Consider the following 136,769-nt stretch of genomic DNA (forward strand, 5'->3'; position numbering starts at 1 on the left):
GAACCCATCTTATAGGATTTCTAAAGCTGTGAAGAGACAAAACAACCATAGCAACACTTATGAAGAAAAATACCTAATTTGGCTAGCTTACAGTTCAGTGGATTAGTCCATTATTGTCATGGCAGGTGGCATGGTGGCATGCAGGCAGATATGTTTCTGGGGAAGGTGCAGAGAGTTCAGTATCTTGATCCCCAGGCAGAAGAAGCAACTGTGTTCCACACTGAGTATAGCTTGAGCATATGAGACCTTGAATCCCAACAACACAGTAATAGAGTTCCTCCAACAAGTTCACACCTACACTAAGAAAACCACACCTCCTAACAGTGCCACATCCCATGGAAGCCATGTTGTTTCAAGCCACCCCACAACACAACAAAATATGAGCCTGTGGAAGCCATTGCCATTCAGGCCACCACACACATGCAGTGCACAGAGGAAGATTAGGCCAGCTGTCTCCGCGTGGTTTTATTGCTAGATCACTGTCTGTTATCTATTATTTCTTCTCCTTTCCTTTCAATTACTTCCTCACAATATCCTGGTCCATCAGTCCTTCTAACTCTCCATTCACTGTTGCATTTGCTCTCCAAGTAGCTGCCTAGGGCTACAACATTAAGATTTCACAGAAACTGTCTTCACAGACCCTTTGGATTCCTCAACTGCTTTCTTCCCTGTACCATCTTTGTCCAACATTCCCAATTACACACAACCACTTTCTGATTACAAGAAGGTCCTCTGGGAAGATGAGAAAGACAAGTATTATATTCCTGCAAACCTGATTTGTTTAGGTCATTCTTCTTCCCTTTAAGCTTGCAGGTTCCTTCTCATTTAAGCAAGCATGATGTCATGCAGATGCTGAGAGAGTGTGTAAATGTAATGCGTAGGGAAACAGTATGTCACTAAAGCACTAGAGAGATGCTGCCACCCATGATTACATGTACTCTCCACAATTTAAAGGTAAAGAAGCCAGCAGGAGAAGATAAGCCCAAAGGACTGCCAGTCTTCTATGGCTCAGGTCAATCTCGTAAGAACCTGTTCCCCCATGGCATGCCACCTATCTGTGAGAGGCACAGTAAGAATGCATCAGGTGAGAAGAATGCATGGGGAGACAGCACTTGTGGCTTTCCTTTCTCTGTTCTAGGGTGTGGTGCGGGTATGTGCCATGGGTCCTGCTCTAGACTTGGGTGTACTGGGGTGAACAATTTACTTAACAATCCCTGATATGTGAGAACAGGAATTCACAATCTAAGTACAATTTGTTCTCTATAATTCAATCTGAAATGGGGTGTGTCTTCTCAAAAGTGAACCCCAGAACCTAGATTTATACTATGGGATTGAAGAAACAGAGTTGAGAAGTCCCTTCAAAGTATATATCTACAAGGCCTCAGCATGTGAATATTTCTTGTTCAGCCCACCAGACAACCTTGAAATATTTCTGATTCTACCCACTTCTTTACATTATATACACACTGAACAAATTAGAGAAGATGGGGAATTTCTCTTGTGAAGGAAGATCAGAGGCCACAAAATGAAACAAGAACTGTCTCTTGTTCTCACGTTGTGTGTATCCAAACTCTCAGTCTCTCTGAGCCAGAAGATGTGCAAACCAGACCATGAACAAGGCCCAAGGGCATACTTCAAGGACCAGTTCTCTCTCATCCTGACAAAACATTGCACTAAATTTCCCACCTGACCCAGTGCTGATGGGACAAATCTTCCCTATATCAGTACCCAGGAGGAGTCATGAGGGGACCAAGAACCACGGGGTGCCAGAAAGTAAGCATCTTCTAACACGTGAGAAGATCAATGAAGCAGAAGAAGAAAATGATTAAACATGTAAGTCACCCATTGATGCACCCCTACCTCCCCAAAGTGTGGGATTCTCTTACGATACTGCCCTCAAAATGTGGCTTTCTCTTGTGGGACTGGGATAATATCTGGTTCTTTGTTGCCCTACTTCAATTGAATGTTCTAGTCCTTTGAGGTGTAACACTAAAGCTGAAGGAAATCTCACATGCATTCTCTAACCTTTTCTGATTTGGGGCAACATTGTCTACCCATTGTACTGGGGTTTCTCAACCTCCAGTTCAGTTATCCATGTGTAGGCCATATGCTTCTCTCCTTCTAGGCCAGGGGTGGTAGTCACTGTGTTCGAGCACAGGATTCACATGTGGATGCAGGGGTTTGAACTTGGATAGTAGGCAAGTGTGCAGACTTTATGGGGCAGGAGGAAGTGGTTATGACAGAGCAGTCGGGACTCAATGACACTTGTTCTCTTGCTTTTCCTCAGCCCCAGAGGGGTGAATGAACAGCATGAAGCTAAGAAAATGGTGGACATCAGGCATCATGGGCAAACCTCTAAAACCCTGAAAAACAACAAGCACAGGTGTACCTCAAATGAAAACACAATTTCCAACAGTGAAGAGTCCATCAGTTGTGTTTTTATTGTATGCCACAGGCATTGTTGAACTTGATTCTTACAATGTACAAATGTGTTAGCGTCGTTTATACCCTATTACAAGCACTCTGAGAACACTTTTTCTTATCCTGTGACACTTGGCAGGCATTGTTCTCACCATTTGTGGAGCACTCCATAAGCTTTGCTCTTACTGAGTCACCACCACTATGTTAGAGCTTTCTAATCTCAGTGTCAAACCCTCTGTTCCCAGGGTAATATGTAGTACCTATGCTTAGTCATCATGTGCAGCTGATCCACTGTGAGAATTGTCATTTCCCTGACAAGAACTCTGTCAATAGTGCACTTAATGTTTGACAATGTCTCACATAGTATTTTACTCATTGTGTGAAAACTACAGTGGATGTCAGTATTCCACTAATCATGCAATTACCTAAACCATAGTGCTATAGTGTTTTCAAACATATCTTAGGAATAACACTCTGTCAATCCTTTGCAGAAATGAAGTTCAGTGTCCTGATGTTTACATTTTCAATGTTGAAAACACAGCTATCTTATATTTACAAAATTTCCTCTGTATTTACAACACACACACACACACACACACACACACACACACACACACACACACACACGAATCCACTGTGCACAACTATCTTTAGACCGAAACAGAAACAATATACCTTGCAATTAATGGGAGACAAAAGGAGGAAAAAATACCTTGGAAGTTAATAGGACACCCAAACAGGAAAAATATACCTGCAGTTAATTTGTGTACCAGACAAGACAAATATATCTTTCAAGTTAATGGGCGACCAAAGCAGGGAAATATACCTTTCACAATAAGGGATCTGTTTGTACATAAGATATTTATAATAAAATTGGATTATCTATTTCCTATGTTTTTGTGAGTGTAGTTATCTTCATTGTGTAACTCTAACCAAAAAAAGTGAAATACCTGTACAGTAAGAACTTTGAGTCTTTAAAGAAAGAAGTTAAAAAAGACACCAGATACCATGCTCTTGGATAGGTAGAATCAACATAGTAGAAATGGCAATCTTGCCAAAAGTAATCTACAGATTCAACACAATCCCCATCAAAATCCCAACACAGTTCTTCACAGACTTTGAAAGAACAATACTCAACTTTATATGGAAAAAAACCAGGATAACCAAAACAACTCTGTTCAATAAAGGGTCTTCTGGAGGCATCACCATCCCAGACTTCAAGCTCTATTATAGAGCCATAATTCTGAAAACAGCTTGCTATTGGCACAAAAATAGACAGATAGACAAGGGGAATTGAATTGAAAACTTGATATTAACCCACACACCTATGAACAACTTAATTTGACAAAGATGCTATGTCTATATAATGGAAAAAAAGATAGCATCTTCAACAAATTGTGCTGGCAGAACTGGATTCGGACATGCAGAAGATTACAGATAGATCCATATCTGTCACCATGCACAAAACTTAAGTGCAAATGAATCAAACATCTCAACATATATCCAGACACATTGAATCTTCTAGAAGAGAAAGTGGGAGATACCCTTGAACGAATTGGCACAGGAGACCGTTTCCTGAACATTACACCAGTAGCACAGACATTGAGATCTGCAATTAATAAATGTGGCATCCTGAAGCTGAGAAGCCTCTGCAAGGCAAAGGACACAGTCAGTAAGACAGATCAACAGCCCACAGAATGGGAAAAGATCTTCACCAACCTTATATCTGACAGAGGGCTGATTTCCATATACAATGAACCTAAGAAGCTAGCCACCAAAACACCAAACAATGAAATTAAAAAGTGGGGTGCAGAACTAAATAGAGAATTCTCAACAGAGGAATCTGAAATGGCTGAAAGACACTTAAGAAAGTGCTCAAAATCCTTGGCCATCAGAGAAATGCAACTCGAAACAACTCAGAGATACCATCTTACACCAGCCAGAATGGCTAAAATCAAAAATACTAATGAGAATCTGTGCTTGGGGAAGATGTGGAGAAAAAGGAACACTCCTCCATTGCTAGTGGGAGAGCAAACTTGTAAGACCACTTTGGAAATCAATATGGCAGTTGCTCAGAAAAATGGGAATCAGTCTACCTCAAGATCCAGCAATTCCTCTCTTGGGCATATACCCACATAATTCATGTCCATACAACAAGGATATATGTTCAACCATGTTCATAGCAGCATTTTTATAATAGCCAGAACCTAGAAGCAACCTAGATGCCCCTCAGCTGAAGAATGGATAGAGAAAATGAGGTACATTTACACAAAGGATTACTACTCAGCAGACAAAAAGCAATTGAATCTTGAAATTCGAAAGCAAATAGATGGAACTAGAAGAAACCATCCTGAGTGAGGTAACACAGTCAAAAAAGACAAACATGGTATGTACTCACTCATATAAGAATTTTAGACATAGAGCAAAGGATTAACAGCCTACAATCCTTTTCATCAAAGAAACTAGGAAACAAGAAGGACTCTAAGAGAAAAATGCTTGGACCACGGAGAATGGGAAGGGGCAGGATCTCATGAGCTAATTGGGAGCATGAGTGTAGGGGAGAGAGAGCTACCAGAATGAGAGGAGGAGAAGAGGCGGGTAGAGGAGGAAATGGAGGACCAGAAATTTTGAGTTGGAGGAAGAATTGAGGAGAGCAGGATGAGATATACCATATCAGAGGAAGTCATTATAGGTCTGAGGAGAGACCTGGCACTAGGGAGATTTCCAGAGATCTACACGGATGACAAGAACTGATAATCTAGGCAATGTTGGAGAGGATAGCCTAAATGCCCTTCCCCTATAATGAGACTGATGACTACTTTTTATGCCATCCTAGAGCCCTCTTCCAGTGGCTGATGGAAGCAGAGGCAGACACTTACAGTTATTCACTGAACTGAACTCTGGAACCTAGTTGAATAGAGGGAGGAATGAAGATCAAAGGGGTCGGTACCAGGCTGATGAAACCCACAGAAACAGCTTGCCTGAACAAGGAGGAGCACATCGACCCCAGAATAGTGTCTGGGAGGCCAGCACCGGACTGATCCAGACACCTGAACATGGATGTCAATGAGGAGGCCTCTGCACTCTAGGGGACCCCTGGTAGTGGATTAGTATTTTTTCTTGGTGTAAGAAGGGACTTTGAGAGCCCATCCCACGTCTGGGCCTGGACACATGGGGGAGGGCCTAGGCTCAGTCCAGGATAATGTGGTGTACTTTGGGGATCCCGAGTCCAGGGCCCTAACCAGCCTGGGGAGTGGAGGGTAGATGCAGTGGGGACAGGTGGGAGGTTTGGGGAGAAGGTTGGAGGGGGTGAGGGAGGAGGGATTGACAATTGAAGCAAGCTTGTTCCTAATTTAAACTAATAAAAAAATCACAAAAAATCAAAACCAAATAAAAGATTTAATGTAAAAATAGATGTTAAAAATAAATTTCTGTTTATCATGTGTAGGTTAAGGTTTCTGTTTGTACTTAATGGATAGTTTCCAGTTTGCTCTGTGATAATTCCTTTCATGTTAAGCGTTCTATTTGTTATTCAGAACACATTCCTGTTTCTTAGATTCTTTGCAAATTTCAAATATATTTTTAACCTACACTGAACTTGCAACCCTATTCACATGATGTATGTATTTACTCTTGTTCCTTCCCTTTCATTGTATCTTTCTAATAATGAATAACAGTCAAGTCTGTCACCCCAGGTAACACCTTATCTCTACTATAAAAGGGATTTCAAGAGGCCAGCAGGGGCTGCATTCTCAAACTGTCACATTGGTGAGACAGGCAGATGGCCAGCCATTGTACATCCCTAAATACACCTTGCTATAATTGGGCACTTGTGGATTTTTTCTTTTCTCCTCATGATTCTCCAGTTAAACCTATTACCCATCTTTCTCCACAAGAAAGGTTTCTAGGGAGATTGTTATCAGGGCTTATCTGGTTTAATAAAGTGGCATGTATTTGTTCTCCAAGATCTATGATTTATTGGTTTGTTAGTTGTCTAGGGTTCCAGTACCAAGCTTGTTTCTCTCTAGTTGAGCATGTCTTAAGTCCAATTACTTGGTTACCTGCTAAGGTATCCATGCCACTACTGCACCCATAGTGTTATCACGCCATGCAGGTCTTTGTTGTGATTCATAGGTATCAGCTGGGAGGATTGATGGGTTCTTCTCTTCTTTTGTGCCTTCTGGTACCCGGAGATGTAGTCCTCAAGGACTTTGGGATCCTGTTCAACATGGAGGGATAGTCTCTCAGCCTGGACACATGTGGGAGGGCCTAGGCCCTGCCCAGGATGTTATGACAGACTTTGGGGAACCCCCCATGGTGATACCCTCCCTGGGGAACATAGGGGGGATGAGGTAGGGGACTGGTGGGGGGTTTGGGGCTGAGGGGAGGGATTGGGAGAAGGGATTGACATGTAAAGCAGGCTTGGTTCTAATTTGAACTAATAAAATATAATCTCTTGGGAACATAACCCAACTGTACAGCAAACTCCTAATTCTTTGGGTCTTTCTGCTCCCTCTTCTGCAATGATCCCTGATCCTCAGGTTTTTACGACACTCCTGCTATCGTTTATGAAGCGCATGTGCGCGCGCGCGCGCGCGCGCACACACACACACACACACACACACACACACACACACACACAACACACACACACACATATATATATATATATATATATATATATATATATATATCATCCAGAAAAGAGCCCAAGATGGACTATAAAAGCAGTTATGGCAGTCATTTAAAAAAAGCCAGAATTTCTCATAGACTACCACAAGTTATAGTGTGTGTGTGTGTGTGTGTGTGTGTGTGTGTGTGTGTGTGTGTGTTTAATTTATTAGCAGTCTTACAGTCTGTGGTCAAGCTAATACAACAATGGCTGCTTATGAATGGAAAGTCTAAGAATCCAATAATGATGGAATCCCAAAGAAGCAGGCTCTAACACCAGTAAAGCAATGGACTTGCTTGAGAGCAAGCAGGCAAGGATTCCAGCAGGTGTGGCCAAATAAGCGTTGTGTTTTCCCAGTTCACATAATCTGGATTAAAGTTTTGTCTCCTTTCACCAAGATCCAGATTAATGGCTTGTCCTTTTCCCACTCCAAAGACCTGGACTAAAGTGTCTTCCTACCTCAGAGATGTGGATTAAAAGTGGCTCATTCTACTTCAAATTAGACAAAAATTTCTTATAATTCTACCCTCCATTTTAGGGTTTTAATTCATTACAGATGTAGTCAAGTTGACAAGCAAGGTCAGACATCACACTCAGGAACATGTGAATCAGTTTCCCTGGCTTGCAAAAGGAGTCATTCCCCTTGCCTCTGGAAGAAGCAACATTGGGCTTTTCCATGTTGATATGCACCTGGATATGAATATCCTAGTCTAGGTCAGGGTCCAGGCCTCCTCAGTCTCTCTTCTCAAGTACCTGTTATAGATTTCAAAACCCCTATGATATCCTCCTGGTTCTTCTCACCTCAGAACCTGGTCTCTTTCTTCTTCCTCCAACCATGGCTATTCTTGCTATTCTATGTTCCTTATATTTCCACTATTCTCTCCCACTCTCCTGCTTGTAAGCCCTTGCCATGTCCAGTTTACTTATTTTTTTCTTTGTTCTGAAATTTTTCAATATCTCTAGATATTCTCTTTTATCTACACAAAAAACTTTCCACAAAAACATGGAACAGCCATTTTTGACAGCTCCTTTACTTGCTCCCCCTCACATACATCTGGTTCTGACAACCTGGGAGGGGCATAAATATCCCCCCTTATAGGTACCCTGCCCTCTGATAATAGAACCAATTTGCCTGAGTCATTTTGTTTCTGTTTCATTTTAATTTTATGTGTATGGATGTTTTGCATGCATGTATCATTTCCCAGGATGCCAGAAGAGAGTTATGGACCCATTGGAACTCCAGTTATTAAGGGTTGTGTCCTGACATGTGGGTGCTACAAAACAAACCTGGGTCATCAGGAAGAAAATCCAAAGCTCTCAACCCCCAAGCCATCTCTATAGCACCCCCAAACTCCCATTTTTAACAAGCTCACAAGGGACAGTCAAAAAATACACCATTAATTTTTAGAGAAAATATAGATTATTGAATAGACTTGTGGATGTGAGAGGAGTGTCAAAACCTGAGGGCACAAGTCATCAGTATCCTAAGATCCTGATGGCCTCTGGAATCTGAGTCAAGTGTTAAAATTCAAGATAGTTATCAATCTGGCCGTAAATAAGCATAGACAGCTTTAGGAGGATATACATTGGCTCTGTGGGCTGTTTTCCATTATCAGTGTTACAGGGAGTTTCCTAGCTCTGTGACTGTGTCAGCAGGGGAGGCAAGCATAATTCCTTGGTGAAGGGTTCCTTTCTCTCCCATGGTGATCTTCCGATGCCTTTCTGTCTTACCTCTCCTGTGCTTGTCTTATGAGTCAAGTATTGTCAATCATTCTCTGCAGTGAACCATGCTGTCTTTCCCTTCCCAAATGACTATTGTACTGAGAACAGCCACAACGCTTTAGGGCTTTAAGGCCTTTTCTCTGCATTTCTGTACACACACACACACAGAGAGAGAGAGAGAGAGAGAGAGAGAGAGAGAGAGAGAGAGAGAGAGAAGTCACTTACAAACAAGGGTGCACCATAGTATCTGTTACTTACCTTGCTGCATTAAGAAGGTGTCCGTGCTAGTTCTTTTCATTTTGTTTGTTGTTCAGCCCATGCTACACAGGAGAATCCCTTACAATTCATTTACCTTTCACCAGTCACTTACACATAACAAAAACCTGTGTCACTGTTAATATTTCCCAGATATTGCTTCTGAAGAGTAAAAAATTACTAGCTGTCTATAAGAACATGGGCTCGTCACCTTGGGTGCTCCCGTCCCCTGCAGGTGGCCGCTCCCGGAACTCTCATGGAAAAAAATAACAGCTCCTGGAATAACGACAGAATGTTCCAACGACCTCTGTGAAAAGTTCAAACGCCCCAGGTGTGTCCACATAGTTTAACTGATGAGTAAATGTGTAACTTTGGGCTTCCCCTATTTCCTCCCTAGTCCTCCCCCCTCCTTTGTGGTTTTTGCCTTTATGAGTAAATGTGTAACTTTGGGCTTCCCCTATTTCCTCCCTAGTCCCCCCCTCCTTTATGGTTTTTGCCTTTATAAGCTTGTCACAAGTTTGGGTCGGGGTCGAACTCCTCTGAGCCTCGACCCCAGCATGCTGGCTTGAGATCTCATTCAATTCCTTTTTCAATAAACTTCCTCGTGTGATTGCAGCAAGTCCGGTCTCGGTGCCTCACTGGGTGTGTGCTATTCCCGAGATTTGAGTGAGGGTCTCCCTTCGGGGGTCTTACACTTCCATCCTTTAGAGACAAAAATATTTGTTTTCATAGGTGAGGGTTTTCTTTTTAATTACAGATGATTAGGAACTATATTGTTGCATCAAAGGTGTTGTGAATAGGAACATTTAGTATGGATGAACTGTGCACTAAGAGAAGCCCTAAATACTGAAATTATTAACAACAGAATCCTATTTATATTAAAGAAAATTGAGATCATGAACTAGACTGGTAAATGGATAGAAAGAGAAACGATCATGTTGATAAAGTAACACAGTCACAGAAAGATAAATGCCACATGTTTCGTCTCAAAGACATTTCCTAACTAAAACTCTTCTGATGTGAGCACATATCTGGGAGTAATAGCAGAAAGCGACTATTACTGTGGTGGGGAAAGAAACAGAGAGGCAAATACCAGGGAACAGCTCATCTGACTGTGGAAATGAGAAAATGGGGAGCTCTACTTAGTGAAGGGGCAGGAGAGAAACACAGAATGGGGGAGGAAGGTAAAACAACAGTAAGGATTTCTGAAAAAGTCATAAGAAATCATACTGTTGATCTAAAAATAAGACTATAGCACATGCACGCGTGGGCGCACTCACGTGTGCGCGCGCACACACACACACACACACACACACACACACACACACACACGTCTGGCTCTAAATACACATATACTCTTTAAATGAAATTTCCTCATCTGGGCTGACCTTGCTTATTCTCAGAGCCAAACACCACCCAATGAAATCCAAAACACCATGCATGAGAAGGCTCATTTGAGTTCAATTTCAGGGTTGTCTAAAGACACACAAAGTATACAAGATATGGCTGACTCCTAGAAGTGTGAGGTGAGTCTCTTTTACTGAAGACACCAGGCATTTCAGAAACAGGTCCAGTAGGTCCCTGGGTTGGAACTTCATTTCAACCCTCTTTCCTGAGGGCTATATCTCAGGGTACCAGAAGGCACCAAGGAAAAGAAGAACCCATCACTCTTCCCCACCTATAACATCTATGTATCACAACAAAGACTGTAATGGCATGATAACACTACGGGTGAGTAGTGGCATGGATACCTTAGCAGGTAACCAACTAATTGGACTTAAGACATGCTCAAACTGAGGGAAACATGTGTGGTATTGGAACCCTAGCCAACTACCATGATGACTGAAGATATAGATCTTGGAGAAACTATACATGCCACTTTATTAAACCAGATAAGCCCTGACAACAATCTCCCTGGACATCTTTATTATGGAGAAAGAATGGTAATAGGTTTAACGGAGAATCATGAGTAGAAAAGAAAAAAAATCCACAAGTGCCCAATTACATCAAGTTGTATTTATGGATGTACACATGGCTGGCCATCTGACTGTCCCACCTAAGGGATGTTTTGAGAGAGCAGCCCCTGCTGGCCTCTTAAAAGTACCATTAATAGCAGACATAAGATGTTTCCATGGGTGACAGATTTGGTTGCTTTTCATTATTAGAAAGATACAATGAAAGGGAAGGAACAAGAGTAAAGACATACATCATGTGAATGGGGTTCAGAGTTGTGTGGAGGTTGAAAAACATGTTTGAAGTTCACATCGAATCTAAGAAACAGGAATGTGTTCTGAATAACAAATAGAACACTCAAAATGAAAGGACTTACCACAGGACAAACTGGAAACTATCCATTAACTACAAATAGAAACATTAACCTACACAGGACAAAGAGAAATTTATTCTTATCATCTTATGTACAAACAGATCCCTTATCCTGCAAGGTATATTTCCCTGCTTTGGTCTCACATTAACTTGATAGGGATATTTTTCTTGTTTGGTACCCCAATTTACTGCAAGGTATATTTTCCTGTTTGGGTGTCCACTAACTTCAAAGGTATTTTTTCCTGCTTGGGTCTCCCATTAATTGCAAGATATAGTGTTCCTGTTTTGGTCTAAAAATAGTTGTGCACAGTGGATGCATTTGTGTGTGTGTGTGTGTGTGTGTGTGTGTGTGTGTGTGTGTGTGTGTGTGTGTGTGTGTGTGGTTGCAAATACAGAGGAAATTCTGTAAATTAAAGATAGAATAGTTGTCAATATTGAAAACAGAAAAATCAGGACAATGCATATCAATTCTGAAAAGGATTGACGGAGTGTGATTCCTAAGATATGTTTGACAAAACTATAGCAACATGCTTTAGGTAACTGCATGCTCAGTGGAATACTGAAATCCACTGTAGGTTTCACACAATGAGTAAAATACTATGTGAGACATTGTCAAAGAGTAAGTGTACTATTGACAAAGTTCTAGTAAGGGAAAGGACAATTCTCACAGTGTGTCAGGTGCACACCATGATGAAGCCAAGGAGCTACATATTACCCTGGGAACAGAGGGTTTGACATAGAGATTGGAAAGCTCTTACATAGGGATGGTGACTCGGTAAGACCAAAGCTTATGGAGTGCTCCACAAATGGTGAGAATAATGCCTGCCAAGTGTCATAGGAGCAGAAAAAGTGTTCTCAGAGTGCCTGCAATAGGGTGTAAATGACACTAACACATTTTGTACACTGTGAGAATCGAGTTCCACAATGCATGTGACAGACAATAGAAACACTACTGATGGACTTTTCACTGTTGGAAATTGTGTTTTCATTTGAGGTATACCTGTGGTGATTGTTGTTCGGTGTTCCAGAGATGTGCCCATGATGCTCAATGTCCACCATCTTCTTTGCATCATAGGATTCATTCACCCATCTGGGGCTGCAAAAAAGCAAGGGAACAAGTGTCATTGAGTCCCCACTGCTCTGTCATGACCACTTCCTCTTGCCCTGTAAAATCTGCACACTCACCTACTATCCAAGTTCAAAGCTCCTGCATCCACACGGGCATCTTGTTCTCGTGCACAGTGACTACCACCCCTGGCATAGAAGGAGAGAATCATATGGCCTACACATGGATACCTGACCTGGATGTTGAGAAACCCCAGTATATGGGTAGACGAGGTTACCTCATATCAGAAAAGGTTAGAGAATGCATGTGAGATTTCTCTAAGCTTCAATCTTCCTTCCACCTCAAAGGATTAGAATGGGAAAATGATGTAGGACAACAAAGAACCAGATAATATCCCAGTCACATAAGAGAAAGCCACATTTTGAGGGAAGTATCATAAGAGAACTCCACACTTTGGGGAGATAGGAGTGCGTCAGTGGGTGACTTAAATGTTTCATCATTTTCATGTTCAGCTTCATTGATCTCCTCACGTGTTGGGAGATGCTTACTTTCTGGCACCCCATGGTTCTTGGTCCCCTCATGACTCCTCCTGGGTGCTAATGTGGGGAAAATTTGTCCCCTGAGCACTGGGTCAGGTGGGAAATTTAGTGCAATGTTTTGTCAGGATGAGAGAGAACTGGTCCTTGAAGTGTGCCCTTGGGCCTTGTTCATGGTCTGGTTTGCACATCTTCTGGCTCAGAGAGACTGAGAGATTGGACACACACCAGATCAAAACAGGAGCTCATTCTTGTTTCATCTTGTGGCCTCTGCTCTTCCTTCACCAGAGCAATTCCCGTCTTCTCTAATTTTTTCAGTGGGTATGTCATGTCAAGCACTGGGTGGAATCATAAATATTTCCAGGTTGTCTGGTGGGCTGAAATAACAAGAAATATTAACACCCTGAAGCCTAGTAGGCATATTTATAATTTGAAGGTACTTCTGAAATCTGATTCTTCAATTCCACAATATAAATCTATGTTCTGGGGTTCACTAGAGCAGGACCCATGGCACATACAAACACCACACCCTAGAACAGAGACAGGAAAGTCACAAGTGCTGTCTCCCCACCCATTCTTCTCACCTGATGCCTTCTTACTGTGCCTCTCACAGACAGGTGGCATGCCATGGAGGAACAGGTTCTTCTGAGATTGACCTGAGCCCCAGGTACCTAGCAGTCTTTTGGGCTTATCTAATCCTTCTGGCTTCTTCTTTGCCTTTAAATTGTGGAGAGTACATGTAACCAAAGTTGGCAGCATCTCTCTAGCGCTTTAGTGACATACTGTTTCCCCATGCATTACATTTACACACTCTCTCAGCATCTGCATGACATCATGCTCACTTAAAAGAGGAGGAATCTGCAAGTTTAAAGGGAAGAAGAATGACCTAAACAAATCAGGTTTGCAGGAATATAATACTGGTCTCTCTTCTTCCCAGAATGACCTTCTTGTAAGCAGAAAGTGGCTGTGTGTAATTGTGAGTGTGGACCAAAGATGGTACAGGGAAGAAAGCAGTTGAGGAATCCACAGAGTCTGTGAAGATAGAGATTCTGTGACATCTAAAGCTTGTAGCACTGGGCAGTTACTTGGAGAGCAAATGTAACAGTGAATGGAGGATTAGATGGACTGATCGACCAGGATATTGTGAGGAAGTAAATGGAAAGGGGTAAAGAAATAATAGAAAAAAGATAGTGATCTAGGGATAGAACAAGGAGGAGACAGCTGGCCTAATCTTCTGCAGCACACTGCATGTGTGTGGCGGCCTGAATGGGAATGGCTTCCACAGGCTCATATTTTGTTGTGTTGTGGGGTGGCTTGAAACAACATGGCTTTCATGGTGTGTAGCACTTTTAGGAGGTGTGGTTTTGCTAGAATAGGTATGAACTTGCTGGAGGAACTCTGCTACTGTGGGGATTCAAGGTTTCCTATGCTCAAGCAACACTCAGTGTGGCACACAGTTGCTTCCCCCGCCTAGGGATCAAGATATGGCACTCTCTGCTCCTTCCCCAGAACCATGTCAGCTTGCATTCCATCATGCCTCCTGCCATGACAATAATGGACTAAATCTCTGAACTGTAAGCTAGCCCAAATTAGGTGTTTTCCTTCATAAGTGTTGCTATGGTTGTTTTGTCTCTTCATAGCTTTAGAAATCCTATAAGATGGGTTCCCAGTATGTGAATACTTTAGGAAGAATGGAAACGTGGCCTCACTGGAGATGCTATTTCACTAAGAGGGGGCCTGTAGGTTTCAAAGCAGACGTGAGCTTTCAGATACTGCTCCATGCCCAATCCTACCTGCTTCTAACATGCTTCTACCATGATCATGCAATAATCTTCTGAACATGTAAACAAAATCCCAAGGAAATGCTTTCTGTTATAAGTCACTGTGCTCATGGGTATCTCTTCACAGCAATAGAATGATAACTAAGAAATTGTCCCATTAGTAATGGTGGCACCTGCACCAATTCTGATTCCATTATAGGTCTCATTGTTCACAAATCCTGAGTTATGTTTTTTCGAGCTTCCTCATCCATGGAGTAGAGAATCCATGTACACCCAGCAGAAAGACAGCAGTTTCTGGGCTTCTGAATACTCTTCAGTTTCTCTGTTCCTTGTTTGTTTGCATTTCTGAGATATCATACCCCTGTGTAGCTTAGAAAGGTCTTGGTTTCAACATCCCAGAGACACCAGATTATAGGCCTGCCTCAACATACACAGAAGGTGATTTTGTTTAAATAGTGTGATAATAAAACATTTGAATATTCTCTCTCAGGATATATTCTCTGCATTTTGAACCTCAACTATATCCTCCCTCACTACCAACTCCCTTAACCCACTACAACACAATTGTATCTACAACTATGGAAGCTCCCATTTCATAAGAAATCTGGTGACTCCACAGGTTTCTCTGGTCCCAGACTGTGGGTCAGGCAGTTCTCAGGTACACATAATCATCTGAAAGAGATCACAGTTGGTGGGTCCAAAGTGAAAGCCACGTATTTTCCAAGATTGGTGAGTTTCCCATTCATGGAGCAGAGACCAGCTGGTGCTTTCAGCTCAGAGTGTGGATGTCAGACTGGGAGCATCATCAGGATCTGGGGGGAAAGTCCTGAGTGTGATATTACCTGGATCCAGACACAATGAAGACATGACTGCATTACAGTCCTTTAGGCAATGGATTACATATCAAGTGAAACTGACTCTGACACACACAGACACAGTTTAGGACATGCATGCAAAGCGTCTTTATGATTATAAATCTGATGAGAATATGATGCTTCTGCTTTCAAGAGAATAGGGGAAACTTTGTCAAAGCCATCTTCTTAAGTATCCAAGAGGTTAATCTTTATAAGCTATTCTTCAATATGAGGAAGTAGTGTGGTATGCAACACTGTCCATGGCACTGGAGGCTTAGTTGAGGATTTAAACACACCAATGCAAGCACTGTCCCACTAGACAATGCCCAGGGCCTGCAAGTAGTTTGCCAACTGAAGAAGTATAAGCTGTCAGAAACATGGATGGGTATTATTGTGCATTTTAATGGTCAAGCATTTTGATGAAGACAGCAGGAAGGGACAAGAGGTGGCTTCAGTGATAGAACACTTACTCATCCTGAGAGAACCCTTATGTTCTGTTTTGTGTAGTTTATACACAAATTGCAGGAAGAAGTACACAAGGAGGAAGGAAGTGATACATAGAGAGAATAGAGGATGAAGCATACAGAGAAAAGAGAAGAAATCAAAGATGCCGAGAGTTGGGGAATGGGGACTAGGGCCATTTCAGACCACCCATACTTACCACATGCTTGTGGGACAGATTTTGTGCATTCTGACCCTCTTGGAGGGTTCCTGTGACAACAGCAGAGAAAGCAAGCTCATCTTGTCTCCTGTCTCGTCAAACACCCAGATCTGGAGCCTTCAATTTTTCACTTTGCATCATATATATTGTTCATTCAGTGACAAGTAAATGAGCAGCTCTCTCTCTCTCTCTCTCTCTCTCTCTCTCTCTCTCTCTCTCTCTCTCTCTCTCCGTGTGTGTGTGTGTGTGTGTGTGTGTGTGTGTGTGTGTGTGTGTGAGTTTGGTTTTGTGTGTAAAGGAAGTATGTCTAGCCATGTTTAGGATAGGATGTATGCATATATATTGCAGACAGGACCTGATACATAACCATGTAGGGCTATTTCTTGCTTCTTCAGTCTCTGGGAGTTCATATGTGCCTTGCTTAGTTGATTCAGAGGAATTGTTCTCCTGGTGTATTCCATTCTCTCTGGATCTTACAATCTTTTCACCTATTCTTCTGTGGGATTCCCTGAGCTCTGATGGAAGAGATTTGATGTAGCTGTCCAATTAAGTCTCTCTGTCTCTCTGTCTCTCTGTCTCTCTGTGTGTGTCTGTCTCTCTCTGTGTCTCTGTCTCTGTCTCTCTCTGTCTGTCTCTCTCTCTCTCTCTCTCTCTCTCTCCCTCTCTCTCTCTCTCTCTCTGTCTGTCTCTCTCCCTCCCCTTCTCTCTCTCCCTCTCCATCTCCTTCTCTCTCTCAAAAATATCTGTCTGTGGAACTGAGCATCTGTTCTCATCTGCTGCTAGAGGAAGTCTCTCTGATGTTGACTGAATAAGGGACTGATCAATGAGCACAGCAGAATATCATTAGGAATCCTTTTACTGATTTCTTTAGAGCACTCATGTCTGGTTTTACCCTAGGTCTCAGGGATATCTAGTGTCTGGTTTTTGGTTACCCAATTAGTGTCTGAAATGAGTTTCTTCTCATGGCATGGGCCTTAAGACATATCAGACATTGTTGGCTACTCTGTGCCAATTATTTAAGGCAGAACAGATTGTAGATATAAGTTTTATGGCTGGCTCAGTGGTTATGCTTATGTTTCTCTTTTGGTAGCCTTCAGAGTTCTGTAATTTCATGTACAAAAGACACTAGATAATGTGGGTATAGAGTCTATGAAGGCACCACATCAGCCTCTCCATACTCTATGAATTGTGTAGGTGTTATCTTCAGCAATAGGACAGTGCTGTCTGTTTGAGGAGAGCAACATATTATCTTGGCAACAGCCTGGGTTGTTTGGGGAATCTCCAAGGGACCCCACTGTCCAATGGCTCAATTAGATGTAATAGAGTCCCACAACTTGAAGTTTTATTTGGGGACAAGAGATGTCCAGTTGGGGCTCCATCTTCTGCATTTGGAGACTTCATCAGGGTCACCTTCATACATTTTAGCAAGTTTCCACTGCACTAAGTTTCCATACTGCCCCTCAATTGTCCCTCAAGTCTAGCTGTTGTAGTAAGATTGTTTTTCTTTTGGGGATCCTCCACCCAGCTCTACAAGTAAATCACACATGGAGGCTAATTCTTAGTTATGAGTGCCTGGCCTTATCTTAGCTTGTTTCTTGAAAGTTTTCCTTTGCTTAAATTACAACTTCTAACTTTTGCCCCTGGGCTTTTTCTCTTGTCTTAATTTTGTAAATCTTACTCTTACTCTGTGGATGACTGTGTAGCTGGATGAGAGTTTAGCTGACCCCTGACATCCTCCTCTCCTTGTTTAATGCTGCTCACTCGTTTTCCTTGGTTCTCCTTCTATTTAAAATCTCTGTCTGTCAGCCCCACCTCTCCTTGATCCTGCCTGGCTATTGGCCATACATCTCTTTATTAGACTATCGGGTATTTTAAATAGGCACATTAACACAGCTTCATAGAGTTAAACAAATACAGTGTAAACAAAAGTCACACACCTGAATATAATATTCTAACACAAGCTGCATCTTTCCACATTCCCTCCATCAAATCCATCACCTCTCCTCCCTCACATGATCTTCCCATTCACACATACACACACATTCTAGTCCATCATTAAAATCTCTCAGGGACATCCATGCAAAGCCCACAGACACTTCCTATATACCTGGCTTCTTTGAGGTCACAGATTTTAGATTGTTTATTATTTATTTAATGGCTAATATTCACATATAAGTAAATAAAATACCATATTATCATTTTGAATCTGGCAAACTCTCTCAGGATGCCACTTTTTCTGTTCCATTAATTTGTCTGCATACACACACACACACACACACACACACACACACACACACCACATCATGCAACCCAATCCCACTCATTTCCCATTCCTCAATGTCCTCCCCTCACTTCTGCAGAAACCCACAAAAGAAAAACCCCCCAATGCATTCAAGGGTATTTCCTACTTTCTCTTCTAATAAGTTCAGTGTAGCTGAGTTTATGTTGAGGTCTTTGATCCATTTGGACTTAAGTTTTGTGCATGGCGATAGACATGGATCTGTCTGCAGTCTTCTACAAGCCAGCATCCAGATATGCCAGCACCATTTGTTGAAGAAACTTTCTTTATTCCATTGTATAGCTTTGGCTTCTTTGTAAAAAATCAGACATTCATATGTGTGTAGGTTAATATCAGGGTTTTCAACTCGATTCAATTCGTCTACCTGTCTATTTTTGTGTCAACACCAACCTGTTTTGAGGAATATTGCTCTATAATAGAGCCTGAAATCAGGGATGGTGGTGCCTCCAGAAGGTCTTTTATTGTACAGGGTTGTTTTGGCTATCCCGGGCAAGATTGCCATTTTTACTGTGTTGATCCTACCTATCCAAGAACATGGGAGATCCCTCCATTTTCTGGTATCTAAAGAAGAAATTAAAGAAATTTCTTTCTTTAAAGACTCCAAATTCTTATGATAAAGGTCTTCCACTTTTTTCGTTAGCGTTGCCCCAAGGTATTTTATGTACAGGAGACTGCTTCCTGAATATAATACCAGTAGCACAGACACTGAGATCCACAATTAACAAATGGGACCACCAGAAACTGAGAAGCTTCTGTAAGGCGAAGGACACAGTCAACAAGACTAAACGACAGCCCACCACAGATTGGGAAAAGATATTCACCTACCCCACATCCAACAGAGGGCTAATCTCCAAAATTTACAAAGAACTCAAGAAGCTAGTCTTCAAAACAGTAAATAATCCAATTAAAGAGTGTGGTACAGAACTAAATAGACAGTTCTCAGTAGAGGAATATAAAATGGCTGAAAAACATATAAGTAAGTTTTCAACATCCTTAGCCATGAGGAAAACGCAAATCAAAACATCTCTGAGATACCATCTTCCACCTGTCAGAATGGCTGAAATCAAAAACACCAATGACAGTTTATGCTGGAGAGGTTGTGGACAAAGGGGAACACTACTCCACTGCTGGTGAGAGTGCCTACTCCTACAGCCATTTTGGAAATCTGTATGGCGATTGCTCAGGAAAATGGGAATCAGTCTACCACAAGAGCCAGCAATTCCACTCTTAGGCATATACTCAAAAGAACATTCCTACAACAAGGACATCTGTTCACCTATGATCATAGCAGCATTATTTGTAATAGCCACAACCTGTAAACCACCTAGATGGCCCTCAACTGAAGAATGGATAGAGAAAAATTTGTTACATTAACACAATGGAGTACTACTCAGCGGGAAAAAAAGGCAAAGGAATCTTGAAATTCGAAGGCAAATGGATGGAACTAGAAGAAACCATTCTGAGCGAGGTAACCCAGTCAGAAAGGATTGGCATTGTATGTACTCACTCATATGTGGATTTTAGACATAGAGTGAAGGATGGCCAGCCTGCAACCCAGGCTGCTGGAGAGGCTGGTAAATGAGGAGGATCCTAAGAGAGACATACATGGTTCCCTGTAGAAGGGGAAAGGGACAAGATCTCCTGAGAAAATTGGGAGCATGGGAGGAGGTGAGAGAAGCTACCAGAATGAGAAGGGGAAAAGAGGAGGGGTGAGGTGGACATGAGGGAACAGAAAGGTTGTATCGGAGGAAGAATAGAATAAAAGAAGAAAGGAGATGCTATAATAGAGGGAGACATTATAGGTTTAAAGAGAAATCAAGCACTAGGGAAATGTCTGTAGAGCTACAAAGATGACACTAACTGACAATCTAAGCAACAGAGGAAAGGCTTCCTTAAATAACCTCTCCTGATAATGAGATTGATGACTAATTCATATGCCATCGTATAGCCTTAATCCAGAAGCAGGTGGAAGTAGAAGCAGACACCCACAGCTAGACCCTGAACTAAACTGAAATCTAGATGCAAAGAAGGACTGATGAGCAAAGGGGTCCATACCAGGCTGGTGAAACCCACAGAAACAGCTGACGTGAAGAAAGGAAAACTCTTGGTCCCCAGACTGATAGCTGGGAAACCATCATGCAAAGGATCCAGCCCTGTTGAACGCGGGTGTCAGTGAGGAGACCTTGGAAATCTTTGGGGCCTCTTGTAGTGGATCAGTACTTATCACTACAATAGGAATGGACTATAGTAGCCCATCCCACATGGAGGGATACTCCCTGAGCCTACGCCATATCCCAAAGAATATGACAGATTTGAAGACCCCTTTGGAAGGCCTCAGCCTCCCAGGGGATCAGAAAGGGTATAGGATGGGGAGGGCATTAGTTGGGGGGCCAGGGGAGGAGGTGAGAGGGGAGGCAGAGGGACCTGGGATTGATATGTAAAATAATTTTCTTTCTAAGAAAAAAAATCCCCCAAGATTAATTCAAATAAAACAAAAGCAAAACCACCTCACACCTCTGTCTTTCAGGTCCCAGCAACACCACTTCATTCATTCTAGTGTCTTTGGGAGCTACAGTTTTTCAAGCAGTATACCCTTGTCCAATCAACCCAACATACAAATGTTCTTTGAAATGAGTCATTCGTCTGGTTCAAGGCCTCTGGCCTCTGGTACTCCATCATCACTGGACCCTCACCAAAAACTCCGCTCAGGCATCCTGCTGTTGCCCCACTCATGGATATGCTGCTGCTATACTTAGGTAGTACCAGTATCTTCATGAACTACAGCAAGTCATAGATGGGGTAGATGTTGGTGTGGGCCAACCTGAGCCCCAGATTGTGGGTCTGCATGGTAGCTGAGTTGGTCAATCTGGGAAACTTGGACTTCCACCCTTAGGCAAGAGATAGAGCCTGCTCTCCTAAGCCTATGCCATGGGGCCAGCTCTCCCATGAGCTTGGTGAGGTATGGGGTCAACTCTCCAGAGTGAGGGGACCAGTTCTCCTACTGAAGTGTCAAGTGAGGGATAGGGCCAGATATCACAGGTCTAGTGAAGGGCAGGGCTATTCACCATGGCCCTCGAATTTTAACTCCCATTGTGTCTATGGCCCCTCATGGTTACACTGGCCATGGACATCAACAAAGACCCACTGCAGTGGGATAACAGATAGAGAGAGCAGCTCATAGTGGATATCACCATGGCCATGTGTCAGTGAAGATCACCCAGATCAGTATGGCCTCAGAAGTAGTAGGACCCTTGGATTATATAGTCACAGGTAGCTCACTAGACCCCGTGCATCCACACAGTACTTGGTGGGTACTGGAGACATGGACATGGACTCAGCTCCAGGTTGTGGTAAGGCCAGGGTCCCAGATATGGCCCTTAGCAGCAATCTGATCTTGGACAGCACCATGGCCCCAAAAGTCAGCATAGGCCACCCAGATCAGCATGGATCTGGTGGTGTCATTGCCCTTGGACACCATCGTGGTCATTGCTTGCATCCTAGAACCCAGGCATCTGTGTGGCCTCTGGCGGCAAGGTGGGCAAAGGACATCAACACAGACATGGTCCTCAGTAGTAACCTGGGCTTGGATGTTACCATGGTCCCAGGTGACAGTGTAGGCCACTCAGATCAGCATGGCCCTAGGGGCAGCCTGGCCCTTGGGCACCAACAAGGCCCAGGTTGTCCCCAAGCCTTTGGCATCATCACAGTCTTTTTTTTGGTGGAGGGGGGGTTAAAAAGCTGTCCTGGAACTAGCTTTTTTTACATTGTAATGTGAATTATTTTTTATATTTTTATTTTACTTTTATTTTTATTACAAAAAAGATTGTATTACATGACAATCCCAGTTCCCTTCTCCCTCCCTTCCTCCCCTACCACCCCCCTAGATAATACCCTACCTATCACATATCCTTTCTTCTAATCTACACCTGACTCAACCTTTCTGCTCTCAAGTTAGTTTTGATGTGCACTTCTCTGGTGGCTAAGAATGTTGAACATTTCTTTAAGCATATTTATGCCTCTATTGAGAATTCTGTTTAGACTCCTTGTTGTGATTGGATTATTTGGTTTTACGAAATCTAGTTTCTTCAGCTCTTTATATATTTTGAATATTAGCCCTCTATCAGATGTATAGTTGGAAAAAAAAAACCTTTTCCCTTTCAGTAGCCTGCTGCTTTGTTCTAATGATAGTGGCCTTTACCTTACAGAAGAGTAAGTTTCATGAGTTCCCTTTAATTATTGTTGCTCTTAATGCCTGTATCAATGTTGTACTGTTTGGAAAGTGTTCTCCTGTGCCAATTACTTCAAGATTCTTCCCCACTTTCACTTCTATCAGGTTCAGTGTATCTGTGTTCATGTTGAGGTTTTTGATCCATTTGCAATTGAATGTTGTGTAGCATGATAATTATGGATCTATTTGCATTCCTCTACAGGCAGTCATCCAGTTTTATCAATACCAATTGTGGAAGATGCTGTCTTTCATCCCATTTATTATATTTCTGGCCTCTTTATCAAAAATCAGACGTCCATAGGTGTGTGGCTTTATATCTTCAATTTAATTCTGTAGATTGAAATATCTGTGTGCATGCCAGTTCCATGCTGATTTTACTATGATAGCTCTGTAATACAACTTTAAATCAGGAATGGTGATACTTCGGGAAACTCTTTTATTTTTCAAGATTATTTGAGCTATCCTCAATTTTGTTTGAATCTGAATATTGTTTTTGGTAGCATGACCATTTTAACTATGCTAACCCACCAATCTGTGAGCATGGATTTATTTCCATCTCCTGATATATTATTGAGTTATTTCTTTGAAGACATGAAGCTTTTTTCATCATACATGTCTTTCACTTGATTGGTTAGAGTTACACCCAAAATATTTTATACTATTTGAGGTTATTGTGAATAGTACTGTTTCCCTAATTTCTTTCTCAGTTCATGTGCCTTATGTATATAGGTAGGCTACTTATTGTTTGAGATAATCTTGCATCCTGCCACTTCCCTGAAACTATTTATCAGCTGTAAAAGTTCTCTGGTAGATTTTTTGAGTCACGTATTAAAACACTCACATCATCTCTAAATAATTAAACTTTAACTTGGCACTATCCAATTTGTATTCCCTTGATCTCCTTCAGCTTTCTAACTATTCTGACTAAAACCACATTCAATAGGTATGGAGAGTAGAAAGCATAGTCTTGTTCCTGAGTTTAGGGTATTTAAAGTTTCTCTCTATTTAAGCTGATGTTAGCCATAGTCTTGCTGTAAATTGCCTTTCTTATGTTATGTACGTGGTATTCCTAATCTCACTAGGACTTTTGTCATGAAGGGTTGTTGGATTTTGTCAAAGGCATTTTCTTCATCTAGTGAAATGATCATGCGTGGATTTTTTTTCACTTTGCTTCTATTTTGGATAACATTTATTGATTTTTGTACACTGAAGCATCCCTGCATCTCTGGGATGAAGCCTGCATGATCATGGTATATGATATTTATGATGTGTTCTTGCATTTGTTTTGTAAGCTTTTTTTGTTTTTGTATGTATGTCCATAGGAGAAATTAGTCTCTCATTCTCTTTCTTTGTGGGATCTTTATGTGGTTTGGGTATCAGCGTAACCAGGGCCACATAAAATGAATTAGGCATTGTTCTTCCTGTTCCTATTTTGTGTAATAATATGGAGATTGTTGGTGTTAATTCTTTTTGAATGTCTGTTAGAATTTTTGATTGAACCATCTGTCCCTGGAATTTTTGCTGTGTTTTGTGATGTTTATGGGTGGCAGACTTTTTTTTCACTATGTGTAATAGGTCTGTGTAAATTGCTTATCTGATCTTGATTTAACTTTGGGAAGTGATATTACTGAGGAAATTATCCATTTAATTTAGATTTTCCAATTTGGTGGAGTAGAGGTTTTTAACATGCATTATTATAAATCTCTAGATTTCCTCAGTGTCTGTTGTTATGTCCCTCCTTTCATTTCTGATTTTGTTAATTTGGATATTCTCTCTGTGTCCTTTAATTAATTTGGATAACTTTGTCTACATTATTGACCTTCTCAAAGTTCCAATTCTTTTCATTTATTCTTTGTATTGCGTTCTTTTTTTTTTAATTTTATTTTATTTTATTAGTTCTAGATAGGGAACAAGCTTATTTCAAGTCCCTTCTCCCTCTCCCTCCCCTCACCCCCAAACTTTCTCCCCCACCCCCAGCCCATCCCCCCAACCCCATCCACCCACTACTCCCCAGGCAGGGTAGGGCCCTCAACGGGAGCTCAGCAAAGTCCACCAAGTCTTCCTATGCTGATCCTGGGCCCTTCCCCATGTGTCCAGGGCCAGAGTGTAACCCTTCATATGGGATGGGCTCTCAAAGTCCCTTTTTGCACCAGGGAAAAATACTAATCCACTACCAGAGGCTCCCTGGAGTGCAGAGGCCTCCTTATTGACATCTATGTTCTGGGGTCTGGATCAGTCTTGTACAGGCCTCCTGGACAGCATCTGGGGTCGATGTGCTCTCCCTTGTTCAGGCCAACAGTTCCTGTGGGTTTCTCCATCCTAGTACAGACCCCTTCGTTCTTCATTCCTCCCTCTCTTCAACTAAATTCCCGATTTCGGCTCATTGTATATCTGTGGATGTCTGTCTCTGTTTCCATCAGCCACTGGGTGAGGGCTCTAGGATGGCATAAAGAGAAGTCATCAATCTCATTTTAGGGGGAGGGTTTTTAGGTTATCCTCTCCACCATTGCCTGGATTGTCAGATCGTGTCATCCTTGTAGGTCTCTGGAGATCTCCCTGGTTCCTGATCCCTTCTCGGGCCTACAGTGGCTCCCTCTGATATCGTATCTCTCATCTTGCTCTCTTTCCTCTATTCTTCCCCCAACTCAATGTTTCTGCCCCTCCATTTCCTCTCCTCTTCTCCTCTTCTCTTGCTCTTATTGTAGCAGCTCCTTCCCCCCCCACCCTCATGCCCCCAATTAGTTCGGGAGTTCATGCCATTTCCATTCCTGGGGACCATTTAACCCTTAGAGTCCTTCATGTTTCCTAGTTTCTTTGGTGAAGAGCATTATATACTGGTAGTCTTTTGTTCTATGTCTAAAATTCATATATCAGTGAGTACATACCTTGCTTGTCTTTTTGTGACTGGGTTACCTCACTCAGGATGGTTTCCTCTAGTTCCATCCATTTGCCTGCGAATTTCAAGATTCCATTGCTTTTTTCTGCTGAGTAGTACTCCATTGTATAAATGTACCACATTTTCTCAATCCATTCTTCAATAGAGGGGCATCTAGGTTGTTTCCAGGTTCTGGCTATTACAAACAATGCTGCTATGAACATGGTTGAACATATGTCCTTGTTGTAAGTACATGCCCTATTTGGGTATATACCCAAGAGAGGAATGGCTGGATCTTGAGGTAGACTGATTCCCATTTTTCTGAGCAACCGCCATACTGATTTCCAGAGTGGTCTTACAAGATCGCACTCCCACCAGCAATGGAGGAGTGTTCCTTTTTCTCCACATCCTCTCCAGCATAGATTGTCATTGGTGTTTTTTATTTTAGCCATTCTGACAGGCGTGAGATGGTATCTCAGAGTTGTTTTGAGTTGCATTTCTCTGATGGCCAATGATTTTGAGCACTTTTTTAAGTGTCTTTCAGCCATTTCAGATTCCTCTGTTGAGAATTCCCTATTTAGTTCTGCACCCCACTTTTTAATTTCGTTGTTTGGTGTTTTGGTGGCTAGCTTCTTGAGCTCCTTATATATTTTGGAAATCAGTCCTCTGTCAGATGTGGGATCGGTGAAGATCTTTTCCCATTCTGTGGGTGGTCGTTTTATCCTACTGACTGTTTCCTTTGCCTTGCAGAAGCTTCTCAGTTTCAGTAGGTCCCATTTATTAATTGCAGACCTCAATGTCTGTGCTTCTGGCGTAATGTTCAGGAAGTGGTCTCCTGTGCCAATTTGTTCAAGGGTTGTTCCCACTTTCTCTTCTAGAAGATTCAGTGTGGTTGGATTTATGCTGAGATCTTTGATCCATTTGCACTTAAGTTTTGTGCATGGTGACAGGTATGGATCTATCTGTAATTTTCTGCATGTCCGCATCCAATTGTGCCAGCACCATTTGTTGAAGATGCTGTCTTTTTTCCATTGTATAGATTTAGCACCTTTGTCAAAAATAAGGTATCCATAGGTGCGTGGGTCGATATCAGGGTTTTCAATTCGATTCCATTGGTCTATCAGTCTATTTTTGTGCCAATACCAAGCTGTTTTCAGAACTATGGCTCTATAGTAGAGCTTGAAGTCGGGGATGGTGATGCCTCCAGAAGATCCTTTATTGTAAAGAGTTGTTTTGGCTATCCTGGGCTTTTTATTTTTCCATATAAAGTTGAGTATTGTTCTTTCAATGTCTGTGAAAAACTGTGTTGGGATTTTGATGGGGATTGCATTGAATCTGTAGATTGCTTTTGGCAGGATTGCCATTTTTACTATGTTAATTCTACCTATCCATGAGCATGGGAGATCTTTCCATTTTCTGGTATCTTCTTTAATTTCTTTCTTTAAGGTCTCAAAGTTCTTATTGTACAGGTCTTTCACTTTTTTGGTTAGTGTTACCCCCAGGTATTTTATGTTGCTTGTGGATATTGTGAAAGGTGATGTTTCCCTGATTTCTTTCTCATTGGATTTATCATCTGTGTATAGTAGGGCTACTGATTTTTTTGAGTTAATTTTGTATCCTGCTACCTTGCTGAAGGTGTTTATCAGCCGTAGGAGTTCCCTGGTAGAGTTTTTCGGGTCACTAATGTAGACTATCATGTCGTCTGCAAATAGTGAAAGTTTTACTTCATCCTTTCCAATTTGTATCCCTTTGATCCCCTTTTCTTGTCTTATTGCTATAGCCAGAACTTCAAGTACAATATTGAAGAGATATGGAGAGAGTGGACAGCCTTGTCTTGTTCCTGATTTTAGAGGAAACGCTTTGAGTTTCTCTCCATTTACTTTGATGTTGGCTATTGGTTTGGTATATATTGCCTTGATCATGTTTAGATATGTTCCTGTTATTCCTGTTCTCTCCAAGATCTTTATCATGAAGGGATGTTGGATTTTGTCAAAGGCTTTTTCAGCATCTAGTGAGATGATCATGTGGTTTTTCTTTTTAAGTTTGTTTATATAGTGGATTACATTGATGGATTTTCGTATGTTGAACCATCCTTGCATCCCTGGGATAAAGCCTACTTGATCATGGTGGATGATTTTTCTGATATGTTCTTGTATTCGGTTGGCCAATATTTTGTTGAGTATTTTAGCATCGATGTTCATGAGGGATATCGGTCTGTAGTTCTCTTTCTTAGTCATATCTTTGTGAGGCTTGGGTATCAAAGTGATTGTAGCCTCATAGAAAGAGTTTGGCAATATCCCATCTGCTTCTATTGTGTGGAACAGTTTGAGGAGTACTGGAATTAGCTCTTGTTTGAATTTCTGGTAGAATTCTGCAGTGAAGCCATCTGGCCCTGGGCTTTTTTTGGTTGGGAGGCTTTTGATTACTGCTTCTATCTCATTAGGGGTTATAGTTCGATTTAAACTGTTTATCTGATCTTGATTTAATTTTGGTAAGTGATATTTATCCAGAAAGTTGTCCATTTCCTTTAGGTTTTCCAATTTTGTGGAATACAGGTTTTCAAAGTATGACCTAAAGATTCTCTGGATTTCCTCAGTGTCCGTTGTTATGTCTCCCTTTTCATTTCTGATTTTGTTAATTAGCATGCTCTCTCTCTGCCTTTTGGTTAGTTTGGCTAGAGGCTTGTCTATCTTGTTGATCTTCTCAAAGAACCAACTCTTTGTTTCATTGATTCTTTGTACTGTTTTCCTAGTTTCTACTTTGTTGATTTCGGCTCTCAGGTTGATTATTTCCTGGCGTCTACTCCTCCTTGGTGAGTTTGCTTCCTCTTGCTCTAAAGCTTTCAGTTGTTCTGTCAATTCTCTAATGTGACTTTCCTCCAGTTTCTTCATGTGAGCACTTAGTGCTATGAACTTCCCTCTTAGCACTGCTTTCAGGGTGTCCCATAAGTTCGGGTATGTTGTGTCTACATTCTCATTAAATTCTAGAAAGTCTTTGATTTCTTTTTTTATTTCTTCCTCAACCAAGGAATGGTGCAATTGGGAGTTATTCATTTTCCACGTAAATGTAGGTTTTCTGCAATTCGTATTGCTGTTGAATTCTAGCTTTAATGCATGGTGGTCTGATAAGATACAGGGGGTTATTTCAATACTTTTGTACCTGTGGAGGTTTGCTTTGCTGCCAACTATGTGGTCAATTTTTGAGAAGGTTCCATGTGGCGCTGAGAAGAAGGTATATTCTTTTGTGTTTGGATGGAATGTTCTATAGATATCTGTTAAACCCAGTTGTGTCATAACTTCTTTCAGATCCTTTGTTTCTTTGTTAAGTTTCTGTCTAGTAGTTCTGTCCAGTGGTATAAGGGGGGTGTTGAAGTCTCCTACTATAAGTGTGTGTGGTTTTATGTGTGGTTTGAGCTTTAGTAATGTTTCTTTTACAAAAGTGGATGCTTTTGTATTAGGGGCATAGATGTTCAGGATTGAGACTTCGTCTTGATGGACTTTTCCTGTGATGAGTATGAAATGCCCTTCTTTATCTCTTTTGATTGCTTTCAGTTTAAAGTCTAATTTGTTAGATATTAGTATTGCTACCCCAGCTTGTTTCTTGAGCCCATTTGATTGGAAAATCTTTTCCCATCCTTTTACTCTGAGGTATCGCCTGTCTTTGAATTTGAGGTGTGTTTCTTGTAAACAGCAGAAGGATGGATTCTGTCTTCGTATCCATTCTGTTAGCCTGTATCTTTTTATGGGTAAGTTAAGACCATTGACATTCAGGGATATTAACGTCCATTGTTCATTGGTTCTTCTTAGTTTTGGATTTATTGTTGGTGGTATCATTGCGTGTGGATTTTGCCCTTCTGTTTCTTTTTGTGTTTGGTGAAATTCGATTAACTACTGACAGTGTTTTTGTGAGTGTAGTTATGTTCGTTGGGTTGGAGTTTTCCTTCCAGAGCCTTCTGTAGTGCTGGATTTGTTGATATGTATTGTTTAAATCTGTTTTTGTCGTGGAATATCTTGTTTTCTCCATCTATAGTGATTGAAAGTTTTGCTGGGTACAGTAGTCTGGGTTGACATCCATGCTCCCTTAGTGCTTGTAGGGTATCTATCCAAGACCTTCTGGCTTTCAGAGTTTCCATTGAGAAGTCGGGTGTGATTCTGATTGGTTTGCCTTTATATGTTACTTGGCCTTTTTCCTTTGCTGCTCTTAATATTTTCTCTTTATTCTGTAGATTTGGTGTTTTGATTATTATGTGTCGGGGGACTTCTTTTTGTGGTCCAGTCTGTTTGGTGTCCTGTAAGCTTCTTGTACTTTCATAGGCATATCCTTCTGTAGGTTGGGGAAGTTTTCTTCTATGATTTTGTTGAATATGTTTTCTGTACCTTTGAGCAGTATTTCTTCACCTTCTTCTACACCTATTATTCTTAGGTTTGGCCTTTTTACGGTGTCCCATATTTCCTGGATATTTTGTGTTAGGGTTTTGTTGGACTTGAGGTTCTCTTTGGTGGATGAATGTATATCCTCTAGCGAGTCTTCAGTGGCTGAGATTCTCTCTTCCATCTCTTGAATCCTGTTGGATACACTTACATCTTTAGTTCCTGATCGTTTATCCAACCTTTCCATTTCCAACATGGTCTCATTCTGTGTTTTCTTTATTGTGTGTATTTCAGCTTTCATGTTTTGAACTATTTCAAGAGCTTCCTTCACTTGCTTGGATGTTTTTTCTTGGCTTTCTTTGGATTCTTTAAGAGATTTATTTATTTCTTGAATTTTTTGGTTTGTCTTTTCCTCCAATTCATTTAATTTTTTGTTTGTTTTCTCTTCTATTTCTTTAAGGGATTTTCTTGTTTCCTCTTTAAAGGTCTCTATCAACTTGCTGAGATAATTTTTGAGGTCCATCTCATCTTCATGCTCTGTGTTGGGCTTTTCAGCTCTTGCTGGAGTGGAGTCCCTAGGTTCTGGTGGTGTCATGTTGGTCTTTGTGTTGTTGAGTGAAATCTTATTCTGTCTTCTCCCCATATCCTTTTAGTGGGTGCGGGTGGGTTCTCTCTATCTCCTCTTGTGGCCCAGTGGTGTGTGGGGGCTAGGAATTCGATGTCCACAACTCTAGATGATCTCGACGCTCCTGGTGGTCTCCTCGCTAGTTCCTAGTTTCTTGGTCGTTCGGCGGAATGGAAGAGTGGGGTGCTACCAGATTTGGGGCACAGGGAGCTCCTCCCTGCCTGGGCTTGTCTGGCCCAAGCCGGCAGGCTCAGGAGGGGGTGGTGGGATGGGGGTGGTGGGGTGTTCTGGCCTGGAGTCGGGAGCGGGCAGGAGCTCACTCACCTAGTTCCAGGTCAGTCTGCGGCGGCGGAATGTAAGAATGGGGTGCTAGCAGATTGGTGGGGCAGGGGGCTCCTCCCTCTCTGGGCGTGTCTGGCCCAAGCCGGCAGGCTCAGGCGGGGGTGGTGGGATGGGGGTGGTGGGGTGTTCTGGTCTGGGGTCGGGAGCGGGCAGGAGCTCACTCACCTAGTTCCAGGTCAGTCTTCGGCGGCGGAATGTAAGAATGGAGTGCTAGCAGATTGGTGGGGCAGAGGGCTCCTCCCTCTCTGGGCGTGTCTGGCCCAAGCCGGCAGGCTCAGGAGGGGGTGGTGGGATGGGGGTGGTGGGGTGTTCTGGTCTGGGGTCGGGAGCGGGCAGGAGCTCACTCACCTAGTTCCAGGTCAGTCTGCGGCGGCGGAATGTAAGAATGGGGTGCTAGCAGATTGGTGGGGCAGAGGGCTCCTCCCTCTCTGGGCGTGTCTGGCCCAAGCCGGCAGGCTCAGGAGGGGGTGGTGGGATGGGGGTGGTGGGGTGTTCTGGTCTGGGGTCGGGAGCGGGCAGGAGCTCACTCACCTAGTTCCAGGTCAGTCTTCGGCGGCGGAATCTGTATTGCGTTCTTTATCTACATTTTTGTGATTTCAGCAGTCAGTTTGATTATTTATTACCATCTACTTATTTGGAGGAAGATTTCTTCTATTTGTTCTAGAGGTTTCAGGTGTGCTTTTTTGTTGTTAGCTTGAAATCTTCCCAGGTTTTTGTTTTGTTCTTGTTTTAGTTTTTTATGTAGACAATTAGTGCTGTGAACTTGCCCCTCCCCGTGACTTTCTTTGTGTTCAAAAGTTTGAGTATGTTGTGCACTTATTATCATTCAGTTCTAGAAAGTACTTATTGTTTTACTTCATATTTGTCTTGACCCATTTTTTTCATTAAGTTCAGAGTTACTCAGTTTTGATATGTTTCTAATCTTTCTTCTTGTTTCTGTTGTTCTAAAAACCCAGCTTTAATCCATAGTGGTCTGATATGATACAGGGTGTTATTTCACTTTTCCTATATCGGTTGGTACTTGTTTTAGAGTGTTCCATATGGTGGTGAGAATAAAGTATATTTTGTGTCTTAGCGTGATATATTCTGCAAATATCTTTTAAGGTCATTTTTTTCTGTCTGTTAGCTCCATTATTTTTCTGTTTAGTTTCTGTTTGAATGACTTGTTTATTGGTCAGAGTGGAGTATTGAAGTCTCCTCACTATCAGTGAGTGAGGGGAAGTATGTGATTTAAGCTGTAGAAGTGTTTCTTTCACAAACTTGGGTGTCCTTTAATTAAGGGCACAGATTTTAAGATTTGAAAAGTCATGTTAGTAATTTTTACCTTGACTAAGCATGTAATGTTCTTCCCTATCTCTTCTGATTTGTTTTGTTTTGAAATCTATTTTGTTAAATGTTAAAAATGGCTACACAAAATTTACCTATTAGGATCATTTGTTTGGAATATCTTTTCCCATACTTTTGCCCCAATGAGTTGTCTATCCAGCATGTTGAGCTGTATTTCTTTGATGCTACAGACACTGTTTTGCATCCATTCTGTTAGTATTTGTCTTTTTGTGGGGTAATTGAGTCCACTGGCATTTAGAAATATCCATGACTCATAATTCTTGCTTCCTGTTGTTTTGTTGTTGGTTGTGGTGGTGATTGTTTTTGTTGTTGTTGCTGGTGATGTGTGAATGCATACTACCTTTCTTTTTGTCTTGTGGTTCTCAGATTATTTATTCCATGTATTTTCATGGTTGTGTTCTACCTTCTTTCGTTGTAGTTTTCCTCCCAACACCTTCATTTCTGCTAGATTTCCAAATAAATATCATTAATTTTGACTTCATCATGAAATATCTTATTTCCTGTATCTGTGATGATTTAAAGTTTGCTGTCTGTAGTCAAGGCTGGCATCTGTATTGTCTTACACTCTACAACATTTGTGTCCAGGATTTTCTGGCTTATAGAATGTCCATTGAGAAACCCATTGATTAATTCTAACATGTCTGCCTTTGTGTATTATTTCATTTTACCCCTTGCTCTTAATATTCTTTCCTTACTCTTTACATCTTTTCTCTTCATCACTATGTGGTGAGGGGATGTTCTTTTTGGACCAATCTATTTATTGTTTGTGTAGGTTTGGAAGAAAAAGGCCTCCAAAGCATATAGCAGTTTTAGGACTTGTGGCTTTGTTAGAGTAGATGTGGACATGTGGAGAAAATGTGCCACCATGGGTATAAGCTTTGAAGATTCTATGCTTAAGCTACACCCAGTGAGATGGTTCAATTCTTGTTGACTGTGGATGAAGAAACAGAATGTTCACACACCTCTCCAGCACCATGTCTGCCTGTATGACACCATGTCCCACCATGACAATCATGGACTAAATCTCTGAAACTTTAAGCCACACCAACTAAATATTTTTCTTTATGAGTCGCCAAGCTCATGTGGTCTCTGTACTGCAACAGAAACCCTGACTAAGACAGTGTTCTTGTATGTTTTTGTACCTTTACAGACATCATTTTCTTTGATCAGGAAACCATTATAATTTTTTTTTCAAAATATTTTCTAGGCCTTTGAGTTGGTCTTATTTTCCTTCTACTCGTCTTATTATTATCCTGGGTTTGGTCTTTACCTTGACTCCCAATTCCTTGATGTTTCAGGTCAGGAATTTTTTAGATGTAACATATGCTTTCACCTATGTATTCATTTCTTCCATTTTATTTTCAACATCTGATATTCTTTCTTTCATTTCTTGTACTCTGCTGGTGACGCTTCCGTCTGTAGTTTCTCTGTGAATTCCTTAATTTGTTTTTTTCTTTATTAATTCTCTTTTCATTTTCAGCTCTTCAACATTTTCATTTGTTTCTTTCCATGGTTTCTGGTGTTTTCCAAGCTATATTTATAGGGTAAGTTTATTTCTTCAACCTGTTTCTTTGTATTATCTTGGGTTCCTTATGGGATTTATTTATTACTTGAGGACCTCTGTCATCTTTATTTGGGTTGTTTTAAGGTCTTTTACTTGTTCCTTGCCTATGTTGGAATATTCATGGCCTGCTGTTGACTTGGATTTTGTGGATACATTGTGCCCAGGCTATTATTGATTGTGTTTTTATGCTGGTGTGTAGACATCTGGGACTGGGAATGTTATATGCCTGGGTACTGATTTCTGGTTTTGTCCTTGTTGGGTATGTGTTTTGTTCATTAGTTTCTGTTTTCTATGTATTTTCAGGTAGTATGTTGGCCTAGTGTTGCCTGGTAGGAAAGCAGGGCTTAAGTGGAATAAGAGAATCAAGAAGGGGGGAAGGAGGCTAGCAATCTGCAAGATTTGTTGCCAGGAGATAAAGCTGGGATTGTGTCACGCCCAGCCAAGCAGGATGTGTGGGAAGGTGGCCATCAGCCAGGTAGAGTTAGGGCTGCAGCTGGGGCTCTCCTGACCACAGACATGGGCATATGCTATACAAGAGGATAAGTAGATGTGAAGAGCCTGAAACTTAATTGGGTGTAAGTCCCTAAATTAGTAATAGAAGGCACAAGATGCCAATTATTATGCTATCTACATTCAGGGTCTCTGCAGGTCCCCATTTTCTTTAATATAATTAGAGGGCCAACGGTTGGGATATCCTTGAGGGGACGGTGACTGTTTTATGTCAGGGGGAATCATGGGTTAGAGAGTGTGGACAACCCTACTTGCCATTAGGGATGACATTGCATGATGGCCATTCCTGTCTTAGGGGCTTGTCTCAAACAAGGACTCTCAGCGCACCCTCTATTGCCCATCATTGGCTACCCAGCCCTGCTCACCAAATAAGGAATGAACTCAGTGATCTTGCAGATGACTTGGTCATATGACTTATGATTAGAGTTCATCACAGCTGTCTCTCATTTCAGCCAAATCAAGGTAATGATAGTGCACCTGTACAGGCTGCGTTTTGATAGCATCTTTCTGATTCTCAATGAAGGGCATCAATTTATTAAAAAGAAAAGGTCTGAGCAATAGAAGAATTAATAGGCCAACCAAGAGGTCTAACAGGGAAAGAAGATAGGGCAGCAATCCACTCCAGGCACTCCAAATAGGTTGGTCCAACAGTTCTCTATGGCGGTTTTCAAGGTCTTCTTAATGTTTTATTATTCGATCTCGAACAATGCCTTATTTGTTACCCTAAAAGCAGTATTTCTCCTGTAAAGTCAAGCACATGCCTCCCTTGACTGAAGTAACTAAGCCTAGATCTCTCCCATTTTGTAGGACTACCTCTGCTAGAGTCAAACTGATCTTGTAGATACTGGATGGATCTATAAATAGTCTTTTCATCAGCAGCATTTTGCTGTAACAGTTGAGAATAGGTCTTTAAGGCTACTCCCATGCTAGTGGAGCCAGTGGCTAGAGCTCCCTGCCACACCAAGACCTACCAATAGGGGAATGAATGGAACAGCCCTCTTACATCTGGGGATGAGACACTCCATGCTAGATATAGGGACAGGCTTGTCCCCAGGTAAAATCTCTATATCTGGGAGGATGGTGGCCAGGGCACATAGCCCTGTCCAATTGGCTGGCAGCATGGAGTATGCTAACTTATTTCTACAAATAATAATCTGTCCTGGAAGCAGAAATTTTGAGTCAGGTGTAGATTAGAAGAAAAGACATATGACAGATAGGATTTTAGTTGGGGGGTGGTAGAGGAGGAAGGGAGGGAGAAGGGAACTGGGATCGACATGTAATTCAATCTTGTTTGTAATTCAAATATATAAAAAATAAAAGAAACAGAAAAAAAAAGAATCTGTCCTGGTCTGGCACAGAGAGCTGTGGACACATTAATCACTGAGAAAGATGAGGTAAAGGAAACTTGGCCTACAACTATACCAAAACAATGGTTCTTAAAATATTTATAGAAGCACAAAGAATAACTAAATCCTGTAGGTTGAATTCTAAAAGGAATGCTGAGCTGACCATTACTTCTCAGCAGGGAACCATTGATGGGTATCAAAGAGTCATTGAACATGGGGACTGCTCAAGGCCACTGACTACCTAAAGCTAAGCACAGCCAGCAATCTTCTGCCAAACTGGGGTTGGTGACGTTTAAAGCATAGTGAGTGGCAGCTATTATCTCTGATGTATAGGGACCAGTCCACTCCGCTAGATTTGGGAAGAAATAAGGGATGATAAGCTATGTGAGGAATTAGGGGGTCAGTCATAAATTGGATTTTCTCCTGGATCATGGTTTCTCTAACCTGGTCTGTGGGCTCACAATCAGAGACAAGGATGGGAGCTATTTTATTCCAACATGCCGGTTTTCCTGGGGTGGCATGGCAGGAGGTTGTGGCATATTTGTAATTGCCAAAAACCTGGGGTGTAATAGACCAATCATCTCCAAGGGTGTCAATGTAAGTGATTTCGGGTACGGCAGTAAAGTAAGTATGACTATTATGTGTGCATTCCTAGAATGTGCTGTATCACATGGCATTCATCAGGCTTACAAAATTGCATTCCGAAGGGAAGGGCCCTGGTTGTCCATTGACCCTAGGGACGATTTTAGGTTTGGTAATGCAACTCACATTTTCATTAAAGCCTGTGCCAGTATTATAAACCCACAGATAGGCTGACTTATTTCCACATTCCACAGTCCTTAGAGAGATGTGACTTGAAGTCAGGGCATGTAGGGTTAGTGTACTTTCCTATGGGTGTCCATACAGGGATGCTAGCAACTTGTCTGGATTGATTGGTCCTTGATCAAACCTTGCCTATGAGTGAGACCCCAACAGCAGGATGGTTCCGAGTGTGATGTGAATCTTTATTTCTGTAAAACAGAAAGGAAAAAATTCTCAGAAGGGGCAATTACCTCTGGAATGACTTAAGTTATTATTTATTTATTTATTTAACTAATCTTTCAGGAAGCCACCTGGGAGATTTCACTTCTTTATAGTATATGCATACTGATCTTCGTACCCACATTAGAACTGGATCAGGCCCATGCCAAGTGTTGTATAAGGCGTGTTTCCAAATTACAGTGCTTAATTAATTGTGCCAGTCATAGAAAATTATTTCTTTAACATTCCTGAGATGATAATTACCTTACTTTCTTTTCCCTCTCTGCCCTTCAAGCCCTCCTATACAATTCTTCCTACTCCTTTTTTAAATTCGTGCAATAATTATACTCAATCTGTATAATGTTGCCTGTGTCTATGCTTTCAAGACTGACCATTTCATATGACATAACGAGTTGTTGTACTCTACACTGGGGAAAATCATTTCTCCCATGCTCAGGATTCTTCACTTGCCTGTAGTTCTTTGTGTAGTTTTGAGGCCTTGAGGGGATTTCCTCATCTACTTTAGCATGTCTGCTGTTGTTCATTTTCAGCTCATGTTTAATCTGTCATGTTGGTGTGAATTTATGATTGTAGCTTCTGACATTTCTACAACACCCAACTATACAGGAAACTCCTAGTTCTTCTGGTGATTCCAATCCCTCTTCTACAATGATCCCTGATCCACAGGTTTTTTAAGACACATCTACTAGGGTTTGCAGAGTCTACACACCCAGAAATGAGCTCACAGTGGACTATAAATGGATTTAGGGCAGTCATAGAAAAGCCAGAATTCCTCAGTGTATTAGTCAGGTTTCTCTAGAATAACACAAATTTTAGTGAGTGTGTGTGTGTGTGTGTCTGTGTGTGTGTGTGTGTGTGTGTGTGTGTGTGTGTGTGTGTGTGTGTGTGTGTGTGTCTGTGTCTGTGGGTATGTGGGACTGTGATGTATTATTTATTATAAGACCAACAGTCTGTGGCCAAGCTAATACAACAAAATCATATTGATGAAGTAACACAGTCACAGAAAGATAAATGCCACATGATTTCTCTCATAGAAATTTCCTAACTAAAACTCTTCAGATGTGAGTACATATCCCGAGAAAAGGAGAAAGATACTATTTCTGTGGTGGGAAAGAAACAGAGATGCAAATACCAGGGAACAGATCATCTGACTGGGGAAATGTCAAAAGGGGGTGCTCTATTTAGTGAAGTGGCAAGAGAGAAATACAGAAGGAGGAAGGAAGGTAAAACAACAGTATGGTTTTCTGAAAAAGTCATAAGAAAACATACTATTAATCCAACGCTATAGAAAACACACACACACACACACACACACACACACACACACACACACACACACACACACACACACACACACATGTCTGCCTATAAACACACATATACTGTTTAAATGAAATTTCCCCATCAGGGCTGACCTTCCTCATTCTAAGGGCCAAAGAACACACAGTGAAACCCACAACACCAAGGATGAGAAGGCCCATTTGTGTTCAATTTCAGGGTTTTATAAAAACACACAAAACATACAAGATATTGCCAATGCCCTTGGCTGTCTCCTAGAGGTGGGAGGTGAGTCTCGTTTACTGAAGACACCAGGCATTTCAGAAATAGGTCCAGTAGGTCCTTGCACTGGAACTGAATTGCAACCCTCTTCCCTGGGGGCTACATATCAGGGTATCAGAAGGCACGAAAGAAGAGAAGTACCCATCAATCCTCCCAGCTATTACACCTATGAATCACAACAAAGGCTAATTGGACTTAAGACATGCACAACCTGAGGGAAACAAGCTTGGTATTGGAACCCTAGGCAACTATCAAGACGAATGAAGTCATAGATCTTGGAGAACCTCTACATGCCACTTTATTAAACCAGATAAGCCCTGACAACAAACTCTCTGGACACCTTTCTTTTGGAGAAAGATGGGTAATAGGTTTAACAGGAGAATCATGAGGAGAAAAGAAATAAAATCCACAAGTACCCAATTATAGCAAGCTGTATTTGAGGATGTACACATGGCTGGCCATCTGACTGTCTCACCAAAGTGATGGTTTGAGATAGCAGCCCCTGCTGACCTCTTGAAGTTCCTTTTATAGCAGAGATAAGGTGTTCCCAGGGGTGACAGACTTGTCTGCTTTCATTATTAGAAAGATACAATGAAAGGGAAGGAACAAGAGTAAAGACATACATCATGTGCATGGGGATTAAAGCTTAGTGTAGATTGAAAAACATGTTTGAAGTTCCCATCGCATCTAAGAAACAGGAATGTGTTCTGAATAACAAATAGAACCCTTAACATGAAAGGACTTACCACAGGACAAACAAGAAACTATTCATTAACTACCAACAGAAACCATAACCTACACAGGACAAACAGAAATTTATTCTTAACAGCTTATGTACAAACAGATCCCTTATCCTGCAAGGTATATTTCCCTGCTTTGGTCACCCATTAACTTGAAAGGTATATTTTTCTTGTTTGGTACCCCAATTAATTGCAAAGTATATTTTCTTTTTTGGGTGTCCCATTAACTTCCAAGGTATTTTTTTCCTGCTTGGGTCTCCCATTAATTGCAAAGCATATTGTTCCTGTTTCAGTCTAATAATAGTTGTGCACAGTGGATGCACAGTGGATGTGTGTGTGTGTGTGTGTGTGTGTGTGTGTGTGTGTGTGTGTGTGTGTGCGCGCGCGCTCGCGCGCGTGCGGGTGCGCGTGCGTGCGTGTTTCCAAATACAGAGGAAATTCTGTAAATTAAAGACAGCACTGTTTTCAATAAAGAAAACATAAATGTCAGGACAGTGCACTTCAATTCTGAAAAGGATTGATAGAATGTGATTCCCAAGGTATGTTTGACAACACTATAGCAACATGCTTTAGGTAATTTCATGCTCAGTGGAATACTGACATCCACTGTAGCTTTCATATAATGAGTAAAATACTATGTGAGACATTGTAAAAGAGTAAGTGAGCTATGGACAGAGTTCCAGTAAGGGAAAGGACAATTCTCACAGTGGATCAGGTGCACATTATGACTAAGCCAAGAAACAACATATTACCCTGGGAACAGAGGGTTTGACACGGAGATTGGAAAGCTCTAACATACAGGTGATGACTCAGTAAGAGCAAAGCTTATGGAGTGCTCCACAAATGGTGAGAACAATGCCTGCCAAGTGTCACAGGAGCAGAAAAAGTGTTCTCAGAGTGCTTGCAATAGGGTGTGAACAACGCTAACACATTTTGCACACTGTAAGAATCAAGTCCCAAAATACATGTGGCATACAATAGAAACACTGATGCTAGAATCTTCACTGTTGGAAATTGTTTTTCATTTGAGGTACACCTGTGGTGGTTGTTGTTCAGGGTTCCAGAGATATGCCCATGGTGCCCAATGTCCACCATCTCCTTATCTTCGTGGGGTTCATTCACCAATCTGGGGCCGAGAAAAAGCAAGAAAACAAGTGTCATTGAGTCCCCACTGCTCTGTCATGATCACTTCCTCCTGCCCCATAAAGTCTGCACACTTGCCTACTATCCAAGTTCAAAGCCCCTGCATCCACAATGGAATCCTCTTCTGGCACACAGTGACTACCACCCCTGGCATAGAAGGAGAGAATCATATGGTCTACACATGGAAACCTGACCTGGATGTTGAGAAACCCCAATATATGGGTAGACGAGGTTGCCCCATATCAGAAAAAGGTTAGAGAATGCATGAGAGATTTCCCTCAGCTTCAATGTTGCACCTCAAAGGATTTGAATGGGCAATTGATGTAGGGAAACAAAGAATCAGATGAGATCCCAGTTTCAAAAGAGAAAGCCACATTTTGACGTCAGTATTATAAGAGAATCCCACACTATGGGGGGTAGGGGTGCGTCAATGGGTGACTTACATGTTTACTCATTTTCCTCTTCAGGTTCGTCCATCTCCTCACAGGTTGGGAAATGCTTACTTTCTGGCACCCCATGAATCTTGATAACCTCATGCCTCCTATTGGGTCCTGATGTGGAGAAGATTTGTCCCATTAGCACTGGGTCAGATGGGAAATTTACTGCAATGTTTTGTCAGGATGAGAGAGAACTGGTCATTCAAGTCTGCCCTGGGGACTTGTTCATGGTCTGGTTTGCACATCTTCTGGCTCAGAGAGAGTGAGAAATTGGATACACACCAGATCTGAATAAGAGCCAGTTCTTGTTTCATCTTGTGGCCTCTGATCTTCCTTCACAAGAGAAATTCCCCATCTGCCTTACTTTGTTCAGTGGGTATGTGATGTCAAGTACTGGGTAGAGTCAGAAATATTTCTAGGTTGTCTGGTGGGCTGAAATAACAAGCAATATTCACACACTGAGGCCTTGTAGACATATATTATAATTTGAAGGTACTTCTGAACTCTGATTCTTCAATCCCACAGTATAAATCTAGGTTCTGGGATTCACTTTTGAAAAGACTCACCAAATTTCATATGGAATTATAGAGAACAAATTGTACCTAGATTGTGAATTCCTGTTCTCACATATCAGGTTTTAAGTAAATTGGTCACCCAAGTGCACCCAAGGGTAGAGCAGGACCTATGGCACATACCCACACCACACGCTAGAACAGAGACAGGAAAGCCAGAAGTGCTGTGTCCCCACACATTCTTCTCACCTGATGCCTTCTTACTGTGCCTTTCACAGACAGGTGGCATGCCATGGAGGAACAGGTTCTTCTGAGATTGACCTGAGCCACAGGTTCCTGGCAGACTTTTGGGCTTATCTTATCCTGCTGGCTTCTTCTGTGACCTTAAATTGTGGAGAGTATGTGTAATCAGGGTTGGCAGCATCTCTGTAGTGCTTTAGTGACATACTGTTTCCCTATTTATTACATTTTCACACAGCATCTGCATGACATCATGACATCATGCTTACTTAAAAGAGGAGGAACCTGCACACTTAAAGGGAAGAAGAATGACCTAAACAAATCAGGTTTGCAGGAATATAATACTTGTCTGTCTCATCTCCCCAGAATGACCTTCTTGTAAGCAGAAAGTGGGTGCATGTAATTGGGAGTGTGAGATAAAGATGGTACAGGGAAGAAAGAAGTTAAGGAATCCAAAGGGTCTGTGAAGATAGAGATTCTGTGAAATCAAAAGCTACTGGGCAGCTGCTTGGAGAGAAAATGTAACAGTGAATGGAGAGTTAGAAGGATTGATGGACCAGGATATTGTGAGGAAGTAAATGGAAGGAAAGGAGAAGAAATAATAGATAACAGATAGTGATCTAGGGATAAAACAAGGAGGAGACAGCTGGCCTAATCTTCTGCAGCACACTGCATGTGTGTGGAGGCCTGAATGGGAATAGCTTCCACAGGATAATATTTTGTTGGGTTGTGGGGTGGCTTGAAACAACATGGCTTCCAGGGGGTGTGGCACTATTAGGAGGTGTGGTTTTGCTAGAGTAGGTGTGAACTTGTTGGAGAAACTCTGTTACTGTGGGACTGGGATTCAAGGTCTCCTATGCTCAAGCTATACTCAGTGTGGCACACAGTTGCTTCTGCTGCCTGCGGATCAAGATATGGAACTCTCTGCACCTTCCCCAGCACCATGTCTGCCTGCATGCCACCATGCCTCCTGCCATGACAATAATGAACTAAATCTCTGAACTGTAAGCTAGCCCAAATTAGGTGTTTTCATTCATAAGTGTCGCTATGGTTGCTTTGTCTCTTTATAACTTTAGATATCCTATAAGATGGGTTCCCAGTTTGTGAATAGTTTAGGAAGAATGGAAGCTGTGGCCTCATTGGAGATGCTATTTCACTATGAGGGGTCTTGGAGGTTGTAAAGCAGATGTAAGCATTCAGATACTGCTCCAGGTCTATAGCCATACTACCCTGAATGCACCCAATCTCATCAGATACTGCTCCAGGCCCAATCCTAACTGCTTCATACATGCTTGCACCATGATCATTCAATAATCTTCTGAACATGTAAATAAAATCCCAATAAAATGTTTTCTGTTATAAGTCACTGTAGGCACGGTGTCTCTTCACAGCAATAGAATGATAACTAAGAAATTGTCCTATTAGCAAAGGTGACACCTGCACCAATTCTGATTCCATTATAGAACTCATTGTTCACAAATCCTGAGATAACTTTTTGCCAGCTTCCTCATCCTTGGAGTATAGAATCCTTGCACACCCAGAAGAAAGACAGCAGTTTCTGGGCTTCTAAATGTTCTTTAGTTTCTCTGTTTATTGTTTGTTTGTGTTTTTGAGATATCTTATCCCTGTGTACTTGGAAAGGTCTTGGTTTCAAGATCCCAGAGACACCAGATTATTTTCATGCCTTAACATGCACAGATGGTGATATTGTTTAAATAGTTCGATAATAAAACATTTGAATATTCTCTCTCAGGATATATTCTTTGCATTTGAACCACAACTATGTCCTCCCTCACCACCAACTCACAGATCCCTTAACCCAGTACAACACAGTGGTATCTACAACTGTGTAAGCTCCCATTTCACAAGAAATCTGGTGACTCTAAAGGTTCCTCTGGTCCCAGACTTTGGGTCAAGCAGTTCTCAGGTACAGACAATATCCTGAAGAGATCACAGTTGGTGGGTCCAAATTTAAAGCCACATAATTTCCCAGATAGTTAAGTGGCCCTTTCATGGAGCAGAGGCCAGATGGTGCTTCCTTCTCAGAGAGTGAATATCAGATTGGGAGCATCATCAGGCTTTGGGGGAAAAGTCGTGAGTGGGATATTACCTGGACTCAGACACCATGAAGACATGACTGAATTATAGTCCTTTAGGCAATGGATTACATATCAAGTGAAACTGACTCTGATACACATAGACATAGTTTAGCACTTGCATGTAAAAACCTCTTCATGATTATGAATCTGATAAGAATATGATGCTTCTGCTTTCAAGAGTTTAGGGGAAACTTTGTCAAAGCCATCCTCTTAAGTATCCAAGAGGTTAATCTTTATAAGCTATTCTTCAATATGAGGAAGTAGTGTGGTATGCAACACTGTCCATGGCACTGGAGGCTTAGTTGAGGATTTAAACACACCAATGCAAGCACTGTCCCACTAGACAATGCCCAGGTTCTGCAAGTAGTTTGCCAACTGAAGAAGTATAAGCTGTCAGAAACATGGATGGATATCAATGTGTGGTGGATGCTAGGTCAGGCATTTTGATGAAGACAGCAGGAAGGCACAAGAGATGGCTTCAGTAATAGAATACCTACTCATCCTGAAAGAACCCTTATGTTCTGTTCTGTGTACTGTCTACAGGTAATTAAAAGAAGTAAACAAGGAGGAAGGAAGTGATAAGTAGAGAGAATAGATGAGGAAGAAATACAGAGAAAATAGAAGAAACCAAAGATGCAGATAGTTGGGGACTACGGGCATTTCAGACTGTCCATCCTCACCATCATTGGCTCAAATGGAGGGGGAAAGGAGGTGCAGTACTGTGGAAGTGAGAGTTACTCACCCCCAGGCCTTTTCCGTCTGTCATGACACAATTCCCTTCAGAGTGTTCATCTACAGAAGGGTGACAAGTCAGAAGAATTTACTATTTAGTACATATTTCCAGTTTCCTGGCTCCTGTAGCTTTAGTGAATGATGGGGTGGAGAGAGTCAGTCTACTCTTGGAGAGGAAGCAGCTGTAGCATGGCCTTTCCTTCTCTTTTCTAATCACTGAGACACCATGCACAGTGCCACTTCAGACATCTCCCTCGGATTGTTTATGAAATTTGGGCTAAGCCTCATCACTGCCTCCCTCCCATTTTAGTGCATTACCTTTTCTTTTCCCCAAAGCATTAAACAGATTTCATGTAAATTTGAACCATTGGCACTTGTATATGTGCAATTATGACAACCTCCTTGCACACATGAAATGGGTAAATCTTCAGTGTGTTCAATGTGTGATGAAGGGTTGGTCGTTTAGCCCAAGGCTGCTGGGTCTGACCAGTGTAATTAATACTTTTCCTGTAGTGCCAAGAGCTCTGTGTGTGTTCCAGGAGGAGTTTGAGCTTAGGTTTAGAACTTGCAGGAGTTTGTGAGATTTGACCAGATTTCCTATTGAATCACAGACTTGGGGGACAGAGTTTGTATATTCCCACTCTCTTGGAGGTTTCCTGTGACAACAGCAGAGAAAGCAATCTCATCTTGTCTGCTGTCTTGTCAAACACCCAGAGATCTGGAGCCTTGAACTTTTCACCTTTGCAACATATATATTGTTCATTCACTGACAAGTAAATGAGCAGCCCACATTTTTTTTTTTTGTGTGTGTGTGTGTGTGTGTGTGTGTATGTGTATGTGTGTCTGTGTGTGTTTATCTGTGTGTGTGTCTGTGTGTGTCTGTGTGTGTGTGTCTGTGTGTGTGTCCGTGTGTGTCTGTGTATGTTTGGTTTCATGTGTAAAGGAAGTTTGTCTAGCCATGTTTGTGATAGGATGCAAGACAATGTACATCCCACTGAGCTCATTACATGTTTTCCCCTTACTCATTGACCATAGTTTTGTGTTTTCTTTTTTAATGTTGTATGATTTTATATCTGGCTCTTCCACATAATTTGCTTTGCAAATGAACTTTTCACTCAGTTCTGACCTGAAGAAGGGAGAAGTTGTCTGTGACCTTCCCTCTCATCTTGAGTGAACTTATTATCCTTACCCCCCCCCCCGTCCCTGCCACTTACCTTCACCCTCATGTCATTGACCATCTGATTCCTTAATAGGGGATTCCATGACTACTTTTTGGCAGGGAAGGGAAGCAGATTTAACTTGTCTTCTAGAAGGAAGCAGAATGCTTGTTCATGAAGACAGCTTCTTGAGATAAAGAAAGGGGCATGGAGCATGCTGTGATACTTCCCAGACAGCAAGGTGCACTAGAACAAAGACCTGCATGAAAGAAGAGTGCATTTGGGAGGTGAGCTCCATGTTGGGTGATCTCTGCTCTCACCTGTCTCAGAAGGGAAAGAGCAGGATGCTCAGTTACTTCCTTGATTTTTCTTCCTGAAAAATAAAACACAAGTACAAAGATGTTTGCAATAGGCAGTGAAGAAGCCATATTATGGAAATGCCCTGGGAGAACACCAAGTTTCCCCTAATCCCTGGAAACCCACTGCCTAGTCCTGTTGTTCTGCAGGCAACTAGGAGCTCTGCTTCCATTTGCTCTGTTTCCTGTAGTCTTTGTTTCAAATGTGCTTGGAAGTGTTTTAGACACACATATATATGTATGTATGTATGTATGTATGTATGTATGTATGTATGTATGTATGTATGTATGTGTTAGTCCAGTCTGGCAGGCAGATGTCCCCTACAGTCAAAGGAACTTACAGGTCACCACTTTGTGGTCTCTGTGTCTGTCTGTTCCTCTAGAGATAACTCCTCTAGGAAGACATAGGGACATGATACAACATAAATTACATTGTCAGAGAATAGGTCCTTAATGCTGAGGACATGTTCTCTCACCTTCAATAAGGGCGTGAGAATCATCAAGCAAGTGGCCATTACACGCTGTCTGGGAATGCAACCGAAGGACAGACAAAGAAGAAGACCTCGAGGCTTTGGATTTCGGGCGAGGCATAGTTTTCTTCTTCCTTGTGCCACTGTCTCACCTTCTGACAAATCTCCGTACATTGGCCCTTGTTCCCTCTTCTAGCATGTTATCTGTTTTTTGGTTGTTGTTGTTTATTATTTTAAGAATTGTGTGTGCTTGTGTGTGTGTGTGTGCACACGTGTGTGTGTGTGTGTGTGTGTGTGTGTGTGTGTGTGTGTGTGTGTGTGTGTGTGTGTGTGCAGGTACATATGGAGGCTAAAAGACAGCATTGGGTCAGCTGTGGCTGAAGTTACAGGTATTGATTTAGGTCTCGCCGTGTGGGTGATGTGAATCTAACTCAGGTCTTCTAAAAGAACATCATGAACTGTTAACCACCATGCCATCACTGTAGCTCCAAGGAGCTCTCTGATCATGAATTGTCCCTCTTCATGGTGCTGGGACACTCTGATATTAAATGGACCAGACTGGTGGTCTCTGGCTAATAATGGGTCTTTGGAAAAGACAGAACATAGGGATAGTGACACTTAGTCAATCCTCTGGAAGTGGGTTGTAGTCTTCTCCACTCTGGGCTTATATGAGATGGGAAATGCAGATGGATGAAAATAAAGGGCATGTTCTTATCAGATTAGTCAGGTTACAAAAGAGAGGGTTTCTGTGTCACGAGCAAGGTGGTGTCAGTCCCTACTGCTGCTATTAGCCTCCTGGAAAGTGACTTGGACTAAGAGAAAATAGATAACTGGTGGATAAATCAGACACAGAAGGACAGACATATCATCTTCTCATTCTGACTTCATATCAGTGAGACAAATGTCAGTCATAAGTGGCTGAAAAAGATGAGAGGACAGCAGAATAATGTTCACATTGAGTTAGAGAGGAAGAGCATGTGCTTGTGTTCCACAGTTAAACAGTATGACAGTTTTCAGGAAATGAATGCAGAAGAGGAGGCAGGCCTGGTTCTACTGACCTGCAACTTCAGGTCTTTAGAGGTTCAGGCAGGATGACCACCTGTTTGAGGCCCTGTTTGCACTACAGAGTGAGCTAAACTTGGGTTTCACTGAGATCCTGAATGGAGGGATGGTCTCTCAGCCTGGACACATGTGGGGGGGCTAGGCTGTGCCCAGGATGATATGACAGACCTTGAGAAACCCCCATGGAGGGCCTTACCCTCCCTGGGGAGCAAAAAGTGGTTGGGATAGAGTGGCCATGGGGGACAGTGGCAGAGGGGAGGGAGAGGGGAATGAGATTGACATGTAAAACAAGCTTGTTTCTAATTTAAATGAAAAAAGAAAAAGAGAAGTCTCCTTAAATAAAAATATATGAAGATGATGTCAAAATATTGGGGGAGACAGAGACCTAACTGGAGATCACCTGTCACCAAGCAATGTTTCCAGTGCTGGGTTTGGGTTATATGTAATTGAGTTCTTGGCCAAAGTGGCCACACAGTATCAACAAATATCCTAGGCTGTTGCCAAGACTATAGGTTGCCCTCCACAAACTCACAGCAAAGCCCTGAGCTGAAGACAGCACCTACATAACTCACTGAACATGGAGATGTTGAACTGGTCCCTACATAGAGCCTTTACACCTGAGTTTGAGACTTTGGTACAGGAAGTGACCCTTCACTGTATCTAAAGAGAAATGTAAACACCAAGCTAGTGACAACCATTTATATACAGTGGTGTACCTGCAAGATATGGTAATGCAATGATGGCACAAACTTTTGAGAGTAACCAACCAATAACTGATCTGTCTTAGGTCCATTCCACAAGATGAAAACCATACAAGACAGTGCCTTGGTGTGCAAGATCCTGAGACTAGATATCTGAGGGACCTAGGGCAAAAGAAAATAATATTGGTCTAAAAGAAAAAAAAAGTACTAATAAAATGAGTCCTAATGATATTCTACTATACTTAGAAATCAGGGCCTTGTTTAACTACTATCAGAGAAGCTTCCTCATGCAGCTTATGGGAACAAATACAGAGACCCACAGTTAGACATTACACAGAGTGAGGAGCCATGGAACACTCAGCCCTGAATGGAATGTCTTCATCAAATTCCTCCACTCAGAATTCAGAGACTTCATGAAAGAAGAGGTGGAAATAATGTAATAGCCAGAGGTTATGGTTGACACCACAAAAACAAGGCTTTCTAAATCAACATGAGCAAAACTCATGAGAACTCACAGAGATTCAAGCAGCATGCACAGGTCCTGCTTGGGTCTTTACCTCATCCTCTGTGCTTATACTACCGTTTCCAGTTTAGTGTTTCTGTGGAATTCCTCAAAATGTTAATAAGTAGTTCTCTGACTTTGTACCCTCTCTTGGCCTCTTCTCCTTGTGCTGATCTGTCTTTTCTGCCATTGATGCAATACATTTTGTTTAATCTTACTATATTTTATCTTGTTATATTTAAAAATAAACGACTGACTGAATGAAAAGCTAGCCACTAGGGTGAAGGTTAACCATGGAACTGTCAAATATACCTTCTAAGAGAGGAACAATTAGTTGTCTTCAATGGAAAAACACTGGTAATATTAATCACTCCAAGGCAGATCTTATTTTCAGGAGCAGTAGAACAACAAATAATAGACTCAAACATTTGTGTGTGTGTGTGTGTGTGTGTGTGTGTGTGTGTGTGTGTGTGTGTGTGTGTGTGTGTGTGTTTCTGTTTGTTTATGATTTAGTTGTTTTTTGTATTCTTTTTGGGGGGAATAGCAAAAAACAGTATTTAGGTCACTTACTAATATTCTTCTGCTCTGAAACAGCTTGACCCAGGCCATCATAATCACCATTGTTCCCAGCACCACTGTCTTCCACATTTGTACTAGTATGGCTCATTAAGCCCCACTTATATGTACAAAGTATTCCTGATCACATCCCAAAGCCCACATTCTGCCAACAAGCAGCATGGTCAGGCCTGTCACATCAACATCCCACTCCTAGTACCAAGTTTTGTCTTACCCAGTGTTCTATTGATGCAGATATAACATGACCATGGGAACTCTTATAAAGAAAAATGTTTAATAGGAGCTAGATTGAAGGTTCAAAGGTTTAATTACTTCTCATCATGGTAGGGAACATGGTGGTATTCAGCAGACACAGAGCTGAAGTAGCTGAAAGATCTATATCTAGACGTGCAGGCAGAAGGAAGAAAGAGAGTCACTGGGGCTGGCTTGGATTTTGAAATCTTAAAGCCCACCCCAGGGACACACTTTCTCCAACAAGGCCACACCTCCTAATCCCTCTCAAATGGTGCCATTCCCTGATGACCAAGGATTCAAATATTTGCATCTATGGGTGCCATTCTTATTCAAATAACCACAGTGATGCTGTAATTTATTTCTAGGTTTGGAATGTTTTGTTGTTGTAGTGGGATTTTTGGCTAATATTTTTGAAAGAACTTAAAAGTTGGGTAGGGAGGAGGGGAGGATCTGGACAAATTCTGGGGAGGGAAAAATATGATCAAAATATATATGAGTTTAAAATTGTTCTAAATAATAAAATTTTAAAACTTTAAAATTTTCAGTTTACAGTAAATTTTCCCTTTTATTGTTTCCTCCCTGATAGATTGATTTATCACTGCAGTTGTGGGTTCCTTTTTCTGTTTGAGGCAAGTTGTCACCCTCAACCTTCCCCGCTTTGACCCTTTCATCTTGTTCTAGAGGTATCTGAATTCCTGGGCTTCCAGAGCATCTTAGAATACAGTCTTGCGCTACAGCATCGTCATGTGAGGTTCTATGTTTGTATGTGTGGGGATGAGCTCTGAGACAAAAGGGGTGAGATGAGTGCCACATCTGTGTTAAGGTCTCCTGACTGGTGATTTTCAGTACTCAGGGGAAGGGTGTGCATCTCTATTTTTTTTTATTTTTTTATTAGTTCAAATTCGTAACAAGCTTGCTTCACATGTCAATCCCTTCTCCCTCTCCTCCCCCCAGCCCTCCACCTGTCACCTCATCCACCCTCCACTCCCCAGGCAGGGTAGGGCCCTTGATGGGGCTGCCCAAAGTCCCCTCATCATCCTGGCCCGGACTAGGCCGTCCCCCATGTGTCCAGGGCAAGAGTGCATCCCTTTACGTAGGAAGGGATCTCAAAGTCCCTTCTTACACCAGGGGAAAATACTAATCAACTATCAGGGGCCCCTAAAGTGCAGAGGCCTCCTCATTGACATCCATGTTCAGGGGTCTGATTCAGTCCTGTGGTGGCCTCCCAGACAGCAGTCTGGGGTCCATGTGCTTCCCCTTGTTCAGGCCGGCTGATTCTGTGGGTTTCACCAGCCTGGTACCGATCCCTTTGATCTTCATTCCTCCCTCTTTGCATCTAGGTTCCAGTGTGCTACAGTGTGCTTTTCATTTCCCTTATTGCTTCTGCTATTTCTTGTTTGGCTGAAGACATGAATATATCTTAGAACTGAAGATTATAATATAATTTGCACATTCCCATACCATCACCCTCAATTTTCCTGACTGTCATAAGAAATTGCCCCAGGGGCTATAGATATAAGTCAGAGCGTAATAGCACTTACTGCTCTTGCAGAGAACCTATGTTGATTTCCCAACAGTCAGGTGTCATCTCACAACCTGATGTAAATTCCAGTTCTAGTGATCTGATCCCTTTTCTGAATTCTGCAGCATGCCTCATGAACCTAGTACACAGATACATTCAGGCACCCTCCTACACAAAAGTAAATACATATTCCATGAGATTGTTCTTCAAAAATCTGCAAAACCTCTGTGGAATAAAACAAGAGAAACTTCAGCTAGATCCTGCACACCCTTCTCTGGAATCTAACCAAAATGTTTCTGACTGACCCTCCCCTATCATCCAGAAACCCAGAAGACCTAGTTCAGGCTTTATATGTACTGCCGCAGCCTAATCTAGCCACCTATGGCTGAGCCACAATCAAACTAGGCTTCTATCAGGGACCACCCTGCATGTTCCCCAACATATATGTACCTTCCCAGGCAACCGTCAATCTTTCTACCTAGCCTCATCTATAACCATACTCCAGTTATGTACCAGGAGAAACACCCTGAACACTAATGGAGTCGCCTCTATCCAAATGATTTTATTCTACCCAAGCCATTCACAATCTGTAGTAAAAACATACCTGTACATCCTCTCTTTTGTCCCAGCCTGCCCTGTCCATTTCAACTTTGCACATAACAAAAAATGTTATATGCCCAAATTCCATAACAAAAATACCAACAATTTGAAAGACCAAGTCAGTATCTTTGGTCAACAACCTACTAGTTCTGTAGAAATGTTTGCAAATGAAAATAGTCCACATGAATCCCCGGACAAAGAATTTAACAGAACAATCATAAAGTTCATTAAAGATTTCACAGAATTTAAAGGAGACACAAAGAAACATCACAGTGAAATTGAGAACTTCAAGTGAATAAATATCTGAGTGACGACTAAAAACACACAAATATAAAGCTGATGGAAATGATGAATAACCCAGGACCTGAAGGCAGAATTCAATCAGAGGATAGAAACACTGAAGAGAAGTGATGAAGCTTAAATCAAAAGGGAATTGAAAAATCTACACAGTTAGGAAACTCAAAGTCTTCCGGGCAGAATGAATCAATCAGAAGATAGGATATAAAACCTAGAAAGAAAACTAGAGAAAAACAATAAATAAGAGAAAAACATGAAATGAATCTCCAGAAAATGTGGGATGCCATGAAAAAACTAAAACTTCACATTATAAGTAAATATGAGGGAGAAGAATTCCAGGACACTGGCTAGCACTATATCTTCTACAAGAACTTAGGAGGAAACTTCTGTAACTAAAGATAGAGATACCTATCAATATCTAAGAGGAATACAGAACACCAGAAAGTTAGGACCAGAAAGAGACTTCCCCACAACACATAATAATCATAAAGCTAAATATACAGAACAATGAAACATTGTTAAAAGCTACCAAGCAACATATAGAGGCAGGAACATTACAACATCACATGACTTCTCAGTGAAGACTCTGGAATACAGAAAGTCTATGATAGGCATTCTTTAGGTTCTGGGAGACAATAGATGCCAGCTTAGTGAAACTATCAATCTCAGTTGGGGGTCAGAGAATAAAATACCACAAGAAAACATATTTAAGCAATTTTTATCCACAAGTCCAGCTCTACAGAAGGCACTAGTAATAAAACTTTCATCTGAAGAGGTTAATAGGTGTATAATAACAGAAACAGCTCAGAGCAATTGCCCCTTGAAATCCTGAAAATGTGTCTATTGTATGGTGCACATATTTTAATTTTAATTTTCCAAATTCTGCAAAGTAAAGCACATCCATTTGCCAAATTTCATTTTTATGTATGCTTTTAGGGTTAAGGAGTTTGGCTGTAGGACTTTTTCCTTACTATTTCCTTAGCTTGAGGCTTAGTGATGGAAAAATTCTTTTTTAAACTGTTGTTATTCACATGATGCTTTTAAAATGAAATTCTGAGGTCTGCAGCACACTTCCTTTTAAGAAATGATCAATTTCATCATTGCCTTTTGCCAGAGGATTTGAAGACCTGTTTGGGATCTGATGTGTGAGGTCTATATAGGATAAGTCCTATTCCTGATAATTTCTTGTAATTGTATAAATGATGAACCTAATTCCGTATCATCAGGAATAAATTCAGCAGTCTCAATGTGTAAAATGACTCTCTCTGCATATTGAGAGGGTAAATATATTGAGAGGTTCTGTAAAATCCATAAGTACCATGAGAATGACATACAATTCTGTCTTTTGTACAGAGTTGTAAGGACTTTGAACTACTTTACTCATATTTCCTGGTTTATATCCTGCCTCACCTGATTTGTTTGCATCAGTGTAGAATGTATGGACTCCAGAGATTGGTGTTTTCCTTACAATGTGTGGAAAGCTCCAAATGATTTTCTTTATGAATTTTATTCTCTCACTTTTGGAATAATTGTTGCTAATTGTTCCCAAAAAGGTACTGCAAGCCCTTTGCCAATATTCATTATCTTTCCATAAGGAGGAAATTTCCTCAGAAATCTTTTCTATATATGTTTTAATTTTGTATTCTGTTTATGTGGTAGAAATATCCATTCTAATATGATATCTTCCCTCTACATCAAAACCCCTGAAGGCTATTCCATAGATGGTAATATAACCAGAATGCAGTCGAGCTTTGTATCCACACAGTCCACATGTGCCTGTAGTATTCTGATTTTTATCCATTCTAATTGTTTTTCAGCTTCAGCTGATAATATTCTTTGACTATTTAAGCTGTCTGTATATCTTGCAGAGAGCTCTAAGGACACATCTCAGGCTACAGTGGGCTTTCAGTGATGCAACTGCCTTTAAATCATTCACATTGTTGCAAGTATTCAATTACCTGTTCTTCTGTAAATGACCCTAATGAACTCGTTGGTTCACAGAATTAAATATTAGTAGGGTGAGTTGGTCTGTTGAGTCTTTATCTGGGGTGAGGAGTCATATGTTCACATATCCCCAGAAAAAAGTAGAAATACTTCTATCATTACAGTCATCCCATTATTCATCCACTTTCCTATTTCCAAGGAAACACTGACTTGCATTCTGCTTTAAAAATTAATTTGCAAACAATTCCTGCCTCCATCCACTGGCCCAGTCCTGCCTCCATCCTCCGGGCCAGGTAAGACAGGGGCTGTTTCCGGTTCCAGTTCCGGTTCTGCGGCCATGCTCAGAGACATCTGATGCCAGGGGTCTGTTCACCGGATCTGAACTTGGCAGCAGGATCTAACACATGCAGACATTGCCAAGGCCCCAGTATAAGTGCCAACTCCATCCACAAGAAGAGGGCAGAAATCAGAGTATTGGAACTGTTTGCATCTACCAGAAGGGAACCTTGGTTCCATACCCACCAGGAAAGGAAGAGACTCCTGCTATACCCACCAGAAGAAAGGATGAGAAGAAGACAATTCACATTCAACAGAAAACCCAACATGACACCACCGGAGACTAGGAACCATACACCAGCAAGACCTGAACATCACAATGCAGATGAAGCAGAAGAAAATTACCTTAAAAACATCTTCATGAAAATGATAGAGGACCTCAAAGAGGACATGAGAAAATCCCTTAAAGAAATGGAAGAAAAAACAAACCAAAAAATACAAGATATCAATAAACCTCTCAAGGAAACAGATCAAGACCTAAAAACTGAAATAGAGACATTAAAGAAAGCACAATCTGAGTAAATGCTGGAAATAGAAAAGCTGGGTGAACAATCAGGAACTAAAGATGCAAGCATAACCAACAGAATACAAGAGACAGAAGAGAGAGTCTCGAGAGTTGAAGATACACTAGGAGAAATAGACTCATCAACCAAGGAAAATCTTAAGTCTAACAAATCCCTAACACAAAATATCCAGGAAATATGGGACACTGTGAGAAGACCAAACCTAAGAATAATAAGTATAGAAGAAGGGGAAGAAATCCAACTCAAAGGCACAGAAAACATATTCAACAAAATCATACAAGAAAACTTTCCCAACCTAAAGAAATACATGCCAATGAAAATACAAGAAGCAAACAGAACACCAAGTAGACTGCACCAAAAACGAGGGTCTCCTCGACACATAACAATCAAAACACCAAACATACAGAATAAAGAGAAAATATTAAGAGCAGAAAAGGTAAAGGGGCAAGTAAACCATAAAGGCAAACCTATCAGAATTACACCTGACTTTTCCTGGGAAAATCTGAAACCCAGAAGGTCCTACACTAAGAGACCACGGAGGACAGACCAGACTACTATACCCAGCAAAGCTTTCAATGACTATAGATGGCGAAAACAAGATATTCAATGACAAAACCAGATTCAAACAATACATATCCACCAATCCAGCCACACAGAAAGTTCTCAAAGGAAAAATGCAACCCAAGGAAGTTAACTAAACCCAGAAAAATATAGGCAATAGATAATCCCACTTTACCAACAGCCAAAAGGATAAAGGTATAAAATCCCACACACAATTTCGACACCACCACCAAATCCAAAACAAACAAGAATGAACAATCAATGGTCATTAATATTCCTCAACATTAATGGTCTTAACTCACCTATAAAAAGACACAGATGAGCAGAATGGATAAGAAGACAGAATCCATCCTTCTGCTGCATAAAAGAAACACACCTCAACTTCAAAGAAAGAGGCTACCTAAGAATTAAAGGTTGGGTAAAGATTTTCCATACAAATGGACCCAAGAAACAAGCAGGGGTAACAATAGTAATATCCAACAAAATGGACTTTAAACTAATATCAATCCAAAGAGATGAAGGATCCTACTGATCACAGAAGTCCATCAGGATGAATTCTCAATTTTTAACATTTATGCCCCAAATACAAAGGCATCCATGTGTGTAAAGAAACATTAATATCTCAAATCACACATAAAACTGCACACACTTATAGTGAGAGACTTCAACATCCCACGCTCACCACTGGACAGGAACACTAGACAGAAACTTAACAAAGAAACAAAGGAACTAATAGAAGTTATTGCCCAATTGGACTTAAGATATATATATATATATATATATATATAATATATATATATATATATATATATATATCCAAATACAAAACAATTTACCTTCATTGCCCAGGGAACCTTCTCTAAAATTGACCACATACTTGGCAACATAGCAAACCTCAACAGGTACAAAAAAATTGAAATAACCCTCAAGTAAATTCCATCTAACATGGACTGGATACTAACATTTTCTTTCTACAGGACCCCACATGACTATCATCGTCCCATTTCAGCAGGAAGTAACTTGGAGAATGCTACGCCCCCTTTCCCCATTGTTGTCACTTAGGATAGTGTATATACCTAGTTAGGAATAGCTTCCTATTGTTTATGGTTCGGATTGGAAGGAGGTGTTCAGGCTTGGACACCTCTTTCAGATGACTTTAGGGTTTAGTTAAAATAGATAGTTAGGAGGTGACATAAGCAGATTGTTGTATCTTCTTATATTTTACCTTTATACTGTTAAGTTTTAATCCTCTTTTAGACTAAAAGGGGAATTGTAGGGGAAGCTGTAGCCACGCCTTCTTAGGGGCTGGCTACAGGAGTACCTGACCAGGCTTGTGAGGGCGTGGTCAGAGTGAGTAGGGGGACTGCGTTTTGGTTTCGGTTTCTCTTTTTGCTTCTTGCTGTACAGACTGCTACCACCGGCTGGCTGGTTCGCTCTGTGAGTAAGGCTTTTCCCTATTAAATACCCTTATATTTCTACCTGACTCCGTATTGGTAATTTCCCACTATATAACCCCCTGTGTCTTATCCGACCACCATGCTTTAAAGTTAGAATTGAACAACAACACGAATTGCAGAAAATCTACAAACTCATGGGAATTAAGCAACACACAATTGCACGATTCCTGGCTCAAAGAAGAAATTTTTAAAAAATTAAAGATTTCCTAGAATTCAATGAGAATGTGGTCACAGCATACCCAAACTTATGGGACACTTTGAAAGCAGTGCTAAGAGGAAATTTCATAGCACTAAGTGCCCACATGAAGAAACTGGAGAATAGTCACACTAGAGAATTAACAGCACAACTGAAAGCTTTAGAACACAAAGAAGCCCATACACCCCGGAGGAGAAGACACCAGGAAATAATCAAATTGAAGAACAAAATCAATAAAATTGAAACTAGGAGAACAATACAAAGAATCAATATAATGAAGAGTTGGTTCTTCAAGAAAATCAACAAGATACACAAACTTTATCCAAACTTACCAAACAGCAGAGAGTGAACATGAAAATCAATAAAATCAGGAATGAAAAGGGGGACATAACAACAGACACAGAAGAAATCCAGAGAATCATCAGGTCATACTTCAAAAACCTATATGCCTCAAAATTTAAAAATCTAAAGGAGATGGACAATTTTCTGAAGAGATTTCACTTACTAAAATTAAATTAAGAACAGATAAACAACTTAAGTAGACCTATAAACCCTAATGAAATAGAGGCAGTCATCAGAAGTCTCCCAACCAAAAAAACCCAGGGCCAGATGGCTTCAGTGCAGAATTTTACCAGAAATTCAAGGAACAGCTAATACCAATTTGCCTCAAAGTATTCCACAGAATAGAAGCAGAAGGTTCATTGCCAAACTCTTTTTACGATGCTTCAATAACCTTGACACCCAAGCCACACAAAGACACAACTAAGAAAGAGAAATACAGACCAATATCCCTCATGAACATAGATGCAGAAATACTCAATAAAATACTGGCGAATTAAATCCAAGAACGCATCAGAGAAATCATACACCATGATCAAGTAGGCTTCATCCCAGGGATTCAAGGAAGGTTCAACATACGAAAATCCATCAATGTAATCCACCATATAAACAGACTGAGGAAAAAAACACATGTTCAATGGTTTCCTTCCAGATGATGATTGAGAAGCTAATTTTAAAAAATGGTGCCAAGTACCACAGGAGTAACAGAACTGGGGATTTTGATTTTTACTTTTTTTTTTAAATGGAGAGTGCTGGGTGTCTCTACAATTTTGTTCAAATGACTGCAGAACCTGGAAGAGCTGTTGCTGCTATTGAATTTTTGGAAACTTTAACTGTGCTGTCAACTTTGGAAAAGTATCCCAGTTTACAGTGTTGAGTTGGCATTGTACAAAAATTAACAGCCATATTGGTCCAGAAATGTTGAACTTAATTGTTTTCCATTTGTACAGGGGTAACACACTGTATTAAATATGTAAGGTCTTTAAAAAAAATAGAAGGGATTTTGAGAGCCCATCCCTTGTGAAGGGATGCTCTCTTGACCTGAACACACAGGGAAGGGCCTAGGCCTGGCCCAGGATGATGTGGTAGACTTTGGGGAGCCCCTTTGGAGGGCCTTACCCTGCCTGGGGAGTGGAGGGGGGATGGCTAGGGTCAGGTGGGATGTTGGGGGGAGGGGAGGGAGACAGAGAAGGGATTGACATCTGAAGCAAGCTTCTTCCTAATTTAAACTAATTAAATAAAATAAAATTTAAAAAAAAACACATGTTAATCTCACTAGATGCTGAAGAAGCCTTTGACAAAATCCAACACCCCTTCATGATAAAGGTCTTGGAGAGATCAGGAATAACAGGAATATACATTAACATAATGAAAGCAATATACAGCAAGCCAACAGCCAACATCAAATTAAATGAAGAGAAACTCAATATAATTCCTCTAAAATCGGGGACGAGACAAGGCTGTCCACTCTCTCCATTCCTCTTCAATATTGTCCTTGAAGATCTATCTAGAGCAATAAGACAACAAAAGGAGACCAAGGGAATACAAATCAGAAAGGAAGAAGTCAAACTCTCACTATTGGCAGATGATATGGTAGTCTACATAAGTGACCCAAAAACTCTACCAGGAACTCCTACAGCTGATACACACCTTCAGCAAAGTGCCAGAATACAAGAATAACTCAAAAAATCATTAGCCCTACTACATACAGATAATAAATGTGCTGAGAAATAAGTCAGAGAAACATCACCTTTTACAATAGCAACAAACATAAAATATCTTGGGGTAATGCTAACCAAACAAGTGAAAGATCTGTATAGTAAGAACTTTGAGTCTTTAAAGAAACACATTAAAGAAGATACCAGAAAATGGAAAGATCTCCCATGCTCTTGGATAGGTAGGATCAACACAGTAAAAATGGCAATCTTGGCAAAAGCAATCTACAGATTCAATGCAATCCCCATCAAAATCCCAGCACAATTCTTCACAGACCTTGAAAGAACAGTGCTCAACTTCATATGGAAAAACAAAAAACCCAGGACAGCCAAAACAACCCTGTACAATGAAGGAACTTCGGGAGGTATCACCATCCCTGACTTCAAGGTCTATTATAGAGCCATACTACTGAAAACACCTTGGTATTGGCACAAAATTAGACAGGTTGACCAATGGAATCTAATTGAAAACCTGGATATTAACCCACACACCTATGAACACCTGATGTTTGATAAACAATCCAAATATATATGCTGGAACAAAGATAGCATCTTCAACAAATGCTGCTGGCATAACTGGATTCAGTTATATAGAAGATTGCGGGTAGATCCATATCTATCACCATACACAAAACTTAAGTCCAAACGAATCAAAGACATCAATACAAATTCAGCCACACTGAACGTCCTAGAAGAGAAGGTAGTGGTACCCTTGAAGGAATTGGTACAGGAGATCTCTTCCTGAACATAATACCAGTAGTACAGACATTGAGATCAACAATTAATAAATGGGACCTCCTGAAACTGAGAAGCTTCTGTAAGGCAAAGGACACAGTCAGCAAGACAAAACGCCAGCCCACAAAATGGGAAAAGATATTCACCAGCCCCATATCTGACAGAGAGCTGATTTCCAAAATATGCAAGGAGCTCAAGAAGCTAGCCACCAAAACACCAAACAATGCAATTAAAAAGTGGGGTGCAGAGCTAAATAGAGAACTATCAATAGAGTAATCTATAATGGCTCAAAGACACTGAAAAAAGTGCTCAACACCCTTAGCCATCAGGGAAATGCAAATGAAAACAACCCTGAGACACCATCTTACTCCTGTCAGAATGGCTAAAATAATAATAAAAAAAACTAACAACTGGAGAGGTTGTGAAGAAAGGGGAACACTACTCCTTTGCTGGTGGGAGTACAAACAGGTACAACCACTTTGGAAATCAGGATGATGGTTTGTCCGGAAAATGGAAATAAGTCTGCCTCAAGATCCAGCAATTCCTCTCTTGGGCATATACCCAAAGAATGCACATTCATACAATAAGACATCTGTTCAACTATATTCATAGCATCATTATTTGTCATAGCCAGAACCTGGAAGCAAACTAGGTGCCCCTCAACTGAAGAATGGATACAGAAAATGTGGTACATTTACACAAGGGGAAAACAATGGAATCTTGAAATTGGCAGGCAAATGGATGGAACTAGAAGAAACCATCCTGAGTGAGGTATCCCAGTCACAAAAAGACAAACATGGTATGTACTCACTCATGTATGATTTTTAGATATAGATCAAAGGATTACCACTCTACAATCCACACTGCCAGAGGAACTAGGAAACAATGAGGACCCCAAGAGAAGATTGCATAGTCCCTGGATGAAGGGGAGGGGGACGAGAACCCCTGAGCAAATTGGGAGCAGGTAGAGGGGGCAGAGGAATGAGGTGGGAAGGGCAGAAGGGGCAAAGGGGAGAAGGGGAGGCGGGAGGAGAACAAGAGGACTGAGGCAGGGGAGGAATAGAGGAGATGCCTTGATAGAGGGAGACAGTACATGTTTGTAGAGAGGTCTGGCACAGAAGAAATGTTAAGGGATCCACAGGGATGACCGCAGCTAAGAATCTAGACAGTGGTGGAGAGGATGCCTTTGATGCCCTTCCCCTATAATGAGATTGATAACTACCTTGGTTACCATTCCTATAGCATTCATCTCATAGCTGATCAAAGAAGAAACAGGAACACACAGCTAAGCACTGAACCATACTCCTGGAATCCAGTTTCGAAGAGGGAAGAGGAATGAGCAAATGAGCCAAGATGGTGCTGGAAAAACCCATATAACAGTTGACCTGACCCAGTGAGAGCAAGGAGACACTAGTCAGAAAGATGGGGAATGAGTTTTGAACCGAACCAAGCCCTCTGAATGTGGGTGCCAGCTAGGAGGCCTAGGCAGTCTATGGGACCTCTAACAGTGGAGCCAGTCTTTATCCCTAAAGCACAAAAGGACTTTTGGAGCCCATTTTCCTATATAGGGATACTATTGCAGCCCAGATACAACAATGAGGGCCTAGACCCTCCCCAAATGATATGATGGACTTTGTCAGTCTTCCATGGAGGGCCTCACTATCCCTGGGGAGGAGGTAGGGGTAGGTTGGGGGGTTGGGGGGAACATGAGTAGATGGGAGGGAGAGGGAATGGGGGATGTATATGTAAATATGAGTGCCTCTAAAATAAAAAAGTAAATAATAAAAAAATAAACAAATAAATACTTAATACATTATTACGAGGCACTAGGTATTACAAGGCATAACAAGTAGATCTAAGCTTTGAAATCTTTTTTCACTTAATCTTTTTCATTTGAATTAGAAACAACATTCTTTTACATGATAATCCCATTTCCCTTCTCCCTCCCGTCCTCCCCTACCACCCCCTCAACTAAAACCCTACCTATCACATACCCTTTCTTCTATTCTTCACCTGAAAACTTATATTGATTAAATACATACACATTTGTGAATATTAACTACTTTAAATTTTCACTAATGTATTAAAACTAAAAATGCCATGGCTAGAAAACTATTTTTCTGAATAAACTTTATTTTATATAAACATTTATACTTTATTAAAATCATATCAAAAATTAAGAAAATGAAATGTAATTTCATCGCTTTCTGTCTCCCCTTTCCTTTCCTCAACCCTGCCAATATACATTGCCTGTTCCTTTCTGCTATCTCTCAAAATCATGTCCTCTATATCTTTAATTGATGTTACATATTTTTAACAACTGGGGAAGGCTTTTGCAAAGTGGTGGCTCCATATACCATTGTTAGAAAGGTTTCCATTGTAGCACAGAGTACCCTTGAATGCATGATCTTCCTGCTTCAGCCTCCTAAAACAGCTGTGACTACAGGTGTTTGTCAGGAACACAGGCTCTGCTTACTTCATTTTCCATTCCTTGTGACAATGTAAGGGAGTTCTGTCTCTTCCATGTCTCTTCAAATACCTCCTCTGTTGAGTCAGTTTAATATGCAGCTTTCTATAAATGTGTAGTGATTTATCATTTGATTTTAACTTGTATTTTACTAATGAAAATGATGTTGGACATGGTTTTCTGTGCTTTTTCTCCTCAAATTCTTGGCCTATTTTGCTTTATTTTTTTCATGATTCTAGGAAATCTAGAATTTGTCCCTGGGTAGGCAAGGGCACATTCATTGAGCAATACACATAGTCCTTATCTCTTTGTTCTTTTGTGGGTTATGCTCATGATCTAAGCTATCTTCTCTTAATAAGCTTTACAAATTTGTATCCTGTGATTATTTTGTAGTTTTGTCTTCTCTGTTGTGACATTGTGTATATATGATTCAGTGTTATTTGGTGGTTTTATGTCTGGGTTTTTTTGTTTGTTTTTTGCTTTGTTTTTGTTTTTTGTAGGAAAACAGTAGGACTCCAAGAACATTCTTTTAAATATTGAAGTTATTCCAGCACTATTTACTTTAAGACAAAATATTTTTCAGTTAAAATATTGTAAGTTTTTCTACTTTCATGTTTTATACTAATAGAAAGAGGGAGATTGAGAAAATAGGAAGAGGCATAGAGAATTGTGCTCAATGTATAATATATAATTCTATGAATTTTTTTACTTTTAAAATTATTTATTTTTTACTTTGTGTACATTGGTGTTTTGCCTACATGTATGTCTCTGTGAAGGTGTCAAATCCTCTGGAACAGAAGATACAGAGAGTTATGAGCTGTCATATGGGTGCTGGGAATTAAATCCAGGTCCTCTGGAAGTACAGCCATTTCCCCAGCTGAGCAATTTTGCTGCAACTTCTCTCATTCCATTGATCACCAGGGTTGATTGGGCTGCTCTCCATCACTACTCAATGTGCATCCTTCCCAGAGCTGCATGCTTGGGTGGAAAAGACAACCTTCCCCAAATAAATGAGGGCCAGTCTTTGGTCAATGATATGTGAGTAGTTGTGTTTCTGCTGCTAGAAGATATAAACAAACTATCAAAGCAAATTTATTTATTTTTTAATGTGAGGTTCAAATGTGCCATGATGCCCATATGGAAGTCTGAGAACAATTTATTCAATTTGGTTTACTCCTTCCACTGTATAAATAACAGGGTTGAACTTGGGGTTTTAGCCTTGGTAGCAAGTATCCTTTGCATACTGAACTTTAAAAAAGTACAATAGATCTTTTGTTTCTCCATATAAAGCTGAGTATTGTTCTTTGAAGATCTGTGAAGAATTGTGCCAGTATTTTGATGGGGATTGCGTTGAATCTGTAGATTGCTTTTGACAAGAATGCCATTTTTACTATGTTGATCCTACCTATCCAAGTGCATGGAAGATCTTTCCATTTTCTGGTATCTTCTGTAATTTCTTTCATTAAAGACTCAAAGTTCCTGCTATGCAGGTCTTTTCCTTGTTTGGTTGTGGCTATTGTAAAAGGTGATGTTTCTCTGATTTGTTTCTCAGCCCTCTTACCATCTGTATATAGTAGGGCTACTGATCTTTTTGAGTTAATCTTGTATCCTGCCACTTTGCAGAAGGTGTTTACCAGTTGTAGGAGTTCCCTGGTAGAGTTTTGGGTTGCTTATGAAAACTATCATATAATCTGCAAACAGTGCAAGTTTGACTTCTTCCTTTCCGATTTTTATCCCCTTGATCTCCTTTTGTTGTCTTATTGCTCTAGATAGAACTTCAAGTACGATATTAAAGAGATATGGAGAGAGTGGACAGTCTTGTCTTGTTCCTGATTTTAGAGGAATCACATTGCGTTTTTCTCCATTTACTTTGATGTTGGCTGTTGGTTTACTGTGTATTGCTTTTATTACATTCAGGTATGTTCCTGTTATCCCTGATCTATCCAGGACCTTTATCATGAAGGGGTGTTGGATTTTGTCGAACACTCCTTCAGTATATAGTGAGATGATCATGTGGTTTTTCTTTTTCAGTTTGTTTATATGGTGGATTATATTGATGGGTTTTCTTATTTTGAACCAACCCTGCATCGCAGGCATGAAACCTACTTGTTCGTGGTGGATGATTTTTCTGATATGTTCTTGGAATTGATTTGCAAGTATTTAGCCAAAATAACAGTGTACAATAAAGGAACTTCCGGAGGCATCACCATCCCTGACTTCAAGCTCTATTATAGAGCTATAGTCCTGAAAATAGCATGGTACTGGAACAAACATAGATAGGTAGACCAATGGAATCAAATTGAAAACCCTGATACTAACCCATATAGAAACACCTGATATTTGAAAAAGAAGCTAAAGATATACAATGGAATAAAGAAAACATCTTCAACAAATGGTGCTAGCATAACTGGAAGCTGGCATGTAGAAGACTGCAAATAGAACCATGTCCATAGTCATGGACAAATCTTAAGTCCAAATGGATCAAAGACCTCAACATAAATCCAGCCACACTGAACCTCTTAGAAGGAAAATGGGAAGTACCCTTGAACTAATTGGTACAGGAGACAGCATCCTGAACATTACACCTGTAGCACAGACACTGAGATCAAAAATTTATCAATGGGACCTCCTGAAACTGAGAAGCTTCTGTAAGGCAAAGACACTGTCAGCAAGACAAAACAGGAGCCCACAAATTGGGAAAAGATATTCACCAACCCTGTATCTTTCAGAGGCCTGATCTCCAAAATTTACAAAGAACTCAAGAAGCTAGTTTCCAAAACACCTAATAATCCAATTAAAAATTAGGTAGAAAACTAAATAGAGAATTCTCAAAAGATCAATCTACAATGTCTGAAAGACACATAAGAAACTGCTCAACTGCTCAGGGAAATACAAATCAAAACAACTCTGTGATAATAATCTTACTCCAGTCAGAATGGCTAAAATCAAAAATACTAATATAGGGGAAATGGTAGTCAAGACCCACCTGCAGGTTCAGAATAAAAATCCTCTCCTGACACCAAATATTGTGAAATGAAATAAAATTTGAATCACAATGAAGTCAGAGCAAGTTTAATGAGCAGATGTTTAATAGATAAGTACTCATGTAATGGAGTCAGTCTTGTACAGCCAAGCAGATCAGGGAACAGAGAGAGCCAAATGCCTGTGTCCCACATATTTAAAGTCTTGCTATGTCACTCTGACCACACCCTGGTGCGCATGGCCTGCTTCACCTGTGCCAGACCCCTAGAGGGCAGACCCCTACACACCAATGATAACTTATGCTGCAGAGGATGTGGAGAAAGGGGAACACTCCTCCACTGCTGGTGGGAGTGCAAACTTGTACAGCCACATTAGAAATAAGTATGGAGATTCCTCAGGAAAATGGGAATCAGCCTACCACAAAATCCAGTAATTTCAATATTAGGCATATACCCAAAAGAAGCACATTCATACAACAAGGACATCTGTTCAACTATGTTGATAACAGCACTATTTGTATTAGCCAGAACCTGAAAGCAACATAGATGCCCCTCTACTGAAGAACGGATAGAGAAACTGTGGTACATTTACACAATGGAGTACTACTCAGAGGAAAAAAACAATGGAATATTGAAATTTGCAGGGAAATGAATGGAACTAGAAGAAACCATCATGAGCGAGGTAACCCAGTCACAAAAAGACAAACGTGGTATGCACTCACTCATAGATGGATTTTACACATAGAGCAAAGGATTACCAGCCTATAATCGACACCACCAGAGAAGTTAGGCAACAAAACAGACTCTAAAAGAGACATAATTGTTCCCTGGAGAAAGGGAAAGGGACAAGATCTCCTGAGCAAGTTGGAAGTGTGTTGGAGGGGAGAGGGAGCTAGGAGAATGAAAATGGGAGAAAAGGAGGAGTGAGGAGGACATAAGGGAGCAGAAAGGTTGTGTAGGGGAAGAATAGAGGAGAACAAAATAAGAGAGGGAGCCACTACAGGTGTAAAGCAAAATCAGACAATAGGGAAATATCCAGAGATCTCCAAGGATGATGCCACATAACCATCTAAGCAACAGTGGAGAGGCTACCTTAAATACCTCCCCAGATAATGAGATTGATAACTGGCTTATATACCATCCTAGAGCCTTCATCCAGCAGCTGATGGAAGTAGAAGCAGACACCCACAGATAAGACCTGAACTGAACTGGAATCCAGTTGCAGTGAAGGAGGAGTGATGAGCAAAGGGGTCAAGACCACACTGGTGAAACCCACAGAAACAGCTGACCTGAACAAGAGGGAGCTCTTGGCCCCCAGACTGATCAATGGGAAACCAGCTTGGAACTAATCCAGAACCCATAAATGTGGGTGTCAGTCAGAAGGCCTCGGAAATATATGGTGCCTCTTGTAGTAGATCAGTACTTATCCCTTGCATAGGAATGAAGTTTGGGATCCCATTTCACATAGAGGGATACCTCCTCAGCCTAGACACACAGGGAAGGGCCTAGGCCCTATCCCAAAGTATATGACAGACTCAGAAGACCCCCCCATGGAAGGCCTTACTCTCCCTGGGGAGCAGAAATGGTATTGGATACATAGGAAATGGGGATTGACATGTAAACAATCTTGTTTCTAATTTAAATAAAAATAAATAAATACAATGGAAATGAATGTCCATGTATGTCTGGGTTTGTCTACATGTTCTACTATGCTTGAAATATTTATTTGTTCTATTTTGTTGTATTTTGTGGGTGGGCAATATACACATGCTCATGTGTAGGACTACATGTGTGTAAGGCTGTGTTTGCACACACACATGTGAAGTTCAGAGGTCTCTGTTGGGAGTCCTAGTCTATTACTCCTCGACCTTACAGATTGAGAGGGAGTCTCTCACTGAATCAGGAGAAAGCCATTTTACCTAGATTGGCTGGACAGAAATTGCTTAGTATATGCCTGTCTCCAACCCACATTATAGATGTGGTCCATATTTGAATTTTATTATGAGTACTGGGAATACAAATTCTGCTTTGGCTGACTGAGAAACCTACCCTTAACGTAATGTTCTTTTATTTTTAATAGTCCATGTTACCCTACACTCTACAGTCCTCCCGTCTTAGCTTCCTGAGTAGCTGGAATTCCCAGTAAGTACCTCTGCAACTATTTATCCATTTGATTTTTATACCAATATCACTTGGTGTCAATGACTGAATTTATGATAATTTGTAAGTCAGCTAGTGAGTAGTCCTCAAAGAGTGATTTGGTTTCTCTAGATTAGTTGCATGTCCATGAAAATTTTGGAATCAACGACTCAGGTTCTACCAAAGAATCCATGCTGTTATTTTTACTATTGGCATCATAGTAAAATGTGTGGGTTAACTTGGACTGAGTGACCTTTTGAACAGTCTTGGCTTTACCAACCTCTGAACAAAGTATATCTCTCCATGTTTAATAATAGTTATTCCAGCAGCATTAATATCCCACAGTTCATGCATATCCTTTGTTAAACGTATCCTTAAATGTTTCAAATTTGACAGTATTTACTAATACTGATTCAAAACTTCAACTTCCCGTTTATTGTTTTGTACAAGTATAATGGGATACATTCGTTTTCTACATGAATCTTGTATTCTCTTGTTTTGCTGGGCTCATTATGCCAGGTTTCCCTGCTGTACGAATAGACTTTGGAAGCCCATTCCACCTGGAGAGTTGCTCTCTCAGCCTAGACACTCAGGGGAGGGCTTAGGCCCTGCTCCAAATGATCTGACAGAATTTGGGGATCCCGCATAGTCAGCCTCACCCTTCCTGGTGAGTGAAGGGGGGATGTAGTGAGGGTTGGTGGGGGTCAGGGGAGGAGAGGAGGGAGAGGGAGCTGGGATTGACATGTGAAGAAGGCTTGTTTCTAATTTAAATAAAATAAATTAACAAATAAATATATTCCACCTGAAGTTTCATATAAATGATGGTGCCATCTCTCAAGTGGTTATTATCATTAATTTTGTTTTATTGCAATTCTGGAGAGCAAAAGTTGAGCTGTGCCCTTGCTTGGATAATAATATACCACTGAGCTAAACATAGTTTTCTGACATATTGATAAAACAATAAACTTGTTTTAAACAAAGATTTGTCATTTCTTTTCCATTTTATTTTAGCTTTCAGAATTTCATATGATATATTTTTCCCTCTGCATCAGCTGTTCACAGATACTCCTCAACTCCCTGAACACTCAACTCCATGTTCCTCGTCTCCTTTAAAAAACATGCACACACACACACACACACACACACACACACACAGAGAGAGAGAGAGAGAGAGAGAGAGAGAGAGAGAGAGAGAGAGAGAGAGAGACCTGTGGAGTCTAAATTGCCTTGGTCAAATACTCCTGAGTATGCCCATTGTCAATCCATTGAAGAAATTTGATTTTCCCTTTCTCAACAGCTACTGATTGCAAATAGCTTCTTTGCTACAGGTGAGACTTTATATGCACTTCTACTTTAAGTACCAGGATTTTGTCTGTCTACAGATTGCTTAGCTCTTGTGCATACTATCAGAGACTCTGTGACTTCAGATGGGCATCTGTCTTGTTCTGTCATGAAAACACAGTTTCAGTAGAATCATAAACCACCTCTGGCTTATAATATTTCCACCTCCTCTTTCACATAGATCCCTGTGCCTTGAGGGAGTGGTGTGATAAAGACATCTTATTTAGGACTAAGTGTTCCAATATCCATTTGTGAGTCCCTATGCTAATTTACCTAGTTTTGAGACAAAGTCTCTGCCTGGCCTGGAGCTTCCCAATAAGGCTAGGCTGGATGGCCACAGAGTCCCAAGGACCTCCCTGTCTCTGTCACCTCTGAACTGGAATTTATTAGCATACAGCACTCCCTTTCCTTTGTATTTTATATGGATATTGGGAAATCAAACTTGGGTCCTTGTGCTTGCAAGGCACTGTCTTCCTAGCCCAGTGTTTTCAATTGTTGTGGAATATTCCTTTATACTCTGTGAAATGTGTCACTGTGATTAGTTTAGTAAAGAACTGAATAGCCAATGGCAAAGCAAGAGGAAGAGTTGGAACTTCTGGGGACAAGCAGCTCTGGGAGGAAGAAAGGCAAGAGTCACCAGGAAGACACAGAGGGAGCAAGGAATGCAGTAGGAGAGGTATAAGCCATGAGCCACCTCGAAACATGTAGATTAATACAAATGGGTTAATTTAATTTATAAGAGTTAGTGGGACGCTTTTCCGAGACCGACCCAGGAACTAGGTGAGTCTCTGCCCTTACCCAACTCCTGACCAAAAATCACTCACCCAGACCCCCCCCTCTGCCTGTGCCTCCAGGCTTGGGGTAGACACACCCAGGCAGGGAGGAGCTCCCTGCTCCCTGAATCTGCTAGCAACCCCTCTCTTCCATTCCGCTGACCAACCCAGGAACTAGGTGAGTGAGTCTCTGCCCTTTCCCAACTCCCACCCAAAACATCACTCACCCCGACCACCCCCACCCCCCACCCCCGCCTCCGCCTGCGGGCTTGGAGTAGACACGCCCAGGCAGGGAGGAGCTCCCTGATCCCTGAATCTGCTAGCACCCCACTCTTCCATTCCACTGACTGACCCAGGAATTAGTGAGGAGACTACTACGAGAGTCAAGACCACCCAGAGATGTGGACATTGAATTCCTGGCCCCCACACACCACTGGGTCACAAGAGGAGGTAGAGAGACCCCACCTGCAACCAGTAAAAGAAGATATGGGAAGAAGACAGAATAAGATTTCACTCAACAACAGAAAGACCAATATGACACCACCAGAATCTAGGGACTCCACTCCAGCAAGATTTGAAAAACCCAACACAGAACATGAAGATAAGATGGATCTCAAAAATTATCTCAGCAAGATGATAGAGACCTTTAAAGAAGAAACAAGAAAATCCCTTAAAGAAATAGAAGAAAAGGCAAACAAAAAATTAAACGAAATGGAGGAAAAGACAAACCAAAAAATTCAAGAAATAAATGAATCTCTTAAAGAATCTAAAAAAAGCCAAGAAAAAACATCCAAAAAAGTGAAGGAAGTGCTTGAAACAGTTCAAAGCATGAAAGCTGAAATAGACACAATAAAGAAAACACAGAATGAGACCATACTGGAAATGGAAAAGCTGGATAAACGATCAGGAACTAAAGATGTGAGTATAACCAATAGAAATCAAGAGATGGAAGAGAGAATCTCAGCTACTGAAGACTTGCTACAGGATATACATTCATCAACCAAAGAAAACCTCAAGTCCAAAAAATCCCTAACACAAAATATCCAGGAAATATGGGACACCGTAAAAAGGCCAAACCTAAGAATAATAGGTGTAGAAGAAGGTGAAGAAACACTGCTCAAAGGTACAGAAAACATATTCAACAAAATCACAGAAGAAAACTTCCCCAAAATACAGAAGGATATGCCTATGAAAGTACAAGAAGCTTACAGAACACCAAACAGACTGGACCACAAAAAGAAGTCCCCCTGACACATAATAATCAAAACACCAAATCTACAGAATAAAGAGAAAATATTAAGAGCAGCAAAGGAAAAAGGCCAAGTAACATATAAAGGCAAACCAATCAGAATCACACCAGACTTCTCAATGGAAACTCTAAAAGCTAGAAGGTCTTGGATAGATACCCTACAAGCACTAAGGGAGCATGGATGTCAACACAGACTACTGTATCCAGCAAAACTTTCAATCACTATAGATGGAGGAAACAAGATATTCCATGACAAAAACAGATTTAAACAATACATATCCACAAATCCAGCACTACAGAAGGTTCTGGAAGGAAAACTCCAACCCAACGAACATAACTACACTCACGAAAACACTGGCAATAGATAATCTAATTTTACCAAACACAAAAAGAAACAGGAGGGCGAAATTCACACGCAATGACAGCACCAACAATAAATCCAAAACAAACAAGAACCAATGAACAATGGACATTAATATCCCTAAATGTCAATGGTCTTAACTTACCCATAAAAATATATTTTTGAGATAACAGAATGGATACGAAGACAGAATCCATCCTTCTGCTGTTTACAAGAAACACACCTCAATTTCAAAGACAGGCGATACCTCAGAGTAAAAGGATGGGAAAAAATTTTCCAATCAAATGGGCTCAAGAAACAAGCTGGTGTAGCAATCCTAATATCTAACAAATTAGACTTTAAACTGAAAGCAATCAAAAGAGATGAAGAAGGGCATTTCATACTCATCACAGGAAAAGTCCATCAAGATGAAGTCTCAATCCTGAACATCTATGCCCCTAATACAAAAGCACCCACATTTGTAAAAGAAACATTACTAAAGCTCAAACCACACATAAAACCACACACACTTATAGTAGGAGACTTCAACACCCCCCTTTCACCACTAGACAGGACCACTAGACAGAAACTTAACAAAGAAACAAAGGATCTGACAGAAGTTATGACCCAACTGGGTTTAACAGATATCTATAGAACATTCCATTCAAACACAAAAGAATATACCTTCTTCTCAGCGCCACATGGAACCTTCTCAAAAATTGACCACATAGTTGGCAGCAAAGCAAATCTCCACAGTTACAAAAGAATTGAAATAATCCCCTGTATCTTATCAGACCACCATGCATTAAAGCTAGAATTCAACAGCAATACAAATTTCAGAAAACCTACATTCGCGTGGAAAATGAATAACACCCAATTGCACCATTCCTGGGTTGAGGAAGAAATAAAAAAAGAAATTAAAGACTTCCTAGAGTTTAATGAAAATGTAGACACAACATACCCAAACTTAGGGGACAGTCTGAAAGCAGTGCTAAGAGGGAAGTTCACAGCACTAAGTGCCCACATGAAAAAACTGGAGGAAAGTCACATTAGAGAATTGACAGAACAACTGAAAGCTTTAGAGCAAAAAGAAGCAAACACACCAAGGAGGAGTAGACGCCAGGAAATAATCAACCTGAGAGCCGAAATCAACAAAGTAGAAACTAGGAAAACAGTACAAAGAATCAATGAAACAAAGAGTTGGTTCTTTGAGAAGATCAATAAGATAGACAAACCTCTAGCCAAACTAACCAAAATGCAGAGAGAGAGCATGCTAATTAACAAAATCAGAAATGAAAAGGGGGATATAACAATGGACACTGAGGAAATCCAGAAAATCTTCAGGTCATACTTTGAAAACCTGTACTCCACTAGATTGGAAAATCTAAAGGAAATGGACAGCTTTCTGGATAAATATCACTTACCAAAATTAAATCAAGATCAGATAAACAGTTTAAATCTACCTATAAGCCCTAATAAAATAGAAGCAGTCATCAAAAGCCTCCCAACCAAAAAAAGTCCAGGGCCAGATGGCTTCACTGCAGAATTCTACCACAAATTCAAACAAGAGCTAATTCCAGTACTCCTCAAACTGTTCCGCACAATAGAAGCAGATGGGATATTGCCAAACTCTTTCTACGAGGCTACTATCACTTTGATACCCAAGCCACACAAAGATAAGACTAAGAAAGAGAACGACAGACCGATATCTCTCGTGAACATCGATGCTAAAATACTCAATAAAATATTGGCGAACCGAATCCAAGAACATATCAGAAAAATCATCCACCATGATCAAGTAGGCTTCATCCCAGGGAAGCAAGGATGGTTCAACATACGAAAATCCATCAATGTAATCCACCATATAAACAAACTGAAAAAGAAAAACCACATGATCATCTCACTAGAAGCTGAAAAAGCCTTTAACAAAATCCAACATCCCTTCATGATAAAGATCTTGGAGAGAACAGGAGTAACAGGAACATATCTAAACATGATAAACGCAATATACACCAAACCAACAGCCAACATCAAACTAAATGGAGAGAAACTCAAAGCGTTTCCTCTAAAATCAGGAACAAGACGAGGCTATCCACTCTCTCCATATCTCTTCAACATTGTACTTGAGTTCTGGCTACAGCAATAAGACAAGAAAGGGGGATCAAAGGGATACAAATTGGAAAGGATGAAGTCAAACTTTCACTATTTGCAGATGACATGATAGTCTACATTAGTGACCCAAAAAACTCTACCAGGGAACTCCTACGGCTGATAAACACCTTCAGCAAGGTAGCAGGATACAAAATTAACTCAAAAAAATCAGTAGCCCTACTATATACAGATGATAAATCCAATGAGAAAGAAATCAGGGAAACATCACCTTTCACAATATCCACAAGCAACATAAAATATCTTGGGGTAACACTAACCAAAAAAGTGAAAGACCTGTACAATAAGAACTTTGAGACTTTATAGAATGAAATTAAAGAAGATACCAGAAAATGGAAAGAACTCCCATGGTCTTGGATAGGTAGAATTAACATAGTAAAATGGCAATCCAGCCAAAAGCAATCTACAGATTCAATGCAAACCCATCGAAATCCCAACACAGTTTTTCACAGACATTGAAAGAATAATACTCAACTTTATATGGAAAAATAAAAAGCCCAGGATAGCCAAAACAACTCTTGACAATAAAGGGTCTTCTGGAGGCATCACCATCCCCGACTTCAAGCTCTACTATAGAGCCATAGTTCTGAAAACAGCTTGGTATTGGCACAAAAATAGACAGATAGACCAATGGAATCAAATTGAAAACCCTGATATTGACCCACGCACCTACGAATACCTTATTTTTGACAAAGGTGCTAAATCTATACAATGGAAAAAAGATAACATCTTCAACAAATGGTGCTGGTACAATTGGATTCGGACATGCAGAAAATTTCATATAGATCCATACCTGTCACCATGCACAAAACTTAAGTGCAAATGGATCAAAGACCTCTCCATAAATACAGCCACACTGAATCTTCTAGAAGAGAAAGTGGGAAATACCCTAGAACAAATTGGCATAGGAGACCGCTTCCTGAACATTACGCCAGTAGCACAGACACTGAGGTCTGCAATTAATAAATGGCACCTTCTGAAACTGAGAAGCTTCTGCAAGACAAAGGACACAGTCAGTAGGACAAAACGACCACCCACAGAATGGGAAAAGATCTTCACCGATCCCACATCTGACAGAGGACTGATTTCCAAAATATATAAGGAGCTCAAGAAGCTAGCCACCAAAACACCAAACAATGAAATTAAAAAGTGGGGTGCAGAACTAAATAGAGAATTCTCAACAGAGGAATCTGAAATGGCTGAAAGACACTTAAGAAAGTGCTCAAAATCCTTGGCCATCAGAGAAATGCAACTCAAAACAACTCTGAGATACCACCTCACGCCTGTCAGAATGGCTAAAATTAAAAATACCAATGACAATCTATGCTGGAGAGGATGTGGAGAAAAAGGAACACTCCTCCATTGCTGGTGGAGTGTGAACTTGTAAGACCACTCTGGAAATCAGTATGGCAGTTGCTCAGAAAAATGGGAATCAGTCTACCTCAAGATCCAGCCATTCCTCTCTTGGGTATATACCCAAATAGTGCATGTTCATACAACAAGGACATATGTTCAACCATGTTCATAGCAGCATTGTTTGTAATAGCCAGAACCTGGAAGCAACCTAGATGCCCCTCAACTGAAGAATGGATTGAGAAAATGTGGTACATTTATACAATGGAGTACTACTCAGCAGAAAAAAGCAATGGAATCTTGAAATTCGCAGGCAAATGGATGGAACTAGAAGAAACCATCCTGAGTGAGGTAACCCAGTCACAAAAAGACAAACATGGTATGTACTCACTCATATATGAATTTTAGACATAGAGCAAAGGATTACCAGCCTATAATCCTCTTCACCAAAGAAACTAGGAAACATGAAGGACTCTAAGGGATAAATGGTCCCCAGGAATGGAAGTGGCATGAACTTCTGAACTAATTGGGAGCATGAGGGTAGGGGGGAAGGAGCTGCTACAATAAGAGCAAGAGAAGAGGAGTAGAGGAGAGGAAATGGAGGGGAAGAAATATTGAGTTGGGGGAAGAATAGAGGAAAGAGAGCAGGATGAGAGATACCACATCAGAGGGAGCCATTATAGGTCCGAGAAGAGATCTGGAACCAGGGAGATCTCCAGAGACCTACAAGGATGACAAAATCTGACAATCCAGGCAATGGTGGAGAGGATAACCTAAAAGCCCTTCCCCTAAATTGAGATTGATGACTACTCTTTATGCCATCCTAGAGCCCTCATCCAGTGGCTGATGGAAGCAGAGACAGACATCCACAGATATACACTGAGCTGAAATCGGGAATTTAGTTGAAGACAGGGAGGAATGAAGAACGAAGGGGTCTGTACCAGGTTGGAGAAACCCACAGGAACAGTTGGCCTGAACAAGGGAGAGCAGATCGACCCCAGATGCTGTGGGGGAGGCCCGTACAAGACTGATCCAGACCCCTGAACATGGATGTCAATAAGGAGGCCTCTGCACTCCAGGGAGCCTCTGGTGGTGGATTAGTATTTTTCCCTGGTGCAAGAAGGGACTTTGAGAGCCCATCCCACGTGAAGGGTTACACTCTGGCCCTGGACACATGGGGAAGGGCCCAGGACCAGCACAGGAAGATTTGGTGTACTTTGCAGAGCCAACGTTGAGGGCCCTAACTGCCTGAGGAGTGGTGAGTGGATGGGGTTGTGGTGTACTGGGGGTGGGTGAGGGGGAATGGAGGTGAGGGGAGGGAGAGGGAGAAGGGACTTGAAACAAGCTTGTTCCCTAACTAGAACTAATAAATAAATTAAAAAAAAAAAGAGTTAGTGGGACAAGCCTAAGCTATAGGCTGAGTTTTCATAATTAATAAGCCTTTGTGTCATTTTTGGGGGAACTGGCTGGCAGGAGAGAGAGAGAAAGACTCATTATAATAAATATTTTAATTTTTTTTTTTTTTTGGTTTTCTGAGGCAGGGTTTGTCTGTGATTTTGGAGGCTGTACTGGAACTAACTATTGTAGACCACGCTGGTCTGGAACTCAAGACATCTTCTTGCCCCTGTCTCCCCAAATGCTGGGATTAAAGGGTGTGAGCCACCACCACCACCACCACCCAGCTACATATTTTAATTTTATCACTTATAAGATATCTAATATATACAAAGCAAAAACACATATCTCTTAATTTTTGTAGTAAACTTATCAAGTATGTATTATTCCTAAATACCCCAATTGCTCTTTGGGTATCATTCCTTCAGTGGGCAGGATTATGAAGTAAAGTCCCTTCAGGTATGTTCTAAGAAACCAGGCATAAAGCTCCTGTCTGGAGGTCTTTGGACATGTGAGTAGATGTGGTAGATTCTCGCATCAGCTTACCTAGAAGCAGATGTTTGAGGCCAGTGATCTCCAATGGCACAGTGGAGGAAGCTGACAATTTCTATAACCCAGTCCCAAGGGTGTCATATGTCAATCTTTCCTTAGGCTAGGAGGGTAGAACTGCTTCTATCAGTTTCTTCACCTTATATGTTACCATAGGAACAGTACTATTACAGATGTAATCTGCAACATCAGCTTTTATATGGATTCTGGGGATGCAAACTCTGGTCCATGCACTTATGACACAAGTGCTTTCTTTACCCACTGGGCCATTTTTCAGTCCTCAATGGATTTTTTTCCTGATAGTACTGGGTCTTGAACCTATGATATCGTGCTTGCTAAGTAATCACTCTACCATTGACCTACAGCCGCAACCCAACATTTTAAACAAGTATTTATTTAGCAAAGACAAAGTAATTGCATGGCAAATAATGAGTACTATGCAGAGATCTTGGAGTGAGCTGACTCAGGCTCTCTTGAAGGTCCATATTAAGGAGAATATTGTAAATTCTTATGAGAGGCTTGGCCATATTCTTGCGGTTAATATGATGCTTTTAAAATAGCAGACCCAGATCTCCAAAGAATAGTGGACCAGATCTTTAATTTTGGAAATTTTTCCATGATTCTCTTGAAAATCCCACAAATGATGCATCAATGTCTCTGTGATGTGATAGGGGAGGTCCTTCTCTGTATATGTTTATCTTATTGGTTTTTAAATAAAGCACTGTTTGCCAATAGGGAAGCAAGATAGGTGGGACTAGGAGTAGAGGAGGATTCTGGGAAATGCAGTTAAGAAAAGTCTTGTGATCCAGGCAGGAAGTGACATAGGAGGCAGACTCAGAATATAATCAGGGACAAGAAGGAAATTGCTCTCTTCCTCTTCCTCTCTTCTCTGTGGAGAAGTCGCCATGTGATCCTGGGAAGAGGATGCATTCGGCCAGCATTCTCAATAAGATAAGTCTTTGAAAATATATAGATTAGTGGTTATGGTTGATACTTAAGACAGAGCTAGCAGATTAAGAAATCCTGTTATTGGCCAGCAGTATTGTAATTAATATTAGACTCTGTGTGTTATTTTGGGCACCCACATGGCAGCAGGGTTCGGGCGGCTAACGAAAAGATTTCTCCTTACAGTGATGTGATGAGGGCTCACACCCTTCAGGGTTCATATGTGAAGCAACTGCCAATGACCCCTGAGCCCTTACTTTCTGATATGGTAGAAGAAACATAGATGCATCTTTGGAAATGTGTAACTACAAAGGGTGATTAGTTTTGTGATTAGTCAGGAGACAACCACACAAACACAACTGTAGTGTCCTTGATTGTCTGGTATACATAACTCCTGGTTTAACTGACTTCAGTAACAGCATGGTTAGTTTCTGCTGAGAGTCCTCCCTCTTCCTGGCTTGCTGACAGCTGCCATCTTATGGTATTATCACATGGTGCAGAGATAGCTTTCTGCAGTCTTTCCCTGTTGCATGTGATACTAGGTTGCATCCATATGCTCTCCTCTAACCTGCATAAGTTCCTGGAAGACCGTATCCCCAGTATACTAACAGACCATTAAGGTTTCAACTTAAGGATATGGACCTGTGTGACACAATTTGGTCCACAGCACTGAAGCACACAAGACTTCAAGATATGATTCTAGCAGTAATGCTGTCTATACAAAGGAATATCTCCTCTTCTTCACATTCATTTGGATCTTGGGTTACTTTTCTATTATTGGTATCTTTCATACCTGAGCACTCATTCTTAATTTTTGTTGACTCTTCTACCATAGTGACTCTCATATTTGTCTTCTCACCCTCTGAATGCTGTACATGTTGCTGAACCTTCAGTACAGAGTGAGAAAAGACACCTTCTCTAGCATGTTAGCATACAACAGACTGCTCTAGAAAGGAGCTGCCATGTGGGTGCCCAAAATAACACACAGAGTCTAATATTAATTACAATACTGCTGGCCAATAACAGGATTTCTTAATCTGCTAGCTCTGTCTTAAGTATCAACCATAACCACTAATCTATATATTTTCAAAGACTTATCTTATTGAGAATGCTGGCCGAATGCATCCTCTTCCCAAATACTATAATACTGACACAGATAAAGTTCAGGAAAGAGGATCCACATAGTACATGGCTTCTTTACTATACATCAATGGTAGTATGTCTATTTTGGCAGCCGTAGGTCTGGCTATACCTGTGATCTGCCTTCACAGACAAAATGGAATAATGCTGTGCAAGGTATGGAGGACAGTTACACACAAGCCCCTCTGAGCCTTGGAATGGCCTGCCCAGGTAGCTGTAGCTACGACATGGGAGACTAGACTGGTCACTGAATGACATATAGGAATGAAGGCAAGTGAGAGCTGGTGCCAAGGTCCCAGCAACACAGTGCCATCTTGGGCCCTGTAGTCCAGATGGAGCCCTTATGCAGATATGCTGTATACATACATGCATGAATTGATTTTTCTCCACTGGTACTCTAGCCCAAGGTCTTGTGCAGGTTTGTCAGGGCATTTTCTGCAAAGCTATACTCCAGATCCAGAGCATATATTATTGTCTGCTTTGATGAGTGAAGCTCAGACCCTTTTCCTTGTGATGGTTCTGCTGTTCTCTCTCTCTCTCTCTCTCTCTCTCTCTCTCTCTCTCTCTCTCTCTCTCTCTCTCTCATCCCTGATCCCTGCTCTTCTCTAATTGCTTGCTATGGACAGTTGTATACTTTTAGAAACAATTAAAATTTATTAAGAGAAAAACATTGTAATCATAGCACCTTGGAGACTGAGGCAGTAACATTACAAATTACAGGCAATCTGTGCTTTTCTTGGTATACTTTGTATTGCCATGATAGAAGCCATGGTTAAAAGCTACTTGGAGAAGACCATGGTTATTTCATTTACCACTGGGAGGTTTAGGCAAGAAACTGGAGGCAGCAATTGAAGAACAGACAACAGAGGAATGCTGCTTACTAGCTTGTTCTCCATGACTTGATCTGCCTGCTTCCTTATACAATCCATGACCACCCACCCAGATGTGGCACTGCCCACAGTGGGCTGGACCCTCCCACACCAATCATTAACCATAAACTGCTCTATAGACTTGACTACAGGCCAATCTAAAGGAGGCAATTCCTCAATTGTGGTTCTCCTTTTCCAGTTGAGTCTAGCTTCTGTCAAGTTAAGAAAAAAACTGAGCAGTGCATGGGAATAAAACAATTTCCAGTATAGCCTAGTGTACAAAATGGGAATCTGAGTCAAAGTACATCCCCCAAACATCCTACAATACCCTAGCAAAAACAAATTCTGAGGTGGACACAGTACCATGAGTGCATGAACGTAATCTCTCTCTCTCCCTCTATTCCTCTCTCTCATTCTCTCCTATAATTCTTAGTTCTGGAGACTGTGGAAAGTATATGAGAAATTTTATGTCAGGCAAATTTAATGAGATCAGGCTTAAAAATGAAAATGGCTATGGGTGTATGTAGTAATGGTTAATTTTCACTGTAAACTTGATTAGATTCAGAAAAGCCCAGGAAATTAGCAAAGTTTACCACTATGTGCATATATATGACGCTTTGCCCAGAGATAATGAGATTTTGAGGGCTTGGGCCTGGTCAATGCATGAATCCCTTGATGGGTTCATTAAGTGAAGGCATTACTGAAAGGTGGTAAAAAGATAGTGATCGGGCCTCTTGGCAGGAAGTCAGTGACTATGGGATTTACCTGAGATTAGATGTTGCCCTGACTCCTTCATATTCTCTGCTTTTTTCCTCCTTAGTGTCCAAGAAAAACTGAAGAAAACTCTCTGGAATATATTCCTATCACATTCTGTTCATCCCAAGTTTACGGCAAATGCAAACCTGAACTTAGAAATCTCAAACTGTGAGCCCCAAAAGAGGCTTTCCAGTTGAAATTATTTTCCCATGCTTTTGGTCAGAGTGATGAGGACACTAACTGATCAAATATAACTCAATGGTAGAAATCTTGTGTGACATACAGGAGATACTGTCTTAAATCATGGAAGTGTACCACAAAATTATTACCAAAGAAGGATGAGCCTGGAAAATGCCAGTGTCCTATCATGACATCACATCTGTTCTATATTGGGTCACACCTTCATGGCAGGAGAGCTGGGTATTGGGAAACATGCAGCCAGAGTCCCCTGCTTCACAGAATTTGCATCTGGCACCTGGGGAGAGGCAATAAAAGAGGGGAAGCGGAAAGAGATTAGAGAAAGGGATCTCCCACTACTAGAAAGAACATTATTAAAAAACATTTCTCAAGGCAGACAAAGTAGGCTCAATGGCTAAAGGTGATCGATACCAAGCCTAGCAATCCCAGTTCAATCCACAGAAGTTGCATGGTAGGAGAAGTAAACTGATTACACCAAGTTGTCTTCTGACCCCTGGCAGGTACTTTCCTCAAATTGCATAAAAATAAATTTTCTGTCATGATAAGTATCTTTGAGGCGCCCTTCTTGTGGATACCTCAAGTGTCAGACAATCTATGAATTCCTTGTTTTCATGGAAAAGCAAAAGCAAATCTTCCTTGTGTCTTTTCTTTGCATTCTCCATATTCTCATGGAGAATAACATGACAGCCCATGTTTCCCTGGCTCTTATTGCTTCTCTGCCAACTCCCTTCTGCACACTTTACCTAGCTCTCTCTCTCACTCTCTCCTCCCTACCCCACTGCCCACAGCACTCTTGAGCCTACTTCCTGCATTCCCTCTCATTCAGGACTCCTTATCTTAGAAAATGGCCTCAAACCAGATATTAGGAACATAACCTAGACACATTCAATTCTCCCTCCCCTATCATGCACACTTCCCTTTGATGTTCCTGCCAGTCCAGTGAGACCCCAACTATGCTTCCCTGCAGATGGTACATACCTCTGGGAGCTGTGGCAAGATGTCTCAGATCTGTCTGGGTCCCCAGCTCTCATCTAGGGTAGGATGAAAGTTATGCTAGGTACCACCTCCACTTGGGCAGGATTATTTGTCTGCCCAACATACCTCCATGTCTCATCCAGCCCGAGGACATGACTCCACATAGTGGGTGTTTGTTGAAAGAATAACAACTTTAGTACAGCAACCATGTCTCTAAAGGCTGTCCCTACAAGAGTAAGCAGAGTCAATAGTGCAAATGTCTACTGTTAGTGACTGTGACGCGGTACATGAATATAGGACTTTGAAATGTGTCAATTGCACCAGACAGAAAACTTGAGAAGATCTCAGACTCACTTGTAGTAGGGAAAGCTAGTGACAGATGTTCACAGTGGTAACCTTTGTGAGCAACTTCAGAGAGAAGTTTGACTTCCTTTAATAGTTCCATCATAGGATGGACAAGAGGAGGGATGCTTTGTGCAAGGGACAGCCAATAGTTGCTTCATAAGTGTGGGGACACACAGAAATGCTGATTGTTAATTTTTATTTCTCAACAGGACATTAACATCTTACAGGGTGCTTATCACAGTAAAAACAATGATCACAGAGTTATTGGTATCTTTGTAACAGCAGTGCTGTGAGGGTGGTTCACAGAAATAAGAACAATGCTTACAGTTCACAATTTAGTGAGGAAAATACTTATAGAAGGAATGTGGTAAGAGTGATGCATATAGAGTTCTTGGAACATATGAAGAAAAATGCTAATGAACTGGTGAAAACAATAACAATAGTGGCAGTGCTTAATGAAATAAAAAGAGGTTAAGAGAGGTCCTAGACATACTAAGAAAAGTGCTTATAGAGTAAATAGCATACAACCAGTGCTATGAGAGGGACACACAAAAAGAGCAATGCTAACATTGACACATGGTAGGACCAATTTTCAAAACCGTCCTTGACATGTAAAAAGTAAAATGTTGCTTAAATTTCACTGCTGAGAATTTTACTTTTTGATGCTTAGGATTTCACAGTTTTTCTCATAATCCTAATGCCCATCATGTTCTTCAAATCACAGGCTTATTTCTCCTGTCTGGGACAGAGACAAAGGGAAAAAAAGGAAAGCAAGTGTCAGATTGGACTGCCCACTCAGTGTTCAACTCCCCTTCCTTCACGGCAAAGCATACATGCCCTCCTTCTGCACGAACCTTGGAATCTGCTCTCCAAGTCAAGCCTCTGATCTAGAGTACAGTGACTGTCTGACTTGGTTTCTGAATTCTTTGTTCAGAGGAAGGTGCAGCCTGCACATTAAGAGCTGACCTGGGATTTGGGATCCTGCAGCATTCTGGGTAGGAAAGGTTTCTAATATAATTGATAGGGAGTAGAGAAAGCATGGGATATTGCATTTACCTGTTATGATACACCCCAAAGGACTAGATGTGGATGATTGGCAGGTCCCAGTGACCATGGGGAATCCAATATTATATGAGAAAGGTGTATGTCCCAGGGTGTGCAAATTGTGTCAGAGGGTCACTTACAGGTCCAGCCTTTCTCTTCTTCATCTTCATCCTCTTCTTCCGGGTCACTGATCTCTTCATATATCACTGGCTTCTTCCTTTCCCTTAACCTGTGGCTCCATACGCTCAACTTACTTTCATTGCGTTCTGAGATAGGGGTAGTACATGAGAGCAGGTGGAGAAAGGGTTTCAGGGTCTTTATGTCAGAAAAGTACAGGGTTTGGTCCTCACTTGTGCCCGTGGGCTTTTTTCAAGCACAAGTTTTTAACATCTTCTGGCACAAACAGTCTGAGACTACAGGTTATCCCAAATTTGGACCAAAGACCACTTCAGTGAGGATCATCCCCTGGGACCTATTTCATCCAGGATGTATCTGAAGGTGTATATTATAGATGCAGCACTGACCGGAGTGAGATACTTACCAGTGATCATGTGGGACAGAATGCATGAGGAAGGGTTGATTTAGCTTCGTGGTGTTGGAATTTTTCCAGTATGAACTTTTTAATGTAAAAACAGAAACAACAAAGTGGCAACAACAAAACCACCTTGCAGATATCAAGTTCCAAATTTCTGAATATATTCTTTTTATGGTGGGAGCCCGTGGAGCATGCTTAACTGTAGAGTCACAGGTCTGTGGGGGCACTTTTTGATTGTATATTTTCTGTTTTGAACTGAGAAGCCAGAAAGAAGAGCAAAGGAACATATTTGGCCTCGTTGTTGATGATTGTGTGTGTTAATCAAATACACAAAGTCTGTGCGATTGAAGGTCACTTGGCAGCTCAAGCCTGTAATCCCAACATTCAGGAAATTAAGGCAAAGAGTTGCTCTAAATCTGCGGCCAGCTGAGAGTTATAGCAGGAAGAGTAGTCCTAAAAATTCCATGCTATTTTCTCTGTTCAATTTTAACCTATATTCTATTTCTTACCTGAGCAGTAAGACATGTTTATTCGTTCATTTGTCTCTGTGTGTGTGCATGTAGAATAGGAAAACAACTATTCTCTGCTAGGTGTGGTCTGTTTGCCTCTAAACCCTGCTACCTGGGATAATGAGACAGAATGTTTCTTTGAGATTAGGAATTCAATACCACCATGGAAATAATATAAACTGTGTTTCTGAACATATGATGAGGTAACTCCTTTCCTAGCTACACATACAGAATAAATTCAATTGGGAGTAAAAATGTATTTCCTTTATATATTTTAATATAATAATGGGTAATATTTATCTTTATTAGATTTGAATGTGAAGTTATGATGCTGATTCTGAAGGTTTAGACAGATTTATTGTCTAAAATTATAATTACACCATGATTCATGAGCAGTATTTAGCAGGAAATACATAGCTTTAAGAAAGAAATATTTCAAGCATACAGATACTAATGGAGAATCACACTGAGTTCATTTGGAGCTCCACATTATCCCTCAAAGTGCTTTACATCTCTCTGATGTCTTTAAGCAAAGCAGCCACCACTAAAGCCATCTGATCAGTACTCAACACCCTCACCCTCCTTCCAGGTCCATTCAAGCATCTATGCATTTTCCGCTTACTTACAGCCAATGAAAATATACATTCTCCTTTTGCATGTTTTAGAATTTTATGTAGTGCCCAAGTGCGTAAGTTTTCAACACCTTTCTTCCTTCAGCTCTTACCTGAGGAATGGAAGATTTGTCTGTGACCTTCCCTGGCACTTTGACGGAAAAATTTTGCAAATAAAGCCCCTCCATGTCAACTTACCTTGACTTTCATGGCCACAACCTTCATCAGAATCACTGAGCACGGATTTTGTGGCCTTTTCCTTGGATTGCATGAAATCGGGGAGATGGGTTCTGAGGCCTAGAACAAAGCAAAATGTTTCTTCCTTATCAGACAACTGAGAAGAGGAATGTGGGGGGCAGGCACAGGGATGATGGCAAACAATGAATTTCACCAGAACAAAGGCCTACAGGAGAGAAAAGTGAAGGCTACAGGGATGATTGCCATGGTGCTGGCCTCTGCTTCCAGCCCTGCACAGAATGGAAAAGAGCAGAATGTTCTTGAAAAAGACACATGGGGGTGGGCCTAGGCCCTATCCCAAAGGATATGACAGACTCTGAAGACCCCCCCCTATGGAAGGCCTCACCCTCCCTGGGGAGCAGAAAGCTTATGTGATAGGTAGGGTTTTAGTTGGGGGGGAGGGTAGAAGAGGAGGGGAGGGAGAGGGAAATATGATTGACATGTAAAGCAATCTTGTTTCTAATTCAAATAAAAAATGGGAAAAAAAAGAACATGGCAAGAGGCTGAGAAGAAACCATAGCATAGAAAGGGACTGGATGACACTCAGGCCTGTTCTGAACCCAGAACTTCCTCTTACCTAGTCTTGTCATGGTGGTATAGTTTCTTTTCATATACACATAGGTAATTTTCTCTGAATAGCTCATCTTTGCCCACTCTTCCTTAGAGAAGTATTTGGAAATATCCTCGAAGGCCTAGAAAAGAAGAGAAAATTCAATCTGGCAGCTAATCTTCTGTGCGTGTGTGCCATTCAGGCGAGACTATTTCCTTGGCTCCCAGACCTCTGTGGTACATTTGGGAATTGGGGAAAACTCCTGATGGACGATTTGAGATCAGAGTGATGCTGTGGACAGACTGTCCAGCCTGTTCCTTAGCATGCAATAGAGATTTGTGCTGCTTGGTTGCTCTCCTCCCACCTTCAAGAAGGGTATGACAGTTGCCAAACTAGAGAAGCAGAAGACTTGCTGACTTCAGAGATGCTTGGGAAGGATCCTCTGACTTTAGGTTTCCTACTGTATCCATGCTACTTTTCCCCAGTGCTTCTGCAGGCACCTACTGAGAAATGTAATTCTCCGGGCCACTCCTCTGCCCCATGAAGGTCACCTCACCTTGCATGTCTTCTCTGGATTATGCTCAGTTTTCTTGACGTTCACTGAACAAGACCTTCTTCTATTCATGGCACTGGGGATGCGATCTTGAAGGAAAGCTTGAATACTTCCAGTCTGTGGAGGACAGCATGAGCCAATCACCTGAAATGTAATTTTACTATTTTCCATTATGGCTTGTTTGTCCCCAAGGAATTACATGGATGGAAGTCAGGGGATAGACATATCTGTGTTAGGAATGAAAGGGTTTCTTTGGCATGACAGAAGTCACTGTGAGACTCTGAGAGCAGGTCAGATACCGCTGCTACTAGTCCTCTGGGGTATGTCTTGATCTGAAGGGCATACAGAAAGTTCTTGGTGGATGAGTCAGGCAGACAGGATGGTCACCTCACATTTCATTGATAAGTGGCAGGTAAAAACTTTGATTTCACTGGGAGTCAAACAGTACTCACTGGTGATTGAGGAAGAAGGATAATAAGTACCAAATGCCATTAGAGAGGAGTAATGAGTAAGTGAGGTAACCACAGTTTACAACTGATCACTTACTTTATGAAGTACTGAGTCAGAAGCCTGCAAACACAGACTTGGCAGGACAGGAAATATTAATTGTCCTGATTTGATGACAATGTGTTTTGTACATATCTTGACTTTTCACACTGTATTCATAAGCATGCAGCCATATTATATGTTCAGGACACAGGCAAAATCAGGAAATAATATCTCTTAGATAGTAGGGCTTGGGGTTGAACAACAGTTATCCAAGCACTGAAGCAAGTGAATGGGGAGTTCAAGGTCAGACTGGTTATATAAGTGAGACATGTCACAAACATGAAACATCAATCAAAAAATAAAAAAAGCACTTTTCAAGGGGCAGTTAAGTGAATGTGCACTATTTTTTTAGAGGTTCAAACTTAGCTTTCTAAAGCCAAAAAAGAAAAATGATGATTTTTTTTATAGTTAACACTTGTAATTATTAGTGTATTTTCATTTCATGATGATGGAATTTTTCTCTCCAGACATTTTTACCTTCCTTTTATTTTAAAACAAAAAATGAACATGAGTGTGTATGTTGCATATGTGCATGGAGACCAGGGATCAATCTCATGTGTCATGCCCCAGGAGCCATTCACTTTGTTTTTTAATTCAGTGTCTCTCCCTGGGACTTAGGACTTGCTGACCAGGGAGCATCAGAAAGGCAGCTCTCTCATCCTCTCCAGAGAATTGATGACAAGTGCCTGTCCTCTTTCCCAGCTTTGAGCTTTGACCTGACTGCTGGAGATGGAACTTGGGTCCTCATGCTGGCAGCGGAAGCTCTTTATCAACTGAGCTATTTCCTCAAACCACTCAACATCTTAACACACACACACACACACACACACACACACACACACACACACACACACACACACACACAGGCACGCACGCACGCACACACATATACATATTTTTTACACACTGACATTTCATTCTATGTATGTGTGTCAATCTATGTGTAGGTTCTTGATTTTGCCTTTAAGTCTGAATTTTGCTATGATGCCCTTGCTGACCCCAACTCCCTGATTCAAGGTGTTTTCTGTCTCAGTGCTGAATGGATTAGACTTACAGGTTTATGTGCTGGTGTGTCCCTCTGGAATGTAGTTTTGAATGTGATGTTCAAGGGAACAACAGTGATATGAGCTCTTGAAAGGATGAACTTTGGTTCACAAGGCAAGCAAAGCAATGTGTGTGAATTTAGGGTCTGTTACTGTGTTAATCTGGAAATTATCTGAATGAAAACAAGTAGAATCTGTGAGACAACATGACCAGGCATGACTCACAATGAGGAAATATAGGAAATATAAATCCTTTTAAATTTGAGCACCCAAGCCTTGCCTTGGAGACCAAGACAATTGGTACTTCATGCTGTCTGATGTAATATAGGAGCCCCTTGAGCAGAGGCCATTTTCTCATCTAGCACTGAGGAAAATTAGGAGCATGTGGCTGATTTAGGGATTTCTTGCACTGGGTGTAGTTTTGTTTCGCTCAGAAACTGTGACATAGTACTACTCACAACACCTAAAATAGCGATTATGTCTGGGCTTGAAGGGACATTCGGCATTATGTCAACTCTCATAACTAAAGATACCCAGTATCACAGAAGGCACAAGAAAGTCACAAGCACTCACTTTGTCTACAACATCCTCCCACTTTTCTTTCTTTTATGTTCTGGGGCAGGTACTAGAGTTCAGGGCTTCAAACATCCTAAGCAAGTGCTCTACTGCATAACTACATCCCAGGCCCATCCTGGTTTCTATCTACACTGGTTTAACTTGTTGAAAACCTCAGTCCAAGAGAAACTACCTCAGATGCAAAGCTTCTGCAAAGCTTGCCCACAAAATGTGCTGTAATTTGAATATAGACTGATGATCAGCCAATCAGGGCAGGAAGTGAATATGAACTAGTCAATCAGTGTTATGAAACCTCATGTGGCTCAGAGGTAAGGAAGAATGTGATGTGATATCCGGTCCTACTGGAAGGAAGTTTTTCTAAAGCTACCCTGGTCATTGGGGGAATTCCACCTGAGGGAGCAGTTTTTCCTAGAGATCCACTATTCTGGGATCCACTAGGATGCCTGTTCATTTGCATCCTGAATTTATCTGGGAGGGGATTGTTTGGGGGCATTGAACTCAGGATTTGTCATCTGCTCTGGCCTCTGGGATGCTGGGATTAAGGACTGAAATGGACCATCACACTAGGCTTCAGGTCTTCTTTTGCATCCTGTCTCGTCTTCATCTACCACCCCCTGATGAGCAGTAACCACCTTTATGAAGTGCTTTATATAATGCAGACCACTGACCCAAGTTCTTCTTATAATATGAGATGGAAAATCTTCCCTAGGATCTCTAGCATAATTTAAAATACCCTCAAGTTTGAAAAACCAAACTGGGGACTGTTTAGTTCATTCAGTGAGTAAAAGTGCTCACCATCACACATGGCAGCCTGAATTTAATCTCCAGAGCCCAGAGAATGGATGGAGAAAACCTCTCAAAGGTTGTCCTGTGATTTCCAACTGGAAAGCATAGCTTTCCCATCAAAATAAATAAAGAAAAAGCAATTATTAAGATTTCAAAAATTTCTGCATATGCTTTTTTCTCAAAGACCCAAGAACTAGAAGCATATTTAGTACTTAATGATATTTATAGCAACAGTATTACAGAGCATCTTGATCAGTGGTTCTCAACATGTGTGTTGTGACCCCTTGGGGATTCATCAACCCTTTCACAAGAGTCAGCTAAGTCTATTGGAAAACACAGATATTTATATTGAGGTTCATAACTGGCAAAATTACAGTTATGAAACATCAGTGGAAATAATTTTATGATTGGGGGGTCACCACAACTTGAGGAACTATATTGAAGGGTCACAGCATTAAGAATGTTGAGAATAGTTGCTCTAAATAGAGATTGTCATGTCCCTGACGGGAGCTCCTAAATTACTTTCTATAGGAAGTTACTAATTTCCACATCACCAGGGTCTTCCATGCTTCGTCAATTTTCTCGGCTTTCCAGCCACAGCTTTGAGCTAAGTTTCTCTTCTGAGAATAATACATAAATCTCTCATGACAGGGAGAAGAAGACCCATGACCCTTGGACCAAGCACAAAGACCTTTCTCTGTGTCTTCTTAAATTTTCACAGTATCTTGAGTTATCACACCCATTGTGAAGACATGATTGTAGTTCAGAGAATTAAGAAAGTTACTTCAAGTAACACAGGCAGCAGGCAACTCCTCTAAGTCTTAACCCCAAGGTGAATTGAATCCACAGTTGGGTGCTAGTTATACTTCTGTATTGCTTCACCCACTTGTTGGTCACCTGAATCCATGAATGCAGTTTAAAACTGCAAGATGAAATGTCATTCTCCTGATCTCAGCCATAAATGCTGTAGCATAAAACAACAGAAATTTGGCCTTTGGCTGAGTCACTCCAGTGTGCTTTTATGGTCCCAGTGTTTTCTTCTCATTTATCTGTGAAGAATCTGTTTCTGCCTCCCTCTGATGAGGATATTTGAGGTTGAATTTAGGGCTTAGGTGGTCAATCCATATGATCTTTTTAATTACAACCCATTTTTTAATTAAAGCCCATTTTTTGCAGATTTTTATTTGAATTAGAAACAAGATTGTTTTACATGACAATCCTAATTCCCTTCTCCCTCCTGTCTTCCCCTACCACCACCCCCAACTAAAACCCTACCAATAACATGTCCTTTCTGCCGCAAAGCCCATTTTAAGGAAGTTATCATTTACAAGTTCCAGTGATGATGGCATAATATTTTTAAAGCCCATTAAAATATGAAGAGTAAGTCAGAAGACTTGTTATGAAGCTATAGATTTCCTGGAATGTTAGTGTTTCTCCTGCTGTGAAAAGACACCATGATCACAGCAACTCTTATAAAAATAAAAAAAAAAACATTAAATTGGGCTGTCTTACAATTTCAGAAGTTTAGTCCATTATTGTCATGGCAGAAAGCATGCAGGTAGACATGATGCTGGAGAAGGAACTGAGAGTTCTACACCCAGATCAGCAGACAGAAGGAGACTATGTGCCACACTGGGCATAGCTTGAGCTTCTGAGACTTCAAAGCCTGCCCCCAGTGACACACTTCCTCCAACAAGACCACACCAATTCCAACAAGACCAAACCTTCTAATAATGGTACTCCCTATGAACCCACGGGGCCATTTTCTTTCAAACCACCACAACTGAGTTTGGAAAACTAGGGACTTTGATGACACTGGTGGGGTGTCAGTGCAACCAGGTTGAGGGAAATGGGATGTAACATTATACAGACTTGAGTTCACTTCCCAGACCCTATAAATAAGCCAGACCTCTAGCTTCTCAGAATTTTCATTTCCTCTTCCATAAAATAAGATAATCAATGCATATTTCTTGTAGATCTGTCATAACTTAACTTGTAAAATGCTTAGCACAAGGCCATGGCACAAAACAAATGGTCAACACATGTTAGTTTTTGTTGCTTTGTTAAACAATGAACATGGCAAAAATAATACTGTGTCATTTTCTATACATCCATTGCTTTGATTTTTAAGAAAACTCTTTTACCCTCAGGGAGTTCTCCAGATAGAGCTCTGGGCTTTGTGGAATCTAGACTAGCTCTGTGCTACTGAGTTTCACCCGTTTCCTTTCCAATAATATTTAACATATTCTTCCCAGAAACGTGGTATAATTTGTTGGCCTTTGTACTACATGCGATAGATGAACAAGGAAGAGGTCATAATTTCTCTAAAATCAGTATACAAATTCTAGAAGGAAGACTGAAAACCCTATCCTAGCTTATCTTTCACTACCAAGCTAATCTCCACTATGGGAAATTACTCAAAACCCCTGTGTCCAAAAAAAAAAAAATGCATGTAAGTGATGGAGAGTTGGCTCAGCAGTTAAGAGCACTTGCTTCTCTTGTAGAGGATCCAGCTTCAGATCTCAGCATTCACATCAGGCAGCTTACAAACCACCTGTAACACCAACTCTAGGAGATCCAATGACTCTGTGAGCAACCATAGACATGTATCCATGGTACACACACACACACACACACACACACACACACACACACACACACACACACACACTGAAAACAAACCTTTTTAAAAGACAAAGAATGTATGCAAATGACCAAAACATTTCAAAGGTAGAAAATTTCATGGCCATTTTAGGGGAGTATGTTTCTGGCCTCATGGATACAAACCATGGTGTGGAAAACAAGAATACTTGGTGTGGTGTCTACATGAACACAGATTTTCCACAAAATAATGGGTGACCTCCTTTGCTGCTACTTACTTTTGGTTTCCTGAGACCAAATAAGGACAGAGAAATAATGAAGAAAATATTTATTTTGGTATCAGAGGTGTCAGTCCACCAACAGAACAGTTGACAGCTAATAATCCACTAAGAAGACAAAAATAATACAGGAAGGGGACATGGTAAGACATACATGAATATACCTCCACAATGGTCATTTCCTCCTTTAAGGCCTTTCTTCCTTCTGTCACCTCTGGATATTGCCTATTATGCATCCATTAAGTATTAATCTTTTGATATAGAGATGCCATGGCCATGCAACTCTTATAAAAGAAAACATTTAATTTGGGCTGGCTTACAGTTCAGAGGTTTAATCCATTGTCATCGTGCCAGGAAGCATGGCAGAATGTAGGTAGACATGGTGTTGGAGAAGTAGCTGAGAGTTCTACACCTGAATATTCAGGCAGCAGGAAGAATTAGTGACACTGGGCCTGGTTTCAGCTTCTGAAACCTCAAATCCCACCCCCAGTGACAGACTTCCTCCAATAAGTCCACACCTGTACCAGCAAGGCCATACCTCTTAATAATGCCACTACCTATGAGTCTATGGGGACTATTTTCATTCAAATCACCACAGACCCCCATGTGACAGCAGTATCTTCACTAGGATCCAGGACTCTGTGGACATTCTGGCCTTGGAATGGATACCAAAGGCCAACAATGGATGGCTTTCTTGTTCTAGAATATTTCTATTTGTTTTTAAATGAAATAAACTTTATATTAAAATGTTGTATAAACCTGGAATTTGCACATTACATAACTGAACATGTGTGAAGAGTAAAGGACCTGTGATGTGAGAGATGCTACTGATTTGCTGATGATAAACTATAGCTTTAAACCATAAAAAACCCTGCTGCTTTCATGACTTGACAATTTAGACTTCCTTGCACTGATGTGGGGCATGAAAACCTATGTTGCTTAAATGTTGATTTAATTTTACGTGTGTGTGTGTGTGTGTGTGTGTGTGTGTGTGTGTGTGTGTGTGTGCAAAACTGGCTGTGAGTGTCCAGAGAGTCCAGGAAAGGATGTGGATTGCCCTGAAACATTTATGGCCTACCTAATATGAGTACTGAGAACTGAACTTGGATCCACTGCAAGAACAGCAACCTTTCTTAATCATTGCACTATCTTTTCAGCTCCTCTTTTCCTTTTCAAAATGTTTTCAGTTCTTATTAGCATGCATTAATTATACATAATAAAGGATTCCATTGTATTTCCACACATGTATGTAATGTATTTTATCATATTTACTCCCATTACCTTCTCTTATTCCCATCCCACTCTCCCTGATTCCCTTTCTCTTCCTAAATAGTCCCTTGCTACTTTCATGACTGTTTCCAGATGAACCAATGAGCTTAGTTAAGGTTACTTACAGGAGCATGGACAGCTTGCTAGTGGTTACACCACTGAGGAAAATGACTCTCCTTCCCCATTGAAAATTAGCTTCCTATTAGGGAATGGTGGAGCCTCATGATCTCTTTTACACTCTGTGATCAAATGTTGATGGGACCAGTCCTCTGAAGCTCTTGTGAAGGTAATCACAGCTTCTGAGGAGTCAAGAGTGCATTACCCGCATCCTGCTTAAAAAATCAAATTCCACAGCACTCCACCCCTACCTCTATCTCTTATATTCCTTCACTCTCTTCTGTGCTGCTCCTTGAGTCTTGGAGAGGGTTCTATATATGACTGTAGTAACTATTATGATTATGGAGAGCTATTATCTCTACATCAATTTTACACTTTCAATATGAGAAAATCATTTCAATCATATTTCAATAAAACCAGTTTTGTCATGGCTGGGGAGGTCATTGATGCTAGTGATGAAGCTACTACTCTTGTTTGGCTGAGTATGCAACAGTCTCTTTTTCTGAACACTTTGAGCAGTCTTGAAAAAACTGGAGCCTACTGCAAAAAAGAAGCTTCTCTGGCAAAAGCTAACAAAAGTAAAAATCTATAGTCATAAACATAGTGATATGGTATGCTGGTTGTCACACATGTCCATTTAGCCTGAAAATGTGAAAGCAAGGAGTCTAAGGGATTTCCTAGGCCTAAACAACAACTGTAAACCCCTGTAAAATCAAAACAAAACAGGCATATCAATACTTCCAACATGCAATGGCACAAGATAAACATTACTGTTCCAAAATGGAAGGAAGGGAGCATAGTGAGGACATACTAGATCAAAGCAATACCAAAAATTGAGCTGGGCAAACTCCAAACTCTGCATCGTCATGTCTGATGTCAAAACACTCTTTAGATCTCCATCTCCTTCGAACTTTGTTGACTGCAACAGACTTCTTTCTCTTGGGCTGGTTCCACTCCCTGTTATCAGCTCTCCTCAGCAGGTATCCTACTGCTCTGGCATCTTCAACATCTTGGAGTCTCCAAGGCAATACAGGCTTCACCTTCACAGCTTCACAAAATGGCCTCTTTGGGCCTCAATGAAGGGACCCATGATACACGCCTGGCCTCAGTGGGTTTCCTTAGTCTCAGAGGGAGATTCCATAACCCTTTCTTCTCTCCTTCTAAAGCCAGAACCACAGGGCTGAAGCTGATAAGTTCTGCTGCTTGCTGGGGCTGGAACATGGCCCACTCATTCTAATGCATCTTCACCAGCTTTCTGTTTTCCATGGTCTCATTCAATGTCTAAGGTGCCTGTCTTATAACTTGCTCTGTAGACCAGTCTGTCTTTGAACTCAGATATCTTTCAATTACATCTTCACCAGCTTTCTATTTTCCATGGTTTCCTTTACTCCCTAGGCTTGACTATTCTGGAACTTGTTTGGTAGAACAGGCTGGCCTCAAACTCAGAGATCTGTCAGCCTCTGCTTTCTGAGTGCTGGGATTGAAGGAATGCACCACCACATCTGGCTCTAAGCTTTTCTTTAATTCCTTTTCACAAGTTGGAAATTTATCTGCGGTATCTTGCCTTGAGACCACCATTCCCTTTATTCCACATCTTAATCTTTTTATCTCCCTGAGCACAGGAATTAGCTCCATTCCACTTTCTAGTGCTCTTTTTCTCCTCAAATTATACATTTTGTATTTTCCTTTCCCAGCTTGTTCCTTTTAATTATAAATCTTCATTAGAGTTAATACTAACAACCACACAACCGAGTCTATACTAAGCCACATGCTGACATTCTTCTCCTCTGAAACCTCTTGAGCCAGAGGTTCATCATATCACACTCAGCACTACTTTCTACTACTAGCATGCCCCATTAAACAGCACTTAAAGTATCCAACTACTTTTCTAATTCAAAGTCCTAAAGTCCAAATCCCATCAAATAAAAGCATGGTCAGGCCTATTCCAACAATATTGCATTCCCTAGTACCAACTTCTGTCTTAGTAAGGGTTTCTATTTCTGTGAAGAATTACCATGACCAACTCTCATAATGAAAAACATGTAATTGGGTTGGCTTATAGTTTCAGAGGTTTAGTCCATTATCCTTATGGTGGGACATGACAATATACTGGAAGACATGGTGCTAGAGAAGGAACTGAGAGTTCTACATATTGATCTCATAGGCAACAGGAAGTAAACTGTCTTACAGGCATAGCTTGAGCATAGAAACCTCAAAGTCTGTTCCCACAGTGACATACTTCCTCCAACAAGGCCATACCTACTCCAAGAAAGCCACATCTCCTAATAGTGCCACTGTCTATGGAGGCCATTTTCTTTCAAACCACCATACCCACCAAGCAGAAGAACTTGGAAGCTTTGGCAATGTAGTTTGGGCTTTGTGGAACCTTCCTTCATGGTTAAGGAAAGGTGTTGAGGCCAGGCATGTGGCAGGGAGTCCCTGAATGGTGGCCCAGAGAGGCCATTGTTTGAGGTTGTGAAGGTGAAGCCTGGATTACTTTGGAGACACTAAGATGTTGGAGATGCAAGAGCTATGGAATACCTACCACAGAGAGCTGGAGAGAGGTTGTAGAATCAGGCCAAAAGAGAGAAGTGTTATAGACAGCAAGCCAGATAAAAAGAGCCATCTAGTAAACACTTTAACTTAGATATGGAACTGTAGAATTTGTAATTTAACATTGTTATGGCATTTGAATCCATTTGGGAAGAGACAACAGACTTGATTCAAATTTTAATTAAATATATTTATTAACTACTGTGAGCAGGCTGATATCCTTAAAGCCAAATTGAAGGCATGTCATGTGGAAGAGGCTAGAGGAAGGGTTTTTAAAGGTAGCCGTCACAATTATCTCATTTGTGTGGAATGTGTGGCTGGGGAAGAAACTACTTTTAAGTCTTCTCAACTGTGGGGAGCTATCTCTCTCCCCAGCAAAAAGCAAAAAAAGAGCTGTCTCACTCTCTGGTACACAGTGGTAAATGGGCTTTAAAAAGCCAGAGCAAGAAGTTAATTATCTCACAGCAGTTTTACACAGATTCAGAGTTGCTAGGAGCTTATCTTTTAGGAATTTAGAATGAGTGTCTCAATGGGAGAGCAAAATAGAGGTTTCCTTAGCCATAATGGTTTTTTGTCTTGCTTTGGTCCATGATGTCTTCCTTCTATGTTGATAGTATCTGCTTATTAATGTCTATTTTATAAATGTTTATACATAAAAGATTGTCCTGAGTCTCAGAAGAGACTTTGGAATTTTAAACTGTGTTGAGACTGAAAGACAAGGGATACTTTTGAAGTTGGACTAAATAATGCATTTTGCATTATGATATGGCTACAAGCCTATAGGGGCCAAGTAAGGTGGCGGTTTGAAGATAATGGCCCCGTATGTTTGAATGCTTAGTCTCCAGTTGGTGAGATTTTGGAAAGGAGGTGGGGCCTTGCTTGAAGAGGTGTGGCCTGTACTGGATGATTTTGTGTATCAGCTTGGCACAAGGTAAAATCACAAGAGAGGAAGGAGTCTCATTTGAGGAAATGCATCCATGAGATACAACTGTAAGGCATTTTCTTTTTTTAATTTTTTTATTTTAATTAGAAAGAAGATTATTTTACATGTCAATCCCATGTCCCTCTCCCTCCCCTTCTGCCCTGCCCCCCCAACTAACACCCTACCTATCCCATACCCTTTCTGCTCCCCAGGGAGGGTGAGGCCTTCCATAGGGTTCTTCAGAGTCTGTCATATTCTTTGGGATAGGGCCTAGGCCCATCCCCTTGTGTCTAGGCTCAGAGAGTATCCTTCCATGTGGGATGGGCTCCCAATGTCCATTCCTATGCTAGGGATACGTACTGATCCACTAAAAGGGGCCCCATAGATTTCCAAGGTCTCCTCACTGACACTCACATTCAGGGGGTCTGGATCAGTCCCATACTGGTTTCCCAGGTATCAGTCTGGGGACCAAGTGCTCTCCCTTGTTCAGGTCAGCTGTTTCTGTGGGATTCACCGCTGGCATGGACCCCTTTGCTCATTAGTCCTCCTTCTCTGCAACTGGATTTCAGTTCAGTTCAGGTTTAGCTGTGGGTGTCTGCTTTTACTTCCACCAGCTGCTGGATGGAGGCTATAGGTTGGCATATGAATTAGTCATCAATCTCATTATCAGGGGAAAGCATTTAAGGTAGCTTCTCCTTTGTTGCTTAGATTGCTAGCTGGTGTCATCTTTATTGCTCTCCAGACATTACCCTAGTGCCTGATTTCTCTTTAAACCTATAATGTCTCCCTCTATTATTGTATCTCTTATCTTGCTCTCTTCTGTTCTTCCATCAACTCAACCTCCCTGCTCCATCATGTCTTCCTCACCTCTCACCTTCTCCCCTTCTCATTCTCCTAGTTCCCTCTCCCCTCCCCCCATGCTCCCAATTTGCTCAAGAGATCTTGTCCCTTTCCCTATTTCTAGGGGACCATGTATGTCTCCTTAAGATCCTCCTTGTTTCCTAGCTTCTCTGGCAGTGTGGATTGTAGCTGGTAATCCTTTACTCTATGTCTAAAATCCACATATGAGTGAGTACATACTGTGTTTGTCTTTTTGTGACTGGGATACCTTGCTCAGAATGGTTTCTTTTAGTTCCATCCATTTGCCTGCAAATTTCAAGATTCCATTGTTTTGTTTGTTTGTTTTTCCCTGCTAAGTAGTACTCCATTGTATAAATGTACCACACTTTCTCTATCCATTCTTCAGTTGAGAGGCATCTAGGTTGCTTCCAGGTTCTGGCTATTACAAATAATGCTGCAATGAACATCGTTGAACAGATGTCCTTGTTGTATGCATGTGCTTCTTTTGGGTGCATGCCTAAGAGTGGAATTGCTGGATCTTGTGGTAGACTCATTCCCATTTTCCTGAGGAATCACCATATTGATTTCCAAAGTGGCTGTACAAGTTGGGACTCTCACCAGCAGTAGAGGAGTGTTCCCCTTTCTCCACAACCTCTCCAGCATAAACTGTCATTGGTGTTTTTGATTTTAGCCATTCTGACAATTGCAAGATGGTATCTCAGAGTTGTTTTGATTTGCATTTCCCTGATGGCTAAGGATGTTGAACACTTTCTCATGTGTCTTTCAGCCATTTTAGATTCTTCTATTGAGAATTGTCTATTTAGTTCTGTGCCCCACTTTTTAATTGCATTATTTGGTGTTTTGGAGACTAACTTCTTCAGTTCTTTGTAAATTTTGGAGATCAGCCATCTTTTAGATGTGAGGTTGGTGAATATCTTTTCCCAATCCATGGGCTGTCGTTTTGTCTTGTTGACTGTGTCCTTTGCCTTACAGAAGCTTCTCAGTTTCAGGAGGTCCCATTTATTAATTGTGGATCTCAGTGTCTGTGCTACTGGTGTAATGTTCAGGAAGCAGTCTCCTGTACTAATCTGTTCAAGGGTATTTCCTACTTTGTCTTCTAATAAGTTCAGTGTGGCTGGATTTATGTTGAGTTCTTTGATCTATTTGGACTTAAGTTTTGTGCATGGCAAAAGACATGGATCTATCTTCAGTCTTCTACATGACAGCATCCATTTATTCCAGCACCATTTGTTGAAGATGCTTTCATTATTCCATAGTATAGCTTTAGCTTCTTTGTCAAAAATCAGGAGTTCCTAGGTGTGTGGGTTAATATCAAGGTTTTCAACTCAATTCCATAGGTCTACCTCTCTATTTTTGTGCCAATACCAAGCTGTTTTCAGGACTATAGCTCTATAATAGAGCTTGAAATCAGGGATGGTGATGCCTCCGGAAGTTCCTTTATTGTACCGGGTTGTTTTGGCTATCCTGGGTCTTTTGTTTTTCCATATAGAGTTGAGAATTGTTTTTTCAAGGTCTGTGAAGAATTGGGCTGGGATTTTGATGGGGATTGCATTGGATCTGTAGATTGCTTTTGGCAAGATTGCCATTTTTACTATGTTGATCCTACCTATCCAAGAACATGGGAGATCTTTCCATTTTCTTGTATCTTCTTTAATTTCTTTCTTTAAAGATTCAAAATTCTTATGATACAGGTCTTTGGCATTTTTTAATCAATGATTGTTAGGGGGGGTCCCAGCCCATTGTAGGTGGTGCCATCCTTGGGCTGGTGGTCCTGAGTTCTATAAGAAAGCAGGCTGGACTTGGGAGGCAGAGGCAGGCGGATCTCTGTGAGTTCGAGGCCAGCCTGGTCTCCAGAGCGAGTGCCAGGATAGGCTCCAAGGCTACACAGAGAAACCCTGTCTCGAAAAACCAAAAAAAAAAAAAGAAAGAAAGCAGGCTGGGTAAGCCATGGGAATGGAACCAGTAAGCAGCTCCCCTTCATGGCCTCTGCATCAGCTCCTGCCTCCAGGATCCTCCCCTGTTTGAGTTCTGGTTCTTACTTCCTTCAGTGATAAACAGCAATGCTCAAGTGTATGCCTAATAAACCTTTTTCTCCCCAGCTTGTTTTTTGTTCATGGTGTTTTGTTGTAGCAATAGAAACCCTAAGACACCCAGTTTCTCTCTCTCTGTCTCTCTCTCTCTGTCTCTGTCTCTCTGTCTCTCTCTGTCTGTCTGTCTCTCTCTCTCTCTCTCTCTCTCTCTCTCTCTCTCTCTCTGTCTCTCCCTACAGCTTGTGTATCCAGATGCAATGCTCTCATCTACTTCTATGTCTGTTAATGTCCTGCCTTATTTCCCATCATGATAGTAATGGACTAACCCCCTGAAAGTGTACACAAGCCCTTAACTAAATGTTTTCTTCTATAAGTTGCCTTGATCATGGTATCTCTTCGAAGCCTCAGGCTCTGTGGGCCTCAGTGCTTACTGTGTTGCTCAAGCTGGCTTCAATGTTCCAGAATCAAACAATCCTTTGTTCACCCTACCAAGTAGCCATAATTATAGGTATATGTTATCAAAACTGGCTACTTATTTGATGTTTATACCAATACCACATGGTGTCAATTCCTGAACCTTCATAATAATCTGTAAATTAGGTGGTCTTTAGTCCTCCAACTTGTTTTACTCTTTTCAAAAGTTACTTTGGCTTTTCTAGATCCTTTGTACTTCCACACGAATTCTGGGATCTGAGTCTCTGTTTCTACCAAAAACTTTCTTAGGCTTTTGACTGATATTGTACTACATCTATGGATAAATTTGGGCAGAGGGGGCATTTTAACTGTTTGATCTCTGCCAATCTTTAAACACAGTGTAACTTTCCAAATTTCCTAGCTCTTTTTTTATCAGCTATGTTTTGAAATGTTCATTGTGTGTTGGGGCCCCTATATTTGGAAATCTATTCCACCCTGCCATGAGTTCAGGAGAGCCTTGATTTCTATTGTCTTTAAAATGTTAGCTAATAGCTGCAGGATGTCCTGGCCTTGGTGGAGAATGACTCCTATCTAAATAACAATAGACTTGGGCCAGGGCAAGTCTTCACCCACTCTGAAGATTGGGTGAGACATGCTGGTGTGGGGTGCCTGAAGGCCTTAGTACATTCAGCAAAGGAGTGTCTTTAGGATTAAGGGAAGTAATTGCTATCAGCCCTTTATATATGATAATCGATGTCTTCTGCCATTGCCCCCACCTTTAGATGGTTACTTAAGATAATGCATTTAAAAATTCTTCCTTAGATGCAAATGCACACAAACATGCTCATCACAATACATACACATGGGTAGACATTCTAGTATGAATAGATGTATAATAGAGTAAGAATCATTTAAATTTCACCTTTAACAAAAATATTTAATACCTGAATGTCTTCCATCATTTGTTGAAACATCCCATGGTACTCCTGATATTCAGTCTTCCTCATTGCAAGCAATGGGAAATATAATTTGACAATCCCAGACTACAAACTTCTTCCTAATGCTAGTATTTTCAATAAGCTAGACAAAATTCATGATGTGGATTCAAATATGCCATTATCAGAAGAGTTTTTTGAAAGTAAATGATGCAGACACTCTAGGGGTGAGAGTGGAGGTTAAGAAAATTGAGGTTTCTGAATAATGGTCAGATGAGCTAAGTAAAGACCCTTTACTCAAACACCACATTTTCCACAGCAAACAACCTATGGGGATGAGGCACCAACCCCCAGGGCACCAAAAGTGTCACATGAGTAACTCTCAGCATCCTTGTCAGCTCTCTCATCAGACCTCATCTCCTTACTTAGAAAGAGCTTATTATTCTCCTCGCCTCCCTTCCCCTCACCATTTCTTCTGATCTATAGTGTGTCAATCATTATCATCATCATCCTGATAAAAGATTTGATGTTAACATCATGTGCATTCCGGACTTCTGAAGGAACCGGCTTCCCTTTTGGCAGCCATAACAGCCGAACACGTGCTTGCCATAAACCTACCTTGGTCACGTAGAGGTCAGATGCCTGTCTCATGACAAGGAACCCATCAGAAGTTAGTCACTAGAAAGTCAGATGCCTGTCTTGTGACAAGGAGCCAATCGGAAGTTAGCTGGTGGCGCTATGCTTTACGACCCTGGGTGTGCTTTACGGACAAGCGCACGACAATGACGTAGAGAGCATAGCAACCACCCTGGGAGGGCCTATGAGCCATAACAACCAGTTGACCAATCAACACAGGGCAAGCCCTCCAAGCCTGGAGGCACACCAATCGTGAGCCTGTGCGTACCCCTAGACACTCCCCTTACGCTGCCCTATAAGATCTTTTGGGAGACCCAAGGAGCCGTCTTTTTTTAGCCGTCTGCCATGGCGGGTGGGTGAAAGACCCGAGCTAACATGGGGTTAGCTCGTAAAACTACAATAAAGCCTCATGCAGTTTGCATCAAGCTTTCGCCTCCATTCTGTGTTTGGGGTGGCCGCCGTCCTGGACTAAGATTCTGAAAGCCTCAGCTTTCTGAGGGTCTAACATTTTGGGGGCTCGTCCTGGATTTGCGACCACCCCTCACCTGAGTGGAGTCGATCTTGGAGGTAAGTGGGTACCCTGTATTGTCTGTGTCTTTGTGTTTTTGTGCCGGCTGAAATCTGGTTCTGTGCTTTGCAGTCGCTCGTGTCTCGGGAAGAGACAAGAGCTCTGGTCTCGGGAGGAGACAGAGTGTGATCAGTAGACGTGCTTGGGAGATCACCGACTGCCACCCTGGAAGACGTTCCAGGAAGTCTGTGGGAACCTCAGGGACGCTTGGGAGATTCCCGTCTGGGAGCCGGTGAGGGTACGGTAGTTCTCCTGGATTGGGGAAGTTATCCGTCCTCCCGGCCGTCTGTATTTCTGGAATGGTTTTGTCTGTCTAGGTGGAGACAGACATCTGATAGTTTTTGTCTGTGTCTTGGGTGTTGTTTTGTCTTATCTGTGACTTTGATGATGGGACTGACTGTAACCAACCCCCCTCAGTCTGACTTTTGACCATTGGATGGACGTTAAGGACCATAGTTAGTCAGTTAAAGTTACAGCACCCTCTTTCGTTGAGTCATGTGGCGCCACACTAGGTAACTTTATCTTCCAGTCTTTGTTTCTGTATGGTTTCTGTACAAGAATTGTTTAGGGCAGAGGTTCGGATGACAGCTTCTGCAGTCTGTAGGAGCGGGACTTGGTAGGACCAAGTTGCTTGGTCCGTCTGTAAGGGGACCCAAGCGGGTCACCCAATTTGTAGGACAGGGGCTTGCTGGGAGCAAGTCGCCTGGTCCGTCTGTAAGGGGACCCAAGCGGGTCGCCCAATTTGTAGGACAGGGGCTTGCTGGGAGCAAGTCGCCTGGTCCGTCTGTAAGGGGACCCAAGCGGGTCGCCCAATCTGTAAGGACAGGGACTTGGTGGGAGCAAATTGCCTGCTCCATCTGTAAGGGGATCCAAGCGGGTCGCCCAATCTGTAAAAGAGGTACTTGTTGGAATCAAGTCATCTAAAATTCCAAATAGGACCCTAGTCTGTGTTACTGTACTGTCTGTCCATGTTTCACATTTGTGTTATATGTTTCTTAAGCATCTCTTTCTGTCCCTGCTCTCCCTACGCACATGGCATGCATGGGTCAGGGGTCTTTTCTTGATTCTCTGAGCACGTGGCGCCACCTCAACTATGATCGGCAGATGCACCCGGAGGACAGACTGCCACTCTGAGGACACCCAGGACCCAGGAGGTACAGACTCGGGCCAAGGACACTTGGACCCGCCTCAGTTAGCCGCCGAGTTCTGCCGCCGTCTTCCCGGCGCCATTGCCTTATGAGCAGCGTGGGCGGATTGGGTTGGCGTCTGTTCTTTCCTGTCTATTCTGTGTTATCATCATTGGTTTTCAATTCAGGATCCACCACGCCACCCCCTTTCTATCCCCACCTGCGGGTCTGAGGCATGCCCAGTAGGACTGTTTCTGCCCCAGCTGCCGTTATGGCTGTTTCCCTGCTCTGGGGGAACATGGCTACAAGGCCGCCATCTGCTACCCGTCTTTCTGTGCTCCACACACATGGTATGCAGGGGGGCCGCAGGAGTCTTTTTCCCACCCCTGGATTGGCCAAGGGTCTGGGGTTACCAGCAGCACCCCCACCCCAGGTCTCTCTGCCTTGAGCACATGGAGCTAGCTCAGGCAGATGAACCATCTGTCCTGATCCGGATATTCAAAAAAAAAAAAAAGGGGGGGCCTTAAAGTTATTAAAAATTATAAAAGGGACTTTGACAAAATTTTTATGTTGACTAAAAAATGGAAAAAAATGTAAAAAACTTAAATAATAAAGAGGGAAAGAAAAAAAGAAAATTGTCTAAAAATGTCTAAGAAAGTCAGAGAAATAAACTAAAAGGTTATAGAGAATTACAGCAAATGGTAAAAATTATAGAGGGTTAAAGCAAGTTGTAAAAGGTCAGAGAAAAGTTGGAGGTCAGAGAAAAAGATTGTTACAGAAAGTTATAGAGGGTTAAAATAAATTGTAAAAGGTCAGAGGAAAGTTGTCGAAGGTCAGAGAAAAGGTTGTTACAAGTTAAAAAAAAATGTAAACTGTGCTATGGTTTCTCATGTCTACAAATAAATTTTAAAAATGGTAATATAAGTTAAAATTTTAACCATATTAAGCTGATTTTGTTTTTAAAAAGTCCTGTTTATTTCTCAAGTAAATTATGTATACTTGTTTTAAAAATGTTCTATTTCCTGGTATAAACTTAAGCATGTTAAGCAAAGCAAGTTACGGCCATTTTGTAACTGGTCACATGACTTGACTGGTCGCCATTTTGCTAAAGTTAAAAAAAGAATACTTAAACCGCCATCTTGACTAAAGGTGACCACATGGAAATTAGAGGTACCATCTTAGAAACAAGTTTTTCAGTTAAGATTTAAAATGTTAATGCTTCTATATATTACAGAAAGACCTTAAGGGAATTTAAATTTCTTTTTAAAACCAGTTTTCAAATGTTTGTTTTTATTAATGTTTGTACTTAAAGAGCTTCAATTTAGAATTATTTCTAAGCAAAGCCTGACAATGTAAAGTTCTTGTTTTATAAAAGATGCTAATCTGTTACAGTTTGTGTTTTCAGAAGTTAAGTTTAGGATGTTGATAGCACACACCTTTAAGCTCAGGGTGTAGATGGCACACGCCTTTAATCCCACCATTCGGGAGGAAGAGGCAGATGGATCTTTATGAGTTCAAGGCCTGCCTGGTCCGGCAGATAGAATTCTAGAACAGGCTCCAAAGTCACAGAAAAACCCTGCCTCAGAAAGAAGTTAAGCTACTGTTTAAGAAATATAAGATAGCTCTATATAGTTTTAAGTTCAGCTGTATTACAGAAGTAAGACTTTACCTAGCCACCTGTGTGCTTCTTGTATGCTTAAGGCAAGTAATTAAAACAGACCTCTAATGCTTCAGAGATCTTCAGAATATGGCATTTAAATTGTTATCTTTAAAGTTTATAATGTCAGACAGACTGCCAGATCCGGACAGTGACCCAAAGTCTCCAAAGAAGATTACGAGGCACCTCAGTTCCTGCACCTGGACCAGTGAGAGAGATGCTCAGATGTGATACCTGCCGCCTGCCAGAACCTGGCCGAGACTGTGGACAAAGCTGCTGGACACTGGAAAATTGATTGTACCCCTTTGCCTAGACAAAACAAGGTCAGTCTTTTCCATGTCCCTCTTCCACAGAGAGGAAAAAAACTCTCACAGTATAGGCCTGGCGAAGATTACTGGTCTTTAAGACACCTGCCTCCAGCGGTAATGGAGAAACTTGGGTATGGACTTGCTTCTGACTGGCTTCTGTCACTTCTTAGTAGATTTGGATAAAATATACCCTTCTCAGATCTCTGAAATATTACTGGTTGTCAGCTTGACAGCATCAGGCAGTCAGATCCACTATAGACTAGTCAGTATGTTAGCTGATAAAATAGTAACTATCTACTGTTCAGGCACAAGCTCAAAGTTTTTAAGTTTATTTTGGTTGTCATCTAAGTACAAACTTAAAGGGCTTTTCATCAGGCCAAAGGCACCTCTGTCCAATCCATACCTGGCTCTCTGGACAGAAGAAAAATGTACATGCTTATAGCCCAAATCTGTAGTTTTTGCTAAATATGTTCCTGCTGTTTAAACAGATATCCAGATATCTGCTTTTTCTACACTGTGGGCTTCAGTAAATAAGTTTTAACCTCTGTTCCTAGTTTAAACATGTCTTAAACAGGTTTCTGCTTCTGGCAGACATCTGAGTATCAGTTGCTGACTACAGGCTGTTCCTAAGTAGACTGCGAGCCCTGGACTTGCTATGGATGTGAACCAGTCCAGCTGATGTGGACACCCCCTGTCTCTGCAACAGTGTGTGCTAACCAGAAGCCCCTGATAAATTCCCCATTGCCTAAATTCCTTTTTGCTTTTGACTAGCATTTCAACCTTCTGGGGTCCCTAACTTCGTCCCAAAGTCAGCAGGAAGCAGTTTGGAAAGAATTTCGCCGTCCATTTTCCCGGGTTAAAATGCTAAGTCAAAGGGAACTCCCTTACATGGGGATGCCAATATCTATCACTCCCTAATGGGGATGCTAGAGAGACAGCAATTCCATGATTGGAATTTCCAAAAAAGAAAATGGGGGAATGAAGGAACCGGCTTCCCTTTTGGCAGCCATAACAGCCGAACACGTGCTTGCCATAAACCTACCTTGGTCACGTAGAGGTCAGATGCCTGTCTCATGACAAGGAACCCATCAGAAGTTAGTCACTAGAAAGTCAGATGCCTGTCTGTGACAAGGAGCCAATCGGAAGTTAGCTGGTGGCGCTATGCTTTACGACCCTGGGTGTGCTTTACGGACAAGCGCACGACAATGACGTAGAGAGCATAGCAACCACCCTGGGAGGGCCTATGAGCCATAACAACCAGTTGACCAATCAACACAGGGCAAGCCCTCCAAGCCTGGAGGCACACCAATCGTGAGCCTGTGCGTACCCCTAGACACTCCCCTTACGCTGCCCTATAAGATCTTTTGGGAGACCCAAGGAGCCGTCTTTTTTTAGCCGTCTGCCATGGTGGGTGGGTGAAAGACCCGAGCTAACATGGGGTTAGCTCGTAAAACTACAATAAAGCCTCATGCAGTTTGCATCAAGCTTTCGCCTCCATTCTGTGTTTGGGGTGGCCGCCGTCCTGGACTAAGATTCTGAAAGCCTCAGCTTTCTGAGGGTCTAACACTTCCAGGCAAATTAGTTTCCAATGCATTTGTGAGAATTCTTACAGATATAGCTACTGCATGTGTTTACTCAGACCTATATAAAAAATATTAGGAAAGGAGTATCTCAACCAACAGCAATTCATTTTTTTTTCACAGTTCTAAAGGAAGAAAAATCCAAAGTCTAGTTTTATAAGGAGCCTTGTAACCAGGCAGGCAAAAGCCTGGCTGGAGGGAGATTAGGACAGAAGTTACAACCGGGCAGGCAAAGGCCTGGGTGAAGAAAGATTAAAGGAAAGGGAGCACAGGCCCACTATGCAGCCCAGCTGTTGTAGATAAGAGTGAAAATGTGTGAAGTGTGGCAAAGTGTGATTAGCACAATTTAGCGAATTATTTAAGGACCAGCTCAGAACTAGGAATTTTAGAGTGTACCACGGACTCTATGTCCTGGAGCTCTCCTCCACTAACCTGAGACAACCAGTCCATCAAGCTGAATGCCACCCATTCTGAGCCCAACTCCAAGCACCAGGCCCTCAGGAGACTCGATGGCCTGAATCCAGAGGAGCCACTGCAGGAGAGGTACCCCCTGCTGTGAGCCTATTGTCTGTGGTTCTTAGGATTGTTTGCTTATGCTTGTGTGTTGCTTTGACATAAGTGTAAAGTAAAACTTATATACTCAAAACCAACTCACTGAGTTTGTCACTCCTCCCAGGTCAAAACCTGGTAAGGGCTCGAGACAAGTTTTTAATAGCACAGGTTAGAGAAATGTAATTCATATGTGTCTCACGCACAAGATCAGGACACTATACCCATTATCTCCTATAATCTTTATCACTTATTTACAAGCCTCATTTTTAACACAGTTCCATTGGACATTAAGGCCTCAGTTTATGAATATGGGCATGTGTAGCACAATACAGATTACAACAGCGTATGTACAGCATTAATAAAATGTAGACAGAACTATGGTATAGAGAAAAACAACAGAAATTATATGTTGCCTCTTTTCCACATTGACTCTGAATCTTTGGTCACATTTCTACTTTCTATGTACTTCAGAAATGAGCCTAATCCTGATCTTCAGTTACCTATTCCAACCTCACTAGTACATAAGGTTTGACCTCAAACATGGTTTTCATTGGTCCAGTGCCTTTGAGCTCTTTTAAGTGACTATTTCATCACCAATTCATTTCCTTTTTGAAAACCAAGTGCTCTCTCCGTCTCTTCTTCTCTCCCTCTCTCTGTCTGCAGAGAACAGAACTCATGGCCTCTAACATTGTAAACCAGCTGTTTTCCACTAAGCAATAATCACATGTCTTGTTCATTTCCTGTTATTTTTTTCCTATATGAATGATGATTTTCATCTGTAACTCAATTCCAAATCTCATAATACTATTCATTTCTCCTTCAATCTACATATTAAATCCAGACTTTGATTATAAATTTTAGGGTTAATGCCCCCCTTTGTGAACTTGACTGTGGCTATCAGTTAAATCCTTAATTATCAATGACCCTCGGGTTTAACAGTAAACTCAGTCAATGTTAAATTAAATATTCAACCATCAGTTGGACCATTTTCCAGAATTTAAATATAAAACTCTGGTAACTTTTCAATAATCAGGAACCTGTAACTTTGATATAGTATCTTGGGCCCCTGATCAGATTCTACAAAATAATTTTTCATCTTGATTTCATGCTAGTGAACCTGGTCTCACACAAAATTGATGCCTCTTTGCTATAAATTCAAACCTCATTTGGCTTTGTCATCTTCTCTTGTGAATATCATCAAGATAAATCATTTTCTATCATAATTGACCCTCTGGTTTGACTTCAAAATGTGCATTTGTGGTAAACAGAATAATATCCTCCTGAAAGATATACATGTGCCAAAACTTGGAATCTGTGGAAATGTTACTTTACATGGCATTAGGTTTGCAGCTTTAAGATAAGAATTTTGAGAAGGGAGATTTTTTTCTATATTATCTGGATAGTCTCAGTGTAATCAAAGATCCTTATAAAAAGGGGAAGAGTAGCCAAAGAACCAGTTAATAAAATGAACAGCAATGGTCACAGGGAGGGAGAGTCTACACAGCTGGCTCTGAAAAAGTGGACCAAGAGCCAAGGAATATACATAGCCTCTAGAAAGTATGGAAAAGAAGGAAATGTAGCCTCACTAGAGCCTTCATAGTATGTTCATGCCACTGCCTCAGTTTCAACCTAGTGAAATGCTCTTTGGGTTTCTTATGCCCAGAATTATAACAATAATACATTTGATTTGTTTTATGTTATTAAATGCATGATAATATCTAAGATTCATCTTTTATATATTTCAACATTGGGTCACTTCTGGACTATACTCCAACAATAGACTTATTAACTCTTCCCCTATCCATTTTATCAGATCTTATCTAAGACTCCAAAAATTGTTGTAATTTCTCTGAGAAAACCCTTCATCTACGCCTTCCAAACTGGATTTGTGTTCACTTTTCTAACTTAAATCTGTCTATGATTTTTTTTCCTTTTAAACTAAGGAACCTTTTTGTCTATTTCACTGTTAATGAGTTCTATACTACATTTAGATTCCAGAATTTTGAACATAGAAAATTAATAAAGGGTCATGAGTTTACATTTCACATTTGTTAAAAAAAATCACTTTACCACCGTCAGGACAATTTAAATGTGCAACTTTTCTCATATTGCTGAATACTTACTATCACTGACCCATGACTAACAGCCTCCAGGAATAACTGTTAGTCAAATTCGTCATGTTTGAACATAGTCCTGCATCCTTAAGCCAGAAGCCATAGCCTGAATTGTGCCATGTCTTCCTGAAACTCTCTATGGGAAAGAAAGTTAATGAACAAACTATGCTATACCACAACAACTCTCAAATTATCATACCTGGCTATTCCCTGCTCTGTATCATGTATGTTAATTTGAACTAAAATATGTGATATGAAACATCTCACTACACTTAAATGATTATAAGAAGTCAGACTTTCCCTTTGTTCTATGAATTCTTCTGGAGACTCCTCAAGAAGATAATCTGAAAGTATTTGAGCAGGCTCCTCTAGCCTCCCCACAATGTCCCTCTCATGATCATCCACCCTCTTTCAAAAGAAAGTTCCTCTTTGAGGGCTGAGGCTTACATCAGACAGGTTGGGGTTTGCTAAAATGTTGTGATATGGGGGCCAAAAGGAAATAAACTGGCTCACACACAATAGTCTGCTCATGGCTCCTTACTCTTTAAAAAATGTTCTGCCCAAAAGTTCTCTCTAAAAGCTCTCTTTAAGATTTCCCCTTAATAACATTCCATCCAAACACAAAATAACATACCTTCTTCTCAGCACCACATGAAACCTCTAAAATTGACCACATACTCGGCAACATAGGAAACTTACACAGATACAAAAGAATTGGAATAACCCGCTGTATCTTATCAGATAACCATGGTTTAAAGTTAGAATTCAACAATAACACAAATTGCAGACAGCCTACAAACTCATGGAAATTGAACAATGCACAGTCACACCATTCCTGGATGAAGGAAGAAATAAAGAAAGAAATTAAAGACTTCCTAGATGTTGGGGACCAGGAAAATTCCATTAGGAAATTTCCAACAGTTCCAGTAACCAGGAGCTCCAGTCTGCATTGAATTGCAGATGCTATTGAATAGCATGGCCTCAGTGGGGAATGTCCCCTAGTTTGCATTTGAATAGGCCTGCACCTGGGCAGAGGGCTAGGTGTATAAGTAACAAGTGAGGACACAGATAGAGTTAGGGCGACCTGGCAGAGGGGTCAACGGCAAGAGAGAATAATGGCCTCATGGCTAGGAAATCATGGTTAAGAAACATCCAGGAAGATGCTAAGTAAAGGAAAGACTCCAGTTTTGCGGCATGGAACTGAGAGTTTTCTAAAGATGACAAGATGCCTTTGTTTGGTCTTTATCGCCTTTGGGTTGCTAAGAGTTCCCAAGTCCACACTCCCCCACTCAGGCCGAACCTCATGGCTACCATGGCTTGGGGCTGAGACATGCTGGGCCATGACACCTAGAATGCAATGAAAATGAAAGCACACTTACCAAAATTTATGGGACACCTTGAAAGCAGTGCTAAGAGGAAAGTTCATAACACTAGGTTCTCACATGAAAAACTGGAGAATAGTCACACTAGAGATTTAACAGCACACCTGAAAGTGAAGGGACCAGCTCCCCGTTTCGGCAGCCATGACAGTAACACGTGCTCTATGACCTTGTCTTAGTCACTAGAGGTTAGGTGCCTGCCTCGTGACAAGGAACCAATCAGAAGTTAGCTGGTGGCGCTATGCTTTACGACCCTGGGTGTACTTTACGGACAAGCACACAGCAATGACACAGAGCATAGCAACACTCTGGGAGGGCCTATGGGCCATAACAACCAGTTGACCAATCAACACAGGGCAAGCCCTCCAAGGCTGGAGGCACACCAATAGTGAGCCTGTGTGTACCCCTAGACACTCCCCTTACGCTGCCCTACAAGATCTCTTGGGAGGCCCTAGGAGTTGTCTTTGCTAGCCATCCACCATGGCGGGTGGATGAAAGACCGGAGCTAACATGGGGTTAGCTTGTTAAATTACAATAAAGCCTCGTGCAGTTTGCATCAAGCTCTCGAATCCACCTGGTGATTGGGGTGACCACGGTCGTGGCCTGGGACCCCAGATACCTGAGTTTTCCGGGGGGTCTAACAAAAGCTCTAGAATAAAAAGAAGCAAACTTACCCAGGAGGAGTAGATGCCAAGAAATAATCAAATTGAGGGCTGAAATCAACAAAGTAGAAACAAATAAAACAATGCAAAGAATCAATGAAACAAAGAGATGGTTCCATGAGAGAATCAACAAGATAGACAAACCTTTATGCTAACTAACCGCAAGGCAAAGAGAGAATATCCAAATTAACAAAATCAGAAATGAAAAGGGGGACATAACAATGTTTACTGAGGAAATCCAGAAAATAATCAAGTCATGTTTGAAAATCTATACTCTACAAAATTGGAAAATTTAAAGGAAATGGACAGATTCCTGGATGGGTGTCACTTACCAAAATTAAATCAAGAAGAGATAGGCAATTTTAATAGACCTAAATAAAATAGAAGGAATCTTCATTCAAAAGTCTCCCAACCAAAAAGAGCCCAGGTCCAGATGGTTTCAGTGAAGAATTCTAGCAGAAATTCAAAGAACAGCTAACACAAATACTCTTCAAAGTGTTCCACACAATAGAAGGAGAAGGATCATTGCCAAACTCTTCTCATGAGGCTACAATTACCAGGTGCCCAAACCACAAAAAAGACACAATTAAGAAAGAGAACTACAGTCCAATCTCCCTCATGAACATTGATGCAAAAAAATACTCAATAAAAATACTGGCAAATGGAATCCAAGAAAACATCAGAAAGTCATCCACCATGATTAAGTAGGCTTCATCCTAGAGATGCAGGAATGGTTCAACATACAAAAATCTGTCAATACAATCCACCATATAAACAAACTGAAAAAGAAAAATCACATGATGCTGAAAAATCCTTCAAAACATCCAGTACCCCTTATGACAAAGGTCTTGGAGAGATCAGGGATAACAGGAACATACCTAAACATAATAAAGGCAATAATATACAGCAAGCCAACAGCCAACATCAAACTAAATAGAGAGAAACTCAATGTGATTCCTCTAAAATCAGGAACAAGACAAGGCTGTCCATTCTCTCCATATCTCTTCAATGCTGTACTTGAAGTTCTAGCTAGAGCAATAAGAAAATAAACAAAGATCAAAGGGATACACTTTGGAAAGGAAAAAGTCAAATATTCACTATTTTGAGATGATATGATAGTTTACTTAAGAGACCCATAAAATTCTACCAGGGAACTCCTACAGCTGATAAACACCTTCAGTAAAGTGGCAGAATAGAAGATAAGTTCAAAAAAATCAGTAGTCCTTGTATATTTAGAGGATAAAGTGATGGGGAATGTACTTCTGTGTATGTTCATCTTATTGATTGTTGAATAAAGTACTGTTTGGCCAATGAGGCAGCAAGTTAGACGGGACTAGGAGTCAAAGAGAATTCTGGGAAATGTAGTAAAGAAGAGATGATCCAGGCAAGAAGAGACATAGCAGGGAGATTCATATTTAAGGAAGGACAAGCAGGAAGTGGTCCTCTACTCTTCCTCCAGATTCTCGATGTGATCCACCAGCAAGGGAGGACACCAATGGAAGGTATCCGATAAGATAAGTCTTATAAAATATATGGATTTATGATAATTAAGACTGAGCTAGAAAATGAGAAATCCTAGTCATTGGCCAAGCAGCATTTGTACCTAATATAAGTCTCTGTATTATTTTGTCCATCCACATGGCGAGCAGAACACAGGCAGCTGGTGGAGACCGCCCACGTGGCGGTAGGGCTCAGGTGATTTTGGCAGAAAGATTTATAATAAAAATAAAGGGGTTGAGAAAGAAATTAGAGAAACATCCCCCTTCACAATAGTCAGAAACACCATAAAATATCTTGGGGTAACTCTAACCAAACAAACAAAACACCTATATGACAAGAATTTCAAGTCTTTAAAGAAAGAAATTAAAGAAGATATCAGAAAATGCAAAGTTCTCCCATGCTCTTGAATAGGTAGGATCAATACAGTAAAAAAGGCAATCTTACAAAAAGCAATCTACAGATTCAATGCAATGCCCATCAAAATCCCAGCACAATTTTTCACAGACCTTGAAAGAACAATACTCAATTTAATATGGTAAGACAAAAAATCCAGGATAGCAAAAACAACCCTGTACAATAAAGGAACTTCCCAAGGCACAACCAACCCTGACTTCAAGCTCTCCTATAGAGCTACAGGAATGACAGCAGCTTGGTATTGGTATAAAAACAGACAAGTAGACCAATGGAATCAAATTGAAGACCCTGATATTAATCCACACACCTATGAACACCAGACTTTTGACAAAGAAGCTAAAACTATGCAATGGAAAAAAGAAAGCATCTTCACAAATGGTGATGGCATAACTGGATGCTGATAAGTAGAAGATTGCAGATAGATGCATTTGTATCCCCATGCACAAAACATAAGTCTAAATGGATCAAAGACATCAACATAAGTTCAGTCACACTAAACCTCTTAGAACAGAAAGTGGGAAGTACCCATGGTACAGGAGACCACTTCATGAACATAACACCAGTTGCACAGACACTGAGATAGACAATTAATAAATGGGACCTCCTGAAACTGAGAAGCTTCTGTAAGGAAAAGGACACAGTCAACAAGACAAAATGGCAGTCCACCTAATGGGGAAAAATCTTCACCAACCCCACATCTGACAGAGGGTTGATTTCCAAAATATACAAACAACTCAAGAAGCTAGTCATCAAAACACCAAATAATTCAATTAAAAAGTGGAGTACCTTAGGCATACACCCAAAAGAAGCACATTCATATAACAAGGACATATGTTCAACGATGTTCATAGCAGCACTATTTGTAATAGCCAGAAACTGGAAGCAGCCTAGATGCCCCTCAACCGAAGAATGGATAAAGAAAATGTGGTCCATTTACACAATAGAGTACTACTCAGCAGAAAAAAAAAACAATGGAATTTTGAAATTTGCAGGAAAATGAATGGAACTAGAAGAAACCATTCTGAGCGAGGTAACCCAATCACAAAAAGACAAACATGATATGTACTCACTCATATGTGGATTTTAGACATAGAGTAAAGGATTACCAGCCTACAATCCACACTGCCAGAGAAGCTAGTAAACAAGGAGGACCCTAAGAGAGACATACGTGGTCCCCTGGAGAAGGGACAAGGGTCAAGATCCCCTGAGCAAATTGAGAGCATTAGAAGAGGGGAAGGGAGCTATGAGAATGAGAAGGGAAGAAGAGGAAGGATGCAGAGGTCATGAGGGAGCAGAAAGGTTGAGTCAGGGGAAGAATAGAAGAAAGGGTATGTGATAGGTAGGGTTTTTGTTGGGGGGTGATAAGGGGAGGACAGGAGGGAGAAGGGAACTGGGATTGTCATGTAAAACAATCTTGTTTCTAATTCAAATAAAAAATGATTTAAAAAAGAAAACTAAACAAATCAGGCCTTAAATTCATTTTAAGTGGGTGGTTATTCCCATAAAATCCATGCCACTATTATACTAGTGAGCATATTTTACCAGAAGCATCATTATTGTAGCTTGCAGGATTCCATGCTGGTTGAGATTGATGATTACCTTCCAATAGTACAGCCAGAATGAATGGCATTTCCAGCTGAGTACCAGCTGGGTTTCTTTATGTTCTATGTTTTAGGTACCTTCAGCAATAGGGTTGTACCTGTTGACAGTCCACTATTATACAGAAAAAATATCTCCAAGAAAATTAATGAAAACTTTGTCATAGCCTTTTGGGTCTTCAACCCCCTTCATAGCAGGTCACCCCACTCAAGTCATTTAGCAGATGAAGCAGTAATCCAGGGAAGATAACTATGATGGATGTCTTCACTCTCATTTGATTATATCTGTGAGGGTGCTTGAATACCCATCCTGAATGGAGACAGCACCATCCCATAAGCCGGACTATCCTACTAAATAGAAATTAAAAAAGAATAAAGCCACATGTGCACCATTTCCTGTTCTCTGAATCCTAGTCTGTCCAGATGTGTTGTGCTTTCCCATAAGCCAAAATAAATTTAAGTTGCTGTCAGTTTTCTTGTCATAACAATGAAAAAATTGACTAATAAAATAACTACTATTTTTGCTTACTGACCCTGAAAAAAAGTGGAGTACAGAATTAAATAGAGAATTCTCAATAGACGAATCTAAAATAGCTGAAAGACACTTAAGAAACTGCTCAACACCCTTGGCCATCATGGAAATGCAAATCAAAACAACTCTGAGATACCATCATACACAAGTCAGAATGGCTAAAATAAAAAACACCAATGACAATTTGTGCTGGTGAGGATGGTAAGAGTGCAAACTTACATAGGCACTTTGGAAATCAGTATGGCAGTTTCTCAGGAAAATGGGAATCAGTTTACCTCAAGATCCAGCAATTCCACTCTTAGGCATATACCTAAGGGATGCACATTCATATGATAAGGACATCTGTTCAACTATGTTCATAGCCACATTATTTGCAATAGCTAGAAACTGAAAGCAACCTGGATGCCCCTCAACCAAAGCATGGATAAAGAAAATGTGGTACATTTACACAATGTAGTACTACTCAGCAGAAAAAAAGAAAACAATGAGATCCTGAAATTCACAGGCAAATGGATGGAACTAGAAGAAACCATCCTGAGTGAGGTAATCGAGACACAGAAAAACAAACATAGCATTCATTCACTCACTGAGTATATTAGACATAGAGCAAAGGATGATCAGCCTGCAATGCATAACCCAGAGAAGTTTGACATACATGGACTCCCAGAGAAGGGGAAAGAGACAAGATCCCCTAAGAAAATTTGGAGCATGGAAGGAGGGGGAGGGAGGTAGGAGGAAGAGAAAGGAAGAAGTGGAGGGGGAGAAGAACATGAAGGATCAGGAAGGTCAAATTGGGGGAAAACAGAGAAGGAGAGCAAGAATAGAGATACCTTAATAGAGAGAGCCATTATAGGTTCAAAAAGCAATCTGGCACTAGGGAAATGTCCAGAGATCTACAAGAATGACCTCCATGTAAGATTCTAAGCAATAGGGGAGAGGCTGCCTTAAATATTCTTTCACTATAATGAGATTGATGACTACCTTGAATGCCATCATAGAGACTTCACCCAGGTGTTGATGGAAGCAGAAGCAGAAGTTAAGGTGATGAGCAAAGGGGTCAAGACCATGTTGGGGAAACAGCAGGAGCTCATGGACCCCAGTCCTACAGCTAGGTAACCTGCATAAGACCAAATAGGCACCCTCAATATGGTTGTCAGTTGGATGGCCTGGCCAGTCTATGGGGCCTCTGACAGGGAAACCAGTATTTATCCCTAGTGCATGAATGGACTTTGTGAGCCCATTCCCCATGGAGGGATAGTCTCTCGGCCAAGATAAACAGGGGAGGGCCTAGGCCCTGCCCCAAATGGTGTGACAGACATCGATGATCCCCCATGGGAGGCCTCACCCTCCCTGAGGAGTAGATGAGGGTTGGGATGATGGGTTGGTGGGGAAATGGGAGGATGAGAGGCAGAGGGAACTGGGATTGAAGATGGTTGTTAATTTAAATTAAAATTAATAAAAATAAAATATACAGAAAAAGCAAAAAATATTAAACTTGAAATATTTACAAGATCCTAGGATATTTCAATATAATAAAGAAGATAAAACTGTATGTTGAGGACAAATTAGTGTTTCTAAAATGTATATATGTATGAATATGATGATAATATAGTCTTATTCCCCTTAAAATTTTGCCCAATTAAGCCTACAAATGGAGATATGCTTCATCAATCTATACATCTTTAAATAAATATTCATGGAATTAGAAAAAAAGATTTCTCCTTAAAAGTTCTCTCTAATAATTTTCCCTCTATAAGTTCTCTCAAAGTTATCTTTCAAAAGTTCTCCTTGAAAATTCTCCTAGAGGCAGTCCCCCCCGCCCTGCGCCCAGACCTCTACTGAGGTGTTTCCCCTCTGCTCCCACCCAACTCCTGCCAACACCCCTTCCTTGGATCTTTCTAGTCATACTCCTGGCATAGAGTGGACCCGCCCAGATAGGAAGGACCTTGATGAGTCCAGAAACACCTCACTTCCGGTTCCCCCTCTGCCCTGACCTCTGCTGAGACAGGAAGGACTTCCCTGAGTCTAGAAACACCTCAGTCTTGGTTCCTCACCCACCCTGACCTCTGCGGAGAATACCAGGAGGGGCCAGACCATCTAGAGCTGTAGACACTTAAGTCTTGGCCCACGTATGCCAGCGACTGACAAGAAGAGATAGAGAGACCCCCATCTGCACCCACTGGAAAAAAAGATGGGAAGACAACAGAATAAGAACACACTCAACAACATAAAGACAAATATGACACCACCAGAATCTAGGGTCTCCACACCAGCAAGACCTGAAAAGCACAACAGAGAGGAAGAAGAAGAGACAGACCTAAAAATCTACCTTATGAAGATGTTCAAGACCGTTAAAGAGGAAAAGAGAAACTCTCTTAAAGAAATAGAAGAAAAAAACAATCAAAAAATTCAAGAAATAATTCTACTAAAGACTCTAAAGAAAACCAAGAAAAAACAACCAAACAAGTGAAGGAAGCACTCGAAACAGTTCAAGGCATGAAAGCTGAAACAGAAACAATAAAGAAAGCACAGAATGAGGGGATGCTGGAAATAGAAAGGCTGTATAAATGATCAGGAACTAAGGATGTGAATATAGCCAGTAGAATACAAGAGATGGAAGAGAGAATCTCAGTTGTTAAAGACTCTCTAGAGGATATACAGTCATTGACCTAAGAAAATCTCAAGTCCAACAAATCCCTAACAAAATATTTAGGAAATATGGGACACCATGAAAAAGCCAAACCTAAGAATAATTGGAAAAGAATAAGGTGAAGAAATACAATTCAAAAATACAACATTAGAAAACATATTCAACAAAATTATGGAATAAAACTCCCCCAATCTAAAGAAGGATATGCCTATGAAAGTACAAGAAGCTTACAGAACACCAAATAGGCTGGATCACAAAAAGAAGTCCCCTCACTACATAATAATCAAAACACCAAACTTAACAGAATAAAGAAAAAATATTAAGAACAGCAAAGGAAAAAGGCCAAATACCACATAAAGGCAGACCTATCAGAATTACAACCGACTTCTCAAGGAAACTTTGAAAGCCAGAAGGTCCTGGATAGATGTCCTACAAAGGCTAAGGGAACATGATGCCAACATAGACTACAGTACCCAGCAAAGTTTTCAATCACTATAGATGGAGAAAACAAGATATTCCATGACAAAACCGGGTTTACACAATACATATTCACAAATCCAGCCCTACAGATAATAGTGGAAGGAAAACTCCAACCCAACGAAGATAACTACACACACACAAAAAAAAAATAGGAAATAAATAACCCACTTTATCAAACACCAAAAGAAGAGGGGGAAATCCACACAATAACACCACCAACAATAAATCCAAAACAAACAAGAAGCAACATTCAATTGACATTAATATCCCTCAATGTCAATGGTCTTAACTTGCTTGTAAAAAGATACAAGCTAACAGATTGGATACAAAGACAGAATCCATCCTTCTTCTGTGTACAAGAAACACACCTCAACTTAAAGACAGACATTACCTCAGAGTAAAGTGTTGGGAAAAGATTTTCCAATCAAATGGACCCAAGAAACAAGCTGGTGTAGCAATCCTAATATCTATCAAATTAGACTTCAAACTAAAATCAATCAAAAGAGATGAAGATAGGCATTTGATACTCATCACAGGAAAACTCCATCTAGATGAAGTCTCAATCCTGAACATCTATGCCCCAAATACCAAGGCACCCACATTTGTAAAGGAAACATTGCCAAACCCTAACCCTCACACACTTATAGTAGGAGACTTCAACACCGCACTCTAGACAGGACCACCAGACAGAAATTTTACAAAGAAACAAAGGATCTAACAGAAGTATGACTCAATTGGGCTGAATAGGGGCCTATAGAACATTTCATCCAAAAACAAAAGAATATGTCATTTTCTCAGTGCCACATGGAACCTTCTCTAAAATTGACCACATACTTGGCAACATAGCAAACCTCAACAGATACAAAAAAAAATTGAAATAACACCCTGTATCTTATCAGACCATCAAGCTTTAAAGTTAGAATTCAACAACAGCACAAATCACAGAAAACCTACAAACTCATAGAAATTGAATAATGCCCAATTGCACCATTCCTGGATTGAGGAAGAAATAAAAAAAACAAATTAAAGACTTCCTAGACTTTAATGAAAATGAAGATACAACATACCCAAACTTATGGGACACGTTGAAAGCAGTACTAAGAGGAAAGTTCATAGCAATAAGGGCCCACATGAAGACACTGGAGAATAGTCACACTAGAGAATTGACACAACAACTGAACTCTCTAGAACAAAAAGAAGCAACCTCACCACGGAGGAGTAGATGCTACGAAATAATCAAACTGAGGGCTGAAATCAATAAAGCACAAACTAAGAAAACATTACAAAGAATCAATGAAACAAAGAGTTGGTTATTCGAGAAGATCAACAAGATAGACAAACTGCTATTCAAACTAACCAAAAGGCAGAGAGCAAGCATGCTAATTAACAAAATCAGAAATGAAAAAGGAACATAACAACAGACATTGACAAAATTCAGAGAATCGTCAGGTCATACTTTGAAAACCTGTACTCCACAATATTCGAAAGTCTAAAGGAAAATGGACAATTGTCTGGATAGATATCACTTACAAAAATTAAACCAAGAAGAGATAGGCAATTTTAATAGACCTATAACCCCTAATGAAATATAGTCATCAAAAGTCTCCCAACACAAAAAGACCAGGGCCAGATGGTTTCAGTACAGAATTCTACCAGAAATTCAAGGAACAGCTAATGCCAGTACTCCTCAAATTGTTCCACACAATAAAAGCAGAAGGGACATTGCCAAACTCTTTCTACAAGGCTACAATTACCTTGATACCCAAGCAAAACAAAGACACAACTAAAAAAGAGAACTATAGACCAATGTCCCTGAAGAACATTGATGCAAAAATACTCAACAAAATACTGGCAAATTGAATACAAGAACACATCAGAAAAATCATCCACCATAATCAAGTAGGCTTCATCTCAGGGATGCAAGGATGGTTCAACACACGAAAATCTATCATATAAACAAACTGAAAAAGAAAAATCACATGATCATCTATCTCACTAGATGCTAAAAAAGCCTTTGACAAAATCCAACATCCCTTAATGATTGAGATCTTGGAGAGAACAGGAATAACAGGAACATACCTAAACATGATAAAAAGCAATATACAACAAACCAACAGCCAACATCAAACTAAATGGAGAGAAACACAATGCAATTCCTCTAAAAGAACAAGTCAAGTCTGTCCACTCTCTCCGTATCTCTTTAGTATTGTACTTGAAGTTTTAGCTAGAACAATAAGACAATAAAAGGAGATCAAGGGAAGACAAATTGGAAAGGAAGAAGTCAAATTTTCACTATTCGCAGACAATATGATAGTCTACCTAAGTGACCAAAAAAAAAAAAAAAAAAACTCTACCAGGAAATTCCTACAGCTCATAAACACGTTCAGCAAATTAGCAGAATACAAAATTAACTCAAAGCCCATCCCACGTGAAGGGATGCATTCTTGGCCTGGACACATGGGGGAAGGCCTAGGCCGACCCCAGAATGATGTGGTGGACTTTGAGGAGCCCCGTTGAGGGCCCTACCCTGCCTGGGGAGTGGAGGGTAGATGGGGCGGGAGGCAGGTGAGGGGTTGTGGGTAGGGTTGGGCAGGAGGGAAGGGAGAAGGGGTGGGGGAAGGTGAGGGGTTGGGAGGGAGGGCTAGGGGGTGGTTTTGGGGGGAAGGGAGGGAGACAGATTGACATGTGAAGCAAGCCTGTTCCTAATTTGAATTAAAAAAATAATTACAAAAAATTACAATTTAAAAAAAATTAAAAAATAATAATAAGCAGTGATAAAATAAAAAATTAACTCAAAAATCAATAGCCCTACTATATACACATAATAAACATAATGAGAAAGAAATCAGAGAAACACCACTCTTTAAAATATCCACAAACAACATAAAATATCTTGGGGTAACCCAAACCAAAAAAGTAAAGAACTTTGAGTCTTTAAAGAAAGTAATTAAAGAAGATACCAGAAAATGGAAAGATCTCCCATGCTCTTGGATAGGTAGGAACAACATAGTAAAAATGGCATTCTCACCAAAAGCAATCTACAGATTCAGTGCAATTCCCATCAAAATCACAACACAGTTCTTCACAGATCTTGAAAGAACAATATTCAACTTTATATGAAAAAAAAAAAAAACAGGATAGCCAAAACAACCATATACAATAAAGGAACTTTTAAAGTTATCACCATCCCTGACTTCAAACTCTATTATAGAGACATAGTCATGAAAACAGCTTGGTATTGGCACAAAAGTAGACAGATAGACCAAGGGAATCAAATTGAAAACCCTAATATTAACCCACATGATGGGGAATGTACTGTGTATGTTTATCTTATTGATTGTTAAATAAAATACTGTTTGGCCAATGAGACAGCAAGTAGACCAGACTAGGAGTCAAAGAGGATTCTGGGAAATGTAGTAGAGAAGTGCTGATCCAGGCAGGAAGTGACATAGCAAGGAGACTCATATTTAAGCGAAGGAGAAACAGGAAGGGCCCCCTCTTTTCCCCTCCGCTCCTGCTCCAGCAGCACGATGTGAGCCACCGGCAAGGAGGGACGCCAATAAGGTGTCCAATAAGATAAGTCTTATAAAATATATATATGTATGATAATTGAGACTGACCTAACAGATGAGAATTCTAGTTATTGGCCAAGCAGCATTGTACCTAATACAAGTTTCTGTGTATTCATTTGGGCCCTGACTCAGGTGGGCCGCTTGCGTAAAGCTCACACGTGGTGGTGGGGCTCAGGCGGCTTTTGGCAGAAACATTTATCATAACACCCACACACCTAAGAACACCTGATTTTTGACAAAAAAGCTAAATTTATACAATGGAAAAAAGAAAGCATCTTCAACAAATGGTTCTGGCATTACTGGATTCAAACATGTAGAAAATTGCCGATAGATCCAGATCTATCACCATGCACAAAACTTAAGTCAAAATGGATCAAAGACCTCAACATAAATGCAGCCACACTGAATCTCTTAGAAGAGAAAATGTGAGGTACCCTTGAACAAATTGGTTCAGGAGACCGCTTCCTGAACATAACTCCAGTAGCACAGGCACTGAGATCAACAATTAATAAATGGGACCTCCTGAAACTGAGAGGCTTCTGCAAGGCAAAGGAAACAGTCAGTAAGAAAAAGAATAGCCCACAGAATGGGAAAAGATCTTAACCATCCCCACATCTGACAGAGGGTTGATACCTAAAATATACAAGGATCTCAAGAAGCTAGCCACCAAAACACCAAACAATGTAATTAGAAAGTAGGGTGCAGAATTAAATAGAGAATTATCAACAGAGGAATTTAAAATGGCTGAAAGACACTTAAGAAAGTGCTCAAAATCTTTAACCATCAGGGAAATGCAACTCAAAACAACTCTGAGATAACATCTTACACCGGCCAGAAAGGCTAAAATCAAAAACAACAATGACAGTCTGTGCTGGAGTGGATGTGGAGAAAGATGAACACTCCTCCATTTCTGGTGGGAGTGAAAACTTATAAGACACTTTGGAAATCAGTGTGGAGGTTTCTTAGGAAAATGGGAATCATTCTACTTCAAGATCCAGCAATTCCTCTCTTGGGCATATACGAAAAGAATGCACATTCATACAAGGACATATGTTCATCTATATTCATAGCAGTGTTTTTTGTAATAGCCAGAACCTGGAAGCAACCTTGATGCCCCCAACTGAAGAATGGATAGAGAAAATGTGGTACATTTACACAATGGAGTACTACATTGGAAAAAAGCAATGGAGTCATGAAATTCGCAGGCTAATGGATGGAACTAGAAGAAACCATCCTGAGTGAGGTAACTCAGTCACAAAAAGACAAACATGGTATGTACTCACTCATACATGAATTTTAGACATAGAGCAAAGGATTACCAGCTTATAATCCACATCACCAAAGGAAATGGAAACAAGGAGGACTCTACAAGAAGAATGCATGGACCCTGGAGATGGGGAAGGTGACAGGATCTCCTGAGCTAATTGGGAGCATGAGGGTAGAAGAGAGGGAGCTGGGAGAATGAGAGGGGGAGAAGAAGGGGAGGAGAGGAGGAAATGTGGGAGCAGGAAGGTTGAGTTGAAGGAAGAATAGAGGAGAGCAGAATGAGAGATACCATAACTGAGGGAGCCATTATAGGTTTGAGGAGAGATCAGGCACTAGGTAGATTTCCAGAGATCTACAAGGATGGCACCACCTGACAATCTAAGCAATAATGGAGAGGCTACTGTAAATGCCCTTCCCCTATAATGAGATTGATGACTACCTTATATGCCATCCTAGAGCCTTCATTCAGTGGCTGATCAAAGCAGAAGCAGACACCCACAGCTAAACACTGAACTGAACTCTGGAACTCAGTTTCAAAGAGGGAGGAGGGACAAGCAAAGGAATCAAGACCAGGCTGGTGAAACCCACAGAATCAGCTGACATGAACAAGGGGTAGTGCATGGACCCCAGACTGATACCTGGGAGGCCAGCATGGAACTGATCCAGACCCCTGAACATGGATGTCAATGAGGAGGCCTCGGCACTCTATGGGGCCTCTGGTAGTGGATCAGTATTTATCCCTGGCATAAGAAAGGACTTTGGGAGCCCATTCCAACTGGAAGGATGCTCTCTCAGCCTGGACACATGGGGGAGTGCCTAGGCCCTGTACAGGATGATATGACAGACTTTGGGGATCCCCATAGAGGGCCTTACCAACCCTAGGGAGCACGGGGTGGATGGGATGGGGGCCTGATGGGGGTTGGGGGGCCAGGGAGGAGGGGAGGGAGAGGGAGAAGGGATTGACAGGTAAAGCAGGCTTGTTTCTAATTTGAACTAATAAAAAATGTTAATAGAAAAAAAGAGTTCTCCCTAAAAAAAGATTCTCTAAAAGTTCCTTCAAAAATTCTCTAAAATTCTTTTTTCTAAAAGTTCTACAAAAATTTCCTTCTGAAAATTAAAAGTGCAAGCAATCTCCCAAGGCTTCTAGTTTTGATATCCACAGGCACATTTAACAACTCTCCGACCATAGGGCATGCATATCTCTCAGAGCCAGGAAGGCACGTAGGTTCTTAAGCAAATCAGGTGCCTCATGTCTACCCCCAGGACATGACTTGCAAAAAATTATTAAAGTGCCATCATGTTTTAATCTCCTTACAGTTATGCCTGGTGGGCTGCTTTCCACCTCAGGGCTTAATGCTAGAATTGGGGCTTCTTAATTCTAATAAATATCATTCCTAAAGAATAGTATGATTTTTGTATTAGTTTCATTTCCAGGCAGACTACCAGACAGAAACTAAACAAAGAAACAAAGGAACTAACAGAACTTTTGACCCAATTGGGTTTAACAGACATCTATAGGTCACACCATCCAAACACAAAAGAATATACCTTCTTCTCAGCACCACATGGAACCTTCTCTAAAGTCGGCCACATACTGGACAACATAGCAAACCTCAACAGATACAAAAAAATGGAATTTTGTATATTATCAGATTGCCATAGCTTAAAGTTGGAATTGAACAACAACATAAATTGCAGAAAGCCTGCAAACTCATTGGAATTGAATAATGTTCAGTTGCATCACTCCTGGGTCAAGGAAGAAATAAAGAAATAAATTAAAGTCTTCCTAGAATTTAATATAAATGAAGACACAACATACCCAAAGACATGTATTACAAGCACTTTGAGTCATTATAGAAAGAGTTTAAAGAAGATACCAGAAAATAAAATGATCTCCCATGTTCTTGGATAGGTAGGAACAACATAGTAAAAATGGCAATCTTGCCAAAAGCAATCTACAGATTCAATGCAATCCCCATCAAAATCCCAGCACAATTCTTCACAGACCTTGAAAGAACAATACTCAACTCTATATGGAAAAACAAAAGACCCAGGATAGCCAAAGCAACCCTGTACAATAAAGGAACTTCTGGCCGCATCACCATCCCTGACTTCAAACTTTATTATAGTGCTATAGTCCTGAAAACAGCTTGGTATTGTCACAAAAATAGACAGGTAGACCAATGGAATCGAATTGAAAACCTTAATATGAACCCACATGCCTATAAACACCTGATTTTTGACAAAGAAGCTAAAATTATACAATGGAATAAAGAAAGCATCTTCAACAAATGGTGTTGGCATAACTGGATGCTGGCATATAGAAGACTGCAGATAGATCAATATCTATCGCCATACACAAAACTTAAGTCCAAATGGATCAAAGACCTCAACATAAATCCAACCACACTGAAACTTTTAGGAGCAAAAGTGGGAGGGACCCTTGAATGAATTGGTACAAGAGACCACTTCCTGATCAGAATGCCAGTAGCACAGACACTGAGATCAACAATTGATAAATGGGACCTCCTGAAACTAAGAAGCATCTGTAAGGCCAAAGACTTAGTCACCAAGATGAAAGAACAGCCCACAAACTGGGAAAACATCTTCACCAATCCCACATCTGACAGAGGGCTGATTTTCAAAATACACAAACAACTCAAGAAGCAAGTCACCAAAACACCAAATAATCCAATTAAAAAGTGGGGTACAGAACTAAATAGAGAATTCTCAATAGAGGAATCTAAAATGGCTGAAAAATGCTTAAGAAAGTACTCAACATCTTTAGTCATCAGGGAAATGCAAATCAAAATAACTCTAAGATATCATTTTACACCAGCTAGAATGGCTAAAATCAAAAGCACCAATAAAATTTTATGCTGGAAGGGATGTGGATAAAGGGGAACACTCCTCCATTGCTGGTGGGAGTGCAAACGGCTACAATCACTTTGGAAATCAGTGTGGAGGTTTCTCAGGAAAATAGAAATCAGTCTACCTCAAGATCCAGAAATTCACAATCATACAACAAGGACATCTGTTCAACTATGTTGACAACAGCATTATCTGTAATATCCAGAACCTCGAATCAACCTACATGCCCTTCAACTGAATAATGAATAAAGAAAATGTGGTACATTTATACAATAGGGTATTACTCAGCAGGAAAAAAATGAAATTTAGTAATTCAAAGTCAAATGGATGGAACTAGAAGAAACCATTCTGAGTGATACTAATCCAGTCACAGAAAGACAAGCATGGTATTTTCTCACTGATGTATGGGTATTAGACATAGGGCAAAGGATTGCCAGCTTACAGTCCACAGCTGCAGAGAAGCTAGGAAATGAGGAGGACCCTAAGAGAGCCATACATGGTCTCCTGGTGAAGGGGAAAGGGAGAAGAGCTTCTGAACAAATTGGTAGCATGGGGGATGGGAGGAGGGAGGTAGGAGAAAGATAAGGGGAAAAGAGGAGGGGTGGAAACATGAGGGATCAGGAAGATTGAGTTGAGGGAAGACTAGAGGAGAGCAAGCAAAGAGATACCTTAATAGAGGGAGCCAATATAGGTTTAAAAAATCTGGCACTAGAGAAATGTCCAGAGATCCACAAGTATGACCCTCACCTAAGAATCTAAGCAATAGTGGAGAGGCTACCGTAAATGCCCTTTCCCTATACTGAGATTGATGACTACATTAAATGCCATCCTAGAGCCTTCATCCAGTAGCTGATGGAAGCAGAAGCAGAGACCCACAGCTAAGCACTGAGCAGAAATCCTGGAAACCAATTGTAGAGATGGAGGAGTGATGAGCAAAGAGGTTAACATCATGCTGGGGAAACCCACAGAAACAGCTGACCTAAATAAGTGGGAGCTCATGGACCCCAGCCAGACAGCTGGGGAACCAGCATGGGACCGAACCAGGCCCCCTGAACATGTGTGTCAGTTAGGAGGCCTGGGCAGTCTATGGGGTCTCTGGCAGTGGAACCAGTATTTATGCCTAGGGTCTCTGGCAGTGGAACCAGTATATATCCCTAGTACACAAATGGACTTTGGGATCCCATTCCTTATGGAGGGATACTCTCTCAGCCTACATATATGGGGGAGGGCCTAGGCTCTTCCCCAAATAATGTGACAAACTTTGATGATCCACCATGGAACACCTCACCCTCCCTGGGGAGTGTTATGGGAGGTGAGATGGGGGCTCCATGGGGAGCATGGGAGGATGGGAGGGAGAGGAAACTGAGATTGATATGTAAAATAAGATTATTTCTAATTTAAATTAAAAATTATTATTAGTTGATGGCCATTGAAAAATAAGCAATGAACTAAATTTAGCATGTAGGTCATAGTTTTCTAGCCCCTAAATTACGTTATCAAATTTTGACATAAAATAATTCACAGTATGCCCCTTACTCTTTTTACAATGTTATGGGTCACCAGCCTCTTATTTATGGGACTTTTCTTTTAGTTACAATAAGAAGTACAGTTGCCATTCACAAAGTGTTTACTATGTTCCAGGCATGATTATACTGAATAATAATGGGATCAACTTATTTAATTTACCCAGGAACTCTCTGTACTTCATGCTATTGTTATCTCTATTTTTGAGACAAAATGAAGCCCAGAGTTCAGATAGCTAATATATAGTCTAGTCATGGTGCTAAAGGAATGGAGTCACAATAATGAAACAACTTTAGAAATATGTCATCCCCTGGGGAGCAGCCTATAGTTGATCCTGTTGTCAAGGGTACAGGTGAACCACCCCTGAGGGCTTTAAAGCAGGCACTGATCCCACCACACCCCTTTGTATGCCCCCTACAGCAATCAGGAGAGCAGGCCCTGCACCTTGCCTGGGCAAAGCAATAGAGCTGACCCTGGTGGTGTGAATGTGGGTGACCTGTATCTGAGGACCTTAGAGCAGGAGAACTGGCCCCACTCCTTGCTGTAGGCTGTGTTGGGTGAGCTAGCAGAGACAGTGCTGGAGAACTTACCCATGTAGTGACAACGAAGGAAAGTTGACAGGCTGACCAAGCCAGCTACCACCCAGGCCCAGAACCAGGGCTAAGAGTTGGCCCAATCCACCATCCACCTCATCTATGAATTGCTGGAGCATGTGAAGGAGATGAACCTACAGATCCAAAATAGCAAGATCTCAATAACACAGGGTAACAGGATATCCAAGAGGAGCCACATTATCAGTGATATAGAAGAAGCTAGAGGCCTTGAGGCAGACCACTGACTCATGGCAATGAATATGCAAGTAAAGATGAATGGACTAAAGGGTAAACTTCTTTTTGTTGTTGCTGATGTTTTGGCTTTGGTTTTGGTTTGTTTTAGTTTTGGTTTTTCTTTTAAATTTGCTTTTGTTTTGGAGGGAGGTTTCAAGAGAAAAGGGCAGATGTGAGGGGATAGGGGCTAAGTGGTATCAGAATGCATGATGTGAACTCCACAAAGAATTAATAGAAGTCAAAGAAAGAAATAAGTCTTTCATATTTGCTATATACTTATTTTGTTTTATTCTGTTTTGGTTATGGTTCTGATTTTTTGTTTTGTTTTGTTTTCTTTGGGTTTGGTTTGGTTTGGTTGGTTGGTTGGTATGTCGGTGGGTGGGGTTTTGAGACAGGATCTCATTTTGCAGCCCTGGCTGTCCTGGAACTCACTATGTAGACCAGGATGGCCTCAAACTCACAGAGATCTACTGAGTGCTGTGATTAAAGGTGTACAATACTTGCCATATATTTGTAATGGCCAATCCTTGGATATGTATGTTAAATCAAAGGTATTCATATTTTTAAATTTGAAGGGCGTTTTCCAAAATGTGTTTCAATGCTGTGTGTCCTAATTTACTTTCTATTGCTGTGATAACAGCATCATCGTCAAAAGCAACTTGAGTAGGAAAGAGTTTATTTCAGCTAATATGTCCTTATCACAGTCAATCATGAAAGGAAGTCAGGGTAAGAACTCTAGGCAGGAACTTGGAGACTAGAACTAAAGCAGAAGCCATGGAGGAGTGCTGCTTACTGGCTTGCTCCCCATGTTTTTATTCAGCCTGCTTTAATACCACCCAAGACCACCTTCCCAAGTGTGGCACTATGCAAATTGGCTAGGCCCTCTCACATCAATCATTAATCAAGAAAATGTTCCAACAGGTCAATTATAAGTTGAGAGTCCCTCTTCCCAGATATGTGTACGTTTCTGTCAAGTTGACAATAACTAGTGCATTATATAATTTGTTAACTCATGGGACCATAAATTATTTACAAGGAAATCCTTTTTTCTTTCTCTTTTGATTATTGTTTTCCAGGAGCTTTTTGCATACAAATGATATGATTTCTTGCTTTGTTTTGCTGCTCTAGTGGCCATCCTCATGCTAGGAAGGTGTTCTATCATGGAGCTATGCCCCAGCTCAGTGATGTGAATTTTGAAATGTGCATTATAATTTTGCCAGGTAGTTGCTTGTCTTTCAATGTTGTTGCCTATTTACCCTTACAATAATATAAGGTCTTTGAGGAAATATGTTTTGTGCTTAGCATGTTTCTAGATATATCTCCATTCCCTAGAACAATGTCTGTATCCAATAGGTGTTAAGTAACTGGTTGCTTAATATATAAATGCTATTTTTTGTAGTTCTTGTGTTGGAAGCTATGGCCTTGCACATTCTAGGCAATTCTATTTGTCTTAGTTAGGGTGTCTATTGCTGCAACAAAACACCATGTCCAAAAAGCAAGTTGGGAAGGAAAGTGTTTACCTGGCTTACACTTCCACATTGCTGTTCATCACTCAAGTAAAGCATGACAGGAACCCAAACAGGGCAGGATCCTGGAGGCAGGAGCTGATGTAGAGGCCATGGAAGGGTGCTTCTTACTGACTTACTTCCCATGATTTGCTCAACCTGCTTTCTTATAGAACCCAGGACACCAGCCCAGGGATGGCACCACCCACCATGGGCTGGTCCCTCCCCATCAATCACTAATTGAGAAAATGCCTTACTGCAGGATCTCATGGAGGCATTTCTTCAACAGAGGTTCCTTCCATTCTCATGACTCTAGCTTGTGTCAAGTTGACAGAAAAAAACAGTCCATATACTACTCTACTTCTGATTCTCCAGCATAAATTTGTCTTGAGTAATCAGTATTGTTATGTGTCAGTCCACAAAGAACCTCTATGTTGATTAGTTCTTTTGTTAGCTTGATACAAACTAGGGTCATCCTGGAAGATGGAACCTCAATTGAGAAAATGACTCCAATCTGACTGGCCTATAGGCAAACCTGTATGGGTATTTTCTTGATTAAAGATGTATGTGTGCGGGTCTAACCAGCTGTGGGCTGTCCCACCCCTGGGAAGATGGTCCTGGGTTGATAAGAAAACAAACAGAAGAAGCCAGTAAGCAGTATCCTCTATGACCTCTGCTTCAGTTTCTGCTTCCAAATTCCTGCCTTGAGTTCCTAACCTGACTTCTCTTTATGATGGACTATAGCCATAAGCTTAAATAAACACTTTCCTCCCCAACTTTTGTAATGCTCCCAATTAGTTGTGAAGATTATAGCATAACTGGTTCATTGAATCCCCGTGAACCTGTTGTCATTCTTTTGTTACTATAAGCAGTAATATGGTATAGTATCATGCTGTTTGGCTAATGTGCATACATATATTCATATATATATAATTTTTTTTAGGAATGGAATTGCTAGATGGTATTACCAGTGTATTATACAAAGTATAAATTGACAGGCTAATTGAGTGTGCCTGTTTCTTGACCTCTTCACAATTCACACTACTTATCAAATGAATATCTGTAAAAACATGCAAATAGGGAAATGGTGTCTTGTTTCAGCATTTGTCTTCACCTAAATGAAGTAAAACATCTTTGTGTATGTTTAAAATCCATTTGTATTTCCTTGTGTGAGAATTGATGGTTATTTCCTTGGACCATGTTTTTATTATGTTCTCAATTTATTATCTTAATGCATATTATTTTCATCAGTGTATATTAATTGTGCATAGTAATGGGTTACATAAATGCATAGTATAGTGAACATATCCCCCATTGTACCTGCCTCCTATCCTGTTTCTTCTACTCCCCTTTCCTGTTGGTCCCCTTTGTTCCCCTCCACCATTTCACTTCTATGTTCATGTCACACATATAATTTTATCTATCTATACAAAACCTAGGAATCACAAATATGAGAAAACATGGTGATTATCTTTCTGAGACTACCTTAACTCACTTAGCATGATTATCTGCAGCTGAATCCATTTCCAGCAGACAACATATTCAAAGATTCAAATCTTCATTAAAAATTCTTTATGGCTTAAAAATTCCATTATGTGTATGTCTTCTTCAGTGTTCTATTTTTGTGAAGAGACATCATAACCATGGAAACTCTTATAAAGGAAAATATTTATTTGGAGCTGGCTTACAGTTCAGAGGTATTAGGGTCCACAATAAGACCCACAAAAGACCACCAGACATGTATGCAATCAAGAAAAGCATTTTTTCTATACATGCAAGGGGTCAACCAATAAGCAAATGAGCAAATGGCTACCCTGAGAAAAGCTCGAAGGCTCCTTATAAGCAAGATTAGGGGAATTCCAGGGAAGGGGGGTTAGTCTGGAGGCCTAAACACAAAGTTTAGGAGTTGCTATAGGATTGGTTGGTAGCTTAGTGGTTAGGGACTTGCCAGCAGCAGGCTTGGAGAAGCTATCTTTAGCTATCTCCAAGCCTGCATAGGGCTTGTGGTGCTTACTGATTTGTTGCCCCTGAGTTGTGGTCTTTCCAAGAACAGCTTATTCAGTTCCAGTAAACAGAAACTGAGGCCTGGCCCCTGACAGGGCTATTAGGAGTCTCTCATGGCATTAGTTTGGCTCCTTAGCTCTTTCAGGAAGCATGGTGGTGTGCAGGCAGACATGGTGCTGGAGTGTAGCTGAAAGTTCTACATCTGGATCCATAGGCAGCAGGTAGAGAAGAGACACTGGGCCTGGCTTGAATATTTGAAACTCAAAAGCCCACCTCCAATGACACAATTCCTCCAACAAGGCCACACCTCCTAATCCCCAAGCAATCAAATCTATGAGTTTATGGGGGTCATTCTTATTCAAACCACCACAACATATTTACAACATTTTCTTTATCGAGTCTTCTGTTGTTGGTCTCCTAAGTCAGTCCTATAACTTAGCTGTTGTGAATAATGCTAAAATAAAGATTATCTCAAAAAAAAAAAAAGCCAGGCGTTGGTGGCGCATGCCTTTAATCCCAGCACTCGGGAGGCAGAGGCAGGCGGATCTCTGTGAGTTCGAGGCCAGCCTGGTCTCCAGAGCCAGTGCCAGGATAGGCTCCAATGCTACACAGAGAAACCCTGTCTCGAAAAATAAAAATAAAAAAAATAAAGATTATCTCAGTGATATGTTGACTTGAAATCCCTTGAATAAATACCTGGGATTCATATAGCTATATTATATATAGATTTATTTTAGGTTTTTTTTGAGGGATCATACGTATTTTGATAGTGGCTGTTGTAGGGCAAAACATTTCCTGGGTAGATGTTACATACATGTCTACTCACCTCAGGTAGGGAGCCCATGACAGACTGAAGTACAGATACCACCAAAGTCCAACTTGGTAAACCAATGAATTTTATTGGCTTTATATATAGGAATATGGATAAGGAGTTACTCACAGGAGCAAAAATTACCCAAAGACATCAGCATCACCAACGCCCACCCTAGCATGGTGACAGCTCACAAAAGCTGGGAACCTGGCGCACACTTCACAGCCTGCAGGAAGCTCAACAGATTGAAGAGTGTCCCTTCCAAGTGATTTAGTTGGACTAAACCTCTTCCAGGCAGCTTGGCTGTTTCTGCTTCTTCCAGGCTGGTCTTAAGAGTCATCTTTCAATTTGATTTGTCTGAGAGTCTTTGCAACTTGGCTTCTCTGCAAGTCTTCTTTGCAGCTTTTATTACTTTAGCAGAGTGGGGCCTAGTCAATCTAGTCAGTATCAGAGACTTCCTACAGCTATTTTGAGTTGTTTAGCTTCCTGCTTAAGGAGATTCCCTGCAGGTTGGAATGTGTCAACCACAGAGGAAAGTGTTACACAAGTATGGGTGGGTTCATTTATCTTCCCACCAACAGTGTATAGGTGATCCCTGTTGGCCAAGTATTTGTTGTTTGCTTCATGGCTGCCATTCTGACTAGGATGAAATAGAATCTCAATATAGTTTTAATTTGTATTTATCTTATGCCTGTGGACATTGAGTATGTTTTCATGTTTATCGGCCATTTGTGCTTCACCTTTCAGAATTGCTTGTTCATTTCATTCGTGAATACTGATTGGGTTGTTTGATTTCTAGTACTTATGTTTTTGTGTTCTTTATGTATTCTATATATCAATCTGTGAAGGTACACATTATGTTTAAAGTTTAAATTACTGTGCTTAAGAGATATGTAAAGCAGAAATGCCTCTAGCATGCAAGCCCCTAGCTTGTAAAAGCTGTACCCTGTCAGCCCACTTCCCTTTTCCCACAATATTTGGGCTATTCTTAAAATTGCCTAGTCTTGTGAGTCTTGTAAAATTTTTACTATCTCTGCTAGTCTTGAAAGAGACTGGGTCATAAGACTAACTGATCGTTCTGCTTCTGTACAAAACTGCTTGCTTACTTAAGGTAACAGAGACATCTGCAGACATTTCTTACAAAAGTTAAATTCTGCCTGCATGTAGGTAGGATATGTGTTAACTCAACCCTCAAAACTATAATCTTGTGGGGTTTGCCTTTATAAACCATAGACTAACAATCGCTTGGGACCATGCTTTGAGAATCATAAATTGTGGATATCTAATAAGACTTATTTGTTAAAATTCATTCTTTGTCAGATTGGTGAGTTTCTTAATGACACCAGACCTATAACACAACCTTTATCAGTTATAAAGCTAGTAAAGATTTTCTTCTATCCTGTAGGCTGTCTCATTATGCTGTTGTTTCCTGTACTTTGTGGAATCTTTTGAATTTCTTGCGATCCCACTTGTCAGTTATTGACATTATTTCCTGAGCCACTGGAGTCCTAATCAGGAAGTCCTTGCCTTTCCCTATTTGATCCTCTAACAGTTTCAGAATTTCAGGTCTAGTATTAAGGTCTTTGATCCATTCGGAGTTAATTTTTGGCAGTACGAGAGACAGGGATATATCTGTTCTTATGCACACAGATATCCAGTTTTTATAGTGTGATTTGTTAAAGATGCTATGTTTCTTCAGTGTATACTTTTAGCATAGCTGTCAAAAAGCAAGTGTCTATTGTTGTATGGGTTTATAACTGAGTCCATTGTTTTTGCCAGTATCATGCTATTTATAAAGTTAAACTGTCCTCCTCTTGTTTTGTTGAAACTTTCTCTATATTGAAGAAACAAACTCTTTGTCCATCATATATGCTATGCATTAGTCTTTTATCTTGCTTGGTAAGTCACACCTTTTAAATTTGTTTATGATATTTTGCTACACAATACATAAAATAATCAGATCTATCAATATTTCCCTTCATTTATCTTAGTGTTTCTATAGCTATAAACAGGAACCATGAAGGCTGGGTGGTAGTGGCACATGCCTTTAATCCCAGCACTTGAGAGGCAGAGGCAGGCAGATCTCAGTGCATTCAAGGCCAGCCTTGTCTACAAAGTGAGTGCCAGGACAGCCAGGAGTGTTACACAGTGATACCCTGTCTCGAAAAACCAAAGGGGAAAAAAAGGAACCATGACCACGGCAACTCTTATAAAGGAAAACATTTAATTGGGGCGTGTTTACATTTCAGAGGTGCAGTCCAATATCACCATGGTGGAACATGGCGGCATGTAGGCAGACATGGTGCTGGAGAGGTAGCTGAGAGTGCTATATCTTGTAGGCAACAGGAAGTGGGCCATCTCTCTGGGCATGGCTTGAGCATATATGAGTCCTCAATGCCTACCTCCACAGTGACACACTTCCTCCAACAAGACCATACCTCCCATTAGTGCCACTCCCTTTGGGGGCCATTATCTTTCAAACCACCACAATCAGCATCTGGGTTTTGTAATGTGCTTTATAACAAGAGTTTCTTAGAGTTTTTATTGTTGTGTTGAAACACGATGACCAAAAGCAAGTTGAGGGAGAAAGGGTTTGTTTGGCTTACACTTCCACATAGTACTCCATCATCAAATGAAGTCAGGACAGGAACTCAAGCAAGGAATCCAGAGGCAGAAGCTGATACAGAGGCCATGGGGGGAGGGGACAGTACTGATTACTGGCTTGCTCCTCACAGATTTCTCACCCTGTTTTCTTATAGAACCCAGGACCACCAGTCCAGGAATGGAGCCATCCCCAATGGGCTGGGCCATCCTCATCAATCACTAATTAATAAAATGCCCTCCAGGCTTACCTGCAGCCTGCTCTTATGGAAGAATTTTCTCAATTGGGGTTTTCATCTCTCAAATGAATCTAGCCTGTGTCAAGTTGACATAAAACTAACGAGCACAAAAAGGTTATCTACTCTAAAAGTATTGCTAAAAATTTGGTGCTTGATAGCCAATGTTCTACAACTGAGCTATACCCCTAACACTCTCCTGTCTTTATTTTATATTTTATGTTATCAAATTTTGTTGTATTTTCATTTTATTTTGTATATAGTCTAAATGTTAAATCTGGCCTCAATTTTTCTTATAAGTGTCCAATTTTGAATAATCTTTTGCCCACACTTAATGAAAATGTTCCTTCATATATTACATTTCACATATATGCATATATGCATATATATACATATACATATACATATACATATACATATACATATATATATATATATATATATATATATATACATTCCATTGCACTGACAATTCTTGCCAATAGCAGGATTGTATATCATTTGGCTCATAAAAAGTGTCATACAATGTACAAATTAGGGATCCTTCATGTATTGCTGTGGGGAAAATGTGAGGAACAAGACTTTACAAGAGTATGCTGTTACAGGAACCACTGACATTTAAAGATGTGACTGTGGACTTCAACTGGGAAGAGTGGTAGCTGCTAGACGCTGCTCAGAAGGCCCTACACAGGGATGTAATGCTGGAGACCTACAGCCATCTTGTCTCTGTGGATAAGGACAGAGTATCTATTTAGCTATGAATCAAGACTATGTCTTTCTTTGGAGCTGGTAAAACTATATCCTTCATGAGTTTTCCTTAGTGGAGTGTTTTATAGTTTAAGTTTTTCATCATTATATCTTTGTTATACTTGGAATTTATTTTTTTGTATATGGTGCGACTTAAGGGTCCATATTTTCTGGTGACAACTGAAACTACTTTTGCTTCTCTGGATTTCTGAATCTAATGTCATTATTTTTTGCAGTATAACATTTGGCTATAAAATCAAACATAATCTTCGAATTGAAACTGGAAGAGGGCCAAATGTTCATAGTCAATTAGTTGTCAAGGTGGACTGACCCAGAATGAGAATTGTATGGATAGTCAATAAGTGTCTCTACCCCTGACTTATTTCTTACTGAAAATTTTGGAACCTCATGAAGTCATTTTGATGTATCCATTTTACAAAAGCCACATTTCTAGAATTTCTGTACATTGATAATTATTTTTTGTTTTGATTTTGTATCTGGTGT

General features: G+C 40.9%; 1 protein-coding gene across 9 annotated transcripts; it reads right to left on the reverse strand.

The window, feature by feature from the left end:
• Positions 1 to 34,964: 34,964 nt before the first annotated feature.
• LOC100767016 (protein SSXA1) lies at positions 34,965 to 111,192 on the reverse strand. 9 transcript variants are annotated; one of them, XR_004771438.1, is made up of 9 exons: positions 81,230 to 82,747; positions 80,383 to 80,528; positions 45,518 to 45,719; positions 44,314 to 44,363; positions 41,482 to 41,615; positions 41,003 to 41,152; positions 40,727 to 40,834; positions 40,177 to 40,266; positions 34,965 to 36,809 (listed from the first exon to the last, which is right to left on the reverse strand). XR_004771438.1 is itself a non-coding variant. In XM_035450020.1 (7 exons), exons 2-6 carry the CDS (start codon positions 85,680 to 85,682, stop codon positions 81,254 to 81,256), a joined length of 438 nt encoding a protein of 145 aa, XP_035305911.1. In that variant the 5' UTR covers positions 85,683 to 85,727; positions 111,140 to 111,192; the 3' UTR covers positions 80,382 to 80,528; positions 81,230 to 81,253. The 9 variants fall into 9 exon arrangements, 2 of the variants coding, with proteins under 2 accessions (XP_035305911.1, XP_027288092.2); XR_003488287.2 differs by lacking the exon at positions 34,965 to 36,809 and having other exon boundaries at positions 38,676 to 40,266; positions 81,230 to 82,310; positions 82,426 to 82,747; XR_003488288.2 differs by lacking the exon at positions 34,965 to 36,809 and adding an exon at positions 45,781 to 45,833 and having other exon boundaries at positions 38,676 to 40,266; positions 45,518 to 45,609.
• Positions 111,193 to 136,769: the final 25,577 nt, after the last annotated feature.

Source organism: Cricetulus griseus, chromosome X, assembly GCF_003668045.3.
Source record: "Cricetulus griseus strain 17A/GY chromosome X, alternate assembly CriGri-PICRH-1.0, whole genome shotgun sequence".
In the NCBI taxonomy this organism is placed as follows: domain Eukaryota; kingdom Metazoa; phylum Chordata; class Mammalia; order Rodentia; family Cricetidae; genus Cricetulus; species Cricetulus griseus.

What these genes read in the sequence shown, in the direction of transcription:
- LOC100767016 (XM_035450020.1), bottom strand. Translation starts at nt 85,682, where the DNA reads ATGAATAGAAGAAGGTCTTGTTCAGTGAACGTCAAGAAAACTGAGCAT. An exon ending in TTGTGGCCATGAAAGTCAAG is followed by an intron (nt 82,882 to 84,468) that starts GTAAGTTGACAT and finishes CCCCTATCTCAG; the next exon opens with AACGCAATGAAAGTAAGTTG. An exon ending in AGAAGAGAAAGGCTGGACCT is followed by an intron (nt 81,283 to 82,755) that starts GTAAGTGACCCT and finishes ATCCTACCCTAG; the next exon opens with ATGAGAGCTGGGGACCCAGA.